At 44.2% G+C, this 144179-nt stretch overlaps 1 protein-coding gene across 1 annotated transcript; it reads right to left on the bottom strand.

The window, feature by feature from the left end:
- Positions 1–48889: 48889 nt before the first annotated feature.
- On the bottom strand, positions 48890–118784 carry LOC145351777 (organic cation/carnitine transporter 2-like). Its single transcript, XM_080201401.1, has 11 exons — positions 118191–118784; positions 109154–109257; positions 104510–104664; positions 78485–78656; positions 76448–76574; positions 73428–73528; positions 68797–69011; positions 64749–64931; positions 60149–60284; positions 54635–55235; positions 48890–50878 (listed from the first exon to the last, which is right to left on the bottom strand). Exons 1-10 carry the CDS (start codon positions 118578–118580, stop codon positions 55136–55138), a joined length of 1683 nt encoding a protein of 560 aa, XP_080057527.1. The 5' UTR covers positions 118581–118784; the 3' UTR covers positions 48890–50878; positions 54635–55135.
- Between the last annotated feature and the right edge of the window lie 25395 nt (positions 118785–144179).

The following is a 144179-nucleotide window of genomic DNA, read 5'->3' as shown; positions in this document are numbered from 1 at the left end:
AATGACTGTGAAACCATTGCCGATTGTCAGGAAAAACCTATCTAGATCAATAACAAAGAACAAAAACAGGCCCTTTGGCCCAACGAGCCCACACCACCATTTTAACATTACCAGTCCCCCCCTCCACCCATGACCCTTATCTATTGTTATATGGCAATCTACAGTGAGGGAAACTAATTTAGGGACAATTTATTACTTCCAATCAGCCTAATAGCACATCTTTGGGGTGTGGGAGGAAACCCACACAAGCATGGGGAGAATGCGCAAACTCCCACAGACACTGGCCCAAATCCATGTGTCTGCACAGCAAACAGTGATAGTCACTGAGCTGTCGTGTTGCCCAGCATCTGGTACAGTTTAAGCACACACTAACGACATGAAGCACTAGGCCAATCTCACATTCAAGAGCAGCCCAAGTACAACCCATCGCGTGTATGCTCCTTGTTGGGCAACAAGGCAGACTGACTTACAACCTGTGAATTAAAAGAGAAAAATAACATTATTATCATATCACATCCTTTTACGTTACCAGGGATGTCCCAATGCTAATGAACCTTATTTCAAACAATCTCCTATATCCTCCCATCTCCAACCCACTCGTGCCTATGTTACTCTTGAACAACTCCAGCGTGCTTACCTTCACCACCTTACTTGGCAGAGTATTCCATACCCCCACTACCCACTTCCTTTAGGGAAGGAAATCTACCTTCCTTACCTGGTTAACCCACATGTGACTCCAGAGCCATAACAATGTGGTTGGTTGATTCTCAACTGCCTGCCAAGGGCAACTATGGATAGGCAATATATGTTGGCAAGCCAGTGATGCCCATGTCCTGCGAATGAATGAAAAAAAGACCATGGAGGGATTTGAAAACAAAGCTAAAAATTTTTAAATCAAGACATTGAGCAGGAGCTGAAGTGCGTCAGCGTCAGTGAGTGCAGGGTGAAAGGGCAATGGGATATAATGATGAGTCAAGGCATTGTTGGCAGTATTTTAAATGGCATCAATTTTACAGCAGGTAGGATGTGGGAAACAAGCCAAGATTACATTCTCAGTTCCTTTGTACCAACAAACAATGGGTGTGCTCGATTGCAAAACAAATGTATTTTGTACTGGGCTGGATAACTTCTGTAAATGTTTGACTCTACAATAAAAAATGTTTCTTTAATAAAAAGTGCCGTAACAATATAGAGAAAATGACAAAAAGAGATATATAATGAACTCAAGGAAAAATATTACAAGAAAATTTGAGAAGCAAAGAGGAATTCTGAAAATATCAAATAATATAAAAATAATAATCATAACATAAATAACAAAAGGAGAATTAAGATAGCAATAAAGTCGCCAAAACAATGAGAAAGGTAAGATAATCAGAATTGATACTGAAATTCCAGTGATACCAAATAGATTGTTTCAGTCAAGGCATGAACAGATAAGCAGCAACTGTAGAAGGCAAGAGGCAGAAATTATAATATTTAAATAATACAGTCTAGCCAATCTTAAAGTAGATGGATTATGCCCACTGACGTTCATTGGGAGGAGAAAGTGGAGGCACCAGTATCTATATAACAATTAAGTTTAAAGAAAAGTAATAAGGCTAGAGAACTTGTGAACAGAATTAATCGCTGTCTTCAAAAGGAACAATAAACTAATAAACAAGTTGGCGGAAAATCAGCAAAAGGATAGATAATAGAATTCCTGTATCCAGGTTGGAAAGCAAAACCTTCAGACATGGCAAAATTAATGCTGTGAAGAATAGATAAGAGAAATGTATTGGAGGTGGCATTTGTACTTGCAGGCAACACTTGACAAGGCATTAAGCAAGAGGCTCATAACAAAGGTCAGGGATCAGGAGAGAGGGGGCTGAATGAATTGAAGGATAGCTACAAAACAGAGGCAGATGGTGGGAGTACAGGCTCATTTCTCAGACTGGTGGAAAGTTCAGTGTAATGTACCACAGGGATCTGTTCTGGGACCACTGTTATTCACCATGTAAATAGTTTAGGCACAGAAATTAGAGGCACTTAGTCAAAATTTATGGATGATACAAAACTGCAGTTATCACAAATGATGTGGAGGACTGAATCAAAATGGAGGGAGACATAAACAGGCACATACATGATAAGTGAAATATAGTGAAGTGTGAGAGGGCTCTTTTTGAAAAGAGCAATAAGGAGATCGCTTAAAAAATGGAACTAGGAACTAAATGGGGTAGAGGCGCAGGGAATGGAGAATGGGTGAGGCTTATAAGGATTATAAATACTAGCGTAGACCAGTCGAGTTGGTCTGCCATGTAGAGTACCAGATCAGAAACCCCAAGGTAAATTATGAAGTCAACAATTTTCTATTTTTTTTTATATTAGTGTGAGAATAAGATGTTTCAATCCCAGGGTGACCCTACTGACATATTGGGAAGCTTTGATCAAAGCAAACTTTATGTAACAACACAGTTTAGCTATAACAAATGAATTATCTTAACCTTTAACAATTGAACAATACTTAAACATGACAAGATACTGATCACTACAAGTTCCACTTCGAGCGATATTCCTTTTATAGACTTAAATTGCTCTTTAAAATTAGTTAGTAAAACACAGATATGCTTCTTGTCTTAGGTGAACAGTTCTGGAACTCACTGGGGAACACCTCTAGAGAGAAAGAGACAGACACCTGTTTTCTTCTGGTAGCCCAAACAGCATCTGTTTGAATTTTTAAATGAAATTGAAATAGTATTTCTTTCCTGCAAGCTTAAATCCTACCATTAAGCACATGACTCTGTCCATGTCAATCAACCTCATCAAAATTCTATACTGAACCCTTCAAAAGAGACCCAAGTAAACACAAATACATTAGCTCCACTTAAAAACAAACACTCCAGTTCTGAAATAAGTACTCATCTTGTGCTCCCAGCTACCAATTTGGAGGTTTGCTAGAATAAATCAGCACCCTGTAAAACAGATTTGAATTCTAAACATACCCCTTTGAAGAAACATGATATAAAGGCTCAGCATCATCACAGTCACTGTGTTGGAGGGCAGAACTTTTTGTTTTGCAGCCTAGATGTGGAGGTGGGCAGGAGAGTCATTGAGTTTCCTGCTGATTATCAGGATGGATTCTAACACTGAACTTTCCACTTGAAAGCTGACTCATTACCCATGAGAAAGCTACACGCTGAACCACACGATGCCCATATTTAAGCAGTGCCCAAAACACACGTTAACTCTCTGGAAATCAGCTGTGTGGTGAGGCTAAATGACATATCCTTGGAGAAAGAAGCCCTGCCTGCCTATATTCAGCTGCAACTTCCTAGTGATTCTCTTTCTGGCCATGTGCAAACACCAAGCTGTCCTCTTCCTGAGGGATGCAATCAAGAGAGGGACCAGCCTAACCATACTGGTCTGTGGGTAGAGTTTCAAGGAGGTCTGTGTCTGTGGCACATAGGAAAGAAACACATGAAAGAGAGGCAGCCAAGTTGGCAGGAGAGATCAGTGTTCCCCCAGCAAAGCATTATGGATGAACTTTCCACTATTCAAATACATCATGACCTTCACAGTGAGTTAAATGTTAGGAGTTGATCCTAACTTCTTTCACTTTCACACAACAGACAGGGACAGGCCCTGTCACACCCTCGCTAGCCACTCAGCTCACCTTGAATGATGTTGCTGAGGAGCCATTAGATGTTGAGCCATCGGTATATTCACCTTCACCCTCCACCAGGGCAGAGAAACACTCCTCTGTGATCTAGATTAGGCTGGGATTTACAATCTGGAGAATGCCTTACCGACACATCTCCTCAGCAGCTGGAGGCAGTGATACCCCAAGTCTCTGGCACTCGGAGAACTGGTGGAGAAGAGACCCCTGCATCCAGCCATGTGACACATGCTGGAGATGGAAAGATAAACAGGGGAATATCAGAGTTTTATGAGGCAGTCATCAGACTAGGCTGAAGGATGGAAAAGTCCATCAGCATTCTCTCTTATCTCATGATTCCAGCATGCAAATGTGTCAATTCTCCATGGGAAGGGAGGCAGCCACCTTGGAGACCATGGTTCAGCAGTTCCTGTTAGATTTGTACGTGGGCCTGCACTGCACCCCATATCTAGGTGGGATCCATCTGTGGTTACACCAGTGGGGAGCGAGTCACCTTGACCTCCCTTTAGGAACCCTTTTTCCTCAAGGCAGAGGTCCTCGTGAGCACAAATGGTGCAGGACCATCTACCAGTCACACTAGGTCCATTACACAGGAGACTCCCAAGCTTTCCGGCCATTCCCAATCCCCTCTGCCTGTGATCCCATCAGCTTAGTCGAGTAGCTGTCCCAGAACAGGAGACTGAAAGATCAGAGCCCTCCAGGGGCCAGCTGTTGAAGTCATCTTGAATGGCACAGGAGTCAGCAGGCTACTTTCACCACTGCTGCTGTGCTCAGGCATAGTGGCAGGATTCTGATTAGACACTGATGGCATGTATTCTTATTCTACGTCTATATAAAATGCACTTTTGTATGGAGAATTCAGTTTTATGACACAATAGGGGGGGTAATTTTCCCATCCTGCCTGCCACAGGAATGGTAGTGGGCTGGGGGGTGGTCAGGAGTGGAGGGAGGGGGGGCGGGGGGGTTGCGTGGACCATGCAAAGGCCTATTGACCTTGGATGGGGTTTACTGATTTTGGGCAAGCACGGCCAGAACATCCTGCCGAGTGTCTCAGGATGTGGATGCCACTTGCATCTGGTCTTATGTCAAAGGACCATCTTCAATGGTCCAGCTTTGTGTTCCTCAGATTCTTGTTACGTTATGTGAAGTCATGTTAGTCACTTGTCTTTGGTGATCTAAGGGAGACGTGTCAACCCAGAGCCTGAATGTGCCTATTGATATGGAAATGCTCTTTAAGGGCCCGATTTTATCATTCTGATTCTAAGTGCTGAATCTGGGCGCAATTCAGATCCGACTTGGAAACCTGTTCTCGGGCACTCCCATACGCACTTAGCCTGAAAAAAAAACGCAGGTCTGAATTGCGCTGTGGGCGAGGCTTATTGTACCTGAAACACCGCTTCTCCGATTGGAGTCTTCAACTGCGCGTGCACAGTGAGAAACAAAATAGAAACTACTCCCCTATCACATTACTTCTGGGCCGCAAAGCGGGAGTGATAGCCTTCACAGACATCGCCCCACCCCCACAACATAACTTTTCCCCTTATCAACCCACTCCCCCGCTACCCAGACTGATCACAAACCTCTGCCCCCCTTACTCCCCCCCCCCCCCCCCCCCCCCCCAAAACGATCACCCATAGAATGGCAGCAGTCCCCCTTACCAATCGCCTGCAGAGTGGCAGCCAACCCCTCTTGCACACCCCCCCCCGCCCCACACCAGAATCCATCTGGCCTCCCTCCATCCCTACCAGAGAACGATTGGACCTCCCTCCTTCCCCACACCCCCCACCAGAGAATGATCTGGCCCACCTTGCTCCCCTCCCACCACCGATCTGAGTCAGAGAGCTGTTGGAAGCTCTGAACTTACCTCTTCGGAAGTTGGAACGCCCGAAACAGACCTTTGCCGAGCATGTCTGTTTTGTGCCGAATCTGGATGGGCGAGCGTGCTGGTAAAGTTGGGCAGGCAGCCCACTAATTCAATTTAAATGCATTCAAATGGCTGTGATCCGTTGCACCTGTTTCAGGTGCAGTTCAGATCATGGCCATTTTCAAGCCTCTGGCTTTTTCGAAGTGGTGGAGGCTAACTCGCTGAATATATTTAAGTCACGGGTAGACAGCTTCCTAATAGACAGGGGAAATTAAGGGTTACGGGGAGAAAGCGGGAAAGTGGAACTGATCCACTTCAGATCAGCCATAATCTTATTGAATGGCGGGGCAGGCTCGAAAGGCTAGATGGCCTACTCCTCCTCTTTCTTATGTACCTATCCTTCATGGACAAGCCAAACACTGATTTTCATATTTTTAGAAACTTATTTTTGGGCTCAGTTCTTACTTCCAGCCTGCGTGAATGTATATGCATGTGATTTCTCATTGTTCTCTCAATTAGGATCTCATAAGCTCACTCTTTCTTTAACTCAAGAAGGCCTGGTTAAATGGGTGCCTTTTAAAACATGAATATATTGGGTTAGGGAAAAGTATCTACAAGGGGCAAGATCCTTCTTAATTTAATCTTGTTGTGACCAATCGAGGGCGGAGGTGGAGGTGAATAAAGGGAGGGAGCCAGTTCATCCCTTCTCACTCAGGGCACAACAATTTGGGGAACCCTACCAAGGGGTTGCAATGCCTCATGGTGGTGAGGTTTGGAGTTTATTTTCCCTTGGATGCTGACAACAAGTCCATTGACCTCAGATGGGATTTTCCAGTTTTTGGGCGCGCGCAGCCAGAAAATCCCACCCTGGCACTAATTTGCTTAAAATGCAAGGTCTCAGTGCTGATTTTTAAAAAAGATCAGAAGATTTTTGCCGCACCCAACCCTCACCCACCAAATCTTGTCATTCTCAGTGAGTGCCCAATTCAACTAATAATACCAACCCTATGCATCATAGAAGATAGGAGTAGAGGAGGTCATTTGGCCCTTCGAGCCTTCTTTGCCATTCATTACAATCATGGCTGATCATCCAATTCAATAGTGTGATCCTGCTTTTTTTCCCCATAACCTTTGATCCCATTCGCCCTACGTTCGATGTCTAGCTGCCTCTTGAATACATTCAGTGCTTTGGCATCAACTACTCCCTGTGGTGATGAATTCCACAGGCTCACCACTCTTTGGGTAAAGAAATGTCTCTTTCACCTCTGTCCTAAATGGTCTACCCTGAATCCTCAGCCTGTGTCACCAATCAGCATGTTTCTCTTTTTTCTATTTATAGATAATTCATTTACTGATGAACACTCAGCAAAAATTTGGACTTTCTATTTGTGCTTATGCACACAAAAACAATTCCTAGAACAATTGACAAAGAAGGAATAAAGAATATTTTCCTTGTCAAAGAAATCAGTTTATGTATATCGCTAGTAAACATTCATTAACCTGAAAATAATAAATCTTATATCATTGAAAATGATAAGGATTTCCATTTGGACTTGATCCAAAAGTGATGGACATGTTATTTACGCTGCTTTTTTTTTAAACAATCTCATTCAGATAAGATTCTGAATGTGTCAAGCCTGATGGCACGACTATATCTGTTGTAGATTATTTGATAGAGGGCTTATTGCTGTGATTAGTCAATCATAGTGAGTAGTCAGCAGTTCATTCATTTTTAACAACATAATAAGAACATAAGAAATAGGAGCAGGAGTAGGCCATCTAGCCCTTCGAGCCTGCCCCGCCATTCAATAAGATCATGGCTGATCCGTCGTGGCTCAGTTCCACATTCCCGCCCTCTCCCCATGACCCTTAATCCCCTTGCTTATCAAAAACCCATCAACCCGCGTCTTAAAAATATTTAGCGAGGCAGCCTCCACCACTTCAACGGGCAGAGAATTCCAGAGATTCACCACCCTTTGAGTGAAGAAGTTCCTCCTCAACTCCGTTCTCAACCGCCCCCCCCCCCCCCCTTTTTCTTGAGGCTGTTCCCCCTAGTCCTACTGTCCTTTCTGAGCGGGAAGAGTCTCTCCACCTCTATCCTATCCATCCCATTCATCATCTTATATGTCTCAATGAGATCTCCCCTCATTCTTCTAAACTCCAACGAGTACAAGCCTAGTTTACTCCTATTTCTTATGTTCTTATTCAGCCTCTCCTCATAGCTCAACCCCCTCAACTCCGGTATCAGCCTAGTAAACCTCCTCTGCACTCCCTCCAAGGCCAAAATATCCTAGCGTAAGTGCGGCGACCAAAACTGCACACACTACTCCAGCTGCGGCCTCACCAGTGCCCTATACAGCTGCAGCAAGACCTCCCTACTTTTATATTCAATCCCCCTCGCTATGTAGGCCAGCATCCCGTTAACCTTCCTGACCACCTGCTGCACCTGCAGGCTGGGTTTTTGCGACTCATGCACAAGGACCCCGAGGCCCCCCTGCACCTTGGGCCATTAGTGCAATGCAAATAAGGTGCACGTCAGTCTCCAGTAGCTGTCCCGGTCCACCATGAGAGGCACCAGTGAAAAATCCTACTGCAAGATCTTGCCAGCATAAAATTGTTTTTTAGGCCACCCACCAAATTCTCCCGCAATGCCTGCTATAGAAACTGCAGATGGCTTTCTTTTTTTGAGTAGGATGACACCTTCTTCTTGTAATTACAATACCGTCAGAACTTAGTTATCACATTTTTAAGTGCGTCTGTTACAAATGTATTCCGTTTATGACATAAACACAAAACAGAATGGATAAACCCAGTAGAAGGTCCCCAAAATTTTCATACATGGGGCAGCACGGTGGCACAGTGGTTAACACTGCTACCTCATAGTGCTAGGGAGCCAGGCTTCATTCCAGCCTCGGGTGACTGTGCAAACTCAACACAGACATTCTCCCCATGTCTACGTGGGTTTCCTCCAGGTGCTCCGGTTTCCTCCCACAGCCCAAAGATGTGCAGGCTAGATGGATTAGCAGAAAATTTACTGGAAATGCCTTAAACCATGAACAGTCTCAGGGAGCCTTTTGGCTCTTTGTCTAGAAGGTCACACAAGTATAGTTATGTTATTATAGATTTTGTAAAAGAGAAGCGTTTTTTTTTAAGTTCATTCATGGAACGTAGGCAAAACTGACTCGACCAACATTTATTTGCCCATTCCTAGTCCTTCTTGAGAAGGTAATGCCTGGAACTGCAGTAGTGCGGGGGCACCCACAGCTCTGTAAAGAGGGAATGCCAGGATTTTGACCCAACGACAGCAAAGGAACAACGATATATATCCAAGAAAGTATGGTGACTGCCTCGGAGGGAAACCTCCAGGTGGTGGTGTTCTGTTGCTCATGTCCTTCCAGATGGTAGCGGTCATGGGTTTGACAGGTGCTGTCTAAGGAACCTTGGTGAGTTCCTGCAGTACATCTTGTAGATGGTACACACAAGGAACTTTTTTAAAAAAAAAGCTGCCAGAAGCTACCTGATCTTTTATCTCTGCAAGGCTTAGCATTTCTAAAAGGCTCCAATTGGGTTGAAAAAGACTTGAACATACATATGAAGACATTTGAAATTCAATATACAATTCCACAGGGTAAACAGAAACTGATTGACAATGGATTCCCTGGAGGTGTGAAAAGCTCTTCCCTCTGAAAAAGGAGAGAAGTTCATTCTATTTCTCCCTCTCTCCAGCTTTGAAGAAAAATCAAACAGACTCAAAGTATGGAATATTCCTGTCCCACCCACCACGGGAATCCTAGTGCACAGGGGCCGGACCATGCAAAGGCCTGTTGACTTTGAGCGGGACTTTCTAGTTTTAGGGCGAATGCGGTCAGAAAATCCCGCCAGGTGATTTCTTTCTCTACAGATGCTGTCAGACCTGCTGAGTTTTTCCAGCATTTCCTGTTTTTATTTCAATATATTTAAGTTCAAGTGTGTCCATTAGCTGTAAGGATTTTGCAAAATGCTTTGCCAAATTCATTTAAAAAAATAGCATGCAGAGGTAAATATCAGAGTGCAGAAATGAATGAAAATAAATTTTGAATGTTTCAGTGATTCTGAACAAATGAATAACTTCTGCAATGAAAGAAAACATGAGAGGTAATAACATCCCACAAAGAGCAGATAAAATTCCATGAATTTACAGTTTGGAAAGTCATCATAAACATTTTGATGTGACATGTCCTTCTACTTTGTTATCTATGACAACTTCCTTGGCCACAATACTCAAATGAGTTATGACATTCAAAGGATAAGGTTGTGCAACTTATTGCATTTAATCATGCATTAAATGCAATAATTAGAGACCACAACGTTAGCTAACAAACCAACAACAGGTTCATTACTGATGAAAGGATTAAAAATAATACAAGTTTGAAAATCTCGTGAGCTGCTAAAGTTCTCAAAATGTGGGAATGCCGGCATTGGACTGGCGTAAACACAGTAAAAAGTCTGACAACACCAGGTTTTAGTCCAACTGATTTATTTGATAATACTCACAAGCTTTTGAGGGGACTGCCTCTTCGTCACCTGATGAAGAGGCAGTCCCCTCGAAAGCTTGTGAGTATTATCAAATAAATCGGTTGGACTAAAATCTGGTGTTGTCAGACTTTTTACAAAGTTCTCAAAGACAGAGAAACTTCTGATGAGAAACCGTTTGCCTTAGCTACAGATAATGGTCAAGGACTAAACTGCATTAATTATAAATGAGGCTCCCTCCACCATTGATTGGTTGATGCCAGTTGTAGTTGAGGGTGTATTTGGCATTGTATTTCATAATTCAGGAAATCCGTGAGTCCCGAGTGGTTGACAGGCTTCCTTGCTATAGCTTGAATAAAGATCTTGAACTTGAACTCTGACTGTCACCTGGTCAGTCACAAGGTGTGAGGTACACTATAGTTGAATAGCTGTGAAACTCCCACAACCTTACTATTGACAAATACATACAGGGCGCGACAATCATTGTGTTCATTCTCAATTCTATGGTCAACCTGGCTGCAAAAATCCACACTTTGTCCCGAGAGCCCCATACTCATTCCTCATTGGCCGATTGGGTCACATGCCTCTTTACAGAATCATAGAATCTCTATAGTGCAGATAGAAGCCATTCGGCCCATTGAGTGCGCACACAATCCCACTCAGCTCCTATTCCTGTAAGCCCACGTATTTTCCCTGACACTAGGGTCAATTTAGCCTGGCCAATCGACCTAACCCGCACATCTTTGTAGTGTAGGAGGAAACCAGAGCACCGACGCAGACGTGGGGAGAATGTGCAGACTCCACACAGTGGAGGCCGGAATTGAGCCTGGGTCCCTGGCGTTGTGAGGCAGCAGTGTTAACCGCTGTACCAGTTATGATCCTGAAAGAGGGCCAATTACTACATCCTCCCCTTTTAAGTCTCTTGCTACACAGTATGCTAAAAGGGGCGGTCCAGCCACGAGACCCCAATCCTGGGGTGGGGGGGGAAGGTGGTGGAGTGGCAAGGTCAACCCTTTTCCCCCAGCCTGAGCCCACCCAACACCCAAACCCTTGAAACCCGCCTCTGCAGTCTTGCAGTGGCAGACGGACAAATGGCTGCTGGGTTCCTGTGGTGCCCAAGGCACCAGGCCAGGGTGTCAGTTGCCAGGGGACAGTATACCCACAGCCTGAAGTAGGGGCTGGAGTGCAGGATCTAAATGGGCAGGCAGAAACTTGAGTGGAGGTCTGAGGAGGAAGGAGGAGCTAAATGTGGAGGTTTGAGTAGAATGGGGGTGGGGGGGGGCTAAGTGGATATACTGAGAGAGAAGGAGCCTGTGGGGGTCTGAGATGGAAGGGGGGGCTAAGTGGGTGATCTAAGGAGGGAGGGAGCCTGAGTGTGGGTCTGGGGTGGAAGAGGGAACTGATGTGTCCTGTTTGTAAACACAATTCCCACTCACCTGATGAAGGGGCAGTGCTCTGAAAGCTTGAGGCTTGTGTTACCAAATAAACCTGTTGGGCTTCAACATGGTGTTGTGAGACTTCTTACTATGCCCAGCCCAATCCAACGTTGGCACCTTCATATCATCACTTCCCAGCAAGTCAGAACTTCTGAAACCCTCTCTAGTCCATTGCAATAATTTGACCTCTATCAGTTTCAATGTGCAGTGCTTTGAAATAGGTCACCTTTTCAGTTCAATGGATTTCCACTCCTGGTCCAGTCAGCTGTGTTTACTTTCATTTCTCTTCGTGTGTGAATGCATCTTAAGTACCACCACTGATCCTAAATGCAAATCTTACAAAAATTCTATGCTTGATTGGCCACTGTGGTTTCTTCAAAAGGAATAAGTGGTGTTCACAAGACGAAGTTAAACCATTTAACATTTTTCCACAAATGCAGATAGTCTTGTCTAGCTTAACTAGTGGCACAATGGATGTTGCCCACTCAGTGAATTGTATAGACCAAATGATGCCCAAACTTTCCAGTCATTTTAGTTCTGTCTCTACCTTCTCTACGAGTGCATAAGGCACAGGGGTCTTGCTCTAAAAAAATGTCAGAGTCGTTCTGAATCCAGATGGATTTTTGCTTGCAATCCTTTGATCTTTCCCAGTTCCTCGTGGAACATATCCTTTTATTTTCTGATGACTTTGTGCAGGCCCCCTTCTTTTATTTTAAAAATTTCTAGCCATTTCAATCTCTTGGAGCCAGCTACACCCTATTAAACTCGGTCTTGATGTGAAGTTGTATGATTGAAATAGTGGCATGATGGGAAAATTGGTCAAGTATTTGGTACAAAATAAGGAACACTGACTCCGCATAACCTAAGACACGAATAAGACCGAGAAGGTCAAGACCTGATAAGGCTGATTCCACATGACCTAGCGATGTATGAGTAAGACAAGGTAAGGTCAGAAATGAAGAAGTCATCGGCCTTTTTCTGTTCTATCAAAAGGACACGATAAAAGTATGAATGATGAGACAAAGAGGTCTCAGAGGTCACTGGGTTATAACACAATTAATGATGTTGCTACCATTTGTATTACTAATCGAATCCCTAAAGTCATGTAAACTGATAAGAAAAAGGTGTAACTATTGAATTGATTCTTTATGTAAGGGCGGACTTGAGAGCAGAATTAGCAAGTCATAACGACGACTCTCTGAACTCAAGTTTTTGCCAATATTGCATGCAGTCTTTCAGAAATAAAGATAAGATGTTTTGTTGGAACAAATTTTGTTGAGTCTCTCTACCACAGTCAAGAAGCAGGAAAAATTTCTACTTCAACATTGGCTGGACAGCACTGTCAATAGTCGTTGTGCAGACTGCTCTCTATATTCCACTGCACTCATGGCCATCCCACTTTTTGATGGCCTCTCCAGCATACACAGCCAGTCTAGCTGCAGTCTTCTTCAACCTCAGGGAGTAAACCTCTACCTGGAAATACCAATATATTTGCTTGCTCATGACAGTAGCTGATGCCTCATGTCTACCTTCATCATCAATGGCCAACTGTTCACTAACAACACACTGTGAGGGGGCTACCTTAGCGCTTTCACATTTAGTGTCAAAACAGTAGTTCCCATAGTGGGTAATCCTCCATACTATTCACTGGCTGGATTATTTTCTCTGCTTGTATTGAGCAGGCCCTGCTTATTTTTACAATTATGCCTCAAATGTCCTCCTCTTCCACACCCAAAGCACTCTGTTTCTCTGAATCTACACACTTCTGCCCAGTGACTTGCCTCGCACTAATAGCACTAGGCATTATTCCTAGGTTGTTTAAATTTTTTATACTTGGTGAATCTTCTGGATTCTCATTTATCTCTCTACTTTAACTAGTGGCTTCCCTCCTGGCACTACTGCTGATCACAGGTTCCCTCCCGAACTGGTGGACCTCGTTGCTCTGTGCACTTTGAAGCTTCTGTGCATCATTATCACTGCTCTCCAATGCTGATGGCATTTCCAGCACCTTTTTAAAAAGTCAACTCTGATTCAGCAAGCAATTTTCTCTGTATAGCTGCACTGTTTATGCCACATACCAATCGGTCCCTTAACGTGTCATTCAACACTGACCCAAAATTGAAATGCTCCAAGGTTTGTCATCGCCTTGCCACAAGTGTTGCAATAGGCACTCCCTGTAGAGTTAAGTTTGTACCTTTGTAATATTGCTGAAGGCTTAGGGTGGTGATGCCCTTTAAGCTAGCTCAATGAGCCTTGCAAATGTTTTTGTCGGGAGCATCCAGGGATGTTAAATTTCAGATCAAGTTATATGTCTGGAACCCACATGCAGTCAGCAATGTAACTTTCTTCTTATTCTCTCCACCTCGCATTTCATTAGCACAGAGAAAAATATTTCAAATGCCCAATACCGAACCCACTCTTCTGTAACAGTATCAAAAGCTTCTAATTTTCCAAAGAGAGATTTATCATCTTTTGTGGGCTGGATTCAATTGGACTGAGTTGCTGTTTTTTATTCATTGCCAGTGTATTGCCAAGGCATATCATTGGTGACCAGCTGTTAACTAACAGGAAATAGTTTATTACTAGTTATGATTATGTATTGGGTTCTACAATCAATGTTCATTCTCATCCCTAGGATCAATCTGGCTGTAAAAACTTGTAGTTTTGGTCAGATTTACTCGTGCTTGCTCCCAATTGGGTGATCAGGTCACATGACCCTCCCTATATGCACCCTTAAATGGGACCAAGTACAACGAATAATATTATTTTTCTTCAAAGTAAATATTGTGGAGATTGAAGCCATTGTTTCTGTCCCACTTCAAAATTTGTACCCCGCTAGCAATTCCGTCTCTCTTCTTGGCAACTTCCTTAGCTTAACTCAATCTGTTCACAACCTTGGTGTTACATTTGATCCGATCATGATCTTCAGACCTAATTGTGGTAGCACTAAAACTGTCTATTCCCACCTCTGTAACATTGCCCGATTTCATCCCTGTCTCAGCTCACCTGCTGCTGAAACCCTCATTCATACCTTAGTTACTTCTAAGCTTGACTGTTCTAGTGGACTTCTGGTTGGTCTCCTACATTTTACATGTGCTTCTGATTGGTCACCACTGTAAAATAATGTATGGTGTTGTCCATTATTTTGCAATGCTTCTGCAAACTATTTCAGAACCCCTTTAATCCAAGATGTACTTCTTTGCAACTGTCTGCTCCCATCTCTAATATACTTCCTATGCTATCTAATTTACTATCAGTAGCTAATTTGAAGATTTGGCTCTCTCTTCCTCATAAACATAAATTAGGTTATTCATTCCAAGACATGCATTTGTATCAAATTCTGGATTATCCATAATATTTGCATGAGACCTTCTACTATCTCATTGTTATTAACAAGTTATTGACATCAGATTAATAAAGGAAGTAGACACTGAAGAAAATCAGTGCGTTTCAATGAATTCAATAAATTACTCACAAGTAATTCCTGTAATTTAGACAAACAGTCGCAGCCCTCCATTTAAGCTTAATTATTCAGACCCAATGATCCATAATTTGACTATTAATGGAAAAGTTAACTTTTTTACTGAAGAATTTTGTCTTGCACTCAGGACAATTTACATGAATACAAATGTAAGGGAAACAACAAATGCATACTGTATGAAGATTGTGCTGAATTTAGTGTTGCTTGGTTATGGCATTGCTCTGAGGAATGAACTGACCAATTGCTGTCACTTATTTTGTTCAGCTGAAATAGGCGCAATGTGTGTTCATGTTCTTTCTGTCTGCAGTACACACAAATGTGCCTCACTGTGACTTTGACAATTTTAAATTGGTTTGCGGTGTAATTCAATGCATACTCAGGATTGTTTAGCAAATATTGACTAATTGCAGAATCACATCTAATGTTGAAGATTGACCAATAGAGTCAAGCTGCCTGGTTAAATTGTACATGATGCTTGGCAGTTAATTGTCAGTCACCATTAACTGGTACATTTTCCATTGCAACACCTCTACTGATCAAACCCCACTTGCCAATCAGTCAGCACTCTTCTTTTACAACATAAATTTGTTGTTTCCTTTGCAGAGGTATTCTTGCAATTTGTCCTGATGAAACTTGGTACGTAGATCGGATACAACCAAAAACCTGATTGGCTTTTGGTGAACATTTCGATCCTGGAATATTTTCTTCAAGGGTCTGTTAAAATAAAGCCAATTTGCTTCATCTCCCTGTTAATGCTGTGCATTTTTTCAGGTATTTTGGAAGTTCAGCACAACCAAATGACTAATTGTAATCCATGTTTGTAGATTTAAAAATCATGCTTCCCAACAAAGAGAATAATTGTTATCCTGAAATCAACAGGTCAAAGAATCATTACAGGAAAATGTGAACTGAACATCATCAAGGACTTCATTCACAATTTACATTCAAACCAATAACGGCAGGCATATGTCCATATCTTGTTCTAGAGAGTGTGTTCAGTCCAAAAGGGCGCTATAGATATTAGTTTATAATTTGCTCCCTTTTATATGTTGATCTCAAAACTTTCACCTAATATAATGCAGAATTATAATGTTTGGTACCACATAAAATCCTACCTGCTTGTTATGGGGCACAAACAGTATATTTCCTCTCCCTTATCATTTCTATCGGAATATTTTTTATCCTGTATGACTCAATTTCTCTGATATTGAGTTAATTAAATACAATAATCTCTCTCAATTTCAGCCCAGGCTGAATTAAATGATTTAAAATCTCTGTATCAAACCTGATGATCTATTTCCCATTTTACAGCAGCAGAGGGAGCTTGAACTCAAGTTGGAAGAATGGAGTGTGGTAACAATGGACAGAATAGCTAACAGTTTCAGCTGAAAGGGAGACACTGGTTTGCTGTTTGGTTTGTGGTTTTTGGAAAAATTGCTCCCCATGGAAGAGAAGCCAACTGAAAATATGATCCACTTGTGCACATATTTCGCTTTTATTGCAGGCACTAACAGGGGATATGGTGAAAATGAGGTTGACTGCCCCACTGGTGTGGATGCCAGTGACAATTTGAAGAGAGTATTATTACATACAAGCTTTGAAATTAGAAGCACTGATAGCCATGTTCCACATACATAAGGATGGTCTCAACTGGGATCTTGGTTTCATGTCACACTCCCTGTAACCATTTGGTCTGGACTTGTGAAATTTTACTAACTGTCCTGGCTTGAGTCAATTCACACCTCTTTAACCTGTGCTCTCTCCACTCGCATTGTCTGCACCTGTAAAGACTTGATTACCTGTTAAGACTTGCATTCCAACATTATCTTGTAATTGAATCTGTGTCTATGTATGCCCTGTTTGTAAGCCCAACTCTCCACTCATCTGATGGAGGAGCAGTGGTCCGAAAGTTCACACTACTAAATAAACCTGTTGGATTTTAATCTGGTATTGTGAGACTTCATACTGTACAGTGAAAAGTACTCTTTCTTGCGTGCTATACAAAGCATGCCATTCATTGAGAAGGAAAAGAGGGGGTGCAGAATGTAGTGTTACAGACATAGCTACAGTGTAGAGAAAGATAGTTCAAAAGAGTTAGTATAAAGTTTTAGAAACATTGAATGAGAGTAAAAGATAGAATTAGAAGATATGCTGGGCACATCTCGTAAGAAGTCGCCACACTCTAGTGTCATCTTGGACGATCCCATAACACGTTACTCTTTCAAAGTACTGCAATAAATTTGTTAGACATGATTTCGTTTTCACAAAAGCCATGTTGCGTCTGCCTGATTGACTTGAAACGTTCTAGGTGCCTTGCTATAATATCTTTAATAATGGCATCTAACATTTTCCCTATGACAGATGTTAGGCTAACTGACCTATCATTTCCTGCTTTCCACCTCTCACCTATTTTCAATAAAGGAGTTACATTTTCTATCTTCCATCCTGGTGTAACCTTCCCCAAATCTAGGGAATTTTGGAAAATTAAAACTAATGCACCAACTATCTAATTAGCCACATTTTTTGAGAGCTGAGTGTTAAGTCCAGCTGGCCTGTTCCTTTCATTGTAGAAAGCAGGAGTCGAGGACCATAATTAGTTGTTTAGATTGGTACTGGTCAGAGGATGTGTTGATCACAAACTGCACAATCCTGTGGAAGATGGGAACCGATGAGGTGCAGCTGAAGTATATCTTCCATTAGCTTTGTTGGATTCAGAAGGGCAGAAATACTCCTCTAGGTCCCACAAAAATAATGTTTACAGCTTCTACTCTCTGTGCCACTCTCAACAACTTGCTGGTGACAGGAGGATGCAATAATGGGAGGCTTGAGCCCAACAAACCACATTGAGATGGATCGTGGTGCCTGGCAGTGCAGCATATGGATGTTAATGTGACTGGCATCAAAATTGCTGCTGCTGCTTCTTCATTGTGGAGATAGGTAGCCAGCTGGCCAGTGTGTTCCTACTGTCTAAAAATCCAAATTAACCTCTTTTAGCCTGAATGTTTACATTAGATTTTGTGTTACACGAGAAGACATTGTTCTAAATTAAATGTATGAAATAAACATTGTGGCAGCGTCCTATTGATCTGAAAATTTAACAGCTGAGCTAAATATTTTGATAGCATTGCTGAGTATATTTCAACAAGAGATAATGTTAGTCTGTGACAATTGACTGAAACAATTTCCTGTCCATTTCGCCGATTACTGCTGACCTGTGGCAGGAGCTGGGTTAAATTTCCTCCTTTTTACTGACCAGCACATTGTTCTCTCCAGTTGTTTCATCTTCATAAAAATGGGTCTGATTTCTGAGGGTGTTTTTACATTTGAAGCTGGGATCAAATCAGAAGCAGCACTGAGTTAAATGACAAAGAATAAACATTAACTGAAACTTTCCCATCACTAACTAGGCACAGCTACTTATTTCACACCAGATTGGTTTTGTTTCAATAATTCAAAAGGTTTAGTGAAATGATTTGATCAAGAATATACTAATTTATCAGTTCTTTAGTAGAGTCATAATTTTACAGTGCACAAAGAGATACTTCAGCCCATCGTGTCCATGCTGACCATCAAGCACCTATCTATTCTTTGTCACATGGTTTACTGATAAAACATGCTGTACTTAGTTCCTGCTAAAATGTTGTTGTTTTGCAATTATGTCTGTAGCTTCCAGTATTCTGAGCTATAGATCACTGCCCGATCTGTGCTGTGTTAGGTCTAAAATGTTAGTGGAGGTGCCATTTAGTCAAATACCTGTTAGTTATCAACCCTTCCAAAATGTTCCAGCATCTTCAGGAACTAAATAACTAAACTCCTGGCAACTTACGTATACCATACTGTATAAAGCAAAGACCTTCACTTACATCGCACCTTTTATAAACTCAGGACATCCCAAATTGCTTTTATAGCCAAGGAAGTGTTTCACTGTTTCTTTTTAATGTAGCGAAGGGTTGGCTGCCAATTTACGCACAGAAATTATTACAGCCACCAATGTGATAATGTCCTGTCTGAGAGATGAGAATTGAACTCACAAAAGAGAGTGTTACAAACAGTCATAGACGTCAGTTCATTTTTCCTTTCCTGACCACTTACTCAGGTTGAACCAGGCTGTGCCTGGGTATGGGACACTTCATTTGATTCACAGTCAAGTTTGATGTACAAAGTTTACTGGAGAAACATCTTTACTCGGAGAGTGGTAAGAATGTGGAACTCGCTACTGCATTGTTGATTGAGTAGTTGCGCGCTGTCGCGGCTATCAAAAGGATCATGTGCCAGGAGAGCGTGAGCACACACAGACTACAAGCATGATGTATCAGCTCAGTTAGTGAATAAAGTACTGTTTGTTTTAAGTCCTTGTTATCACTGTTTCAGGAACCCAACATGGAGGACATGAGACAAAGAGCATTTAAGAATTTTCCAGATAAACACAAGTGGAAAAAGGAACAGAAGGATATTGTGATAGAATTAAATGGAGAGAGGTGGAATGAGGATGATATGAAGTATAAGTGCTAGCATATATCAATGGTGTTGAATGGCCTGTCCGCGCTATTGACTCGCTGGGCCCGATTTTACCATCAAGTTGCGCCTGTTTTCGGGCACAAAAACTTGGTAAAGTTGGGCATGACATGGGTAACGTGATCCATACCTGCCTCTGCACCTGTTCTCCCTTTACCAAGTGCCTAAAATGGCCATGATTGGGACTGTGCCCGAAATGGGTGCAACGGCAATTTAAGTGCATTTGAATGTATTTAAAGTGAATTAATGAGCTGGACGCCCAGCTTGACCAGCACTTCCCTCTTTACCACCGCATTTGCCAATCGGGAAGCAGCGTGACTCAGACATGCTCAATAAAAGTTTGATTCGGGCGCTCTATCAGTGAGGGTTAGTGAGGAAGTATGTGCACAGCTATTCATAGCCCTGCTTTAGTGGCCATTTTCTGTCTCGGGTCAGTGGCGGCTCTGTGAGTGTGTGGGAGGGGGGGTGTCACTCTGCAGGGTCTCCGATGTCCGACTTGCAGCATGGGCCCGTGTCTCAGCACTGACCTTGGGTCTTGCAGTGCATGACATCTGAATGTACAAGTCATGTGTGACCACAATATGACCATCATGTACGTCTGCAACAGAGATCCAGGCAGCGTGCATGACGGCTAAATTGTCAGGAGCTTGGACATCCCGAAGGCATTCGAGGGGGAGCCCAGGCTGCAAGCTGTCGAGCCTCTCAGCCATGGGCTGCAGAATCTTGAGAAGTCTATTCAGTCTCTCACCTGTGGCCCACTGTGACTTGGCCGTCACTTGGAGCCTGCCACTCATGGTGGGGATTCCCTGCCCCAGGCTTTCCACTGCAGCTGCCACCCTTGAAGTGTTGGCCTGTGAAGCACACATGACAGGCAATAGCTAGTCCACCTGAAGGCTTTGGGACTCCTCTCGACAGCCTCGCAGTTGGTCCAGTGTGGCCGTCAGCCCGTCCTGCGTTCCCAGGCTCTGTTGCTGCATCTCCAGCAGCTGAGGGAAAAGTGACCTCAGAGGGCCAGCATGTAGCCTGGGGCTAGCTGAGTCCTCACCTCCAGCAGGCCCCTGCCTACCAGAGGCCTTGGAAGTTCCCTCCTCCACCCGATGTTCCTTATCAGATGTGTTGTGCTCACCAGAGAGCGACCCAGAAGCCTCGCCACCAACTGGACCCACCGACGTGTCAGTATCTGGGACGGTGAATTGTGAGGTGGCAGCTGACACTAAAACGGAGCCACCCTCAGAGGTCCCTTCACCCATATCCTCCGAGGACTCCTCCGAGCTGTCTGGACCAGGAGGGGTGGGAGCTGTAACTGGGGCCTGTATTTCAGAAGGCCCTGGTCATCCAGATCTGTCCCTGCAACACAAGACATGAGATTAAGTGCAGGGGAGGGAGAGGAACCCGGGATGCCAAACACATAAATCACATTTCTTCATTGAACATAGAGCATAGAACAAAGAAAATTACATCACAGGAACAGGCCCTTCAGCTCTTCAAGCCTGTAGCGACCAGGCTGCCTATCTGATTTGTAACACCCTACTCTTCTGGAGACTACTTGCCTCTGTTCCCATCCCATTCACATAGTTGTAGAGATGCCACTTAAAGGTCACTATCACATCTGCATCCACGACCTCCCCCGGCAGCAAGTTCCAGGCACACACAACCCTCTCTGTGCCAATAAATGTGCCTCGTAGATCTTTTTAAACCTTGCCTCTCGCACCTGAAACTCGTGCCCCTGAGACATATCCTCAAAGTGACTGAAGGAATCACAGGTGCTCATGTCTTGACGGCAGCCTGACTATACTGTCACTGACAGCCCACTTCTCCCCTTCTCTGGAGAGCTCCAGTGGCTGCTCCTCCAAGGGGGTGAGGACCCGGATGTTTGGTTCACTACCTCCTGTCTTCGCCCTCTTATGAGTGCTGTGCTTGTTCTCCTCCTGTGGGGACAGAAGGAGCCATGAAATAAATGGTGGTGTGACTCATGCAGGGAATCAGGTGGTGGCACTTAGAGGCAAGCACAATGGGGCTCATTGGGAAGAAAAGAAGGGGGTGCTTGGGGGGGCTCAGGAGCTGGAAGCATGCAGGGTGCTGGGAATGGGAGGATCTGGGGGAGATATTGGGGAAGGTGTTAAAGGGCGTTCAGCATTCACCCTTGCTGCCTGGATGAGGTCATTGGTGGGCAGGTGGGGGATAAGGGGGTCAGGAATGTTGTGGGGGTGGGGCAGTGTCTGTGGGGCCAGGAGGAGGCATTATCCAGCCTGGTAGGGCAGCCGCATGCTTTCTTTTTTTTTTGTGAGCATGCGCAGTTGGAGGTGCTGATTGGAGCAGCAGTGTTTCGGACGCGTTAAGCCCTGTCCACGGCTTGTCCAGCACGATTCAGAATCGCTGATTTATTTGCAGGCAGAGTGCGTATGGGGGCGCTGGATAACAGATCTAAAAGTCGGATCTGAAACACTCCCAGATTCAAAACCACCCAGCACCTAGAATCAAAATGATAAAATCAGGCCCTTTAACTCTTCACATGTTTATTTCCATTTGTGTCCATCCATGATTTAGAAAAGTAATTTTCACTCTCAAATTTTCCAAAGCCCTCCTCTCCAACCTCACATCCTCCATCAGCCTCAAATCATCTAAAGCTCTATTGTTTATATCCTGTTACATTCTAAGTCCCACTCATACAGAGTTCTCTATCATTGCTGAGCTCCTTGTCCCACTATAGGGATCTAGTTTCAAATCCTAATCTCTCTATTGCTTCATTTCCCATCCCTGCAATTGTCTCCAATCCATTATTTCTTTTTTCCCTGTTCTCAGAACCACAGAACATGGCATCTTTTCTATTTCCCCACATTCTTTGCCCCATCTTCTGTGGCAACTGCTTCAGCAGCGGCACCCTGAGTTGGAAGTAACCAGAGATACAGGTCCAAGAATGAGGTCCCAAACATGACGAGTAAGACATAGCTCATCAAGCTCAGGAGAAACTTCACTACACGTGGAGACTCATGGCAAAAAATGCTCACCAATTTGTCTTCACTGAAATCAAAACTTTGCACACACCCACGTGGGAATTTGTGCATATCATGAACAATGCCTAATATCCACAGTCCAATGGCCTGGCACAGCGTGTGCTACACTCAGCCAAGAATCTTCGATAGAAATATATCTGGGATCACCCTCTGATTATCCACATTGAGGACAAAAGGCTGAGGAAAACGACAGCACACCATCCAGCATAACCACAGACTCAGGGTCCGCGATTCTCCCATTAATTAGCACAATGGGCTGGGAGAATCTCGTACTGGCTGATTAGCAGGGTTCATGGTCCAGTAGCTCCTCCCAGCATGGGGTTTCTGGCAGTGCCTGCTCCATGCTGGAAATCGGCAGAGGGGGGTGGAGGGAGGGAGGCGCAAAGACCATTAAGATGGTCATTTTAATCTCATTCAAATTAGATTCTTATGTTCTTATGTAGATTAGCGGGCCCAGGATTGAAGACTCCAGGCCTGCTACCATCTCACCACCCCCCCCCAACCACTTGCCAGAGTGGTATGGTCCAGTGTGGAGTAGTCCCCCACTTTCGGGGAACTACTGGTCCGACCCTGCTGGAATAAAGTGGAGGGCAACCAGGGACCCCCAGAGAGTTGGGCAGCTGGGAGTGTGCCCCTGGGGCAGTGCCAAGGGGGTGGGACATATGAGGCATATCTGGGCAGGGCCTGGGGACAGGGCCTCTTGAGGGCAGGGGGTCCCACTGCTACTTTGCGTAGGGATTGATGGGGGAAGGACGGAAGCCTGTGATCAGGGTGAGCTGGGGGGATGTTGGGGGGGTGGTCAGCTGGGTGGCTGGTCAGCCTGATCGGAGGGGGGGGCTGGTTAGCACTGGTGGCTGAGACTGCGGGGATGGGGGTGGTTTCTATGAGGGGGGGAATCAGCAGGAAGGGTGGCTGGAGATCGTGGCAGGCTGGGAAGGAGTTTGGGACTGGGCCTGGGAATAGTCGGGCTATGATTGGGCTGTGGGGGGTGGGGAGGAGCAGAGACCCAGCATTGCAGGGGTCACAGTGCTGGCCAGCGATCAGGAGGCCATCAGTGTGGGACTACTGCGCATGTGCTGATCTCGGCACTGACAGATCAGTGCATGCGCAGTAGCTCACTAGTGTGCTGATTTTAGCCTCTTCAGTGGGAATAGGCTCTGCCCCCTAATCTTAATGATGTTCACGCTGGTGGCCTCTGTAGTGCACAGCGTGTGGGAGATTCTTCTCTGAACACACACACAAAAAAATCAGTATGAATTACTCCAGTGTTCATGCGAATTTGACATTTAGAATTTGTTTTGGAGAATTCCACCAGGATGTCTGATCATAAGGTTGCAGGACTATGTTACCATCTAGTCCATAGTTACCATAGTCCAGGGTGGTGAGGGATTGGAATGCCCTGCCTGCTGCAGTTGTAAATGCGCCTAGTTTGGGGGCGTTTAAGAGATCCGTGGATAGGTTTATGGATGAAAAGGGATTGGTTTAGGTTAGAGGGTCATTGTTTTTTAACTGGTCGGTGCAACATCGTGGGCCGAAGGGCCTGTTCTGCGCTGTAATGTTCTATGTTCTATAACTTTGAGTCTCATCTTTACACAACAAAACAGAGTGGGAAGAAGAAAGCACCAACTCAACAGCTTAATCTGTGCTTCACCCTATATGTCAATAATTATGTATTGTGTGTTATCCTGTCAAATTAGCGTGTAATAACGAGGTTTGTACAGTTCCAGTTCATGTAGTTTTACACCTCAAAAGCACCAATTTAAACAGGGAAGTTGTAGGCTGAATATTTCCTTGAGGGTATGATGATGCAGCATTTAAAAATATTAACAGGTTGAAACATGGGAGTTCTCCCTGGGAGGACAGGCAGCGTACAAACATGGAGTAGCTGCTCAACTGCTGAATATAATTTCTTGTTGTCAGCGTTTGGGAGCCCAACACTTCCACAACTGTGGTTCCTGCATTTCTATGAGGTCAGAGGAAGTTCCTTCCTTTGCATGATAATTTAGGCAATGAGAAGTGGGCACCACATGCTGGCCTTGCCATCAATGCCCACGAACTGTGAAAGAATAAATTAAAAGAAAATAAGGTTATAGAGGGTGTCTGTTTTCATTGGAGGTTGCAGACGGTGAGCGAAATTGCTGGGGTTTGGGAGGGGAACAATGGAGACAGGCCCTTCTATGATGATTCCTAAGAATATTGTTTCCACTTTTGGGGAGAGGCAGAGCACGACCCAGACCTGCAACCCCTGAAGCCTGATTGTGCATTTTGGCAGGCGGTTTTACTTAATTTCACAGCATAACGGCTGCCAATGATCCATCCGGTTACTGAGAGACTGGGGATGTGAGAACTACTGGAGCTGGGAATCCCTGTCCTTGGAAACAGAAAACAATAACCTACTGCAACGTGCATGCAAACTAGAGAAACTTGAAGGAGCTGACAAACAACTTCAGAAAAGCTGCTTGGCCACATACGTAAACATTATTTCAAGTAAATAACAGCCCTGAAAAGAGGTTTAGGACAAAGGCTACAGCTTCAAGTGGATTGAATGACTTTAATCTATTTTTATTAAATTGGATTGCTGGACTTTTGCTTGTGCGTCGGAATCACATTCTGTAAGTTTACTGTGAAAATTAAACCCCAAAAGCTTTACATGTGACGTCCAGAAAGAAGCAATTAAATTGAGCACTGCGGGACAGTAACTATTTCTGGTAAACCTAATATTTTATAACAATCATTCACATATGTTCGATTTCACAGTGGCAGCTTTAGAGACTTTTGAAAGGGGAAGTAAACTCTGATGGTACAAATTAATTTTCCAAATGGAGTCTAGTAACAACTCACACCAGGAAATTTTATACATTTCTCACACATTTTTAAGCACATTTTCCAATATTTGGGATTACATTGTGTAAACTGAAAATGTGTGTATATGCTTATGTAAAGGTGTATATAATATATAAATGTGTGTGTCAAATATTAAAATAAATGGAAATATGTCCATTTATGTCACAATGAAGCCTACTTTTGGATGAAGTAGCAAGGTAAGCAGTAATGGTTTGTAACATTTTAGCATTCTCAGGTTAAACATTATAGGGGATAAAGACCCAAATTCTGCTTTGTTGTTAATTATTAATTTATTGCTGTATGTTCTTAATTTTCCCTCTGATTATCATTAGTTGCAAATTACCGAGTGCAGCACCAACAATGTTGGGTGAAAATTTACACCCTTGTCCGTCGTGAACGTAAACGGTGAAGTGGGCACAAAATCTGGCAAGAACCTAGAAGTGAGATTCTCATCTGTGCGAACGTGATTTAAATATATTACAACACATTAGCATATTATGAAAGAGCCCCCTCGCAGTATATTGAGACTGAGGCATATTTTCCAACCATGCAGGCATGATGTTACATCGGCACAGTTTACAACAGGTTCACCCAAATGTAAACCAGTCTTGGGAGTCCCCCTGTGGAAACAAAGGTGAGTATAGCTCCTGGGAGAGAGGAAAATGGCCAGCCAGTACTCCCAGCACTGCCCCTGGTTCTGCCAACCTGTACCAGTGGGCAGTGCCAGAGGTAGACACCAGTGGGAGCCTCATGGGGGTGGGGGGGGGGGGGTTACTTTTGACCTGATTGGGACACTATGTTTAACAAGTGCCTTGATCTCAGTGCAGCTGGGCTTGGCCGACATGTTGAGGCCCTACTCTTCTGCATGAAAAACTTTGCTTCACTTCAAAGAGGTGCTGAGTGACTAAGACGAGCTTTTCCTCCATTTAGTCTAAGTTGGCAGATTGGTCAGGTGCACTGGTCTCTGGCATCACTGGCAGTTTCATGCATGTAGCCACTCTTTCCGATGGAGGTGGACACCAGGTGAAAGGCTCCAGACATCAAGACACTCACAGTAAAGATAAACTCCTCCAATTTCTCTCTAAGGGTGCCTGGAGAAATGCTGATAATGTCTCAACAAATGCTGCAAAAACCTTACATATGTTCTGCTGCTGCTCTAGAATAGTCTTCATTATTGATGAGACCTGAGATTTAGCATCTGTGTCCAGCTGAACATTGTTTGGAACATCTTGTGCCATCAAAAGAGGATATTCCACTCTTCAGTGACTGCTGGCATTAAGTCACTATGTGTGAGCGTAGTGTGCTGCGGGCTGTGTGATATCTAATTCTGTTACCAATGATGCTGAAAGTCTCACACCTCTCTGCAGCCAATGACTATTCTGAGGCTCTGCTTATCTCCTATGTGACATTCTCTGCAGTGGTCAGAATGGGGGTAACTGGAGGGTGAACATCAGTTCTCCTGCAAACACAGAAAGAAGTGATATGTAATTGTGAGAAATGAAATACCAATGTTTATATGGGGGACAGTTGTTGTTTATGTTTCTTAACACCCATACTGTCTTACACCTGTTGGGGAATAGTGGGGAAAGTGGTAGAATGATTTCCAAGATGATTATCAGCCTGTTGAACCACATTGAATGTTCCTTCTGTGGCCAACAAGTTCTGGTGTTGGACTTGAACCCAGAGTTGTTGGTCCAGTGGTAGGGGCTCCAACACTGTGCTGCAGGTCTCCAAGGATGACAATGAGGGATGGGCATGGGATGGCAATAAGCTTAAGATGAATATAAGTGTTAACGTGAGGAGCTACCTTGAGGGAGAGGATTGGGTGCATCTGCAAATGCTGACAAGGCTGAAGTCATTAGATCCTATTCATCTTTCTCTTCCTGATGAGGTCATTAAATCTCTGTCGCTATGTATCCATCAACGAGGGTCCAGGATCCAGACTCCTGCCACTAATCTCTGCAGTCATCTCAAGCATGCCTGCTTAATTCCCAAGGCAGTTATTTCCTCTCATCTCTCAGGAACAAAGGTTCATGATGGCCTGTTAGAGTCCACAGCATGAACTTCAGGGATGCCTCAGGGTATCCAGGGGCCGCCTTCCATCAGTTAGATTCCATTAATCGAGACGTTGGCTCTCATTTGCCGGTTGTAGAATTGTTTCATTCCATCACTCACCAGGGTCCCTATAAAAACTTAACCAGTCAGATGTTGGTTGTGATCACACCCTCCCCCTCTGATTGCCTTGAAAACACTTCAGTCAAGCAGCCACAGAGAACCTCGCTCCATGAAATTAAATGCTCTCAACCTGCTGCTCATACGTCTTTCCCACGGCGAATTGGTTCAAACATTAAAATTTATCCCATTCAGTACAAAAGCCTAGAAGTTCTATTCAATCCAAATAAAAGATTAATTCAGCTCCAGCTGTACTGTGCCCAACTCTGAGAACCATACTTTAAGAATGACATGAAGGTTTTGGAAGGTAAACAGAAGAGATTTACTGGAATGATTCCAGAAATGAGGCATTCCCAGTCACGTGGATAAGTTGCAGAAGCTGTGGTTGTTCTCCTTAGAGTAGAGAATGCCAAAAGAAGAATGGATCGAAGTTTATAAAAAACCACAATTTAGATGGAGAAAATAAAGAGAAACTGTTTCCAATGCCAGGAGGGTTGATATCTCAAGGGCACAGGTTAAACAATTAGAGGCAGTAGGAGGAAATTGGGTTTTTTTCGCAGTGGGTGGTTACAATTTGTAAAACAATGCCTGATAGAGCGGGCTAAGTGACATTTTCAAAAGTAAATTGCACAAGCAGTTGATGGAAGAAAAATTGCAAGAAGCCAAGATAACTCAGTTGCTTGAGCATCAGACTCTTGTGGGTGGTACGGTGGCACAGTGGTTAGCACAGGTGCCTCATAGTGCCAGGTTACTTGAATTCGATTTCCAGCTTGGGTCACTGTCTGCATGGAGTTTGCACATTCTCCCCATGTCTGTATGGGTTTCTGCCAGGGGCTCTGATTTCCTCCCACAGCCTAGAAGATGTGCTGATTAGGTGCATTGACCCGAGCAGGCACCAGAGTGTTGCAACTAGGGGAATTTCACAGTAACTTCATTGCAGTGATGTAAGTCTTCTTTGTGATTCATAAATAAACTATAAGTTAACTGGAGTTTAAGGATGTGGGGAGGGGGCAGAGGAATGAGATAACTGGGTTGTTCTTTCATAAAGTAGGTGCAGATTTGAAATAAGGATGACCAATTTCCTTCATTTCTCAAAAACTTCATTTCAGTGTTAATTTAAGCCTTACTTGTGACTAATAAATAAACTGTTCTTTACTTTAAAGGGCATTAGTGAGCCAGATAGATTTCTTTTTAAATTTTTGAACTTTTAAAATCATATTGGAGAAACTTAGGGGGCGATTTTCCGACCTTGCCATGCCTGGTACAGATCTCACCGGTTCCAGAAAATAACATTCATAGAAATATAGAAAATAGGTACAGAAGTAGGCCATTCAACCTTTTGAGCCTGCACCACCATTCAATATGATCATGGTGTGAAGCTAGTGTCCCTTTTAAGAGATTTTTTTAAAAAAAATCATGATCTTTGTTGCTCACAGCCTTAGGTGATGTCATTGGTGGGAGGAGAAATAAGAAAAACTGTGTGCTGGTCATGTGACAAGGGTTGGATTTAGTTTCATTTTGGCTGCAGAATTAGAAGTATAGCAAAAAAAAGTTTCTCTCTCTGTTTTTGTTTTTGAAGATCTACCAGTTAGCTGAAAGCACATCTTGTTTGCCATCCTGCAGTAAAGACTCTGTGATTTGGTGTTTTGCAGACTATAAGCTGCTCTGAATTTTCAAGATCATTTGAAATCTGCATTTAACTCAGGGAACTGGATTGCAGCATTATATGAGATTTAGCCTGTTGGATTTTGGTTTTAATTGGAACTCATTAGAAATATCACTTAAGAGTTGTACATTATAGTGGTTGTTTTGTTTCTTGTTTGTAATTGATAACCATTCTTGCCAATTTTCTTACTGTACATGTTCTTGATATTCTTTAGTAAGCTTTGTTTGATAAAAGATCCCTAGTGGGTCATTTGCATCATACCTGAATTGAAGCATTCATGCTTATGCTAACCAAATTCAAGATGCAAAACTTATGATTCAGTGGGCTGCATGAGATGCTTTGAGCTTTCTAAACTGAACCATAACAATGGTTGACAACGCACTTTAATACCCCACTCCAACTTTCTCTGCATACCCTTTGATTCTTTTAGGTGCAAGGGCTATGTCCAATTCCCTCTTGAACATGTCTAATGATATGGCTCCAACAGCTTTCTGTGGTGGAGAATTCGGACCTAACCATCGGCTTCACGCTGAGCGCCAAACAGTTTGCAATTGTCCAGATCCCTTTCCGATGGCACAGACTGGATCATGCCCAGAAAAGGCAAGAGTCCAATTAGCATATTTAAAGTAGCACAGAGAAAACAGTGGTCCCAAGACCATGAGTATAAAGTCATGTTGAAGTTCAGTTTGTGTTGAGAAACAGGAGGGTTTGCAGATATGGTCCTATTTGGATTCTTTTGATGCAATGGAGGACTGGACACAATACATTGAATGTTTTGGCCTGTTACTTTCAGGCCAACAGAGCAGAGGAAGAGAAGGGCAATCCTTCTGAGAGTGTGGGACCCAGGCCCACAATTTAAAATGCAGCTTCACATCCCCAAGCACACCCAACTCCAAGTCATTCAATGAGGTTGTTGAATTGGTAAAAACACACTGTCATCCTAAGCCCTATTGCAGCGATTTAAGTTTAACTCAACTGGGAAAGCCCCCGGGGAAACTGTTGCAACTTATATTGCGAAGTTGCGCTGTGATTTTGGAACCACTGTAAATGATATGCTGCAGGATCTTTTAGGTTAGTCTCCCATACGATTCCTGTATGCTTATGAGACCCTCCAGCTGAAATCATATCCATTCCTGCCTTTGAAGTTGATAGCAAAGAGACAAAATACCATCCTGGAGTCAGGCAAAAAAGAACTGTCTCTCTCCTAATTGTGGAATCTGTCTTCCCTATTCTTTGTTATCCTTTCCTTGCTTTACCACTGCCCCCATTCCCCCATATAAAGCTGAATCACCCAGAGTCCTAAATCTGGCTGTAGTCTCCAGAGGAAAGCCCTGAATAATGTTCAAAACTGAATACCAATTCAAGAGCAAGGCATGCTCAGGGGTCTCCTGCAGTATCTTTCTACTCCTTTTGGTCTGTGGGCTGGTTTCCCATTGATTTGTATTGATCACCTCCTGAGATTAGCTATCTATGTAGGCTGACCAATACACTACAATGATACCAGTTACTCTGAACCTCCGGGACCCAGAACTCAAAGTCCTGCAACTGATGATAAGTCCGCTCAGGTGACCGGTCATCCATTGTCTTTCATTAACGTTTGACATAGAACAAAAGAATAGAATTTACTCTAATTCAGATCTGGGTGACTTACCACTTTTAATGTATCTTAAGCTTGAGGTAATCAAAATGTCTACTGCCCATGTCCATCAGTCCTGTTCATTCATCATCCCTGCGGTCCTGATCAACAAGAACATGTACTGGTCCCCCCATGCCAACACTATAGCTAAGGAAGCCCACCGTACTTCTAATTTCTCAGGAGACTACGTAAATTTGGCATGTCTACTACAACTCTCACCAACTTTTAGAGATGCACCATTGACAGCATCTTTTCCAGATGTACCACAGTTCGATATGGCTCCACTCTGACCAAGACCACAAGAAACTTCAAAGGGTTGTGAGCGTAGCCCAGTCCATCACGCAAACCAGCCTCTCATCCAGTGACTCCGTCTATATTTTCAGCTGCCTTGGAAAAGCAGCCAGCATAATCAAGGATCCCACTCACCCGGACATACTTTCTTCTGCCTTCTTCCGATGAGAAAAATATATCAACGTCTGATATCCTGTACCAATCAACTCAAGGACCACTCCATCCCTGCTGTCATCAGACTTTTAAATGGACCTAACTCGTTTTAAGTTGATCTTTCCATACACCTTAGCTAAGATTGTAGCACTACATTCTGCATTCTCTCCTTTCCTTCTCCCCTATACACTCTATGAACGGCATGCTTTGTCTGTATAGAGCACATGAAACAATATGTCACAATATGTCAATACATGTGACAATAATTAATCAAATCAAATTAAACCAAAGCAACATTTCCATTTTAAAATTCTTAGCATTATTTTCAAATCCCTTCCTGTCTCTGTAACCACCTCCAGCCCCACGGCTTTCTAGATGTCTGTGATATCAAATTTTGACCTCTTGATCATCCCTGCTTTTAACTCATCCACCATTAATGACTATACCTTCAGGTGGCTGAACCTCAAGCTCTGGAATTCCCTTGCTGCCTCACAACTTCTCTGTTATGTAGTTAAGTGGTTGCAAGATTGCTTTAAGAGCCGGTCACATGATTTGATGGTGATGTAATTGAGGAGTCTCACAGGCTCTTGCTTTAATGTCATTTTCTATTCTGTACAGGCAACAGCTCGTGCATTAAACCTGTGTTATTTTAAATCAACATGTGCAAACCACATCTTTTTCATTTATTTTAAAACCTGCAACCTCTCATATAGTTAGGAAATTACACTTTCTTTCCTCCTTTAAGATACTCCTTAAACCCCATTAACCAAGCTTTTACATATCTCCACTAATATTGTCATTTGTGATTTGGTGCCACATTTTATAATATAACCCTCTTCTGAAGCACCTTAAACTGTTTTACAATCCAGAAGTGCTATATATAAATTGTTGTTGCTATGATACTCTTTACATTGTGGAAGCCATCCAAGTACTAATGCTTAAATCAAGATACATACATCATAATTACAAAGAAAGTTTTTGTTCTTTGTTAGTATGAATGAATGTAGAATAACTGGTAAACATGATACTGTGAAGTGGTTTAGGGTTAACCTCATTACTGTCAATGAATAAAGGATCTGTTGTGCCTCTCATAAGCGATAGCAATGTGGAAACTTGTCTTATTTCTTTACAGGAAGTCATAACGAATTAACCCGACAATGCTGTAACATTTAGGAAATGATGCTGTTGCTGATGCATCTTCAGTAGTTTAAATGTTGCCTTGATGCCACGAGCAGTCACTCTGAACTGATCTCTGGATATCAGCACTTGTGTTCACATTTGGATTAAGTCAGTAATGAGATCTGGAGCCAAGTCTTCTGGCAGAACCTAAACTGAGCATCTGAGCAGGTGACAGACATGCTAATGTCATGATCTTATCTTGCGAGACAGGATTTCTTATCTGTTTGGTATTTTCTGTCTCCCAGTGGCCTCGCAAGCGTTGCTGCAAGTGTTGAGAATTTTTGTAGGCTAATATGTCATCAGAGAACTGCTATAAAGAGTAAATCTGGATTTGTTTGCTGACTCAGGTGCAACCTCCACATCTTTTCCTTGAGTTATTGAAATGTAAAAAGTTAGTTTTCATGACTCCAACTTTCTGATTGTTGCTGTGGTAGCCTGATCTGATGTGGAGATGCCGGCGTTGGACTGGGGTAAACATAGTGAGAAGTCTCACAACATCAGGTTTAAGTCCAACCAGTTTATTTGATAGTAATCCCACAAGCTTTCGGAAACGCTGTTCCTTCATCCAGGTGTGTGGAAGGTTCTGATCAGAAAAGGGCATATGAAGTCACACGCAGTTTACAGAATACTGGTTAGAATGCAAGTATTTCAGCTAACCTGCTATTCAAGTCTTAAAGAAGCAAACAATGTGAGTGGAGGTAGTATTAGCATAGGTTAAAGAAATGTGTATTATCTCCAGACAGGGCAATAAATGAGATTTTACAAGCCCAGGCAAGTCATGGGGGTTACAGATAGTGCGACATGAACCCAGGATCCCGGTTGAGACCGTCCTCATGTGTGCGGACGTGTCTTGGGTTCATGTTGCACTATCTGTAACCCCTGCTAACCTCCTGGCACTAAGGGGCAATTTAGCATGGCCAAATTTTTGGAGAGTGGGAGGAAACCAGAGCACCTGGAGAAAACCCACCCTGACACAGGGAGAATGTGCAAACTCCACACAGACATGACCCAAGCCAAGAATTGAACCTGGGTCCCTGATGCTGTGAGATAGCAGTGCTAACCATTGTGCCTTTCTAGTTTTCCAGTTGATTATCTGATTAATGTGTGCTGTGTCTTCAACAGTTGTGGGGTGTCTACCTCTGTAACAGTTATGCGTGGTGTTTTGTAGGAATAGGACGGGGGGCTGAGCAGTTTGCAAATAACCCAAGGACAGCTTCAGGGCCTTGCAGATCTGCCCTGTGTTTCCAAGTTGAAAATTGCTTTCTGTTACTAGGATGGTTTGCTATGGGAATGGCATGATGTTGATTGCATTTTCATACAAATAGTCCATAACCAGGAGACACAGTAGCAATGGGGAACTATCTTAAGACTTGATACTATCATTGGGTCTCCAGTTACAACTAAACATGCTTTTATATTTCCTGCTCTTAGAGTTCTCATGAAAATTTATAGCTTGTCAGTTACTCAAGCTGGGAATTGAACCTGGGTCCCTGGGCTATGAGGCAGCAGTGCTGACCACTGTGCCACCATGCCACCCAATACAATCACCAGTATAAATTGATGGCAAATCTGTATCTATCTGTGCCTTGCTGATGAAGGATCATTTAGACTTGAAATGTTGGCTCTGTTCTCTCTCGACACATGTTGTCAGACCTGCTGAGATTTTCTGTTTTTGTTTCAGATTTTAGCATCCACAATAATTTGCTTCTTGCATGTGAGTGGGGGAAGTAAAATGAACCTGGAGGCCGAATCTTGTTGAGGCAGTAGAGATGTCGCCAGCCAGTTGCAGAGACAATGAAAGACCAAGACTGCCCCTTAGCAGAAGGCCTGCCAAAACACAAATCAATCAGGCAGTGGCGAGGTCATGGGTGGGGCCTTCCCCTGGAATCAAGATTCTGGGGACAGAAGCCTTGCCCACTGAGAGCCGGCAGCCAACCAGAGGCTGGCAGCTCTTGTGCTTGGCAGAGCCATGGAGAGGCAGAGGCTGCTACAAGAAAGATAGGCACCAGTGTGACCCAGGCCACAGGTTAGTCATGTGGAACCGGGGTTGGTTTTGCAGAATGGGGGAGAGGCTCTCATCAGGTGCCTCATTCTTAATGCTGAGTCTTGTATGCAGGATGGGCTGACAGCAGCACTGGACCGACCGCGAGGCTGCTGGGAGGAGTCCCAAAGCTTTCAAGTGAACCATGGTTCTCAGGTCAACACTGCAAGCATGGCGTCTGCGGTGGAAAGCCTGGGGCAGGAAATAATCACCATGAGTGGAATCCCAGACGGCCATGGGTGAGGGCCTCAATATGCTTCTTGAGATTCTTCGGCCCATGGCTGAGAAGTTTAAGAGCTGCACGGGACCCAGCAGGTCAGGGCCATGACACAGCGGTTTATGGCTGCAGCACTTGTGAAGGTGGCCCAGATTTCACAGGCTGAGGAGTGCAGCATATTGATCTGTCTGTTCACAGACGTTGCTTGGCTGAGCATAGTGCCCGTTCCGCCAGGTAGATGGACTGTTGTTATGGGAGAACGGTTTGTCATATGCTCAAAATCACATGTATACAAAGTTTCCGAATTCAGTGGATATGAATTGGTGAACCTTGTCTGCCATGAGCCTCTGAGAGATGCCATATGTGTCTTGAGTTTAATGTGACTGTTTTACTCATCATGTTTGGCAGGACTCAAGTTCAAACCACCCAGGATATGAATTAATTAAAACTAAATGCTGTTTACTATTCCATTTAAAGATGTAAGCTTGTGTGAGTGTCCACAGAAGGTCTGGGACCTCGTATAATTGCAGTGGTTCTTTTGTTTCATGTGAATTGAGTGCATCGTGCACAAGGGAGACTTCCCTTTCTATGCCTGCATACATGGAGAGTCAGTACAGTGAACCCTTGGCCCTGCATCTGGTTGCTTCTAAACCAGGGTGTCCCTGGTGAAGTCATGGGGTGTGGTACCAATGAAGCGAAGTAGGGATGGCAAATCACTGGCCGTGCAGTACGAGTTCATCATGTACAGTTTAGTTCATCTCTGATGGCGAAGAATGTGCGGACTCGTAGGGAAGCTCCAGAGTGGATTCTGGCCAGATCCTCAGGATGATGTTGTGCAATTGTTTGCATGTGATGTCCATCTGTAAGACATCTCTGAGCTCCTGTATTTGATTGAAGGAGACACTACTATTGTCCTTTTGCATCTAGGATTAGGCAAGTCTGCTATAATTTATTTCACTGTCTTTATTGGGTGGTGTGCTCTGAACAGCGTTTTGTTAAACTGCACTGGGGCAACGCTTATACTGACCATGCCACCTTTCTTTATTGCAGCCACCATTGCTAAAACCCACTCTGTGTCCTCATCTACAGGAGCTATAATACCTATTGTTGTCATCCGATGCAGCTCATTGACTACTTTCTGCTTCAAGGCTATTGATACTCTTTTCTGAACACACACTGTTGGTGGTACCGAGTAATCTTGTCTCATGTGATCTGGTTTGTAACAATCATGAAACCATAGAATCCCTACAGTGCAGAAGGAAGCTATTTGGCTCATCGTGTCTGTACCGACAATAATCTCACCCAGCCCCTATCCCCGTAACTTCATGTATTTACCCTGCTAATCCCCCTGACACAAAGGAGCCATTTTGTATGGTCAATCAACCTAACCTGCACATCTTCGCACATCATCATATGACCACTTGGTCTACAGCACAGTTTTCATTTATTTTATTTATTAGTCACATGTAGATCACATTCATACTGCAATGAACTTACCGTGAAAATCCTCTAGTTGCCGCACTCCAGCACCTGTTCAGGGACACTGAGGAAAAATTTAGCACGGCCAATTCACCTAACCGGCTCATCTTTGGACTGTGGGAGGAAACCGGAGCACCCAGAGAAAACCCACGCAGACATAAGGAGAACGTGCACACTCCACACAGACAGTGACCCAAGCTGGGAATCGAACCTGGCTCCCTGGCGCTGTGAGCCAGCACTGCTAACCACTGTGCCACCATGCCGCCCCCACGGATTGCTGCAAAATCGGAGTGAACCTGTCCTTCTCAAACCCTGTTTCACTGATTAAGGTCATCACCCTCTTTAAAAGTGGTCAGCTTTCTCTCACTCTCCATGTCTCTGCTTGAGCGTCTTCCTGAAAGCTGGTAAAGGAAGCTAAAATGTTAACCTTCTGTTTCCTGTATAGATTGCCTAAGAGGTTTTTATTTTATCCTGAGTTAATGACTTGTTGTACTGTTCAGAACAAGTGTCAGAAACTACTAACCTTCCTCAACTTATTTAATTAAAGTATGATTCAATATCAATACAAGCCTCTATATATTAGCTATAATGAGTTTATAAATAGATTTACAAAAAGGTATTGACAAATCAATGAACAGCAGCTTACAGGTATAAATATCAGAGCACTGAAGAGGATGGAAAAATACGTTTACATAGAGCCTCATCACGTCCTTAGGACATTCTCAAATGACTGTGTGGAGTTTGCACATTCTCCCTCGCGTCTGCATGGGTTTCCCCCGGGTGCACAGGTTTCCTCCCACAGTCCAAAGATGTGTGGGTTAGGTTGATTGGCTTGCTAAGTTGACCCTGAGTGTCAGGGGATTAGCAGGGCAAATATGTGGGTTTGTGGCAATAAAACTTGGGAGGGGGGAATGTGGTCAATGCAGACTTGATGGGCTGAATGGCCTCCTTTCGCACTGTAGGGATTCTAAGATTCTATGATTCTATGATTCCTGACCAATGGATGACCTAAGAATTGTGGTTGCTCCTGCTGCCAGTGAGGGTGGTGGAAGCAGATGTGATTTATGATTTCAACACAAAATTGAAGGGTCACTTGAAGGAAACTTGCAGAGATTGATTGCAATGGGACAGACTGAACAGCACGAAGGCAGCTGCCTCACAGCGCCAGTGACCCCAGCGCAATTCCAGTCTTGGGTGATGGAGTTTTAACTTCCTCCCTGTATCTGTGTGGGTTTCCTTCGGGTGCTCCAGTTTGCTCCCACAACCAAAGATGTGCAGGTTAGGCCATTCTAAATTGTCCCTTAGTGTCCAAACTGTGTATGTTAGGGAGATTAGCCTGGTAAATGTGTGGGGTCACGGGGCTAGAGGGGAGAGCCTGGGTGGAATGCTCTTTTAGAGAGTCAGTGCACATTCGATGGGCCGAATGGTCTCTTACTGCTCCTTTGGGATTATATGGTTATATGGTTCACTCTATAGTTATCACCCACCAATATTTTTTCACTCATACAATTTTCAGCCACGAAATGTTTCACACGGTATGTAATTCCCTACTGTATACATGTCATCACACCCATGATGAACTGCAGGTAAGAATTGTATAATCACATGGCATAGTAACAATGAATAGTTCTGGCTCTTTTTGCTTTGTTTTCTGAAAGCAAGACGCTCAGTCATCACATCATAGTACGCAGTATGTGGTGATACTCGACACCTCCAACGCTTTCTGAGAAGAGAGGCCAGAGGTTGTCAGAAATAGCAAAGGAGGGTGTGTGACCACTGCATAGGGACATAGGGACTGGCAGTAAGTTTGAAAGTGGGGTAAATTTAATTGAACAGGAAGGTTGGGTGGGGACCCCGCAATCCTTTTGCCTCCATACAGTGAAGTCCTGGGCAGGAAGGCTTATGGATGGCTTCCCTGTTAGACACTAATTGAGGCCTTTAATCATAGAATCCTACAGTGCAGAAGGAGACCATTCAGCCCATCGAGTCTGCACCAACCACAATCCTACCCAGACCCCACCCCACAACCCCATGCTAGCTAGTCTGCTACATTAAGGAGCAATTTAGCATGGCCAATCCACTTAACCTGCGCATCTTTGAACTGTGGGAGGAAACCGGAGCACCTAGAAGAAACCCACACAGACATGGGAAGAATATACAAACTCCACATAGACAGTGATCCAAGTGAGGAAATGAACCCAGGTCCCTGGCGCTGTGAAGCAGAAGCGCTAACCACTGTGCCACCGTGCTGCTAAATGGGTAGTTAATGCCCACTTATTGGCCTCATCCTGCCACAACTGATATCCAACAAGTGGCAAGCGAGGAAGTCTCCATGTGACCCATTACCACCAGAGCACTGACTGTACCCCTTCAAGAAATTTAATACAATGATCAGAATTGTTTCCTAACAAGGTGTTTGGGGTGAGGTATAAACCTGGGCAGGGAACTAAATCCCCCCAAATTCTGGTTAGTCAAAGATCTTACATGACCTCATGTGGCTTTTATCAGAGCATTTCTGGTGCCCTTAACCCAGATTGTCTGAGCTGTGTTTTAATTGCCAGCATCAGCAAGGCAAGGGAAGCATTCATCAATGAAACTGGCAGGCTGGAAATAAAACAAAATACTGAAACTGGATAGCTGGTGCCCTGCCTTTTTGCAAGAATTGGGCAACACATGATTTGTTCTCAGAACGTCATTCACTGGTTTTGCAAGTCAGTTTACTGATCTGAGACATTGTCCAACTTGGTCTGTGCTTCCCTGCTGTCAGCTTCCACTGCATCATGGGAGCAGCTTTTGTGACCACACAATGAAGGACAGGAGAAGCAGCCAGGCTGACATTACTCGCACCAGATGCAGCAAGCAATACAACAATGCCAACAGGACTGATAGAATCATAAGAAGCAACAGCAGTAACTACCTCTCCACAGCCAAATGTTGTTCCATAGGAAAGGGGGGATAGGTACAAGAAGCTTCTGCTTAAAGGAGTGAAATGCCCAGCTCCCGGTATAATTTGATTTGATTTATTATTGTCACATGTATTAACATACAATGAAAAGTCTTGTTTCTTGTGCGCTATACAGACAAAACATAACGTTCATAGAGAAGGAAAGGAGACAGTGCAGAATGTAGCGTTACAGTCATAGCTAGGGTGTAGAGAAAGATCAACTTAATGCAAGGTAGAAGGCAGGTAGAAGATCATTTTATTGGACATGACCAAACATCAGTGCCTCAGGGGGTCCAGACTTATATGTTAAGTTGTTCTTTACATTTGCAGCTTCCTAGAACACAGTGTCCTTTCAAGGGAGCTAGCTGGATGCATATTGCCAGACATCATCTTTCTTTCTCCCCTCCAGTTCTCCACTTTACATTCCAGCTCTCCTTCTTATTCTCTTCTCTTGCACAGGAAGACGTCTCACAACACCAGGTTAAAGTCCAATAGGTTTATCTGGTAGCACAAGCCACAAGCTTTCAGAGCACTGCCCCTTCATCAGGCGAGCGGGAGTTCTGTTCACAAACAGGGCATACAAAGACACAAACTCAATTTACAAAATAATGGTTGGAATGCCGGTCTTTACAGGTAATCAAGTCTTAAAGGTGCAGAAAATGTGAGTGGAGAGTGGGTGAAGTACAGGTTAAAGAGATGTGTATTATCTCCAGCCAGACAGTTAGTGAGATTTTGCAAGCCCAGGCAAATTATGGGGGTTACAGACAGTGTGACATTATCCCAAGATCCCAGTGGAGGCCGTCCTCATGCGTGCAGAACTTGGCTATCAGTCTCTGCTTAGCGACTCTGCGTTGTTGTGTGTCGTGAAGGCTGCCTTGGAGAACACTTACTTGAAGATCAGCGGCCCAATGCCCGTGACTACTGAAATGCTTCCCAACAGGAAGAGAACACTGTTGCCTGGTGATTGTTAAGCGGTGTTCATTCATCCATTGTCTTAGCATCTGCAAGGTCTCCCCAATGTACCATGCCTCGATATACTATAGATGCTATACACTAGATACATGGATGACATTTTCTTCCTTTGGCCTCATGGTGAACAATGACTGAAGCAATTATATGACGACATCAACAAGTTCCATCCCACCATTAGACTCACCATGGACTATTCTCTGGAATTGGTTGCATTCTTGGACACATGCATCTCCATCAAGGATGGTCACCTCAGCACCTCACTGTACTGCAAGCCCATGGATAACCTCATGATGCTCCACTTCTCCAGTTTCCACCCTAAACACCTTAAAGAAGCCATCCCTTACGGACAAGTCCTCTGTATACTCAGGATCTGCTCAGATGAGGAGGATTGCAACAGATACCACCAGACTCTGAAAGATGCCCTTATAAGAACAGGATATGGTGCTTGACTCATCGGTCAACAGCTTCGACGCGCCATAGTGAAAAACCGCACCGACCTCCTCAGAAGACAAACAGAACAAACAGCGGACAAAGTACCCTTCATCGTTCAATTCTTTCCTGGAGCGGAGAAGCTACGACATCTTCTCCAGAGCCTTCAACATGTCATACATGAAGATGAATATCTCGCCAAGGCCATCCCGACACCCCCACTTCTTGCCTTCAAACAACCGCACAGCCTCAAACAGACCATTGTCTGCAGCAAACAACCCAGCCTTCAGGAGAACAGTGACCACAACATCGCACAACCCTGCCACAGCAACCTCTGCAAGACATGCCAGATCATCGACATGGATGCCATCATCTCACATGACATACACTTGCAACTCGGCCAACATAGTCTACCTGATATGCGGTAGGAAAGGATGTCCTGAGGCATGGTACACTGGGGAGACCATACAGATGCTACGACAATGGATGAATGAATACAGCTTGACAATCACCACGCAATAGTGTTCTCTTCTTGCTGGGGAACACTTCAGTGGTCACGGGCATTTAACTTCTGATCTTCAGGTAAGCGTTCTCCAAGGTGGCCTTCACGACACACAACAACGCAGAGTCACTGAGCAGAGACTGATAGCCAAGTTCTGCACAAATGAGGATGGCCTCAACAGGGATCTTGGGTTCATGTCACACTATTTGTAACCCACACGACTTGCCTGGGCTTGCAAAATCTCACTAACTGTCTGGCTGGAGACAATACACATCTCTTTAACCTGTTGCTTAACCCTCTCTCCACTCACATTGTCTGTACCTTTAAGACTTGATTACCTGTAAAGACTCACATTCCAACCAATATTTTGTAAATTGAGTTTGTGTCTTTGTATGCCCTGTTTGTGAACAGAACTCCTACTCACCCAATGAAGTGGCAGTGCTCCGAAAGCTTGTGGCTTGTACTACCAAATAAGCCTGTTGGACTTTAACCTGGTGTTGTGAGACTTGTTACTGTGCTGACCCTAGTCCAACGCCGGCATCTCCACATCTATTCTCTTGCCACAGATGCTATCAGACTTGACAGCATTCCAGCATTTTCAGTTTTTGTTTGAGTTCTATTAACTTTGCTAATTACTTTCTCTCTATGTGTATACTCGAGATACTTTGGGGGAAATTTTCCCATCCCACCTGCCACGGGAATTGTAACAGGCGGAGGATGGACCATGCAAAGGCCCCTTGACCTCAGGCAGGATTTTCTGGTTATGTGGCGAGCGTGGCCAGAAAATACCCCCCTTTTGGTTTTGAAATAGTTTAATCTGTGAATACTCCCATGGACTCTTGATCTGGGAATTAAAAAATTGCCAAATTGAATTGTAAGCTATGATAGGAATCAAAAAAGATCTACAAAGCATGAAGATATTTGTTGAGTTTCAATTTCAATTTAAGATTATGCTCCTAGACTGGGGAAATCTTTGCGATTTACATTTTAAGTTAAGAATGCAGACATGTATATATTTTGACTTAAGTTTGCTGGTGCAACTGTGAATCAGAAAATAAGTTTCTATTGTGTTAAAAAGAGCAGCATTCAACCTTGAAAAATTACAAATTACAGCTTTTTTTTATTCCAATTCAATCCAATCAAGTCCAATTCAGAGTCTCAACAATTTGAGACATTCCTGATCCAAGCTGACAAGACAGGGTTCTCACCTCCTGTCTTGGGCTTGATCTACATGATCCAAGCTGATTAGAGTAGGCGTAGCTCCTCCTCCAAGACTTCTCTCATTTGCATCTTAGCCAAAAGGCCGAGATACCGCTTTTAAAAATTGCTTCAAATGAAGCGAAAAGGTAATCTAATGACTTCAACCAAGCACAGTGTGTCGATACTTCACTTGATCTTAGCCAAAAGCCCGAGATGGTAGTGGATTAACTTGGACTTATCAAAACACTTAATTTTGATTAAACAGCAGCTAAAATTTGTAAATAAAAAATGAGTGGTCTTACTTTAAATGAAAGACGCCCAGCCTTGTTTTAAATCAACTTCAACATTTGCAAAGCATTACCTTCTTAATTTGGTTATTGAATATCTGAGACCTGTGTATAAAATTGCACCTGGGATAGTGAGATTGGCAAGGCAAACCTGTAATACCCAGTAAAAGGCCTGTCATATTCTGAACTTTAAACAGGAACAGTGTCCATATGGAAGCTTTAGGAACTGCGTTTCTTTAAAATTTGACACAGACAAACTGATAAGATGGCTGCCAAGGAGGTCAGGTAACCTTTGCAAAATTAACCCAGACAATCTGGCATCTGGAAAGTTGCTAACTGAATCATATTGGGTGGGGTTCTCCCCTTTGAATGACAACAACTGCTTTGTGGAATCCGCACCTGCCATTGTTCAAACTTACTCCAAAATACAAAGCCAGTGGACTTCTATGGCAGGAATTCTGGGCACCCCTAGCATGGTTCTTGGCCATGATGTGGAGATGCCAGCGTTGAACTGGGTTAAGCACAGTCAGATGTCTCACAACACCAGGTTATATATGCCCTGTTTGTGAACACAACTCCCACTCACCTGATGAAGGGACAGTGCTCTGAAAGCTTGTGGCTTGTGTTACCAAATAAACCTGTTGGACTTTAACCTGGTGTTGTGAGACTTATTACTGTGTTTCTCGGTGACAGGAGGATCTTTAGATCCCATCACTTTCGATGGGATTTTACCGCCAACCCATCCGCAAAAGCTCAAGGTGAAACTCCTCCCATTAGTACTGACTGCATAGAGCTTAAAGATTTCAGAGGGTAGTCACAAATCTGTAAGACAGAGCTGGAGGCTGAGGGGATTAGGATGCTGAATAAACAACTCAATGGCATGATAAGAGAACAAGTTTGCATGACCATGTGCAGCCCAAGCTAGTTGAACAGTATAGAGTAGTACCGAAATCTTGAGCTCTCAGGACAGACAGAAGTCCTTAATGCAATTCTGATCATCCTGAACTCAGCGGGGGAAAGAGGATGTTTTGCTTTCTTGTCATTTAATGTAATAATTTTAACAGATTGATAGAACAAAATTGCTCTTGTGCATTCATATTAAAGGTTGTTACTTAAAAACACCAAGGCCTAAGACACGTGAAATGTATACTTGCATGAGTAACAACTCTTTGATGCAACTACAAACAAGGAAAAAGGCAAATGGGACTTGTAGGGATGAGGGTGAGGGGAGGAAGCATGTGTGGGGGTGGGTAGGAATCAGCCAAAATCATTGCCTAACCTAGTGATCCATAAGAGAAAGGATGTTTATGGATATGAAGATTGAAGGATACGAATGATCATGCAGTGAGGCTCCCCACAGTTGAACAGTTTCATGACACGTATTTTCCAGGTTCATACATGAAAGCACCATAGTCCTGCCTGAATCCATGGAAATATGTGAAAATGGTGTGAAAGTTCCATAAAGGACAGGAAAAAAAACCCAAAATATTGTAGGGAAAGGAATAGAAAGAAGCTTAATTCCTGCTGATTACAGTCTGAAGCTGACAGCACCACGACAGACTAAACTTAAAAATATAATTCTGGCTACAGAGAAAGTCCTGATATCTCTGAGAGGTTCATCTGCTTCAGTGTTTAATGTTCTAGATTTGGTTAAAATTGTATCATTGCACAATGTTATTAATCAATTAATCAGTGCAATCTAGAAACTGCTTGGATCAGAATTTCCTATGAATTATGACAAAATTTGTGCAGGTTTCAAACTGATGCTATTGACTGATATTTATTTTAAGAATCCTTGCCAATTTCATTAGCACGCACTTGACTGTGAAAACAGACAAAAACTCAGTTAAACAGGCATGACGTGGAGATGCTGGCATTCGACTGGGTAGGCACAGTAATAAGTCTCACAAAATCAGGTTAAAGTCTAATGGGTTTATTTGGGCTTTTGGAGTGCTGCTCCGTCTTCAAGTGAAGAAACAGTCCTCCGGAAGCTCGAGGTTCTGAATAAACCTGTTGGACTTTAACCTGGTGTTGTGAGACTTCTTAACAGATAAACAGGGGCTTCAAGAGAAATGGTTAACATATTTCTTTACCCACACCTCTCACCCACTTAATGTCTGAAATTTAAAAATTGAAACCATCAAACTACTTATGTGCATTAAGCACAATAATAATTGCAAACATGGAACTTCTACAACTTTTAATGTTCTTCATTCTAAAGGCATAAACATGCATACAAAGTTACCACAAATACTGTGTAATAACTCTCACACATACATGCAAAAATGATTGTTAAAACAAGGTCAAAATAACTTCAAACGTGTTTAAATTGCATTTGCAAAATGTGAACATCTTTATTAATTAGATGTAATTATCAGTAACAACTATAAATAGTATCCAGAATTAAAACCATTCCACATCCACCATGGGAGCAACTAGCGTTTATGCTTTTGTCCATTCCTGGTGTCATTTTGTTCCTCCAGAACTGAGAGTAAGTTCCTTTTCATTCACCTGAGAAACTGATGTAAATCTGGAGTTTTGCTTTTAGCCTGTTCACTGTTCCTCTCACCTCCAAATGTTGGTCATCATTGAGAAAGCCTTTTCTGTACATTGAGCATTGCAGCATCATGTGGAGCCCAAGCAATGACCGAGGGTCAGCGCATCCTCAGGATGGATGGATAAGTCCAACAGGATCAAATGCCAGTATAATTGTGACTTTAAAAGATGTTAACCCATGAAGATTAGAAAGTGAGGTTTTACAAACTGAGAGGGGACAGAGCAGCTGAAAGCCAGACTGTTCAGTATAAACCCTCACGCTTCCAAAAAAGAATTCTAAATGTCGGATTTGTGTAAAAACCGGAGTAAATCCCACTTTTTTTTTCAGCATGAGTTTCAAAATTTCACAGCACCAACAGCTAATCAACCATGACTGCCTCATCACCAGATACATCACACTACACCCACTGCTTCTCTTCCCTCTCACTGACAGGTCACGGTGATGCACTGAAATGCTCGTGGATTGTCATGCCCGTCAGAAAGTTTGCGGTCACTGTTAAGCAGAATCTCCCACACTCTGTGCATCACTGAATGCACTAGCCTGTATCTCAAGAAAAATCAGTGGGCTGGAGAGGCCAGCAGCATAGCACTGAGTGGGCCACCAATCTGTCCAATCTGTCAGCGCCTAGATCAGCGCACGCGCAATGGCCCTGCATTGCCGGCTTCCCAATTGCTGGCCACCTCGATCGCTGGCCAGCCCCATGACCCCTTACCACTGGCCGTGTGATTTTCTCCCTCCCGTGGCCCGATTGCTGGCTCCCTGGACATGTTTAGGCCAGCCTCGACCTCTGCCTCGACCTCTTTGGAATTGCCCAATGTGGATTACCACTTTGCCTCTTAGGCAGTGCCAGGGGTCCAGGCTGGCACTGCTAAGTTGGCAATGCCCAGTGGGCACCCCTCCATCACCCTGACCTCCTGGGGGAGCGGGGGGGCTCTATTCTGAGAGTTCAGTCTTGCACCCACTAATGATATGTTAAATATATTTAAATTATAATTGATATAAATTATGTAACTCTGTGCCCATTCCTGATGCAGGTGGTGGAAATCCTGCTGCTGGAGACTCATGGAGGCCATGGCGCTCAGTGAGGAACATGCAAAATGGTCTCTGTTTGAGGCTCCCAGCCTCCTGCACTGCAAAAACAGCACAGTGGGCTGGGAGAATCACCCCTGTGAACTGGAGGAATATTGAATAACAGCTTGACAGACAGAGGACTTCAAAATTTCATCGTGCTGTGCTGGAGGCTCAGTCAGGGAAGTTCGCAGGATGACAAATGTCTTCTATCTAAGAAGGACTAGGAGGCCCTTAATACAAACTCTCCACAGGCAGTGGGAGCAGATAGTTGCGGCAAGTAATGTAATCAATGTATTCCCAAGAATGTAGATGCAATACCGTGAGACATTCAATGACATTAATGCATGGTCATGGACTGTAAATGCATTTTCAGATGTTATTTCTGCCATTGCTCCCACTCACCAAACGAAATATAACAGCAGCTGCAAACCCACGGCATTTTTTAAATGTCCTCTGAAATAGCTCAGCAAACCACTCAAATGTGTTCAAGGTCACAGTTCACCGCTGTCTTCTCATGGGGAATTTGAGGATTGGTCAGTCAATGTTGGCCTTGCCGGCAATGTCTATGTCCCATGACATAATAAAAATACCTCATCTTCCACATGCAGCCTTGCTGCAAGCCTCCCAGTCACAGCACCAACAGCTAATCAACCATGACTGCCTCATCACCAGACACATCACACTACACCCACTGCTACTCTTCCCTCTCACTGACAGGACACGGTGACGCACTGAAATGCTCATGGATTGTCAGGCCTGCCAGACAATTTGCGGTCACCGTTAAGCAGAATGAAGGAGTCCGGCACCAACAATGCACAGGGCTTTGTGCAGAGTTTGGAGCCAATTCTTTCCCATGGGAAAGTGATGTTATTTCTACTAACAGACTTGTGGATCCAAGCCTGAAGCAGAATTTGATGGCTGATATTAAGACTCTTGTCAGACCCTACTTGGAGTACTGCGCGCAGTTCTGGTCACCTCGCTAGAAGAAGGATGTGGAAGCTGTTGACAGGGTGCAGAGGAGATTTACAAGGATGTTGCCTGGATTGGGAGGCATGCCTTATGAGGATAGGTTGAGGGAGCTAGGTCTCTTCTCCCTGGAGAGACAAAGGATGAGAGGCGACCTGATAGAGGTTTATAATATGTTGAGAGATATGAATAGGGTGGCTTCTTGGAGGCTATTTCCCAGGGCTGAAATGGTCGCTATGAGAGGACACAGGTTTAAGGTGCTGGGGATCAGGTATAGCGGAGATGTCAGGGGTAAATTTTTCACTCAGAGGGTGGTGAGTGAGTGGAATCGGCTGCTGTCGGCGGTGGTGGAGGCGAATACACTGGGGTCTTTTAAGAGACTTCTGGATGATTATATGGGATTTAATGGGATTGAGGCTTATAGATAGGCCTGGTAGGTAGGGATATGATCAGCGCAACCTGAGCCGAAGGGCCTGTTTGTGCTGTAGTGTTCTATGTTCTGTATCTCAGCTTCATTGTTGGACAAGCAGAAGCTATCTTACATTTGACAGCTGCAGTGAAAGCTAAGACATCTAACCAGCTCATCTTGTTAGCACGAAAGCTCAGAAAGCTGCCATCACAGCTGCTGAATGCCAGCCTACAAAGGTGGCCGGGGTGGATCAGCGGTCCAACAATCTATTTTCACACATTTCTATATTTTCTACTTCCAAGGGACATGAACAAGTGCAGCATTTGCTGATCATCCCTAGTTGCGCTTCCACCTTGAGATAGCAGTGGTGACCTACCTTCACAAATCACTACAGTTTGCCTGATGGAGGGTAAAGTATGGTAGTGCTGTTAAGGAGTTCCTGGATTTTCAACTTGTAATAGTAAATGCAAAGAAACATACAGGCCAGAAGTTTACCGGCACACCTGCCCTGATTCTGGGGATGGGCGAGGCTTGGAGAACACCATTCTCTGAACAGGGTCAGTTTTAAGTCAGGATGGTGTGTGGCTTTTGGGGGCAAACATGTAAATACTGGTGGTCTCATGTATCTGCTACCTTTGTCCTCGGTAAGTTGATCTCATGGATTTGGAAGAAACTGTTGAAGGAGACTTGACAAGTTGCTGCAGTACATCTTGCAAATGGTGCACATCTCTGGCACTGAATACTTCAGGTAATAGATGGCATGCTGATCATGCAGGCTGCTTTGTTCTGGATAGTGTCAACCTCCTTGAGTGCCTTAGGAACCACACTCATCCAGGAAAGTGGAGTGTATTCCCTCGCCCTTGTATATGGTTGACAGGTTTTGGAGAGTCATTAGATGAGCTGCTCACTGCAGATTTCCTGTCTCTGACCTGCTTTTGTATCCACAGTATTTATACAGCTGGCCCAGTTAAGTTAAATTGCTGGACAATGCTAGCTGCCAGGATAATGATGCTGGGATATTCAGCGATATCATTGCCATTGAATGTCAAGGGGAGATTAGATACTCCCTTGCTGATGGTGATCATTGTCTGGGACTTTTGTGACATGAATGTTGCCTACGCTTTGTCACCACAAACCTGAATGTTGCCCAGATTTTGGTGCACATGGACCTATGCTTCTTCTGAGTGACACTGAGCAAGTGTACAATCATCAGCAAACATCATTACTTCTGAACTTATGATGGAGGAAAAGTTATTGATGGTGTAACTGAAGAAGGTTGGGTCGAGGACACTTACCCTGATGAATTCCTGCAGGGATGTCTGGGGATGGATTTTTTGACTTTTGCATGCAATTGGGACAGTATGATCTACAAAGTCAATTTAGAATTTTTTTTGGTACTTTTCATTTTATTTCAACATTGTTGCAAAGTGACTCTGATGATGGTCAGTAACACTGGGTGACAAGATATGTGACTGTCGGTGAATGGAATTGTGTTCATTTAATCATATAATCACAAGTAACATTTGCATGTGATACTAAGAAAATAAACTATATTTCATTAGCCACAATTCCAGTGGTTTAAATCTTCCATTGTGGTTTGAAACTTTATTCCCGAACCTGATAAGATAAAAATATCTTCCTCCAATTTTTCTGGGTAACCTTTCAATGGGAGATTGTGCAGAACTCAATCAGTGCAGGAAACCTTGGAGACAACAACAGAGTGACTCTGATCCAAAGCCACACTCTATTTTTGTGAGACTAGCAGCTGTAAAGTAAGTAATTAAGTAAATTGTTTAAGTACCCCAAATTTTCTTTCAAAAGCTACGGACAAACATTAAGACTGTATAAGGGACTTGGATGGGTGAGGTGGAAGGGCGACTACTGTAAATGAGTAAGGAGGTAGAGTAGTTACAGGGAGAGGTGGGTAACAGGCTAAGGTGAGTGAGGTAGGGCGAGGTCAGATTGGTGGGGTTAGTGGGATACTGAGGTCGAGACAGGTTGGGGAAGGGTTAGGGTAAAGTCGAATGAAAAGATTAGGTCAGGATGGGGTGGGGGAATCAGGTGGTCATGTGGGGGAGTTGTGGGGTGGTAGGAGTCAGGGATTGGAGTAGAATTGGGGGTCAAGGGGGTCGTGTGTATGAATGGAGTGTCAGTTGTATAGTTACCCAGATATCAGATTAGGTTTTAGTCTAACATTTCCTGGGTAGCCATCCAGGTAAGTCAGAACTGTCCAACGTTTCTGGCTCTAACTCCGAGTTGGAGACTTTCTCAGAGGTTCCAGGAGCAGCAGAATTACCCATTTGAAGTTCAAACTTCAGGGCCAATTGCCATGGAGTCATTGCATTGGGACCTCTGAGAATTTCCCTTGATGGATACATCTAGTTTCCAACTATCCAGAGTCTGGAAGATCTGGTCTATATTTATTACTCTTTATCATTTCATCACAGACATGATGGGCCAAAAAGCCTCTTTCTATGCAGTAAAACTCTATGACTCTTGGTCAGATTAATTTTTTGATCACCTCCTCCTCTGCTTCTCCAGTTTTGAGATATTTCAAGTGTAACTATCTCCCAATTTCAGTCCAGAACCCCATTGCTGATTTTAAATTTCTTCTTCCTTTACCTATTCCACATTTAATTCCAGCGGTGGGAGTTTGGGATCAAGTTAGTGAATTTAATTGGATTTGATTTGATTTATTATTCTGGGATGCAGTGAAAAGAATGTAACGGGAGTAACAGTTGATGAGAATAGCTGACAGTAACAGCTCAAAGGAAGGCACTGGTTTGATGCTGCTGTTTGGTTTATGGCGTTTGACAAAATTGACCTTCCTGGGAAGGAAACCAGAAGGAGGATATGAAAATATGGAGTGAATTTTCCCTTCTGTTGCAGGCACTTAAGGCAATGGTAAACCACTGCAGTACATTGTCAAGACTAATCACGGACCAATCCAATGATCATCCATGGTCACCAACGCCCTCTTAGGACATGGTGTCTGTAGGAGGAGGAGGATTGCAGGTACTAAAATAGTGACAGACCCAAAATGGGTTACATTGTCTACTGCTCCATTAATAAGAATGAATAGGCCAGTGATATTTTGAATGGCACTAACTATTGAAAGCCCAATCGTCCACTTGTTATCGGTGGCATGCCCTTTTTAATGCGTCAATTGAGGCTTCAAGAATTACAAGCTTAGGTTAGAACAGGTCAGGCGGTTTGCTGTGCACAGATCCAGCAGTTCTGTGGGACATGGGAGCTGTTGAGGGTCCGGTCAAGATAAACCTGCCGTTATTTTTGTTGGTTGCAGAGGAGCAGGTTTTCCCCCTCAAAACTAATCTGAACTGGTCACATCCTGAGACACTACCCTCTGACTGTGTCTCAACTCCTGCCACCTTGCTGGAACACAGTAAAAAGTCTGACAACACCAGGTTTTAGTCCAACCTATTTATTTGATAATATTCTCACAAGCTTTCGAGGGGTTACCCTCTTCGTCAGGTGAATGGAGAGTTCTGGCCTCAGACAGAGCATATAAAGCACAGACAGTTTAGAGATTACTGATTAAAATGCGAATCCTTACACCTAACCTGCTGTTCAAGACCTGAAGTGGCTGACAATGTGAGTGGTAGGAGCACTGATCACAGTTTAAAGAGATGTGTATTGTCTCCAGACAGTACAGTAAGTGAGGTTTTGCAAACCCAGGCAAGTCACGGGGGTTACAGATAGTGCGACATGAACCCAAGATCCCTGTTGAGACCGTCCTCATGTGTGCGGAACTTGGCTATCAGTCTCTGTTCAGCGACTCTGCGCTGTCGTGTGTTGTGAAGGCCGCCTTGGAGAATGCTTACCCGAAGGTCAGAGGCTGAATGCCCGTGACCACTGAAGTGTTCGCCAACAGGAAGGGAACAGTCTTGCCTGGTGACTGTCGAGCGATGTTCATTCATCCGTTGTCGTAGCGTCTGCATGGTCTCCCCAATGTACCATGCTTCGGGACATCCTTTCTTGCAACGTATCAGGTAGACAATGTTGGCCGAGTTGCAAGAGTATTTACCATGTACCTGGTGGATGGTATTCTCACGTGTGATGATGGTATCCATGTCGATGATCCGGCATGTCTTGCAGAGGTTGCTGTGACAGGATTGTGTGGTATTGTGGTCACTGTTCTCCTGAAGGCTGGGTAGTTTGCTGCGAACAATGGTCTGTTTGAGGTTGTGTGGTTGTCTGAAAAAGCAGACAAGATACCAAAAGGACTACAGATCACGAACCCACTCAGGGCAACCTATAACACAGACTACGCTGAGAGACTTTGCCGTCGCACCTCTCTCACACTTCTCAACCACCTCATACACCAGCTTTACAGCAAACGCCACGCCCTGGAAACTAAAATGGAATACATTCTCTCAACTTGTACTCAGGATGCAGACCAACTGCGTAACTCTGCCAAGCAGATGAGACAAAGAAACTACACCACCTACACGCACACCAAGAATAGGAAACTTGAGAAACTCGGCATCGCCGCCAGCAACAACCAAGCCTCCCCCGGCACCACAGTAGAAAACAGCACTACCGCAGGGAGGTCTATTGTCAACTTGTCGGACTACACACTTCAACCAGATGAAATCGAAGTTCTCAGTCGAGGGCTCAATTTCTGCCCCACCACCAAAATGGACCCCATCAGTCTCGCAGCGGACACAGAGGAATTCATCAGGCGAATGAGGCTGCGGGAGTTTTTCCACAAACCCCAAGAGGCCAGCAACGAACACAACGAGACAGCCGATAAACCAGAACAGCCGACAGAGAGATCCGCAGTGCAACAGCCTAAGAGGAAGGAATCCAATTGGACTCCTCCGGAAGGCCGCTGCCCTCGACTGGACTTGTATGCCCAAACCATCAGGAGGTGCGTTAACACCAGATTCATCAGCCGCACTCACAAGACAGCCCCGAACATCACCCAAGCACAACGCAACGCCATCCACGCTCTCAAGACAAACCGCAACATTGTCATTAAACCAGCAGACAAAGGAGGGGCCATCGTCATACTGAACAGAACGGATTACTGTAAAGAAGTGTACCGACAACTAAACAATGAGGAACACTACAGACAATTACCCACAGATCCGACCAAAGAACACGCTCGTCAACTCAACAATCTGATCAAGACCTTTGATCCGGACCTTCAGAGCACCCTCCGTGCTCTCATTCCACGTACTCCCCGCATTGGAGATCTCTACTGCCTCCCAAAGATTCACAAGGCAAACACACCTGGCCGTCCCATCGTATCGGGCAATGGAACTCTGTGTGAGAACCTCTCCGGCTACGTCGAGGGCATCCTGAAACCCATTGTACAAAGAACCCCCAGCTTTTGTCGCGACACTACGGACTTCCTACTGAAACTCAGCACACATGGAGCAGTTGAACCAGGGACACTCCTCGTCACAATGGATGTCTCAGCGCTCTACACCAACATCCCCCACGACGATGGCATTGCTGCGACTGCATCAGTACTCAATGCTGACAACTGCCAGTTTCCAGATGCAATTTTACAACTCATCCGCTTTATCCTGGACCACAATGTCTTCACCTTCAACGACCAGTTTTTCATCCAGACACATGGAACAGCCATGGGGACCAAATTTGCGCCTCAATATGCCAACATCTTCATGCACAGGTTCGAACAAGACTTCTTCACTGCACAGAATCTTCAACCGATGCTGTACACTAGATACATCGATGACATTTTCTTCCTCTGGCCTCATGGTGAACAATCACTGAAACAACTATATGATGATATCAACAAATTCCACCCCACCATCAGACTCACCATGGACTATTCCCCAGAATCAGTTGCATTCTTGGACACACGCATCTCCATTAAGGACGGTCACCTCAGCACCTCACTGTACCGCAAGCCCACAATCTCACAATGCTCCACTTCTCCAGTTTCCACCCTAAACATGTTAAAGAAGCCATTCCCTATGGACAAGCCCTCCGTATACACAGGATTTGCTCAGATGAGGAGGATCGTGACAGACACCTCCAGACCCTGAAAGATGCCCTCGTAAGAACAGGATACGGTGCTCGACTCATAGATCGGCAGTTTCGATGCGCCACAGCGAAAAACCACACCGATCTCCTCAGAAGACAAACACGGGACACAGTGGACAGAGTTCCCTTCGTCGTCCAGTACTTCCCCGGAGCGGAGAAGCTACGACATCTTCTCCGGAGTCTTCAACATATCATTGATGAAGACGAACATCTCGCCAGGGCCATCCCCACACCCCCACTTCTTGCTTTCAGACAACCACACAACCTCAAACAGACCATTGTTCGCAGCAAACTACCCAGCCTTCAGGAGAACAGTGACCACAATACCACACAACCCTGTCACAGCAACCTCTGCAAGACATGCTGGATCATCGACATGGATACCATCATCACACGTGAGAATACCATCCACCAGGTACATGGTAAATACTCTTGCAACTCGGCCAACATTGTCTACCTGATACGTTGCAAGAAAGGATGTCCCGAAGCATGGTACATTGGGGAGACCATGCAGACGCTACGACAACGGATGAATGAACATCGCTCGACAGTCACCAGGCAAGACTGTTCCCTTCCTGTTGGCGAACACTTCAGTGGTCACGGGCATTCAGCCTCTGACCTTCGGGTAAGCATTCTCCAAGGCGGCCTTCACAACACACGACAGCGCAGAGTCGCTGAGCAGAGACTGATAGCCAAGTTCCGCACACATGAGGACGGTCTCAACAGGGATCTTGGGTTCATGTCGCACTATCTGTAACCCCCGTGACTTGCCTGGGTTTGCAAAACCTCACTTACTGTACTGTCTGGAGACAATACACATCTCTTTAAACTGTGATCAGTGCTCCTACCACTCACATTGTCAGCCACTTCAGGTCTTGAACAGCAGGTTAGGTGTAAGGATTCGCATTTTAATCAGTAATCTCTAAACTGTCTGTGCTTTATATGCTCTGTCTGAGGCCAGAACTCTCCATTCACCTGACGAAGAGGGTAACCCCTCGAAAGCTTGTGAGAATATTATCAAATAAATAGGTTGGACTAAAACCTGGTGTTGTCAGACTTTTTACTGTGTTTACGCCAGTCCAACGCCGGCATACCCACATCATCACCTTGCTGGAAGCCAGGGCAGCTGATTTAGAGGAGGCCTCATTCCTGGAAGCAACATTGGGATGGTTTGTGGTGCCCAGAGAGTGCAGTGACTGGATTTTAATGGAGTTAGCACCTCAGGATTACAACCACTGCTTCACTGCAGTTGTGAGTGACATACCAGTTGGCCAGTGCGCTGGTCTATTATTCAAATATCAAAATTGACTCCATAGCATTTTTAGCCTATCTGTGACACCAAGTTTTGCATTACACACAAATATCTCAGATGGAATCCAAATGGAAGTGAGAAAATGTAAGAAACATGAACTGGTGCAGTGTCCTATTGATCTGAACATTTAACAATGGTCCCTGAGTATTTTGATTGTATTGCTATATATATATATATATATATATGTGTATCTATATATATATATATCAATTTCATAATGATGTTAATCTGTGACATCAACTGGAAAGAATCGATTCCTTGTCCATTTCTCCATTGATCTGGGGTCAGGGCTGGGTTAAATTTCCTCCATCTTACTGATTACCATACTGGCTTCTCCAGCTGTTCCATTTTTGTAAAAACGATAGTGATTTTTGTCAGTGCTTCTACATTTGAACCTGTAATCAGATAAAAAAAACCTATCATAAATAATGAACTGATTTTTTTTGTCACCTTCCTTTCTTTAGGCACAATCACTTATTTATAACAGATTGATTTTGTTTGAGTAATTCAAAAAGGCTTAGAACATAGAACATAGAACATTACAGCGCAGTGCAGGCCTCGATGTTGCGCCGACCAGTGGAACCAATCTAATGACCCTCTAACCTAAACTATTCCAGTGCTATCCATATGCCTATCCACAGACCATTTGAACGCCCTTAAAGTTGGCGCAGGTAGGGCATTCCACGACCTTACTATCCTCTGAGTAAAGAACCTACCTCTGACATCCGTCCTATAATTACCACCCCTTAATTTAAAGCTATGTCCCCTTGTGTTAGCCATCTCCATCCGAGGTAAAAGGCTCCCACTGTCCACCTAGGTTTAGGGTCAGCTGATATGACAATGAAGATTGCCAATGTACCAATGCATTACTAAGCCACAGATTTCAAAGAATAAAGCATGCGGGGATGTCAGGTATGATGGGAATATAAGCTTTGTACCTGAGATCGGCACCTTTCAATCAAGCTTTGGAAGGAGGAATGGAGTCATAGACTATTTTCTAAAGGGGGGAATGCTTAGGAAATCAGAAGCACAAAAGGACTTGGGAGTCTTTGTTCAAGATTCTCTTAAAGTTAACATGCAGGTTTAGTTGGCAGTCAGGAAGGCAAATGCAATGTTAGCATTCATGTCAAGTGGCCTGGAATACAAGAGAAGGGATGTACTTCTGAGGCTGTATAAGGCTCTGGTCAGACCCCATTTGGAGTATTGTGAGCAGTTTTGGGCACCATATCTAAGGAAGCATGTGCTGACCGTGGAAAGGAGAGGAGGTTCACAAGAATGATCCCTGGAATAAAGAGCTTGTCGTATGAAGAACGGTCGAGGACTCTGAATCTGTACTCGTTGGAATTTAAAAGGATAGGGGGAGATCTTATTGAAACTTACAAGATATTGCGAGCCCTGGATAGAGTGGATGTAGAGAGGATGTTTCCACTCATCGGAAAATCTAGAATCAGAGGACACACCCTCAGGCTAGAGGAATGATCTTTTAAAACAGAGATGAGGAGGCATGTCTTCTGCCAGAGAGTGGTGAATCTGTGGAACTCTTTGCCACAGAAGGCTGTGGAGGCCAGGTCATTGACTGTCTTTAAGTCAGAGATAGATAGGTTCTTGATTAATAAGGAGATCAGGGGATGAGAAAAATATCAGCCATGATTGAATGGCAGAGCAGATTTGATGGGCCGAGTGGCCTAATTCTGCTGCTATGTCTTATGGTCTAAACGCAGACTGATCACCTCAGTGGATAGGGTGCACAAGTAAAAGCTGGCAATATTCAGCAATAAATGTGCTGAAATACGTTAGAATTAACTTATTAAGACATGCCAAGCTGATATGTCTTAGGCTTATTTTCTTTTTAAGGATTATTAACACGTTTTGAAAGAAATATTGCAGGAATTCCGGATAGTGTTCATTGTTTTCAACTCAATTTCCTGCAACCTATAATATTGAAATTTATAGATCAGGACATCAAAAGTTCGCTGCCACATGTACGTGGTGTTAGATCATCAGAACGTCTGTTGGAAATACTGCTATTAACCTCAGTGGTCTGTATGGGATTGCCAAACCTCCAAGATTGTTCTGCAGCCTTCAAACACTCTGGTCACTGCACTGAACAACATGGAATAAAAATAACTGGGACTTCTTCCTTTTCTTTGAACACCTTTCTTTACTAATTATCAAACTCACGCAGTGCCTTTCAAAGCCTTAAGGCAATGAAGTACAGTCACTGAATTTTTCTCATTGTGGCCTCACAGTTTGTTCACAGCATGGTGACAAGGACCAGAGAATTGTGGGACTGGGGAGGGAGGGGTGGTTCCCGTTCCACCCACCATGGGAATCATAGCAAGATGGGGTGGGGAATGGGCCATTCAAGCGTCCGTTGACCTCAGGCAGGATTTTCCGGTTTTGGGATGAGTGCGCAGTGGCGGATTAACCATAAGGTTGAGTAGGCTTACGCCTAGGAGCCTGGATGGGAGGGGGTCCCGAGAGCAAAAACAAATTGGTTTAACCCTTTTAAGACTGAATAACTTTCCGTTGATTTACACGCTGTTTTGGTTTACTTTTGTAAACCAAAAAACACGGAAGCTTTTTAAAGTACACATGTAAAGAAAATGAAAAATAAATGAATAAAAGGGCTGTAATTGATTCATATAACTTTATGCTGTTATACCTGTAGTACGTTATACATAGTACAACAATATAAGTTATCTAACGTCACTTTATTCTATTCAACGAAGGGTGGGGCAGGAGGCAGGGGGCAAGGTCAGGAGGCCTTACTAAAGCTCAGCCTAGGGCACTGGGTGGTAGTTAATCCACTACTGTGAGTGCGGCTGGAATATCCCATCTTCGGTTAAGTCTCCAGGACGGGGGTTTGAGCCCACAGCCTTCTGACAATCACTGAACCATAACTGATACAACGGGCATGGAATTCCACAGAGTGGCAATTAGGGTATGACTGCCACTCTGCTGCTACTTAGTTTACTGTGAAATTTTTTTCAAACCTGTCTGGCTCGAACTGCTGATTCAGGCCAAACAAAAACTGAGAAGCGCAGTGCTGCAAGATCAGATGGAAGGAAGCTGTATCCCTTTCTTACATTTGCCGCAGATAAGCTGAGTTTAAAGGTTTATTTATTAGTGTCACAAGTAGGCTTACATTAACACTGCAATGAAACTACTGTGAAAATCCCCTAGTCACCACACTCCTGTGCCTGTTTGGGTACACTGAGGGAGAATTTAATACAAACAATGCACCTAACCAGCACGTCTTTCGAACCATGAGAGGAAACCAGAGCACCCAGAGAAAACCCACATAGACATGGGGAGAATGTGCAGCCTCCATACACACAGTAACGCAAGCCAGGAATTGAACTGGGTCTCTGGCACTGTGAGGCAGCAGTGCTAACCACTGTGCCACTGTGCTGCCCGATTCAGGTACTTTCAAGCCAAAAGTTTTTTATTTTAATTTGATTTTTGATTTGATTTTGATTTTCAGGTACTTTCAAGCCAAGCAGAAGGTAAGCTTGTCAGTAAGTGATTGGAATTTGGGTCAGAAAAGGCTAGGGGCGCGGGTGGTGGGTTTCATTTGTCAGGGGCCAATTGGGAAGGTGTGGAAGAGTGGAGTCAGTCAGCCAGCTGATGGGTGGAGGTTTCATACTTGGCGGGTTAAGTGTTTTGTGCAGGCGGGGGAAGTGGGTTGGTGTTGAGGTGTGGGGGATTCAGCCATTAAGGATGTGCAGGCTTTGGTCAATATTGGGTGGAGGGGGGTCAAACAGCATGTAGGGTGCTTGGTCAGTTGGAGGAATTGGGGGACTGAGGATTTGGTTAGTCAGGGAGGAGGGTAAATCATTGGTGGGGGAATTGGCCACTCAGGGGCGGGGATGGGAGTTGCAGGGTTGGCTAGTTTGCGAGATGGATGTTGGCAGTTTGGGGTGCTACCAGTTGAGGGTGGGAGATTGATGGCCTGTGCTAGGGTGTGGGAGGGACTGGTGGGGGCAAGGGGTGGTCTGCAGGTGTTTGGCCAGTTTGGGGACTGGTCTTGTGGGACTGGGCCTGAGGGAGTAGTCACAAGGCAGCTGCGGGTGGTGGGGAGTCCGTCCATACGTCTCTCTACCTTTCTTTTCCACTTCTGGAATGTGCATATGTAGAAATCAAATGAGCTGCAACAGCCAAGTGTTGCATCAGGAGTCATTGCCTAAGATTAGGAATGGTGTTTAATACAATAATACACTAACAGGAGTTACATGGAACTGAATCTCATAGAAGCTCGGATCTTAAATAAGACTCATCTTCGTACCTTCAGATCCTCACTTCACCCTGGGTCTGACCCCCTTTCCTGGTGTCTCAGCTTCTCAACACTGTAATATCTACCACTGCAGAGCTCTGTGAAAATCTCTCTCCGAATGCCTCCAGCTCTCTGTCCCTCTCCCTCTATTAAAATAGACATTTTTAGCCTGGCTCTTGATCACCTCTTCCAGCTCTCTCACAAAGGACAGATATTTGCTCCTTTTCTCCTCAGTGAAGCACCTTGGAACAGAGTCCACGTTAAAAGCATTCGATAATTATGAACTTCTGTCCAGAGCAGAAAACTGAGAAATAGACTGAATCAAAGGGCAAGATTCTTTCCAGGATTATCAGGGCCTCAGCACTGCATTCAAATCTGGGCCTGGAACCTGGATGTGGCAGTGAAGGGATGTCACTCAAGATCTTCCTGGAGGCATCCAATACAGAAGCTACCTTTGCAGGCCCAATTAAACATGGTGGGATGTCCAGTGAGGTGGAGGACCACTCAGAACTCTGCAGCAATGAATGTCCAGCAACCCTGCTGGAAGAGGTGGGCACTTCTGTGGGTGGGGGAATTGTGAGGGCAGCTCAAAATTGAGGCACCCTTATCAGGGAACACAGAAAAGCTACACTGAAGTTTTTCAGCATTTTCTGTTTTTGCTTCAGATCTCCAGCATCCGCAATGTATTACTTTAATTCAACTGGAAACATGAATTTGTGCAGCCCTTGTCGTTGGGGCTAACAACTTCTAGCTCTCCAATGACCTGGTAGACACTGTATGGGGGGTGGGCGGGTGGCTGGAGGTGGGGTAGGTGCTTTAGCAGTGTGAGGCAATCCTGCAGGTTCACACTGATTTGGACCTAAACCACTTCTATTGGCTGTCCAATATTGGAAAAGCTTCCTGTTAATGGAAATGCATCAGGAATTATCCCAATGTTGACCCCACCCCAACTTTAACAGCACCCTTTCCTCTTCCATCCCCGCCTCCATTCCCATCTTTATAATTGGAAACATCCATTTGATGAAGACGTACCTTTTCATTTTCTGCATCTGGTCAATGGTTTCAGGGAGAGGAATATTGAGTGTTTCAGGCAGGAATAGAACCAGGAATGCTGAAAACACTGTCAAACTCCCCATCAGAATATAAGGCAGAAACTCATAATAAAAACCTGTGACAGTACAGAATGAGTTGTCTGTTAGGAGAAGATCAGCATAATTACATAAAGTCATAAACACTGCATGTGTGACAATACTGTGCCTTAAAGAAATGTATTTATATCATGTTTCTTGTGAGGGGAATGTTTTAAACTTTGGCTCTGATTAGGGTGCCAATTTGTCTGCTCCAGGCAATTCACATGCTAAGAATGTACAAGCATAATTGATCCAGAATATTAAGGTGTTTGCTTTAATCTGAGCCAGTACAGTTTTGTTTTTGGGTTGTCCCCAGGGGTTTCAGAGTAAGATTTAATTAAGTTGATTGATAAAAGAGTCATGTGTGGACAGCACAATGGCACAGTGGTTTGTCACCCAAAAAAGGTGTGAATTTCTCCCATTTTCATGCCAGTTTGGCACTTAGAACCTTTTTTGGTAAGATCACTCTATTGTTTTAGGTCCCTACTACACACTCCATTAGCACAGACACTATTCCTCTCCCTGACAGTTTTTTAATGTTGGACTAGACCATTCATAACCTTTGTGCCCAATATGGCCATGATGAACTTCTAGTCAATTATCTTCTTCATCACCGATGCTACCTCTTTTCACCTCTGTGGCATCTTCTGGATCTGCCCCATCTCAGGTCACCTATTAATTGAGACCTTCATCTCCATTTATCATGTTTTAACTTGATTATTTCAATGCTATTTTTGGCCAGCCTCCTAATCTCCATCCTCCAAAAACTTCAAGTCAATCAAAACCCTGTATCCTAGCTTTCACAAGATGAAGTGAGATGACTTCTTGCAAGCTGTATCCAGTATACCTTTTAATTCTATCTTTTACTCTCGCTCTATGCTTCTAAAACTTTATTCCAACTCTTTAAATTCTCTAACAATGCTTTCATTAAATTGATCTTTCTCTATACTCCAGCTATGACTGTGCCACTACATTGTGCACTCTCTCCTTTCCTTCTCTATGAATGGTATACTTTGTATAGCACGCAAGAAACAATACTTTTCACTTTATACTATACGTGTGACAATAATAAATCATATCAAATGACATAGTATCATTTGTCTACCATCTCTGTGGTCTACATTATCTCTTGGTCTGTCAACGTCCCAATTTTGAAATGATCTTACTTGTTTTCAAATCCCTCTGTGGCCTCACCTACCCTCTATCTTGCACTCTCTACAACATTGCAATATATCAACACTCTTCCAATCCTGGTCACTTGCTCTTCCCTGATTTTGATCACTTCACCATTTGCTGACCATGTCTGCAGTGGCTAGGCACAAAGGTCCTTATGCCTCTCTCTTAAGAAACTCTTAAGGTACACTATGAAGTTAGTCGAGACTCCAACTATTTTTGATTTTGGCATTAGTGTGAGTATAAGGTGGTTCACTCCAGGTGTGATTCTATTTCTCTCCTCCTCAAAGGGGCTTCTTAAAACCTACCTCGAACACTTAAGCTTTAGGTCATCTGTCCCAAGAGCACCTTATGTGACTCGGTGTCAAGTTGCATTATATAATGGTCCTGTGAAACACTTTGAGATCATTTGTCCCCTTAAAGGTGCTGTGTAGATAAATGTTGCTGTTGATGGTGATATTAAAACCACCACTCCTGGCTTGAGCAAATAGCCAATCACTTGATGGAGAGTAACCTTTTTAAGGGTAGAGATTGGTTCTCATTATGTAGATTTCCCAGATGGAAAATAGGAATAAATACCAGGGAGAGGAGTAAGTGTTACAACTGGGAACCTCCTCCAATATCTCATAAAAACAGGGCAAAAATAAACCCACTTTGATGTACTGTAGTTTCTACAGAGCACATAGGTTGGGAATCCGGTGAGAAGGGAATGCGACTCAATGAGGGAGCAAGTGGTATTCTCATAGAATAGAATCATAGCATTCCTACAGTGCAGAAGGAGACCATTTGGCCCATTTAATCTTCATCAACAACAATCCAACCTTCATCAACAACAATCCAACAACAGTCCTGTCACTGTAACCTCATGTATTTACCCTGCTAATCCCTCTGAAACTAAGGGACAATTTAGCATGGCCAATCCATTACCCTGAGATGTTTGGAGTGCGTCAGGAAACCAGAGCACCTAGAGGAAACCCACATGCACGGGAAGAACATGAAAACACCACACAGACAGTCTCTCAAGGCCGGATTTGAATCCGGGTCCCTGGCGCTGTGAGGTAGCAGTGCTAACCACTATGCCACCAAGCCATCCAGATAAATAAAATACAATTAATATATTAGGGTCGGTGCTGTGATGCATTTGTAGCATATGGGGATTGTTAGCCAGCAGTATGATCCAGAGACATCACCTCTGCTGTAAATGTTTGCATTTCATCAGGCTTCAGTGCAGGCTGGATGAGCTTAAGTCGAGCTTTGTTCCAGGAGGCAGTCGCGTCCCTTGGCTTAAATATTTCACAGTTGGCCTGTGATCAGGGTATCCATATGAATGAGGCACATGTTGGGATCCAGAGGGTGAAGCTGCAGCCCTTGTACTTGTGAAACAAGTATAAGATTCTTGCAGAATGTGTGGACGAGGACAGCATCTCCAGGTTCTGAGCAAGCTGACCACACCATTTGATTACTCAGATCCATTCAAGTGGGGGAATGAACAGGAACGTATTAGCAGTAAGAGACGTACAGTTATGGGAATAGCTCCAGTTCCTCTGTGGCCGGGAATATGAGCCTTGCTAGCTATTGACTACCCTGTGCCAGTGTTAAAGACATTCCCTCTTGGTTGGAAAGGAACTCAAAGGGGAAGGATTGAGTTGTTGCAGATTAGGAATGGGAAGGTCCAGGTTGGCACCAATAACATAAGTAGGGCTAAGAAATAAGTCGTGCTAAAAAAAAACTGACCATCTGGGGCTAAATTGTGCAAACTCACGTATGGTTAATAACATTCATGACAGGTAATGAGCAAGAAAGAACCTAACCATAAGTATTCAATGGCATTACTTCACTGAACTCCCCGCCCCCACCCCCCCAGTCTTATTATTGTGGGGTTACAATGGACCAGAAATTGAACTGGACTAACTATATAAACACGGTGGCTAAAAGGTCAGGTTGGCATTGGGGGGGTGGGAGAAGGAAGCAGGGTGCTGGTGGAAGACAATGTGGCAGGTGCTAAAAAAAAAGTTGGTTTCCCACTGGTGTAAAATGATGGCAGGAAAGTGGGTTCCAGCACATCATAATGGGTTGCCATTCCTACCAGACGCTACCATTGAATTATTTTGCATCCCGTTAACGGATTGCAGATGTAGGTCTATCAGGAACTGGACGCCTTGTCTAGTCAACCGAGCAGCCAGTGGGTGCTCATGCTGGTCCAGAACACACCTGAACAACACTCAGCATTCAGAATGTTGGACTTGGTGCCAGAAGGCATGGAGTAGCTTGGGAGACTCTGAAGTGAAGGTGGATGTCTCCAGCGATCGAACCCTGTAATACCATGTTTGGCATGGGATGGGTGGAGCATCTATGACATAAATCTTCTACCTTCAGGGCCTTCCAGGAGCTGAATCTTCTTCAATGGGGGAAAGCTTCAAATATGGCACCCAGATTGCAGTGCCTGCCCAGCTGTGCAAAACTACGGCAAACCCCCATCTATGTAATAAATTAGACCAATGTTGTGTGGTATGGTATGAATTCTCACCTACCTTTGCAGCAGGGAGCACTCCCTATTCCCACTCAGCCATGGGACTTACCCCTGGCATGGAAAATGTCATCATTTCAACAATTCCAAACAGTTTTCACAATCATTCCCTGGGATGAAGATTTCACTCAAAGACCACCACCCTTAGCCTCAGACAGTGAGATTCAGAAAAATGTATGTTGGGTGAGAGACATGCAGCTCCAAGGAGGAACAGGCTTTTTAAAAATGTATTTATTAGTCACCAGTAGGCTTACTTTCACACTGTAATGAAGTTATTGTGAAAATCCCCAAATCGCCACAATCCGGCACCTGTTCGGGCACACTGAGGGAGAAGTTATTATGGCCAATCACCTAACCTGCACATTTTTGGATTGTGGGAGGAATCTGGAGCATCCAGAGGAAACCCGCACAGACACGGGGAGTACATGCAAACTCCACATAGAGAGTGACCCAAGCCGGGAAGCGCTGTGAGGCAGTAGTGCTAATCACTGTGCTACTGTGCTGTCCATCAGGTATCTTCTGCATATTTACAGACTCTATTTATTGGGGCAAATTTTCCTGTTCCGCGTGCCATGGGAATCGTAGCAGGCTAGGGGTGGACCACAGAAAGGTCCATTGAACTAGGGAAGGATTTCAGGGGTAAATGGGCTGGAAAATCCCACCCATTAGCTCATTCATCTCTTCATTTACACCAAGTGCACATGAGTGGTGTGGATTTGGGGAAGAGCCGATGCGAACCAGGGCAGTACAAGAAATTTCCTGACATTCTACCTCTACATGGAAGTTATATGTCTTATCTTACCAAGATGAAAAATATAAGGTGAAATGATACTGCCCAGCCTGGAGGCCATCGAGCTCACTCCGACACCCATGTTTCTTACCACAGTTGGGTACAGCTCAGCAGTGTAGACATAAACTATGGCGAAGGCAGTTGTGGTTCCTAATTTTCCAATCATCACCAGAATGGTGGAAAGTACTAAAAGATCTAGAAAACACACAAGGAACAGTGAACATATTGGAAAGTACAGATTTTTAACGCACGTGTATCTCTATAATCCTATCACACATTCAACGCTTGGGCTGACTTTCCAAATGTGCGCTTCAGACATAAACCTTTGACTGTTAGGAGAACATATTGGGAATATATAATGGTGCTCCCCATCTATTAAAATTCATGGATGAAAATGTGCGAACCCACAGTTTCCTAATAAACGAGATTCTACATAGAAGTATAAAACGTCAGCGAAACTAACATCGAGTGGAAATTTTAATTTGATGCATTAAGGACAGGCAACAAATTGAAGTTATTAGGGGCGGGTGTGATGGGAAAGAGAGTATTGATATGGGTGAGCTTACAAGCAATAAAGGTTTGGATGGTTTAAATTTAAAGAGGATTGGAGGCTGGCCAGGATAACAGTGGCGTCATTAGGGCTGGATGAGGACTCTAATGACAAAGCATTTGTTGTCACTTTTCCTACACTTTCTGTGGGAAGGAGAGAAGAGGATAGTAAGAGTATGTGTGCCTGTATATCCAATGCCCATTCAGCACAGCCTGGTCTCCAGTTGTCTTCGTGTTTTGGACCCCCTCCCGGACCGAGGCCTTGGTTCATCAAGTCTGTGTGGTAGCTGGTGTGCCTGTTAGAAGAACGCATGCATGGGCATCTTATATCCTTTAAAATGAAATCTTGGACCTGGAACATCAGAACCCTCATGGATATCCCAACAGCGACAGAGTAGAACAGTGTACAGACATCATTGCCCAGGAGCTCAGGCGCTTTAACCTTGATGTCGGCATCCTATGTGAGACATGCAATCAGGGGAAGACCAGCTTGAGGAACGAGGTGGTAGTTACACCTCTTCCTGGAAAGATAAATCAGTAGAAAGGTAAATTGGAGCAGTTCTCACCAAGGACACAGATGAAGTCAGTGCTTGCTGGAGGAAACACTTCTAAGACCTTATTAGTGACTCTACATTCACCGTGAATGTCCTTTACTCCTTCCCACTGCATACTACCCCACCATCATCTCAGCACAACCCCAACCCAGCATGAGGTAGAAAATGCCATCGATAACTAAAGAACAACAAGGCACCAGGAGCAGACAGGATCTCCATTGAAGCACTGAAACATAGCAGCGAAGCATTCCTGCATGAATGCATAAGCTTATTATTTCCCTTATCTGGAAGGAGGGCATACCAGGAGAGCTCAGAGATGCTGTAACCTTAACCACTTTCCAGAAGGATGATAAATCAGACTGCAGTAACTACAGAGGAAGATCATCACGAGAATCCTCCTTAATTGTCTTCTCCTTGTGGCCGGAGAACTCCTTTCTCAGTCTCACTGAGGATTCCTCCCAATAAAGGGCACAATGGACATGATCTTCACTGCATGTCAACTACAAAAGCCATTCGTGGAATGGCACCAACCCTTCTACATGGCTGCCTTTGACCTCACAAAGACCTTCAGCACTGTCTGAGGGATTATGGGGTGTCCTCCTCCAATTAGGCTGCTTCCAAAAGTGTGTCACTCATCCTCCATCTGCTCCAGGGTGACATGCAAGCCATGATCTTGAACAACGGATCCACTGCAGATGTGAATTTACATTTGGACTGGGGTCAAGCAAGGTTGTTTCACTGCACTGATCCTTTTCTTGGTCTTTGTTGCTGCCACACTCCATCTCACCCTCAGTAAGCTCCCTGTTAGAGTGGAGCTGAATTCCAGAACAAATGGCATTCTGTTCAATTTCTGCCACCTGTAGGCCAGATCCAAGATCGTCCCATCCTCTGCCATTGAATACAGGTGATCGTCACGTCTGCGCACACTTGCAGTCAGAGTTTACAGTGCATCTATCAATGGGGCCTGGAAATAAAGTAGGATTATGAAGATTTTTGTGACTTCTGTAAAATTATAACAGTTCAGGGTCTCATCAGTAGAATTCCACCTGATGCATTATGGTAGTGTCTGGCGCTTTGTAACTCAATGGAAAACACAGGACATTGTACATGGGGTTTAATTCTCTTTTACTTTCTTGTGTGAGTGAACTGTAAGAATGAAGAGATTTCTTTGTTCAGGATGTGGGTGTCGCTAGCTGGGCTGGCATTTGTTGCCTATCCCTAATTGCCCTTGAATGAGTGGTTTGCTAGACCATTTCGGAAGGCATGAGTCAACTACATTGTTGTGCTTCTGGAGTCACACTTGGGCCAGACCAGGTAAGGATGACAGATTTCCTTCCCTAACGGACATTAGTGAATCAGATGGGTTTTTACGACAATCGATTTATGGTCATCATTAGACATTAATTCCACATTTTTCAAATTTCACCAGCTACCACGACAGGATTTGAACCCAGGTCCCCAGAGCATTATCATGGGTCCCTGGATTATTGAACCAGTGACAGTACCACTATGCCACTGTCCCACCTCAGCTGGTGATGGCGAGGTAGGGTTATAGGTGGACCAGTAAATATATATTGAACAGATTTACTGCACAGCTTAAGTATGTTATGTTCCAAAACTATGTCAGCTCCAGTTGTAGTATTTAATTGCAACAGAATTAGAGAAATTTCAGCTCATGCTTCTTGGAAGAGTGTAAGGTTTTGGGATTGAATATTACAAGGAGTCACTGTCAGATTTCCATTCCATTCCTGCTTACGTACTTTGCACCAAAGCACCACATTACTTGCCCAGACTTCTGACGCAGGCCTTCTGAAAAATGTAGAGGGTAGGTTTCACTTTCGTAATGCTGGATCACTGGGGGAAAGCCAAACTGCACCCCCTTCTGCTGCCAGCTGCCACACTCTGTGAAGTCTAGGGACAGAATTCTTTAGTCTTGCATACCCCACTACCGTTGCCAGTGAGAACAGTGCTCAGCCAAATCTCTGCTCATAGCAGCCGGACTGGAAAATCCCAGCCATGGGCAAGGTCAGAGAATCTGGCCCTAGACATCCCAAAGGTACGATGGAGAAGGTAAGTGTGTTAACTAAGTGGGTGAGGGATCGGATGGAATGATGGGGGAATAACTGAGAGATGGAGGCCGGGGTCCTCTGTGGGGTACTTGTACGGTGGGGAGTGGATTACTTGGGTCAGTTAGGGCTTCGAGGGGGAGGTCTAGGAGTCCAGTGGGGAATTGGAGGGTCAGTAGTGTAGTTACTCAGGATTTAGAACTGATTTTAAACTTCTAAATTTTCCTGGATTGTGATTCAAAGCCTCCAACTTCAACACAGGGTTTTGGGTGGTCCCAGATGCAGGTTAATTATTCTTTGGAAGGCCAGATCTCCTGAGCAGTTTCCAATTTTTCAGTGTGTTGGGATTTCTGAGAAATCACCCAGTGTTTTGGACTGGTGAAGGACTGGAGGAGTATCTCCAGCATGCAACCATCTGGACTTCTAGGCCTATGTGTGGTGACTTCTGAGAAAACCCCCAGTATGGGGAGGGTAGACTGGTGGATGTAATGGATTGATGGGGTACTAGGGGGGAGTATCTCTAGGGTACACCCTCCGGACATCTAGGCCTGTGTGTAATTTTGTGTATTAGGAGATGACGAGGTGATTTGGCAATACAGCTCCTTAGTCAATGCTGATGTTAAGTAAAGTTTGGGCATTACAAAAGTGGCTTAGGATCAGTGAACCATCAATTTTCCCTCTCTTGCTGCTGTCCCCTCACCATCTTATCCTTATAGCTCGGCGAATATCACTGAAGTTGTGATGAGTTTTCACAGTCTGTGGATTAGTGTGACAGAATGCTCAGGTCTCTTAAAGACTACGCGACACATTCACTTCAACTGATCATAAAATGCTGCTTCAAAACATTTAGCAGTAGATATTTCAATTTTTAACTGTACATTAAAACGTTACTTGAAGGTATGGGCTGAATGAAGAAAAGGACAATTCCACCAAGAAGAAGTGAGCCCGAAAGGCTGAACCTGCGAGAAAACCTCTGGAGGAAAAGCCAAGCTGCTACGTAGGCCGGAACTTCGATAGCGCCAGCGAAGAAACAGTTCAAATAGTCATTACCATGGAGGTTGGGTGTGTTCAAAGACAGGCTAAAGTATTCAGCTGTTAGAATCATCCTGCACCAAAAAGGGAAAAATAATCTTGTAAAACTGTTTTTAAAACATTCCTCCCCCCACCCCATTTTGCTTCGATTTTCTTTCCTGCTGATTTGTGCTCCCCGTTCTACCCATCATTTCCATCCAGAGAGCAAGCACCTGATCTGGCTCCATGCTCTGTATTGATTTTAATTATATGTCGGTAAACTGGAACATTCCTTGTAGGTAACTAATCTTCAAAAGCTATCCCCATTTCCATTGAGTAATAACAGCATCCTTATTGGAAAATGTTTGGCAAATCAAACACTGGGTGCAATACCATTGCAAACTGCATCCTCCCAGTGGCTCAAGGAATAACACTGCATATCAGCTCCCAATTATCCATCCAATGAATTCCCTTCTTTCCGCCCCACAGCTGAAGGCTCTTTTTTACTTTTAGTTAGGTTTCTTGAACTATTTCCAGATTTTTGTTTACGTAATTGTTTGCAAATCCCCAGCTAAAATAGTGGGATTGGAATACTTGTCTTTGGATCAAAATTCCAAGTCTCTGAATCAGTAATTAACAAAGCCACAATGCTGCATGGTCTAAATATCTATGGTATAATGTCGCTGTTGTTGCAAATTCAGAAAGGAAGACAGCCTAAAAGTGGTTTAAATAGCCAACACTGACCAACTTCCAGTACAGGAGAGACACTCAGATCTGCAGGAAAAGAACAAGCCAGTTATTCAGTAAAACCTCGAATGCAGAGCTTAATTTTTCCCTTTGTCGGCTCATTTTAATGCTTCACATTTGCTGTGACCACAGAGTTAAAATTGGGAAGGGGGGTTGGGGGGAGACTCTGGTTAGTGATATTTCTTTGCCCAGATGACAGGTGGAATTCAACACAGAGAAGTGTGAATTAATATTTTATGATAGGAAAAGTCATTGTAATATGTCTGTAATGGATAGCGTCATGCCACCATTAGCATTCAAGTGTGTTCTGTAATCCAGCCTCAGTTTCACTTGGGCCTGGAGCACAGTGTAGCAGGCACAACCCTGCTGCTGGCATTTTTAAGCTTTCCGTCCATATACATATGTTCTGAGTTTAAATGCATGAACCACATGTGACCTAATCCCCTACAAATGATTAGTATGGGCATGTCATTAAAGCACATTACATTTTGCACAGCAGTGGTTGAACAACATGGCAGAAACTTTGAGGACATGTGCGGCTTTAGATCGTGCTACATGACTGACCCTTGACACTTTGGTTGGATCGCAGTGAGGCTGCAGTGTCAGAAAGTGTTGAAATGGCAGCATGGTGACTACGCAGAAATGCTTTGAAGACCAGAATAATGGTTAAATGGAAAGCTGGAAAGCCCCCCATGGTGAGAATGCAGCATTTCACTTGCCTGCTTTGTGAGTGGGACAGCGCATCATTTTTATGACAGCTGCTCAAGAGCGGACTAGCACTGGGGTTAGCTCAATTGGGAGACTGAAGAGGGTGTGGGTTGGATCGATGGTGAGCGAGGGAGAATCATACATAAATGAAAATAAATGGCAAAAATCAGGCCAGAGAAGGTCGCAATTGTGACGGGTGGCTTCAGGAGTTGAGGAACAACCAACTGAACAAAACAAAATGGAACATCAAAGGGACATTGTCATAATGTCCACAACATTCCCCAGTTTGAACTGGGATACAGTGACCTTTTATCCAAATTCAGAATGTTTAACCAACATACAGGTTTCTTGGTTCGGAGTGTGTCTGAATCAGACAAATAAGTCACAAAAAAATTCACAATTAGGGACAAAGGTCTGTATAAGTTGAACATGTGAAGATTAACTAATTGACAAAAGATATGGACTACATTGGAAAACTGGTTCTGAATTGAGTTAAACTGCTGTACTCAATGGCAGCTGATGGAATCCATAGATCATTTCATGGGCATATGGAAAGAAAAGGGTCTGTACTGTGGTTTTTCAAATTCAGAGATGGCAGACAGAATTATTGAGTTGATAACTGCATCCACTCACATGGAAGCAATCCAGAAAGATCTGAGGAACAAGCCCAAAACCTATGGCATCAAAGAGCTGCTCAAGAATGGACATATATAAGAAGCAATCCTCACAGGTTGACAAAGCTTGACGGGTTTGAATTATGTCACGAATTGTTGATGCAGTTACTAGAACAAGTAAACCTAGCTACACATGTGGAAGGTGTGGCCTTTTGCACGCATCAAGGAAATGTCCCATTTTCCAATAATTCTGCAAGGCATGTGGCAGTAAAGGCCAAAGGCAATGGCAGTGCACTTGAGCAAAGGCTGATGAAGCCACAAAGAGCCGTGAACTGATCCAAGTAGGCTATACACAACAGATACCTTCAAACAATGAAATGACCACCTGGTATCTCATAAATAACATATACATCAGCTGACTGACAAATCAGGAAATGACAGTGACGTGCATGATGAGGCAGAGAGGTGAAAACTGGTTTCAGACTATCAAACTCACATCCAATAGATTTATGTAATGATAATTAAACAGGAACACATATTGTAAGTATACTTATTTGGAAGGGCTGAAGTATCGTTTTTTAAAAAAGAGAAAGTTGTATTATGTCTTTAAGGGTTAGAAACATCACTAAAAGGTACATGTGTCAACATCACTAAAAGGTACATGTGTCATATGAAGCCTCCTCAGTTTCACTCTAGCTTGTGAGCAGAGTACAGCACACGTGGAAATGTTTTATGTGCCTAACATGCTGATTTGTGGTGAATGTCCCTTCAAGGGCAACACAGCTGGGTTAGGGGACCAATTGGGACTGAGGGTGGGTAATCATGCAGAGGATGGAGTCCTCTCTTAAGCAGAAGACACATAGGGACTAGGGCAACTGGGTGGGCAGCTTGAGAGCAGCTCTGAGGCTGCTGGCCTCTGTACAGTTTTTAAAAAAAGTAATAAATACATTTTGTGTTTCTAATGAAGTCTGTGAATGCACATTGTTACATCTGGTGATGAGGATATGATTATGATGGCACTGCCTCTGGCCCAACATCGGTGGATATTCTATTTTAATTGAAGTCTGATAAAATAAATACTTACTTGAATGCCTGTGTTTGGGTGAGTGGATTCAGTGAGATGTTGATTCATTGCCAGATCCTGAGCGACAGACACGGAATGAGCCTGGCTTGGCTGGCAGTCAAGGGTTTAGAAATGTGCAGAAGAAAAGAGAAAATAACCCTCAGGAGCAAGAGCTACAATTTTGATTTTGAGGAAAATTGGAACTTAAGGTGAAAGAATTGCTGCAAAACTGTTTTTTTTTAAAGGAGAACAAAGTGAAAAGGAAAAAATGCCCCAAGAAGCTGGGCCGAGTTCTTCAAAAGTGCTGGAAACAGAAGAGGCTGAGATTGACAGGCTCTAGATGGGAGCAGAGCCTGAAGGAGTTCCATGCTAGTGGCCACTGTACTAAGGAACTTCAAGCAGGAGAAGTTGTGGAATTGTAAAGGAGGATGGGTGGGGATAGGGGTGTGGGGTGTTGGGTGAGATAGGGGTGTGGGGTGTTGGGTGAGTGGGGGGGGGGGGAGGGGTTGCGGTGGGGGCGGGAAGGGGGTGTGAAGGTGGAGTCCCTAAACTGTTTTAAATAAAGTTTGAAAGTTTTAAGATCAATGACCCCCTTGGGCCTGAAAAACACTGGGTCTCAGTGAAATTGAAAGTAAAAGACCGGCACATCAAAGGAAGAGGAGACTCTCTAAATGGCCTGAGCAAAGAAAGGGCTGCAAAGATCTTTGGAGGAGCTGTCCATCAGTGGAGAAGTCTAGTTTTAAAAGTTACTTCAAAAGTTCAATTGAGAAAGCCAATAGCTACTGATATTAGTAAAAAAAACGATGACCTTAAAGCAAATCAATTTTTAGACCATGGAATACAGAAGCCAGGTAGTTATGCTGATCACACATTAAACCCTCATTCGGTCCCTGAAGAGATTATTGTACCCACGCCTGGCAATCATACTTTAGGAAAGATGTGAAAGCATTTGACAGAATATGGAAGAGATTTACTCCAGTGTTTCTGGAGATGAGAGGTTAATTAAATGGATCAATTGGAGAAGTTGTAGCCTTTCTCCTTCGAGCAAGTGGTTAATGATTCCATACATTGAACAAGGAGGAGGAAATTGTTTTCACTGGATAAAAATTTAGTTAACCAGGAATCAGAGATTTGAAGTGACTGGCAAAATAACCAAAGACAAAAGAAGGAAAAACTACTTTCTGTAAGGAGTGGCTTGGATTGGAATGCCTGATCGTGGATAGTTTGAACAGTAGCCTTCAGAATGGAATTGAATAATAACTTGAAGGAGAAAATAAATAGTCAGGACTTGGAGAATGAGCATAACTGGATTGTTCTTTAGTACAGCCAGTGCAGACTCGATGGGCTGAATGGACTCCATCTCTGTATCAAATACTCACCACACTAGAAAGTTTATGATAGTGATGGCTCGGATATTGTGTGTTTTAAACAAGTGAATAATTGAATGAGTTTGTTCACTTTTAGCTTTCATAACTTCGAGCTGGAAGGAAAACAGAGAGGATTCAGTATTATGATGGATTATTATGTAATACCTGTATTACTAACAATTTCTAATTGTTCATAACCAGTACCAATAACCCAGAATAATAATTTGTAAACAGTGCAACTTCAAATTTGCAGCTTTGTTCTTTCTATACCCCCACGTTGACTCTGTACGCCCTGTAGATAATTAAAGTGAGGCTCAATATAAACATAATAAATCCCTTATTTCATTAATGCAAAGCCACGTCATATTACATGATGAGGTGTTTAATTCTCACAGAGGAGTACTGCTAACATCATATACTCTCAGTCTGTGCTTGGATGAGTAGAATTATTTTGTGGGTTGTACGAAGCTGTATACTTTAACTGTTCCAGCAGTATCCTTCAGATCTGAGTATTGGCATATAAGTACGCAGGATTTAATGTTCAGTGTATTTTTAAAAAATTATTCGGTCAATAGATGCGGGGCTCACTGGCTAGAGCAGCATATATTGTCCATCCTTAATTGGCCTTGGGAAGGTAGTGATGAGCCATCTTCTGATACTCTGTCAAACAAACAAGTGTTTCATGCCATCATTGTAAGGGAAGGGCAATAGCACATTGGTAAAGTCTGGCTCAACTGAGACCACCTTTGGTAATCAGTCATGTTTAAAGGGCGTCCCAATCAGAACAAACAATGATTTCTTCCCCAGCCCACCACAGAGGTCTCAGGGTCTACCATCACTCCTTGAAATAGATTCAGTCATGGTTTTCAAAAGGTAATTGAAAAGAGAAAAAAAAAATCCAGAGCAGTGGGGAAAGGATAGGGAGTGAGGCTTGCTGAGCTGATCCTACAGAGAACCAGCATGGATGTAAAGGGCTGAGTGGCCTCCTTCTGCACTTTAACCATTCAATGATTCTGGGGTCAATATGAACTCAAAGAGAAAAAGAAAACAAAAGAGCAAATGAGAGAAATGCTCAGTGTGTGTTCCGCCTCATTATAACATTGCTTCATGGATGAAAGAGTAGAATTATACAAGTGAGGTGAGACTGACTGCCCTTGATATCAAAGCGACATTTGACTAAATAAAGCATCAAGAAACTCTAACAAAGTTGGAGTGCAGGGGAATCAGGGAGAAAACTCAACATTGCTTTAAGTCATACCTAGCACAAAGGCAGATGTTTGTGCATGTTCTAGGCAAATCATCTTAGCCCCGGGACACCACTGAAGGAGTTCCTCAGAATAGTGTCCTAAATCCAACTATCATCAACTGCTTCTTCCATAACCTTCCCTTCAATAGGGTGTCACAGTGGCACAATGGTAATGCTTTACTCAATGGCATTGCCATTGCTGAATTCCCCAGGGGCCCAGGTTCGATTCCTGGCTTGGGTCACTGTCTCTATGTAGTTTTCACGCTCTCCCCATGTCTGTGTGGGTTTCCTCTGGGCACAGAGTCCAAAGATGTGCGGGTTAGGTGGATTAGCCATGCTAAAATTGCCCCTTAGTGTCAGGGGGACTGGCTAAGTTAAATGCATGGGGTTATGAGGATTGGGCCTAGGTGGGATTGTGGTCGGTGTAGATTTGATGGGCTGAGTGGCCTCCTTTGCACTGTAGGATTTTATGATTCAGGATGGGGATGTTGGTCAATGTACAGCTTGCCATATATTTTACAAATCCTCAAATACTAAAGCAGTTAGTGCCTGCATTTAACAAGACCTGGGCAACATTCAGGCTTGGAATAATAAGTGGCATGTTAACATTTACACTGCACATGTTCAGCAAAGACTATCAGCAGCATGGTGGAGCCTGAACATTGCCCCTCGATATTCAATGGCATTACCATTGCTGAATTCCCCACCATTGACATTCTGTGGGATGACCAGAAAATTAATTAAACAAATGACAGAAATATGGTGGCTATAAATGCAAGCCAGAGTCTGGGAATTCTGCAGGAAGTAGGTCACCTGTTGACTCCCCAAAGCCTCTCCACCATCTACAAGGCAGAAGTCAAGAGTGTGATGGAATATTCTTCACTTGTCTGGATGAGTGCAGCTCCAACAACACTCGAGAAGTTTGACACCATTGAGAACAAAAGCAGTCCACTTTGATCAACACTGTATGCACCAAGTTAAAGATCCACCCCCTCCATCACAGCTATTTACAGGCAGCAGTGTGTATCATCTGCAAAATGCAGTGCACCAAATCAACATGTTTCTTCTGAGAGCACCTTCCAAACTTGAAGGAGGGCAGCTGACATAAAGGAAAACCATTCTGACTTGGAAGTTTATCAGGTTTCCTTCATTGTCGCTGGGTCAAAATATTGAACTCCCTTCTTAACAGCATTATGGGTGTACCTACGCTTCATGGACTACAGCAGGTCATGAAGACGGCTCCAAAATGAGCTTGTCCATAAATTCTTACATTTTAGGAGAAAGACTCGCCAATGATTCGACAATTTTATCCAGTGTTTGGGTAATGTATAATGTTTAATCCCAGGGGCTTTGCTAAACAGTGTCAGTTGGGAAAATAAAATTGGCCACCATGAGGAAAAGGATGATAGAGGCATAGAGAACCATAGTTCAACAACATGAAGAACCTTAGAGATCAACTTGGTTTCTTGCTGGTGTATTTGGTTGCCTGAGAGTTATCTTAAGAACCACAGAGTTCACACATTTAATTATTTTGTGGTGAATATTGCTGCAGTGTCTATTCAGTTTTACCTGAAGACAGAATTAGGATTGACTGTGAGATCCTTGATGGTCAAATAATCTAATGTTTGGTTTCAAACCTAAAAAAAATCATGAACCGTAACATAGCCAAAAAGTCAATGTCTTCACAACAGAAGGGGTATGAGAAATATCGATAATTAATAGGTAGGTCTGCATTAATTGGCTGAAGGAACAAAAAAGAAATAAATACAATACCATGTCTCAGTACCTCAAGATCACTGAAGAGAACCTCTGGTGGAGTGATATGGTTTTTCTTTGCAATGTGTCGGAGAATTGTTTCAGCCTCCTGTACTCTTCCCTTTATCAGCAGCCAGCGTGGGGATTCAGGAATAAACCTGGAATTATAATTATTTTATGTTAAATAATGAGAATGAAAGTCATACAACGGATTCTATCAGTTACTGTTAATATTAAAACACTCCTTAATGTATGGATATTAACATACATTTGTATTCTAATCAAGGAGTTGATTCAGAAGTGGCAATGGCAGAGGATGATCCAATCATCCAGAGGATGATTCTGGAAATTGACAGGATGACAGAAATGCCTGGATTGAGAGCACGTTAGCAAATTTCTGGTCAGCTTGGACAGGGTCTGTCCCTGATATTGAGTATAGTGCAGAGAGACCTAAAGAGAAAAGAAAAGCTGGGGTAGGCTTTTGTCTTCATCGCCATTTTTATTCAGCATTGTGTGGAAATGAAAATCCACATCTCTTACTGAATTTTAATTCATGTGGGTTGGGGTGCAGGTGATGGGTGTGTGGACGGAGATGGAGGGGGGAGAGCAGGGTGAAGCAAAAAAGACCAAAGGTCCACTTGAGGAGAGAGGTTTTTAACAAGCTTTAGATGGGAGGAACGCCTACAGCGTAGCCAAAGGGTTTGGAGCAAGAGTTCCAAAATCTTGGGCAGTAACTCAAAGTTTGGGAGAAATGCATTATTTTTTGACAAAGGGAAGTGAAGAGCAAGAATGGGAGTTGATATGGCCTTAAAGTTGATGTGATGAGGGACAAGAGGATCCAGTGGTGCTTGGCAAGGGGTGAATGACGAAGAGACAGTCCCCTCAAAAGCTTGTGAGTTTACTATCAAATAAATCGGTTGGACTAAAACCTGGTGTTATCAGACTTTTTACTGCTCTGATTTCGCCTACAGTCCAAAGGTGTGCAGGTTAGATTGATTGGCCATGCTAAATTGCTCCTTAATGTCAAGGGGAATTCCCAGTGTAAATATGTGGAGTTACAGGGATAGCGCCTGTGTGGGATTGTTGTTGGTGCAGACTCGGTGGGACAAATGGCCTCCTTCTGCAGGGATACCATGATTCTATGATCACATTGAAACATATAAAATTCAAGTGACTTGAGAGGATGCTTTCCTTCGTTGTGGAGTCTAGAACTAGGAATCATAGTCTAAAAATATGGATTAAATCAATAATTGTGAATGAAGAAATTTCTTTGTAATCATAGGGTTTTGAATCTTTCAATTTCTCTCCCCAGAGGCTTGTGGAAATTCATTCGTGGAAAATAGTCAAGACTGATTGATAGATTTTTGGAGGCTAAAAATATCAAGGGACACAAGAATAGTGCAGAAATATGGAATTAGTTATAAAAGATCAACCTTGAGTTTGATTGGCAGAATAGGCTCAATTTCTCAGGCATCATTCTTGGCTCAGTAAAACATATTTGCTGCATCTCCTTTGTTTTAATTTCCAGTTTTCTTGAGGATATATTTTTTATTATAGGTCACTTATACTTAATGTTTTGTAAGATTTAAAGACAGATTTTCCGCTTGTTGAAGTTCTGAGGTGTGATTATCAGAAAAAGTCAGCTTTGGTAGACCTTTGCCAGTCTTCTGTCTGCCTCAATATCATGCTGTTGGAAAGTGTTTCTGCCTGGATGCAGTAATCTGATAGAGTAGATTACCTGCCCATTGTGAAACTCATCTGATTTTAAACCCATTGATTTCAATCTGGTAAAATTGGGCAGGTATTAAAATCAGCCAGTGGTTGATTCCACTCGGTTACTTCCTCAAGAGTGAAGATGAAAATTACCAACACTGAACATCCGGTTTCCCATTGCAGTCAAGTAGACATCACTACCCCTCTCTAAAACATTGTCAGTGCTGATCCCCATCCTTACCCTCACCCAGGAAGGGCACTCATTTTCTTTATCCTGATTGGAATCAGTGGCAGAAGTTAATGGCAATAACCTTACCTATCGATGACATTGGTTAAACTTCCAATTCCTACCTACCACCATAAGGGCAAATACAGGAGGCCAGAGAGAGACAGGATGGAAAGCAACATCCACCAGCTTCTTACGAAGTATGCGACCAAAGGCAGGAGCATATAACCGATTGCGTAAGGGATAAAAGCTCCCAGTGTAGAGAATGTCACACGGATGGATTGCCCAAGGAGTTCTGATCCTGTAAAAAGAAAAGAGAGAAGGAACTGAGAGGGGTGAGACTGAGGATCTGAAAGGAATTAGTGTCGGTAAAAAAGCAGTGCTGGAAAAATTAATGGGATTAAAAGCTGATTAAGTCCTGTGGAATTGATGGTCTAAATCCCAGAGCGTTGAAAGAAGTGGTTGTAGAAATAATGGATTTGTTAGTGATCATCTCACAAAAGACAGTGCTAAAAATTGGAATGTAGCAAATGTCATCCCACATTTTGAAAAAAAGAGAATACAAGGAACCTCAGACCTGGGAGCCTGACATTTGTAGTAGGGAAAATGCTAGATATATTCTAATGTATGTGACAATTGGGCACTTGAAACATAATTGTGAGATTGGGCAGAGTCAACGTGAATTTATAAAAAGGAAATCATGGGGGCGATTCTTCCAAAAGTGCTGAATTAGTGGGAAAACTGTGCTAAATCCCAACTGTTCTGACAGTTCAGCTTCTCACCTGAATTTCTGCATTCTATGCATTGAAGAGATAAACACAATAAGAAGTCTCACAACATCAGGTTAAAGTCCAACAGATTTATTTGGTAGCAAAAGCCACTTGTTTTCGGAGTGCTGCACCTTCATCAGGTGAGTGGGATTTCAGTTCGCAGAGTATATAAATCACAAACTCAATTTACGAAATAATGGAATACAAGTCCCCACAGGCAATCAAATCTCAAAGGTACAGACAATGTGAGTGGAGAGTGTTAAGCACAGGTTAAAGAGATGTGTATTGTCTCTAGCCAGGATAGTTAGTGAGATTTTGCAAACCCAGGCAAGTCATGGGGGTTACAAATAGTGTGACATGAACCCAAGATCCCGGTTGAGGCCGTCCTCATGTGTGCGAAACTTGGCTATCAGTCTCTGCTCAGCAATTCTGCGTTGTGTGTCGTAAAGGTTGCCTCAGAGAATGCTTACCTGAAGATCAGAGGCCGAATGCCCATGACCGCTGAAATGTTCCCCAATAGGAAGGGAACACTCTTGCCTGGTGATTGTCAAGTTGCATTCATTCATCTGTTGTTATAGCGTCGACAATTCCGCCCCCTCCCCTCCCTGCTGGCCACACCCCCTCCCCACCGCAGACGCAGGTTCCCCCGGCAGACCATTCCTCCCCGGCCCGCCCCAATCATTGTTCCCCCTCCATTCCAGACCACTCTCAATGCAGAGTGGCAGTGGGACACCCCACCCCCACCAATCATACATAGGCCGCTACTACAGTAGGCCCCACCTCCTTGGCGGTCCTTGATGCCCGCTGGGTAGTGCCAGGGTCCCCCCTGGGCATGGGCACTTTGCTCCTTGGGCAGTGCCGGGGGCAAAGGCTGGCACTGCCAGGGTGCCCATTCCCAGGATACACCCACTCACCCGCACCCCCACCACCCAACCCCCTGGGGGGCCCCAATTGCCCTCCTTCATTCCAGCAGGGTCTCCTGCTAATTCCTCGAGCATGGGGAGCTACTCTAAACCCCGCCAGAATGAAGTACTCCTGGAAGGGTGAGAGATTGAATTGGACCTGAAAGGTCCCAATAATGAAAACATATACATATTTAAAATACATACAGAAAAGATTTTAATCACTTACCTGCCTTTCTGCCAGATTTCAGCGTGGTCTGGACTCTGACTGCTCTCCAACTCTGAGAGATGCACATGTGCTCTTGGCGCATGCGCAAATCCCTGTCCAAGGCCACAGACGCACTTCCCCTGGCCGGGTCCCCCAGAAAAGATGGGAGTCGCAATGGGAGAATCACGGCCCATGTTTGATACATCTGTTGGAAAGTTTTTGAGGGTATATATATTTTCTGAGTGCCTACCAGAATAGATAAAGTAGAACCACTGGATGTGATACATTTGGATTTTCAGAAGGCTTTTGATAAGGGTCCACACAAGAGGTTAGGAAGCAAAATGAGTGCACATGGGATTGGGGGAAATATATTGACGCAGATTGAGAATTGGTTGACGGACAGAAAACAGAATCGGAATAAACAAATCATTCTCAATAAAAGCAAATTACTGAGGATGCTGGAATTTGAAACCAAAGGCTCATCTGGGCTTGAAACATCAGCTTTTTTCTCTCCGAACAGATGCTGCCAGACTTGCTGAGATTTTCCAGCACTTTCTCGTTTGCAGTCATTCTCAAGACTGCGAATCCTGGTAAACGGCAAGAATAAATGTTTGGGTCCCAGCTATTCACAATCTGTATCTATGATTTGGACGTGGGAACCAAATGATATGTTGGTGATGACACAAAACTTGTTGAACTGTGAGTTGTGAGGAGAATACAAAATGACCTCATGGGGATTTAAACAGCCAAAGTGAATGGACAAGACCATCACAGAATGTAAAAGGAAAAAATGCAACTATGTGCTTTGGTTGGAAAAAGCAGAAATGCAGAGGATTTCATAAATGGGAAGAGACTAAGAAATGTTAATGTCCAAAGGGAACGAACTGCTCTTGTCCATAAATCATTGAAAGTTAATATACAAGTAATTAGGAATTCAAATGGTATGATAACCTTCATTACAAGAGGTTTTGCGTACAGTTGTCTTTCAGAACCTTGGTGAGACCAAACCTATTCTTAGACTGAGTCCCTTGGTTCTAGACGAACCAATGGAAATATCCTTTCTGCATCTATCCTGTTAATCCTTGTAAGAATTTTGTACTACAATGAGATCATCTCCCATTCTTCTAAGTACAGGAGAATACAAGCCCATTCTCCCTAATCTTTCCTCATGGAACAGTTCCATCATCCCGGGGATTTGCCTGAATATTGTGTGCAGTTTTAATCGCTTTATCTCAGGGAGGATATAGTGGCCAAAGGGGGAGTGCAGTGAGTATTCATCAGGCTAATCCCTGGGATGATGGAACTGTTCCATGAGAAAAGAAAAAGGAGAATGGGCCCGTATTCTCTTGTATTTAGAAGAATGGGAGGTGATCTCATTGTAGTAAAAAATTCTTACAAGGGTGAACAAGATAAATGCAGAAAGGATGTTTCCATGGGTTGGTCTAGAACCAAGGGACTCAGTCTAAGAATAGGAGGAAGTCTATTTTGGACAAAGGTGCCAAGGACATTTTTCAGCTAGATAGTGGGGAATCTTTGGAATTCTCTATCCCAAAGGCTGTACTGACTCCATCACTCAGTATGTTTTAAGCAGAGGTTGATAGATTTTTAGATACCAATGACATCATGGAATTTGAGGATCGATTCTCGGCTTATGTCACTGATTGCACAATCTCCCCGTGTCTGCAGGGGTTTCTTCTGGATGCTCCTACAGTGCAGAAGGAGGCCATTCGGCCCATCGTGTCTGCACCACCAATTCCACCCAAACCCTATTCTCAGAACCGCACATATTTACTCTGCTAATTCCGCTAATCTACGCATCCCGGGACACTAAGGGGGAATTTTGCATGGCCAATGCACTTAACCCACACATTTTTGGACTGTGGGAGGAAACTGAGCACCCAGAGGAAACCCATGCAGATATAGGGAGAATGTGCAAACTCCACATAGACAGGTGGGAATTGTATCCAGGTCCTTGGAGCTGTGAGGCAGCAGTGCTAACCGCTGTGCTGCCCTCTCACCATTCCTTTCACAATCCAAAAGATATGCTGGTTAGGTGCGTTCTCCTTCAGTGCACCCAAACAGGCACCAGAGTGTGTTGACTAGGGGATTTTCACAGTAACTTCATTGCAGTGTTTATGTAAGCCTACTTGTGACACTAAAAAATAATAAAAATAATGTTGTTCTAAATTGGAGAAAAATAACTTACCACTACGGGTGGCATGGTAGCACAGTGGTTAGTACTGCTGCTTCACAGGTCCAGGGACCTGGGTTTGATTCCTAGCTTGGGTCACTGTCTGTGTGGAGTTTGCACATTGTCCTCGTGTCTGCGTGGGTTTCCTCCGAGTGTTCCGGTTTCTTCCCACAGTCCAAAGATGAGCGGGTTAGGCTGATTGTCATGCTAAAATTGCCGCTTAGAGTTCTGAGATGTGTAGGTTAGAGGGATTAGTGGATAAATATGTCGGGATATGGAGTTAGGGCCTGGGTGGGATTGTGGTCTGCGCAGACTCGATGGGCCAAATGGCTGCTTTCTGCACTGTAGAGTTTCTATGATTTCTCTGCTTCACTACTTACCAATCAACTCTCTCCCTTGTAGCCTCTACTCCTGCAGCAGGGCAAGACCACTTACTGAAGATGTAAATTTCCCAACATACTCACCCTGGCTGTTGTGTCTCTTGTGCCCACTTACTGACCTTGGAGTTACCATTGACCAGAACCTGAACTGGACCAGTCACCTAAATACTGTGACTCCTAGAGTAGGTCAAAGGCTGGGAATTATGTGCAGCAGAACTTATCCACAATCAACAAGGAACAAGTCAAGAATGTGATGGGATACTCTCCACTTGTCTGGATGAGCGCAGCTGCAACAACACTCAAGAAGCTGGACACCATCCACCACAAAACTACCTACTTAATTGATAACCAACCCAGCAAACATTCACTCCCTCCACCACCGACAAACAGTGACAGCAATGTGTACCATCTATTATATGTACTACTAGAACTCACCAAGGCTCACTGGACAGCACTTTCCAAACCCATGACTGTTACCACCTAGACATTCAAAGGCAGCAGGACTTGAGAATATTTTGCTGATTCTTCACCGTCACTAAGTCAAAATCCTGGAACTCCCCTCCTTAGAGCACTGTGGGTATCTATGCCACATGGACTGTAGTGGATCATGAAGGCAACTCACCACCACTTTCTCAAAGGCAATTAGAAATGAGCAATAAATGCTGGCCTAGCCAATGACGCTCACATCTCATGAAGAATTCTAAAAGACAGTCTTGCTGCAGACATGTCATCTTAGCCCTTATGTAATGCACATGATAGAGGGAAAAATGTGATGGGCATTTGAAAAGCAAATAAAAACAGAAATGTCTAACAGACATTGAGACTGGAGATAATTATTATCTCTGGGTACAAGAAAGTTAAACAGTTAGTGATGTCAATAAACCAATCTGTCCATGCAAGCTTATCCTTCTGGCATTCCGATTAATGTCTGTAACCATTTCTTATTTGAACTAGTGCAGGAGATCCCTTCACAATGATATTTACCCTGATTCCAATTCACATATAATCGCATTTCAAAATCATTAACCTTTGGCTGTTTGCTTTGACCTTTCTACAGCTACAGATTTTCTCAGCAGCATCCTCAAGGCCACTATTTTTTTCCCGAGACCCCCAATAAAGCCATTACTTTCTCTGACATGATTCTCTTCCCCCTTTCCTTAGATCTAATGGCACAGGGAATGTTATTGATATGGTGGATAACTGGCTAAGTCTTTCCCTGTCAGATCTGGCTGGATCACATAAAGCCCCATTAGGTCCTGTTCTTGTCTGTTAAATGTGCTCGCAATTCCAGCTGCTTTTGTTCCAATCCCAATAGTTGTTGACTGGAGGGGAAGATGCCGAAATGGAATCCTGGCTCAGAAGACTGGGGGGGGTGGTTACCAACACATCACACAGATCGATTCGTGTGGGGAGCCAGAAAGCTAGCGTGAAAGGTGAAAAACCTGGTTTGCACCAAATTTCTCACTTTTCACAACACTATCAGCCCTATTCTGCTATCACAATCAATCTCACACCCTTCCCGGGACACAGCCACACTTTGCCTAATTTTTTTTGCCTTAGTGCAGTCTGGTTTTATCTGGGAGCTCGCTGAAAAATAAGGGACAATTCTTTCCTATTTTCATGCTCGTTTGGCAGTTAGAATTGTTCTGGTAAGATCATCCACTGGACGCTGAACAAGAGAGGAAATAGGAGAGAATGGCACCAGTTTTTTGACCATCTGTGAGTTGCAATCTTACGACACTCAGTTTAAAAAAAAGAGCCCTGATATGATTCTCACCAGTAAAAGAGGCAGCACGGTAGTGTAGTGGTTAGCATTGCTGCTTCACAGCTCCAGGAACTCGGATTCAATTCCTGGCTTGGGTCACTGTCTATGTGGAGTTTGCACATCCTCCCGGTGTCTGCGTGGGTTTCCACCAGGTGCTCCGGTTTCCTCTCACAATGTGAAAGACATGCTGGTTAGGTACATTGACCTGAACAGGTGCCGGAGTGTGGCAACTGGGACATTTTCACAGTAACTTCCTTGCAGTGTTAATGTAAGCCTTACTTGTGACTCATAAATAAGCTTTAAACTTTAAAGCTCGGCAGCGAAGCTGGCTGCAGAGTGCTTGGGGCACCATTAGGCAGATGCCCTGATCTCTCATGGCTTGGAGACCTCTGGCCACCCCACCCCCACTCTGCTGATTAATCCCTGTGCTGGTCACTTCCTACCCCTCTGCCCCCAATGCCAACCACACCCAGCCTGCAGAGTTCCTTCTGCCGCTGATCACCACCCGTGCAGTTGTAGAGATTCTCCCCCACCGCCGATCACCCCTTGTATAGAGTTTCCCTTCAGCTCAGCAACTCCTTTGCATTCCCGTCTTGTAGAGTTCCCTTCCCTCCACCCCCTGCAAAGTTTCCTTTTTGTTTTCCCCCTCTCATTGCCACACCCCCGGAGAGTTTCCACACCCACTCAGACCCCACTTCTTTGGCACTGTCCCAGCAGTTATGGAGTCTAGTGGTCAGTGTCAGGGTGCCCAGTGGGTAGTGTCAAACTGGCACTGCCCCATGTGCACTGTCCAGCCATGTCCACGACCACCTAGGGGGGCTTCAATGGCATCCCATTCCTCCCCCCCCCCCCGGCCCCCCGGTAAAGCCATCATATCTCATCTATACATATGGAGACCAGCTGTGATTCCCACCGCTGTGAATCTTGACCAGCATGGAGGTAAGTACAAGTGAGTCCAAATGATAGCATCCAGGACTTGGGCACAAATCCGATTTCACTGGCAAAACAGGACTGGTAAGATTGTGTGAAGCGAAAAAATAGGTGCAAACCTGATTTTTCACCTCTCACGCGATCGTACCACCTCGCCTCGCCAGTCAAGCGGCTAGGCACCCATCTCATTCACTAATGTCCTTTAGGGAAGGAAATCTGCCATTCTTACCCGGTCTGGCCTACATGTGACTCCAGAGCCACAGCAATGTGGTTGACTCTCAACTGCCCTCTGTGGGCAACTAGGGATGGACATTAAATGCTGGCCAGCCGGCGATACCCATGTCTCACAAATGAATAAAAAAAAGATTGGGGTCATAAGGTCCTTATGATTCTAGATTTTCCACATTACACTTTTGAACAAGTCTTAAAGTTTAAAGTTTACTAATTAGTGTCACAAGTAGGCTTATATTAACACTGCAATGGAGTTACTGAGAAAATCCCCTCAATGCCACATTTTGGTGCCTGTTCGAGTACACTGAGGGAGAATTTAGCATGGCCAATGCACATAACCAGCCATCTTTCGACAATGAGATGAAACCAGAGCACCTGGAGGAAACACATGCAAACATAGGGAAACATGTGAACCTATGACTCAAGCCAGGAATCAAATCCGGGTCCCTGGTGCTGTGAGACAGCAGTGCTAACCACTGTGCCAAAACAAAGTTTCTGCTCCACTTATAACAGAAAGTCCAGTCCAGGATTTTACATCAACCCCCTTTAGGATTTCATTAATCTTGACTGCTCTTCAAACTGATCACAATTGCTTGAATTCTCAAATTTCAGACTTTTATTATAACAACATCAATCATTTTCACACCTCTACAGGTCTGCTGTCACACTTTAAATCCAGTTAATGCAACTGCCTCTTAAATTCAGGGCACTTTGTTTACTCCTCCTCTTCTGCCCAATACCTGAGTGGCTGTTCACTTAAGTTTTGTCATTTGAACAAGCTTTCTGCTCCAATCCTCTGGTTTCTGGAGTGCACCTTGTTTCTTAGGATGTTTGCATCTTTGCAACTCCCTTGTTCTGTCCAGCTTCTCAGGTAGAGTTTGCAGCTGTTCACTCCTCAGTGATCTGCCTCCAACTGGTCTGGCTTCCAGATAAATTAAGTTGGCCTCCTGTTGCTAAACAGTGCTCCTAAACTATGTTTATTCTCCATACAGTAGTCATTTCTAAGCACAATAGAAATACAGATGGAACTTAACCAACCCCCACACATAGAAACACCTTAACAACATGAATCTAACCTAGGTGACTTCCAGGCATAAAAACCTTAACCTAAAACTGTACCTCATTTCTAATGTTTACCCATACAAATATAGGTCCCTGAAAACTACTTCCTGGAATGCAAAGATAAGCTCAGACAGCTTGTCTCCACTGCAAACCAGTACATAAATACTTTTCTCTGCCTCTTCCACCCCCCTTACCTCCAACAATAGAACAAAAGAATAATTGAGAAGAGCTCCTGCCACTAAGTTTGAGACCATCTGATCAGCTATTTCTGCTGTTGGCGCTCTGTCCACCTATCTGCTGTTGGCTCTCCATCCATCTATCTGCTGGACCCATCTTTGTTTGAAGATTCCCACTGCCCTAACTCTGAACTCCCATCTTTCTCTAGTTTCTCTTGTATCTCACCTCATATCCTCTCCTGATCATGTCTATGAGATCCACCTCCTTGGACTCTTTCCCTATTATAGTGTGCACTACACTACTTTCTTTCTGGTGTCCATGTTAGCTGATAATATTAAGGTTCTCCCTCTTCCGATACTTTCCCCTCTCCTTTAAATCCGTTGTTTTCAACCCTCTCATCAAAATGATGGTTTCACCTGAGCCTTCTTCAATGTCTCTTCCTGAACCCATTAAACTTTAAAGTCTACTAGCTGCAATAGGTCTCTTCCTTCTATTCTCCTCTTTCTTCATAACTTAACTTAGGCCTCTCTCTATCCCCGCTTCTGTATCCAGTCCCCATCACTGTGTACTGTCGGGGATTCCTCTTCCTTTGGGACCTCCCCCTGTTGCCTGCCAGGAACAACTGAATGCAATGGCGTGCTGTTTCCAGTCACATGATCCTGGTTTTCACACCATTTTTCCCTTATTTGCGCTGGACCTGTGCTCAGCCGATAGAGCTGAAATAGATGAATTGCACATTTGAGGCTGTTCTCAGCAGAAACCTGGAGATTTGTTGTGATTTGGGCTTTCCAATCTCTGCTCTTGGCAACAACAGAGTGAGTGCTCTTGGAGCTGTGATGGTAGGATTGGAGATGGGCAGAGGCAGGGAGGGGTTAGCCACATGGGGATGGCTCCCTGATGTATTGCCACTCCCAGAGATCTTACTCACTGGCCCACGCTGGTAAACAGCCAGTTGCGTTGGTGAAAGTCCCAATTTTGGGCTATTTTACAGCATTTTGTCACCAGTGGAGATGAATCTCAGCTCCTGCTACAGCCAGAAGCTTAACGGAAGCAATGACCCTCAAAGCTGGAGGCCCCAGCACTTAGCTGCAAGCATGAAAGCTCTTAATCTCAGTCAATCTGAATCCAGTGCAGGAGTTTCACCTTTGACCCAATGGACCTGACATTTTTTTTGTGCAGCCTGGTGTGAGGGTCCCCATGTTGAGGAGTCCTCACATTTTCCAACTGGCTTTGGCAGTGCCCACTTCTCCCAGTGGGACTGCTGGGGTTTTCAAGTTGTCAGTGCTCTGATTGGGTCGGCAGCATCAAGAGCCCATCATTCATCCTTAATTGGATGACCGGGGCTCAGAGATGACCAATTTGGTTTCTGCTTCCTGGAAAATTGTTGAGTCCACCTTGTTGCCAGAGGTTCAGGCTCAAGATCTCCATTTGGTTGTGAGGCCCACAGGAAAATGCAGCCTGACCACTCCAAAGCACGTCTGGCTGGACTCCCATACTCTATCTGACAAAAAATGGATGTCATCTGGAACTCGGCTGCCTATGTCCTGAGTTGCATCAAGTTGCACTCACCCATCACTCCTGTATCAGTAATGATTAATTATATTGTTAAACATACAAAGTTATGGGCACTGTTTAATGAAGAACTAAGAACACTAACAAAGAGATTCATCTTCCACAACTGGTGGCCACTGCCGTGGAACCCTTCATTAACCTCCAAAACAACATTTTAATTTTATTAGATAAGTTTCCTTTGGAGTTTTTTTCTGTAGAAGTGCCCCTTTTTTGTTATTATTTCCATTCTTAAAGTGACAAAGCCAATTCTCAGAATGGACCAGGCAAACCCAAATCCATTCACTGCTTGCTCCAAAAACCAAATTCACAATCCAATTGAATCCAATCAAGGTCCCAACAAGGGAGACAAACAAGATCCAAGCTGACAGGATGAGGTATTGGATCCCACCTTGAGCTTGATCTTAGCCAAAAGGCCTAGAAGGCCCTTAAGTGCTGTCAATTTTTTAGTGAGATAATTTGATTAATTAGTCTATTTTGTTTTTATCGATACTCAAAAAAGTATAAAGAGAGTCATCTTCCATATGTGGTGAGAATGATGGGGGCTTGAATGCTTCTCCAACCCCAAAATCAGCTTTTTAATTTAATTAAATAAGGTTTCTTTAAAGTTTCTGTCTTTTGTTAGTATCTCTTTAAGGGGCTGGCAATTGTTTTTTTTCTGTTGATTAGTCCATTTTATTTTACTGATAGACCCAAAACAGTTAATGAGTAAAAGATGGTCATTTTGCCTTCTACACATTGAGGCTGCTGCCCTTTACTTCCCTGTCAGCCATCCAGACACATTGTGATGTTCTGTCCTCCTATCCAGGGGTGACAAGAACCCACAGTGGAGGCTTTCTGTATGGGAGTCCTCCCTTTTACAAACAGAGGTTTAGTGTAGAGGGTGTAACAGTTAATTAAAATGGCTCATAGGAGGCCTTGTGGCACAGTGGTCGTATCCCTACCTCTAGGCCAGAAGCTCTGGGTTCAAGGCTAATGTCAGGACTTGTTGGGCATGGAAGAAATGTCATAATGTGGTCCAACAAGCTGATAATCAGTTTGGGAGCTGCTATTCCCTGAAGGGAACTTTGTTTCACTTTAATTTGATTAAAGTTTCCTTTAAAGTTTTGTCCTTTTGCGACTGTGCTCCTTTTAAGGGGCTGTTAACTTGTTCAATTCATTTAAGAACAAAGAACAAAGAAAATTGCAGCACAGGAGTAAGCCTGCATTGACCATGCTGTCTCACTGAACAAAAACTCTACTCTTCAGGGGTCCATATCCCTCTATGCCCATCCTATTCATGTATTTGTCAAGACACCCCTTAAAAGTCACTATTGCATCTGTTTCCAGTACCTTCCCTGGCAGCGAGTTCCAGGCATCCACCACCCCCTGTGTAAAAAAGGTTGCCTCATACATCTCCTTTAAACCTTGCCCCTTGCACCTTAAACCTGTGCCCCCTAGTAATTGACTCTTCCACCCTGGGAAAAGAGCTGCTGACTATCCAATCTGTCCGTGCCTCTCATAATCTTGTAGACTTATATCAGGTTGCCCCTCATTCCAGTGAGAACAAACCAAGTTTTTCCAACCTCTCCCCATTGCTATTCAATTCAATAGTTAATTGGGAAGAGAGCCGGCTGAGAAACTGGGTGAGCATAGTTTGGAGGCAGAGATCTCTGTGAGGCTGCATTGTGTGAATGAAGAGAGTGAGGTGTCGCTGCAGCATTGGCTTGGAAATGCTGTCTTGTGATTGATGAAATTCAGCCAACTGGATTGAGCTAACTTGAAATACAAAGACATACTTAAGAGAGCAGTTTATTATAATCCAAATTTCTCTGTTCCAGAAACACATTTCTATCCTTTGGAAGCTACTTGGCTGTTAGCTGCTGAGCCTGGGACCTCGGGGTCTGACGTCTACAAGGACAAGAAATTTGATGCTACTGTCTGTTCATATTTGGAGGAGAGATGGAACTGCTGCTTCAGGAGTCAACAATATTTGTGTGGTTAGCAGGTGGGGAAGAAACAAAACAGCAACCTTGAAAGATGGGTGGTTGCGGACTTTATTATTATTACTGCAGTTTGTAGGGTAAGGAAAGATGACTGCTTGAAAGATCTGAGGGTGTGTTTCTTTTAACCAACTTAATTAAATCAACAAACCGAGGAACAAATTGAAAGGCAGACTCTTGGGCTGGAGTTTTATCACCGTTCACACTGGGGCAAGATTTTCCCAGTGAACGGAGATTTGGCCAAATTCTCAGACCTCGCAGCAGTGGTGGTGTGGCATGTGCAGCTGATAAGATCGCAGCCTTGAGGTCTTTTGCAGCAAAGGAAATTTAAAACATCAAAATCAAATGTGAATGAAGGGGTCAGTAAAACTGGTCAATCCCCATGGTGCCCAACCCCCCTCCCCAGCCCCCACCCCAGGCACGGAACATCTCAATGAGGCTGATGGGCAACACACACTCCCTTCTCAGGTACCATTGTCAGTGCACATGGCAGAAGAGGAGTACAGTGTCAGGATGGGTGACCGTCTTGACTGTCTGCTGCCTGGACTTATTAATGGCCACAATAAAAACAGAAAGTGCTGGAAAATTTCAGCAGGTCTTGCAGTGGGGAGAGAACAGAATAAAAGTTTCAAGTCTGGATGACCCTTTGTCATTAATGGCCAGCTTGGCTACGCTGAGGAGCAGGGCCACAAGGAGGTCTGGTGTGAGTGCGTGCATGTGTGCTGAACATCTTGGACCTTGCCTGATTTAGCTCCAGCTGATCCAGGTGACGACGCGGTCTCCCTCTAAAGGAAGAACACAGCATTGACTGAAATGAGACGGCACCTGTGAAAGTGCTCAACATTCAACCCAGTGGCCTCCATCCTTCTTCTTCACTTGTGTCTCTCCATTTCATGAGATCACTTTTGTACCTAACCTTGATCCTCCTATTTACAGTGACTGGTATCTTCGGACTGTACGGAAGGACGGAAGCTGTTCCCGTTTTCTTTGTAAGGAGTGGTCCTTATTCTTTACAGTCTACCACTCTTCTGCATGGTCTGTAGTTGTTGTTTAACCAGGTGCTTGAGGATGGCTGAGTCTCTTTAAAAAAAATCTTAATGGCAACACAATCTTAATCAGTGATCTTGTCTGCCAAAAATTACAGTGAAGTGGCTGCTTCTGTTCCTGCTCGTACTGTTCGTGACACTAACTAATCACCCTGGACAAACCAGATCCCAGAGTGAAACCTGGCTTGAAAGATTCTAACTTTTTTTGTAAACTGTGGAGGTAAGTGACTGAACAAATTCACAGGGGTCTGCTAATGAATGTATATTAAAATAAGAAAAGTGAACTATGTTACACCAGTGTGAGGATGTACTTTCACAAACTTCAATAATGAACAGTCAATGGATGGGAGGCTGGTTTAACTGATAGACTGGAACTTGTTTATGACCCTTTGATTTTACTGCAGTCTTGGACAGAGCAGGAGCCATATCAAACTTGGTACAGCCGGAAAAACTGCTTGCTATTTTGTTTGAGTTATTATTGTCACGTGTATTAGCATACAGTGAAAGTAATGTTTCTTGCACGTTAGAAAGGCATACCGTTTATCGAGAAGGAAATGAGAGAGTGCAGAATGTAGTGTTATGGTCACCAAAAGGTATTTAATAATAATTGTACAGCAGTTTCATGGCTGTAGCCCATTCTTCATTTCTAAGAGGGCTTCATCCCCTGGAGTGATTACCCATTTTGAGTCCTAATGTCATCCAAGGTGGGCCTTACTCTATGTGTTGCCCGTAAAGGGACCATAACCAAAACAAGACAAAATGTTTGGAAACATCTTAATACAGACACAAGAAAATGCTTCAAATATTTCCTATTCCTTCCATCCAGCCATATTTTCACAGGCATATACATGTTCAGTAAGATAAAACAATTTGGAATATCTCTCTTTTACTCTGGTGTTCAGGGTAAGTTAGAGGTACATGAAATTTAACAGGTGAACTGTGGTCAGACATATCACATTTCAAGGTAAATTGCAGATGTGATAAATCAGACTCCATGAATTTCTCAACACCAGTCAGATGTTTTTTGCAGTATGAACCAACCAGTCTCACTGAAACTTTATTTTTCTCATGAGGGTTTATAATCTCCACATTTGAAGACCTCTCCTTTAAATTCACCTGAAGGACTTCAACAAGGATTAATCTCCAGGGTTTCTATCTTGCCTTCTGGGATTCCTTTTCCTGGATCACTGCGTACACTCAAGCCTCATCTTCCAAGAACAATCACAGACCCGTGGCCATGCCAAGCAGAATACCACTGCTCCAAAGGAGTACTTTTGTCCTTATAGTCCACATCATGAAGTTACCAACCTTCTTCTGGGCTTCTCTTGAGCTCACTTCGTATCAAGTCTGCATCCTGCAGTTCTGGCTTTAATATGAAGCCTATTTCTCTGCTCCTCATTGACAACTTAAACCAAAATATTCCTGATTTCTATCCTTATCCCTCGCCTAGGATTTCCTTTTTGGCACATTTTCCCTCATTTGGGACCTTCTCCTTGCCACCCTGTCCATGTCCTGTGACATATTCAGCACAAGGGCCTCTTTTTTAGGCCACATGACCTGCAGTTTCAAATGCTCACCTTCTGTGCAGGAGTGCTGAACCCAGGCCTGAAGAATATAACAGACACAATCTGTACATGTGCGGCTATTTCACTGTCGGTGCATGAACAGCAGAACTGACTGCTATGATTTCCAACTGCAGATTTAAAATTAAGGAAGTTTTTGTGCTTTTTAACACTGTACACCCATCATCACTGTTTTCACCAGACAATAAAGACATTGGGTTCAGAGCTACACCCACCACACCACAGGAAAGAGACAGAGAATCTGGTTAATTGGTGCAATGACAATAATGTCTCCCTCAATGTCAGTAAAATGAAGAAGATAGTCATTGACTTCAGGAAGCATAGTGGAGGACATGCTCCTGTCGACGTCAATGGGGATGAAGTAGAAATGATCTATTTCCAAAAAAATTTGGATTTTTAGATGTCCAAATCACCAACAACCTGTCCTGGTCCCCCCCTTGCGGATGCTATAGTTAAGAAAGCCCATCAACTACTCTACCTTCTCAGGTGACAAAGGAAATTTGGCATGTCACAGCTTCTTCCCTGCTGCCATCAGACTTTTGAATGGACCTACCTTGCATTAAGTTGATCTTTCTGTACACCCCAGCGATGACCGTAACACTACATTCTGCACTCTCTCATCTCCTTCTCAATAAACGGTATGCCTTGTCTAGCGTGCAAGAATCATTACTTTCACTGTATGCTAATACATGTGACAATAATAAATCAAATAAAATAGTAAGCATTCTTTCTGGTAGTATCAAGTTTGGTATGGCTCCTGCTCTGTCCTAGACTGCAACAAACTCAAAGGGTCATAAACAAATTCCAGTCTATCAGTCAAACCAGCCTCCATCCACTGACTCTGTCAACACATCCCGCTGCCTGGAAAAAGAAGCCAGCATAATTAAGGACCCCATGCACCCCGGACATACTTTATTCCACCTTCTTCCATCGGGAAAAGATACAAAAATTTGAGGTACTTACTAACTGACATAAAAACAGCTTCTTCCCTGCTGCCATCAGACTTTTGAATGGACCTGTTTCATATTAAGTTGATCTTTCTCTACACCTTAGTTGTGATCATAACATTACATTCTGCACCCTCTCCTTTCCTTCCTTATGAACAGTATATTTTGTCTATTTAGTGCACAAGAAACAATACTTTTCACTACATACTAATACGTGTGACAATAATGAATCAAATCAAATCATTGTGACTAAGGCCTGTGTTAAAGCCATAGTGGGCCTGTTACCCCTCAGCCATTGTTATAACTACACACAAAGGCTATTTTTTTCCTGAGGTCAGAGCAGGCATTGCACTTGGGCCTTGGGAAGGGGTATACAGTGCTTGCAGTATTCGTGCCGGTGGACTTATTGGAGGCTACAGTGCAGATGGTCTTTCCGTCAAATGTCCCTTTCTTTGTCCTGAGTGAGATCCTACGCTCTCACTTTCATTAACCAGGGGAGATAATGTTTTGGGAAGTGCAGAACTGCTCAACGTCAGGGAGACAGGCCTTCACCACATGTAGTCCTTGAGGTGCCAGATATTTGTCAAGCTGACCTGGGAGGAGTGCACTGTCGGAGAGTTTAATGTTGACTATAAGAGGGCAGCCTAATGCATCTTCTGGGCCTCTGCTGTGCCGTTCCTGTAAAGAGGTGGGACTTGCCAGAAAAAAATACCTTGGCTGCAAAGCTGCTAAAACCATTCGAGCAGCTGTGGTTGGCACTGCCACATCTTCCCCTCAATGCCCCCCAACTAGTTAATCACAAACACAGCAAGGGGATTCAATATCAGCAGTTAATTCCACCTCAACAGCTAGCAGGGTTGTGGGGAGTGGTCATGGGTAGTGGTGGGGGGGGGGGGTGCGGGGCGCGCAGTACATCCAGAAGGAACATGCAGTGAAAGCCTCAAAGCATTGAGGAGGCTCCCCGCTCCCCCAAGAGCGGTTTTGAACATGACCTCAAGCATGTCCATGGCCCGAGTCCTGCACTTGTTTCTGTGCATGATCAAGAGTCTCTGCATTCTTGCATCAATTTGGTATGAAGGATGTTACACACAACTGTTCCATAGAGCAAATGGTTGAAGCTTCCCAAGCCACTTGCATCTTCGACAGTCTTGAGGAGTCTAAAGTTTATAGTTTATTTATTAGTCATAAGTGAGGTTTACAATTCCCCTCATCGCCATACTTTGGCACCTTTTCAGGTCAATGCACCTAACCAGCACAACTTTCAGAGATCTTTCTGTGGTCCATGATTGCATTCTGTGAGGTTACAGGCCCAATCCACTCTGCGGAGGCTGTTCCTCAAGTGTTGTTTGTATTTCAGCCCCACCTTCTTGACCTTTTGTCAGCCAGTGCAGAGTGGGGTTGGGACATGGTACAGGCAAGGTGGAAGGCCTCCTTGTAGAGCTGCTCCTGGCCAAAGTGGCAATTATCAGGTCCAGGCAGCAGACGGTTGAGGGTATCGCTCATCCTGACACTCTGTCTCTCCTCCATGGCTACGCTCAAGCCCAGGTACCCTTGGGGACAGAGTATGCACCAGCATGCTTGAGGTCTCCTGTGGCCACAGGGATCGGGAAGAAACGTCAGCCCCCGAATGACATACGAACGTGTGAATTAGGAGCAGGAGTGGTCACTGGGCCCCGCCACCATTTAACCTATCCAGTAAATGCAAGAGATTAATTCTTAACTCCTACCTGGGACCCTTGATTCCTGCATCTGAAATTTGTATAAGAGGCACAATCTGCAGCAGTTGTAAAATATTTTGTACTGGAAGAGGAAAGTAGATACTGAAGATCTTCAATACCATTTGAAATATAATAAATCCACAGGCTTCATGGGACCTGTGAACTTCATTTCATCAAAAAAATAAGGTAGTGTAATAAGTCTTCAGAGGCAGAAGTCCCTTCACCAAAATCCCTTCATTTATAAGTTTGATAACAGCAGACAGAGTGCTTTCAGTTAGCAGTATACTCTAGGAGTCCCAGAGGAACTGACACTCTTGGTTAACTACAAAGCAAGAGGCTCCCTGATTGGCCCATAAATTTAACATAACATAAGAAATAGGAGCAGGAGTAGCCCTTCGAGCCTGCCCCGCCATTCAATAACATCATGGCTGATCTGTCGTGGCTCAGTTCCACTTTCCCGCCCTCTCCCCATAACCCTTAATCCCCTCGCTTATCAAAAACCCATCAACCCGCGTCTTAAAAATATTTAGCGAGGCAGCCTCCACCACTTCAACGGGCAGAGAATTCCAGAGATTCACCACCCTTTGAGTGAAGAAGTTCCTCCTCAACTCCGTTCTAAACCGCCCCCCCTTTATCTTGAGGCTGTGCCCCCTAGTCCTACTGTCCTTTCTGAGCGGGAAGAGTCTCTCCACCTCTATCCTATCCATCCCATTCATCATCTTATATGTCTCAATGAGATCTCCCCTCATTCTTCTAAACTCTAATGAGTACAAGCCTAGTTTATTCAGCCTCTCCTCATAGCTCAACCCCCTCAACTCCAGCATCAGCCTAGTAAACCTCTTCTGCACTCCCTCCAAGGCCAAAATATCCTTGCGTAAGTGTGGCGACCAAAACTGCACACAGTACTCCAGCTGCGGCCTCACCAGTGCCCTATACAGCTGCAGCAAGACCTCCCTACTTTTATATTCAATCCCCCTCGCTATGAAGGCCAGCATCCCATTAGCTTTCCTGACCACCTGCTGCACCTGCAGGCTGGGTTTTTGTGACTCGTGCACAAGGACCCCGAGGTCCCTCTGCACTGTCGCCTGCTGCAGTTTTTCGCCACGTAAGTAATAGTCCTTCCTAACATTATTCCTACCAAAGTGGACCACCTCGCACTTGCCAACATTAAATTCCATTTGCCAGTTCCTGGCCCATTCGCCCAGCCTATCTAGATCCTTCTGCAGACTCTCCACACCCTCCGCACAATTTGCCGTTCCACCAATCTTGGTGTCATCAGCAAATTTCGACACCATACACTCGGTTCCCTCCTCCAGATCATCTGTATAAATGGTAAATAGCTGAGGCCCCAGCACCGACCCCTGGGGCACTCCACTAGTCACCAACCGCCAATCCGAATAGCACCCATTAACCCCCACTCTCTGCCTCCTATTTGACAGCCAATCCTCTATCCACGCTAACACCCTACCCCCAACTCCATGCCCATTACCTTCTGCAATAACCTCTTGTGAGGCACCTTGTCAAACGCCTTCTGAAAATCAAGAAAGACCACATCCACCGGCTCTCCTCTATCCACCGCCCTAGACACATCCTCATAGAACTCCAATAAATTGGTCAGACATGACTTCCCCTTAACGAAACCGTGCTGCGTCTGCTCTATCAAGCAATTCCCCTCAAGATGCCTCGCTATTTCCTCCTTGATGACGGATTCTAACATTTTACCTACAACAGACGTTAAACTAACCGGCCTATAATTCCCTGCCTTTTGCCTGCCACCCTTCTTAAACAACAGCGTAACATTAGCCGTTTTCCAATCTTCCGGCACTTCCCCAGAATCCAGCGACGTTTGGAAAATAACCACCAAGGCATCCACTATCACCTCTGCCATTTCTTTCAGAACCCTTGGATGCATTCCATCCAGTCCTGGGGACCTGTTCACAATCAGTCCCTCCAGTCTGTCGAGCACCTCCTCTCTAGTAACAATAATGTCATTGAGACCCTCCAGTCCTACCATCTTTCCATCGCTAACACCCGGCAAATTATTCACATCCTCCTCTGTGAAGACCGAAACAAAAAAGTTATTCAAGGCCTCAGCCATTTCCCCATCCCCTACCACTAAGTCCCCCCTCTCATCCTCCTTAATCAGGGAATTCATATTCCAAAAGGCCCACCTCAATTGCCTGATTAAAGTCGTTACAAGTAAGTTCTTGTAGACTGTCTACCGAAACCGGACTATAAAAACAAATCAGGATCAGTATGACGATAGGCCATGTTAAAACAATTTATTCTTCAAAGCCTTTGGAATAGCACAAGGTTTCTGCAGTCAGTTACTCGTCAGCTGCTTTTTAAACAGCAGCTTGGACAGAAGTCGGAAAATACTTGAGAAGCTGAGGGTAATAGGTTGGAATTGAACAAGACTGAAAGTGTGTGACAAAGCAAGCCAACCCAGTTGGAATAAAGGGAAGTTTAAAGTAAAACAGTTAAGGGAGAGGGCATGAGAGGAAATAGTGAACCAGAGAAAGATGGGGAAATCGCTGGAGGAAGTTGGGTTCATTGGGCTGGTGAAGGCAATGAATCTGTCAGTAAAGACAGCTAACTGATGGATCTTATACAACAGATGTGGCCAGCCTTGTATCAGATTTTAAGGTCAGTATTTTTAGGATCACAGAATTTCTTTTCTTGCATTCCAAGTAGTCAGCAGAGACACATCCCTGCTGATAATGCCATTCTCTTTGGTTGAACAAATTAAATAAACTGCAGGACAAAGCAAGAAGGGCAGCCCCCTAAAGGGGGAGCACCCAAACCAAAACAAAGCACAAATGAAACTTAAAACAACAAATCAGAAGATGATTAAAGAGGTGGATAATGCACTCCAGTCCCTGAGATGCCCAACGAGCATGGAAGGCCTTGGTGAAGACCATGGACACCACGTTCTCCCTCTCCAAAGATACCCAGACCAGAATGTAGCGTGGTAGAGGGGCAGTCACGTCAGCCCACCCCCTTAGTCAACTACTGCCTGGACCTGTTGGTGGCAAGTTTGGCCAGGCCCAGGAGCAGGTTCACAAGGAGGTCCTCCACCTTTCCCACTCCCACTGCACCCATCATCCCACACTTCTGCACACCTGTACATCAGGAGCGTGGGGCTGAAGGGCAAACACTTGCCAATACTGCCTACATTGCAGTCATTTAACATACTAACAAGTCTCAATTGGCTGGCAATGTGATTTCTGCCCCTCCCTCAGGAAGATGTCCAGCCTCAATCTGATTGGTCCAATCTGACTGGCTGATAGTTCACTAGTCCCTCTGGCACCAGAAGATGCAGTGGACAGGACTAGGATTGCAAGCATTCCCCATCAGATTCTTCCTAGGAGTCCAGGTAAGTAATGGATACTGAAGAGATGCCTAGGGGTGTTTAAGTCTATCAGAGGAATATTATTTGAATTGGAACTAATAAAGATAGGTTAGCTGTTAAGAATTGTATGTTGTCATGATTAAGTATTTCAATTGGTAATAGTTAAGATAATTCATTTGTTATAATTAAACTGCATTGTTAAAATAAAGTTTATTTTGGTAAAAGCTTCCTAATGTGTCAGTAGAATCACATTTAGAGTGAAATGCCAGACTCCCACACTAATGTCAAAGTAGAAACTGTTGGCGTATAGTCGGCTTCTGATCTGTACCAGAACAAGCACAGGAGTGAAAATGAGTAATGGAGGGGGAGGGGCGGAGAACAGTTAGGGAGGTGGTTGAAATGCAGGAATATTGGCACAAATAGCAACTAAGACACCGACCACTTTGCAAAACCTGTTAGCTGCAACAATTGAGTTTCAGGGCTTATTGGATTAGATGTAAGATTTTGACAATTCTACTAATGTTTAGAATGGGGAACATACTTGGAAATTATTCTTTAACTATTTTAAAGCTATATTCAATGAATTTGTGATTTTAATTTTGCTGCAAAAGTTGAATTCAAAGCGTTTTCTGCTTTGAAGGAACATTAACAGTGTGAACTTAGGTGAAACCATTGGTGGAGGAGGGCAGGGGATGAAACCATTGGTGTCTCGAAGTGGGAACTTCTGGTCCATTGAATCCCTACAGTGCTGAAAGAGGCCATTTGGCCCATCAAGTCTGCACCAATTCTCCAAAACAGCATCCCACTCAAGCCCTTCGCTTTGCCCTAAGACCATAACCCTTCACATTTGCCATGGCTAATTCACTGAACCGACATATCCATGGACACTAATAGGCAATTTAGCATGGCTAATCCACTTACACATCTTTGGAGTGTGGAAGGAAACTGGGGCGCTTAGAGGAAACCCATGTAGACATGGGGAGAATGCGCAAACTCCACACAGATAAGGTCAGAATCAAACCTGGGCTGATGGCCCTGTGAGGCAGTAGTGCCAGCGGGCTATGCTGCCACTAACAATGGGATTTCCCACTGCCTGCATTCCATGCCAACAAGAAACCAAGGTGGGGTACACCATTGGTAGGAACAGAAGATCCCACCAGCATGGACAGCTAGAGAATTCTAGCCTATACTTAAACAAAACTCATATATTGCTTTAATTGGTCTGCACCTGAAGCAAATGTTTATTTTCTCATATGGGGCTTTGGTCATAATATGTTCAGAAGAGAATGTGATTTTATATAGTTGAAGGAAGGAAACAATTGGCAAACCAACATTTTGGATAATAGAATCTTCAGGTGAGACAGAGAAGGAGGTAAAAGAGGAGGAGATATTGCATTATTAGTTAAGGAGTCAGTTACTGCAGTAAGGAGAAATGATATATTTGAAGGGGCATCAAATGAAGCTTTTTGGGTCGAGTTTAGGAATGAAAAAGGGGCTGCCACATGTTAGGTGTTTATTATAGACCCCCAGGTAGTCAGAAGGATATCGAAGGGCTAATATGTGCTCAGTTTGTGGAAGTATGTAAAAACAATAACAATAGGGTTATTGTATTAGGTGATTTTAACTTTCCCAACATTAAGTGAGATAGATATACATAGGCCAGAATTTTACCACCTTGCCTGCCCTGAGGCTTGCAAAACAGAATTCTTTATTAGCCTTGGGTGAGATTTTACGAGCCTCTCCTGAGCAAGATCATAAAATTCCGTCATGTTAAGGCTTGGATGGCATAGATTGCTTGAAATGTGTACAGGAAAATGTTAATCCATATGTAGAGGGCCAAACAAGGGAAAGAGCTGTGCTGGACCTGATTCTGGGGAATGGAGCCAGACAGATGGTTAAGATGGTGATGGGGGAGCATTTTAGTGATAGCGATCACAACATGGTACAATTTAAATTTGTTATGGACAGGGAAATAGACAAGTTGCACAAAAAGTTTTGGATTGGAGGTGAGCAGATTTTAATAAAATATGGCAGGATCTTACCAAGGTAGACTGGGAATAGCTACTAATGGGAAAATCTACATAACATTAGTGAAGGGCATTCAAAAAGGAAATGGGGAGGAAACACGCCCAGCTTGTTCCCTCTAGTGATAAGAAGAAGTAACAAGCCCAGAGAACCATGAATAACTAGGGACATTCATGATAGAAAGGTTTTTGAAAAGTACAAGGGGCACAAATCAGCAGAGACATTAGCGATGTATAGGGAGTGCAGGGTGGAGCTTAAGAAAGCAATTAGGAAAGCAAAGAGAGGATATGAGAAAGCTCTGGCTGGTAAAGTTAGGGAAAAAAGCAAGATATTCTACAAGTATATCAATGGAAAGTGGATAACGAGGGAAAGCGTAGGGCCCATTAGGGAATAGCCCTGAATGTTATGCTGTGCCTAGTGCTCATCCAGATACTTTTTAAAGGATTGAGGCAACCTGCCTCATCCATTCTCCCAGGCAATGCATTACAGACTGTCACTACCCTCTGGATAAAATAGTTTTTCCTCACATCCCCTCTAAACCTCCTGTCCCTCACCTTGATCCTATGTCCCCTTGTGACTGGCCCTTCAACTAAGGGAAACAGCTGCTCCTTATCCACTCTTTCCACGTACCTCATAATCTTGTACAATTCGATCAGGTCACCCCGCAGTCTTCTCTGTTCCAACAAAAGCAACCTAACTTTACCCAACCTCTTTCCATAACTTAACTTAGTGACAGTCATTCCTTGGCTCCTGGAATATCACTCTTCTCAACACAGATCATTGTCACTTTGAAGACAAAGGAGTGAAAAATTGACGGCAGCTTTCTGGCCATTCATGTCGGTGGGATCCTCCGGTCCTGCTAATAGTACATCCCCACGGATTTACGACAGCGAGAGCTGCATTCACTAGGAAGTCCCATTGCCAATGGCAGGACCAGAAGATCCAACCACCGGGCCACCTCTGTCCTGCAAAATGCATGGCAGGTTGCTGGCAACACCAAGAATTCCTCAGATCTTGAGAGATGAGAAGCTTCTATATTGTCTTCACTACTTTGAATTATGTATATGCAAAATCTTGCTTAATAAATTCTACTTGATTCATACATAAGGGTTTCTCATACCATGTAGGTCAGCACAGCTGAGGAGTCCAGTATTAGTAAGAAAGAATTCGGACCTTGAGTTTTTTTTTAATTAGAAGCATTTTTAAAGCTCAAAACATTGGATCTTATATAAATGCATCTATGCGCGGTGGTGGGAGTTGCGGGGTGGGGGGGGAATGCACATATTTAAAGGGCCTATCTCAGCATTATCAAATGTGAGTCTCTTCCACAGACTCTAGAGCACTGCCCACAGTTCTCAAATGGGACGCCAGCGCCTGACAGCTGGATTTTCCCTCACAGCCCACGGGAGCCTGGAGGTTGACTAGAAAATCCATGTCATTCTTGCACCACACGGCTCAATGGGTTTTAACTTGTTCAATTAAAAATGGCTTAGAGGGAGTAATGAAGTCAACAAACAAGCCCATGAGCTAATGGCCCTATTTTCTGGCCAGTTTTCAGCCCTGAGAGGAACTAACGATCCTTACTGTGGGGTATACTATCCACCATCTGGTCAGAATGAAAAGAGGAGGCAATTCTTCAATGAAGACACAAGAACAGTGTAGAATTGCAGACTCTATCAGCACATTTTAAGACTAATTAACTTGCTACATACTTTTGGTGATTCTTTAAAAGAAATGGCTAATGGACCTTGCATCACATTTTTTTTAAAGTTTATTTATTAATCACAAGTAAGGCTTACAATAGGACTGCAATGAAGTTACGGTGAAATTCCCTGAGTCACCACACTCTGCCGCTTGTTCAGGTCAGTGCACCTAACCAGCGCTTCTTTCAGAATGTGGGAGGAAGCCAGAGCACCTGGAGGAAACCCACACAGACACGGGGAGAATGTGCAGGCTCTGCACAGACAGTAACCCAAGCCGGCAGTCGAACCCGACGCTGCGAACCAACAGCGCTAACCACTATGCCACTGTGCCATCCCATATTGCTACTAATTAGCTCTCTTCAAGTACATATCCATTGCCTTTTGAAAATTCAAATGCAGTCAGGCTCCACCACCATTTCAGTTACATGAAAACAAGGATGCAGTTTAAATGGAAATTTTAATCAACTGGCTATTAACTGGGAAAATCCAAGTGACTTAAAATCAGACTTGGCAAATGAAGAGGAAGACTGCTTATTCAACCAGTGCGTGAGCAACGTTACAAACAGCAAGGTCCTGTTATTCATTAGGAACTCAGAAAATGTACAAGATAAGGTTGCAGTTGTTAAAGAATGAGAAACGTTAGCATAATCTTGGAGTAGGAAATACTGATGTTCAGGAACCGTATACTTGCAAAGTGCACAAAATGACAGAACAAATAAAATAACAAGAGGTATTTCAACAACACTTGATTAGACATTACGCAGGACTTTAAAAATATAATCCTGAACGCAGTAGGGATTCCCACATCAATAAGCTCAGGCTAAGTATACACGGCATGAAATGGATTTACTGTTGAATTTAACGTTAAATAAGGAGAAGAAAAAATAGTTTGTATAAACCCCACCAAGAGAGAAGTGTGGAATGAATACTCAAAAATGCAAAGATATTTAAGTAGAGTGAGATCAGAGACCTGGAGAAAAGATTTGGATCTGACCCTGAAGATAACAAGAAAATGTTGTTTCAGTGTCACAATAGCTTAAGTTTGGGCATTTCAAAGGTGAAACAACAAAATAAGTAAGCGGGTTTGAAATAGAGGATAATCAGAAAATATTAAATATTTTCAATGACTGTTTCCTCCAACTCTTCAAGTGACTCAAACAAAATGCTTTGAAGTTCCAGTTCAATGGCAGAATCTGGTCTAATCAATTAACTTAATGTGGGACCTTACACAGCAATGCTGCCAGAGGGCCAAGCATTTTCAGATGTCAGATTTATATTATTAGGAACTTCTTGTAGTTTTTATTTTGTCAACCTGAATTTTGCTAATTGTCACTCATAGTTTTACTTCTGTTGTTTTTCTATAATTCAATAATCCTCTGCTTCCTATTCCCAGCAGGAACATTTTTGCCGCCTGTCGTGTTTCAGAATGCTTTTAACCATTTTTTCACAGGAAGGAATTGGAAGAAAATTCAGCTTCACAATTTCACAGGTTTTCTACCAGCCTTCGGGGTAATATGCAAAAACCTGAACTTGGTGTCATGTTGAGAAAGACAGAATTATCAGTGATATTGAAGAAAGGGCGAGCAAAAAGAAAGAATGATGTAGTTACTTACCAAGAACAAAGGCAGCCACCACGTTTGAAATCTGTCCAAGACCCACAAGGAAATTGAAGACGCAGAATATCTCCCAGTTTGGTGAAAATGCCTGCAGTACGCTAAATCCAGCCTGTATAGCCATAGTTCCAAACATAACTATCTTCCTCCCAAACCTGTAAGGCAGAAACAAATCAAGTTTAAAATATAAATCACAGTATACTTGCTAACATGCATCTCATGCTAGTAATTATTCACGTATGCTTGTAACTAAATCATGCACACATTCGGAGGGACAAATATGCAAACTGGTATACAACATCTGTATTTTCTCAGTTATATACACATGAGCACACACTGACATTTAGATTTACATACAGACACATTGAGGATTCTGCTGCCACACAATTAACACAACTTTGAATGCACCACAAGGGGAGGAAATTAAATGGGGATCTTGCCTCAGGGATGACGGGATGGCTGTTTGTGGTGTAATCTCTGCTTACTTCAAAAAACATGTTATTAGTATAAAGAGAGAAAGTCTGGAGATGGAGCCAAGTGATAGGCTCAAGGAGGCCCACTTTAGGATCAGTGTTGATATATTTAGTGACAATACCAATTGTTGAGAATGATAGAATTATCAGTGGAGTTGGCAGGCAGGTGGTGGTAGCATGGAGGAAAGGATTTCCAATTTTGTTTCAATGCGCCACGCATCCTTACAAAGGTGACCACAGCAACAGTGACCACAACACCACACAACACTGCCACAGCAACCTCTGCAAGACATGTCGGATCATCGACACGGATGCCATCATTTCACGTGAGAACAGCATCCACCAGGTACATGATACATACTCTTACAACTCGGCCAACGTTGTCTACCTGATATGCTGCAGGAAAGGAAATCAGAGGCTAGAAATTCTAAGGCAAGTAATTCACCTCCTGACTCCTCAGAACCTTGCAACATCTGCAAAGAGTGTGATGGAATAATCTCCAATTGCTTGGATAGATGCAGCTCCAGCAACACTCAGGAGGCTCAATAGCATTCAGAACAAAGCAGCCGGCTTGATTAGCCCTCGAAACACCACCTTAAACATTCATTCCCTCCATCACCCTGGTACACAGTAGCAGCAGCCTATACAAGATGCACTTCCAGCAACTCACCAAGGTTCCTTCACATGCACCTTCCAAACCTGCTGTCTCTAGCACCTGGAATGTTAAGGGCAACATATGTTTGGGAGCACATGGTAACAATTCATTTCCTCTAAAACCAGCATACTGCGACAGATGACTGTAGCAATTTGCTGAGGCTCTATCAAGAGTACTTCCAAATCAATGACTTCTACATAGGAAAAACCAGACAGCTGTTGCATGGGAATGCCACCATTGATAGCGTGACCCTTTTAAGGGCTGAGTGTTCATGAGTCACATGACCTTCCCAGTGAGACAGTGAGACGAGATGTGTAACTACACTTCGCTTGTTTGTATATAGTGTTAGGGATCAGATCAAAACTCTGAAGTATGTTATGGAGTTAATCTATACCCCAACTATTTTTTGATTTTGTCATTAGTGCGAGCATAAGGTATTTCACTTCAAGTGTGAGTCTATTGACCCACTAGGAAGCTTTTATTAAAACAAACTTCATTTAACAACAAAGTTAAAATATAACGAAATGAATTAACAGAGCTTTCACCAATTGAAATGTTTAAAACGTGACAAAGCATAATTCCTAACTGCTAACTATCTCTACAGTTCCAACTTGAGCAATATCTCCACAGACACAAATCCCTCTTCAGAATCAGTTAGCACAACGCATCTTGGCTCATGTTGGCTCATGTGGTTGCTAGATTTCCAGCCTTTTAACCCCTCTCGACAGAGATACAGAGAGACACCTGTCTTCAGACTCCCATATAGCAACCTCCAGAGAATGATCTATCGTCAAGCAGCAGAACTTCAGAGAAAGATACAGAGAGAGAGAGAGAGACAAAGAGCTACTTCACTCTTTCAATTCCAAGCAGCATCTGGCTTGTTCCTTTGTGTAAATATAGTCTCACCCTGTCACATGATTTTCCTTGTCAATCAACCTAATAAAGCTCTACTCTGAAAAACGCCAGGGGAAAACATTAAAATAACAACACTTCATTAGCCGAGATTAACAAGAACATTGTAGCACTTAGGATCAATTATGTTTTTGCAGCATCAGTGTGTGGGCTGCCAGTTATAGACAAAGTAGTACCAGTAAATAGAACTGACTCCAGTGTTGTTAGGGAGGAAATTCCAGGTGTCTGATCCACTGAGTGACTTGGAGGAACTTCCAGGTTCTGTTGTTCCTATGCTCTGGAAACCATTACCAAATTTAGCACAATGATTAGGTTTGCTTCTTTCATTTTGGACTAATTAGAAAGGTTTGCCGATATAACCCAACTGACTCCTAAAACAAATCCTGCATAAGAAACATGATGCAAATACATTTCTTAAAGCCACCATATTGTCGCAATAGTTCAATAAATCACCATTGTGATCTAAGGGTTCCTCATCGTTTTGCATCACACTACAACAAATGATTAAGTTTCTGTCCAAGATCTACACCATCCTAACTTGGTAACATATAGATATCGTAATTTCTCCACTATCACTGAGCCTAAAATTTGGAATTCCTTCTCAGTAGGACTGTGAGGCCATGATTTTCACTCCCAGATCAGGTTACAGACAGAGAATTCCAGGGGGCAGGCTGAGTTAGAAGCTGGGCCCACCATCCCCAGAATCATAAGAACTAGGAGCAGGAGGAGACAAGTTAGCCCCTCGCGCCTACTCCACCATTTAATACGATCATGGCTGACCTCATCTCAGCCTCGAATCCACTTAATTGTCCATCGCCATTGCCCTTCAAACCCTGACTAATTAAAAGTCGGCCCATCTCTTTCTTAAATTTACTCAATATCCCTGCACTCACCATGCTCTGGGATGGTGAATTTCACAGATTCATTACCCTTTGAGAGAAACTATGATAAAAGTTATTGGCAAAGTAGGCACAGAACACATGTTTCCTCTTGTGGGGTAATCTAGAACAAGATGTCATAGTTTTAGGATAAAAGATAGCAGATTTCAAACAGATATGAGGGGCTGAGGGGTGGCAAATGGAGTTTAATGCAGAAAAGTGTAGGTGATTCACTTTGGTAAGAGTAACGGGAGTACAGAATATAGGGCTAATGGAAGGATTCTTGGTAGTGTCGACGAGCAGAGAGATCTCGGGGTACATGTGCATAGATCCCTGAAAGTTGGCACCAAGGTTGATAAGGTTGTTAAGAAGGCATACGATGTGTTAGCTTTTATTGGTAGAAGGATTGAATTTCGGAGCCGTGAAGTCATGTTGCAACTGTACAAAACTCTGCTGCCGCCGCACTTGGAGTATTGTGTACAGTTCTGGTCGCTGCATTATAAGAAAGATGTGGAGGCATTGGAAAGGGTGCAGAGGAGATTTACGGGATGTTGCCTGGTATGGTGGGATGGTCTTATGAGGAAAGGCTGAGGGACTTGAGGTTATTTTCATTAGAGAGGAGAAGGTTAAGAGGTGACCTAATTAAGGCATACAAGATGATCAGAGGGTTAGATAGGGTGGATAGTGAGAGCCTTTTTCCTCAGATGGTGATGGCTAACATGAGGGGACATAGCTTTAAATTAAGGAGTGGTAACTATAGGACGGATGTCAGAGGTAAGTTCTTTACTCAGAGGGTAGTAAGGGCGTGGAATGCCCTGCCTGCAGCACTTGTGGACTTGCCAACTTTAAGGGCGTTCAAATGGTCAGTGGATAGGCATATGGATAACATTGGAATAGTTTAGGTTAAAGGGTCATTAGATTGGTTCCACTGGTTGGCGCAACATCGAGGGCCGAAGGGCCTGTACTGTGCTGTAATGTTCTATGTTCTATGTTCTAAAACTACTTTGGACTCAGAGGTAAAGTGCTACTAACCAGGTCACTCTGATTCCTTTGGACCTGTAGGGAATGTATTAACATTGGAATAAATGTTATCTTGCTGTTTCTCTTCAGCGGCAGGGTCGCACAGTGGTTAGCACTGCAGCCTCACAGCACCAGGGACATGGGTTCAGTTCCAGCTTTGGGTGACTGTGTGGAGTTTGCACGTTCTCTCTGCATGGGTTTCCTCCGAGTGCTCCGGTTTCCTCCCAAAGGGTTAGGTTGATGGGTCATGGTAAATTGCCTCTTAGTGTCAGGGGGTTTAGCAAAGTAAATACTTGGGGTTTCAGGAAAGGGCCTGAGTGGGATTGTGGTCATGCAGACTGAATGGCCTCCTTCTCCACTGTATTCTTTGATTCAGCCCTGAAAATAGCTTTCTCCACTACAATCGGTATTGTGGATAATTCACATAGTCCCAGGTGAAAATCTCTTTGGGGTGTGAATGATGTTACCGTATCTGGAATTTTCATTATTTATGAGGACTTGGCAACAAGCGCTCACATGCCTCATGAAATCCAGGAAATAAAATAGCAGTTGCGGAGGGAATGCAACACAAACAGTGTGGTAAATACTCAGCACTCATTTTATCAATGCTCTCTTCACTGCATTCCCTGCTTTTGTCAAGTCTGAAAGGCTAATAATTGCGTTGAAAATTTTTTTCTTGCAGAGTTCAATAATGGAAATAACTTACTGATCTGATAGCTGTCCAGAAATAAAGGAACCGGATAACACTCCCAAGAAGAATACTGACATGGCAAACGGCCCTTTCCACTCATTGTCACACACCAAATCCCACTGAAATGCAAAAAGAAATGGAAAATTCCCTATTTAGTTTAGGGATATTTACAGACAAGCCTTTTCACTGCTTTGGATTTAAACATACATGAAACAGGATATGGCAAAAGCTCATTCAGGTCACTGAAGCAATATCAGCCTGTGCCAATGGCACCATTTGCACCTTTGATCAGTGGCTGCAAGAATAACGACAACATCCTGTATTTATGTTGTGCTTTTGACAGAATAACGTATCCTAAGGAAACCTGCCAACCTTACCTACTCTGGAAACCTGCCACCCTTACCTGATCCGGCTACATGTGCATAGCAATACGATTGACTCTAAAATGCCCTCTGAAATAGCTTAGCAAACGATTCAGTTTTATTCAATGAAACCTGACAGGTCACCCAGCAATGACAATGGAAAGCAAGGTGGCACAATGGTTAGCACTGCTGCCTCACAGCACTAAAGACCCAGTTCAATTTCAGTCTTGGATAACTATCTGTGTGGAGTGCGTTTTCTCTGGGTGGTCTGGTCTCCTCCCACAGTCCAAAGGTGTGCAGGTTAGGTGGATTAGACATGATAAATTTTCCCTTAGTGTCCAAAGGTGAGGCGATTAGATGGATTAGCCATCGTAAGTGTGCGGGGCTTTGGTGATAGGATTGTGGAGAGAGCCAGGGTAAGATACTCTGTCAGAGAGTCAGTGCAGACATGATGGGCCAAATGGCCTCCTTCTGCTCTGTAGGAATTCCATGATTCTGAGCCGCGACAGATCAGCCATGATCTTATTGAATGGCGGGGCAGGCTCGAGGGGCTGGATGGCCTACTCCTGCTCCTATTTCTTATGTTCTTATGATTCTGTAATCAAAGATGCTTCACAGGGTGTCATTAAACCAAATAAAATTCTTTCATTGAATGTGGGTATTGCTGGCAAAGCAGAATTTATTGCCTATCTTTACTTGCCCTCAAGAACTGACAGTTGTGTCACCTCCTTGAATTATTATAGTGCATCTGCTGCAGGTGTACGGTGCTTTCAGGAAGGGGTTTCAGGATTTACATCCAGTGACAGTGAAGGAACAGTGAAAAATCTCCAAGTATGGTGTGAAGCTTGGAGGGAAGCTTTCAGCCAGTGATGTTCTTGTGGAGGCGCTGCCCTTGTGCTCCAAGACGGTAGAGGTTGTGTGTTTGGAAGGTGCTGTCAAAGGAACCGCAACAAGTTACTCCAGTGAATCTTGAATGTTATACATTGCTGGCAATGTGCATCAGTATGGAGGAAGTGATTGTTTATGTGGGTGCATGGTGTACCAAACTATCAGTTACTTTGTCCTGGATGGTGTTTAGCTTCTTGAGTGTTATTGAACTGCACTCATCCAGGCAAGTGGAGAGTATTCAATCACACTCCTTACTTGAGGCTGTACAATAAGAAGTCCCACAACACCAGGTTAAAATCCAACAGGTTTATTTGGCCGCACGAGCTTTTGGAACACTGTCCCTTCATCAGGTGAGTGGAGGATTGCATTCTTGGATACAGGCATCTCCATCATAGATGGTCACCTCAGCACTTCACTGTACCGCAAACCCATGTACAACCACATGATGCTCCACTTCTCCAACTTCCATCCTAAACACATTAAAGAAGCCATCCCCTACAGACAAGGCCTCCATATACAAAGGATCTTCTCAGAAGAGGAGGATCACATCAGACATTGACAGACACCGAAAGATGCCCTCGTAAGAGTACGATATGGCGCTCAACTCATAGATCAACAGTTCCGACGTGCCACAGCGAAAAACCGCTCTGACATCCTCAGAAGGCAAACACAGAACATGATGGCCAGGATACCCTTCGTCGTTCAGTACTTCCCCGAAGTGAAGAAACTATGACATCTTCTCCAGAGCCTTCAACATGTCATCAATGAAGACCAATATCTTGCCAAGGCCATCCCCATGCTCCCACTACTTGCCTTCAAACAACCGCTCAACCTCAAACAGATCATTGTACGCAGCCAACTACCCAGCCTTCAAGAGAACAGTGACCATGACACCGCACAAACCTGCCACAGCAACCTCTGCAAGATATGCTGGATCATCAACATGGATGCCATCATCTCACGTGAGAACACCATCCACCAGGTACACGGTATGTACTCTTACGACTCAGCCAACGTTGTCCATCTGATATGCTGTAGGAGAGGATGTCCCGAGGTATTGGGGAGACCATGCTGACACTATGATAATGGATGAATGGACACTGCTTGACAATCAGCAGGCAGGAGTGTTCCCTTCCAGTCGGGGAACATTTCAGCAGTCAAGGGCATTCACTCTGATCTTTGGGTAGGCATTCTCCAAGGTGGCCTTCAAGACACATGACAACACAGAATCACTCAGTAAAAACTGATAGCCAAGTTCTGCACACATGAGGATGGCCTCAACCAGGATTTTGGGTTCATGTCATGTTTTCTATAACCTCTTCAACTTGCCTGGGTTTGCAAAATCTCACTAACTGTGCTGGCTTGAGACAATTCACATCTCTTTAACCTGTACTTAACTCACTCTCCACTTGCATTGTCTGTACAATTGGGGATTAAGGGTTATGGGGAGAGGGCGGGAAAGTGGAACTGAGCAGCGACAGATCAGCCATGATCTTATTGAATGGCGGGGCAGGCTCAAAGGGCTGGATGGCCTACTCCTGCTCCTATTTCTTATGTTCTTATGTACCTGTAAAGACTTGATTACCTGTTAAGACCACATTCCAACCATTATCTTGTAATTGAGTCTGTGTCATTATATGCCCTGTTTGTGAACCAAATCTTCCACTCACCTGATGAAGGGACGACACTCCGAAACCTCGTGCTACCAAATAAACCTGTTGGGCTTTAACCTGGTGTTGTGAGACTTCTTACTGTGCCTACCCTAGTCCAATACCGGCATCTCCATATTGAGGCTTTTAGGTTGAGGAGTCACTTGCTGCAGAATTTCCAGCCTCTGACCTGTCCCTATTTATATGGTTGCTCCAGTTCAGTTTCTGGTCAATGGAAATCCCCTGAATGGCAGGGATTTTAATTCTGGTAATGCCATTCAGTGTCAAGTGGGGATGTTTAGATTCCATTTTGATGAAGATAGTCATTGTCGCCCCGTATGGTGTGACTCACTTGCCATTTATCAGCTCAAGCCGATAAGTTGTCCGGGTCTTGCTGCAGAAGGAAATGACTGCTTCAGTATTTGAAGAGATGCGAATGATGCTAAAGATTGTGCATGAATCAACAACGGACAAGGCTAATGCTCTGGGGACATGGATTTCAATCTCAGCATGGGATTTAAATTCAATTAATAAGAAACTATTCTCTGTAATAATTAATTGTCATGAAAACTAATGGTTCACTAATGCCCTTTAAGGGAAAGAAAATGGTTATCCTTACCTGTCTGACCTACATGTAACCCCAGATCGACAGCAAGAAGGTTGACTTGACCTGCGTGAGGTGAAAATGTAAATTTTCTCTGTGGGTTTTCTCTGGATGCTCCAGTTTCCTCCCATACTCCAAAAATGGTGCAAGTTAGGTTGATTGACCATTAGTGCCAGGAGGATTAGCAGGGTAAATACATGAGGTTATGGGGATGGGACATGGGTGGGATTGTTGTCAGCGCAGACTCGATGGGCTAAATGCCCTCCTTCTGCACTATAGGGATTCTATGATTCTTTGAGGAATATATGCCGATAAGGAATATTGATTAAGTTTGAATTAATAGAGATAGCTAGCAGTTAAAAATTATATCTTGTCATATTTCAATTGGTAAAAGTTATAATTAAACTGTTTGGTTAAATAAAGTTTGTTCGAAAAAATTCTTCCCAGTGGGTCAATTGAATCACATCGGAAATGGAAAACTTTAAATTTACACTAATGCCAAAATCAAAAACAGTCATGGTCTAGGTTAACTCCATAATATACCATGGAGTTTCTGATCCGGTCCCTAACACTGGTAACAGACTTACACATCAGGCAGCCACATGACATAAAATAAGCAAATGGGCTTTCCCAGCAACCCAGTAGTTTCATGATCGCTACTGAAGTGAGTTTTTAAATTCCAGTTTTTATTAATTAATTGAATTTAAATTCCACAAGCCATTGTGGTCAGATTTAAGCTCGTTTCTCCAGAACATGAGTCTGGGCCTCTGGATTACTCGTCCAGTAAGTAAAGAGTGTGCCCCATGAAAACAAAATATTGACTGGCCCTTCAAAAAAAACAAATCAAAATTGAAGACAAAGTTGCCAGTCTGAAGTTATTGAATTCAGTGTTGAATCTAGAAGGGTATAAAGTGGCCAGTTGGAATTCCTGGATCTGTTCCTCCAGTCTGTATATTAATGCTATTGTTGTTAGTCAGAGCCACCCATTATTCTGCCATCACCACTAGCTCTGGACCAATACTGTGCTACTTTACTACAACCATCACTACTCCCTTTGCCATTTGTTCCATGAGATCTTTGTTATTTAACCTCTCCTGCTCTCTAACCTATTCTCTAATCTATTTTAAATCTTTCCATTTGTTCTACTTAACCTGGTCCCTTTCAAATATATAGAATCCACCACACATTTACTACCGGGGTATTTTGCTTTTACATTTTTACTTCTCTTCTATTCTAAAGGAGACTCAAAACTGTTCGTCTCTCCATCGATGTTGCCACACCCACTGTGGTTTATTCCCAGCGGATTCTGATTTTTTACCTCAGATTTCCAGCATCCACAGTACATCAATTGTAGTAAATCTACAAAAGCATGCTAGAGGCAGCAGAGGAAGCTGCGGCAAGAGTATTGGACCATCCTCTCGGATTTGATGCCAATAAAAAAGGTTTAATGAGTGAAGAGTGCAGGGAAAGTGCCCACATTCAAATACATCCAGATTTATGTGCATCACACCAGCCACCTCACTTCTCAAGCCTTCTTCACCACATCACTGCTCACACATCAATGTCATTTGGAGGTGCACCCATCCCTCTCTGCTCATCCACAGCTTTATGTCCCCATCTGTCCATCAACGCTAACACCCCCCCTCATCTTTATGTAATCATATCTCTTCCTCAAAGTTACCCTCTGCAAATGCTCTCCATCCAATTGATCACCACATGTCATTACTCCTCTTTTCCTCCTTGCAGGAGAAGAAAGAACAGAGCAAGAGGGAGAGGCAGAGAACCAGCCTTCTCGCCATCTTGCAACTAACATGTGGATACTCTGAGCGCCAATGGTATCAAGACGTGCCCGGGCAACAGAGAAGGGGAAATGGGAGACGCCCAGCTATCTAGTGAATTGCATGATCTGTAAAAATCATTTAAGCTGTCATGATCTCAGCATGTGGAGATGCCGGCGTTGGACTGGGATAAACACAGTAAGAAGTTTGACAACACTGGGTTTAAGTCTAACTGATTTACTTGATAGTAAACTCACAAGCTTTCAGGATTTGCCCCTTCGTCCAGTGAATGGAGAGTTCTGGCCTCAGACAGAGCATATAACAGCACAGACAGTTTACAGATTACTGATTAGAATGTGAGTCTTAAAGAGGCCAACAATGTGATTGGAAGGAGCGTTAAGCCCAGGTTAAAGAGATGTGTATTGTCTCCAGACAGTACAGTAAGTGAGGTTTAGCAAACCCAGGCAAATCATGGGGGTTACGACTTGCCTGGGTTTGCTAAACCTCACTTACTGTACTGCCTGGAGACAATACACATCTCTTTAACCTGGGCTTAATGCTCCTTCCATTCACATTGTTGGCCTCTTTAAGACTTGAATAGCAGGTTAAGTGTAAAAGATTTGCATTCTAGTCAGTAATCTGTAAACTGTCTGTGCTGTTATATGCTCTGTCTGAGGCCAGAACTCTCCATTCACCTGACGAAGGGGCAAACCCCGAAAGCTTGCGAGTTTACTATCAAATAAATTGGTTGGACTTAAACCTGGTGTTGTCAGACTTCTTACTATGATCTCTGCAGCCAGTCATATGTGCTCACTACAATCACATAAAACATCCTTCACTTATTAGTCCTGACTCAGGTCTTTAATCCCCTGCAGGCTCTTCCAGTAACCCACTGGAAATGGTCCAGGAGAATATCAAGTCACTCCTCTTATGGAGCAATGTCACATCATTCAGGCAGACCATGCAGCAGCTCAGGTACTCAGCTTTATGTGGGACTGCATAAATAGCTTTTGTTTTGACACCAGCTTCACATTGAGAGATTGGAAGCCCTTGCAGGTAATTAGTTCTCCTGGGTGATCTTGGGATTCCTTAATTGTCATGTGTGCTATCATTGACACCCGTGGGTTAGCCAGGTTGCAAATCAGAGCACCCACTCCCTCTGACTGGCATTATTGATGGCAGTGTTGACATAATTGCCTGCTCTGGAGAACAACCTATCATTGGCTGTGTTATATAGCTGTGGGCAGCTGACTGTGAGATCCTGCACAAGTCTCCAGGAAAACTCTGAAAAAAGAGAACATCAGAACTAGGAGCAGGAGGAGGCCATCTGGCCCCTCGAGCCTGCTCCACCATTCAATAAGATCATGGCTGATCTTTTGGTGGACTCAGCTCCACTTACCCACCTGTTCACCATAACCCTGAATTCCTTTACTGTTCAAAGAGAGAGGCAAAGAAACTTATGGGTAACTGTGATAGCCTCCGATAGAGTATGGGCACCCTAGGTCCACTTGCCAGCATGATATCAGAATCACAGATTTGTTAGATCACAGAAGGAGGCAATTCAGCCCATAGTGTTTGCAGTGGATCTCCAAATGCCAGTCACCTTCATCAAGATCGATGGAGAAACCCCCCAAATATGGAACTCTCTCATTTAAGGCTGACTGCTGACACAGAGACCCAACATTTGTATCCAATATGCACGCATTGCCTTGGGACGCCTAAGGATGAGTGTCTTCCATAATTGTGACATCCGTGCTGTTATTAAGATCCCTGTGTACAAGGCAGTCATCCTCCCAACTCTCTATAGGGCTCAGAGTGCTGGACAAGGTACAGATGCCATCTCAAAGCACTGGAGAGGTACCATCAACGCTCTCAGAGACAAAAACTCCACAGCAGCTGGGAGAACAGGTATAGTAATATCAATATCAAGAGCACCAGCCTTGAGGGTATGATAATTAAAGGCAAAGCTGCTGGGCCAGCCACATGCTAAGGATATCAGAGTCCCAATGCAATTTTTCTTCACCCGGCTCAAGGAGAGAGGAGGACAGAGAAAGCACATCAAAGGCACCCAGAAGCCCTGCCTCAAGAAATGCAACATAGAAATCAATGCCTGAGAGACTCTTGCTCAGAAGAAAGCTACTTGGAGGAACCTCCTGTTTGAAGGAATACATTTCTTTGAGAAGGCCCAATGATAAGCGGAGCTCCGGAACAGGAGTCTCAGAAAGAATACAAGATTCTGTCCTTCCGAAATTCTGAATGCCCCTGAATGTTCAGTTCCCATCCCTGGTCACCCTGCTGCCAAGACTCCATAACTCCCATTATATCATACCCTTTTACATCTATTTGTGTGATTAATTCATCCCCTTCAGCATGAATGTTCCAAAAGCCTTAAAGTTTGTCATTTTAACATTATTTGTACTGTTCCCAATATTTTTCACAATGGCCCTGTTTAATTCTGCCCCTTGAATCTTCTATCACTTTTCTTATTCCCCTTATTGTCTTTTGTTTCTGACTCCCATCCCCCTGCTATTTTAGTTTAAACCCTCACCAATCACTCTAGCAATACTCATCCTGCTCACATGTAACCCATCCAGGTTGTATCTCCTCCAGAACCTATCCTAACGTCACAAGAATCTGAAACCCTCCCCCTCACATCATCTCTTCAGCCACATATTCATCCAAATTTATACTGGCATTTTGACTCTAACTAGCACATGGCACTGGTAGTAATCTTCAGATCATTATCTTTGGGGTCCTATTTTTCAACTTTCTTCCTAACTTCCCATATCTACTTTTTTTAACTATGTCGTTGTATCAATGAGTAAGACCATAAGAAATAGGAACAGGAGTAGGCTGTTCAGCCCATCAAGTCTGCCGCAACTACTGGCTGTTCACCCTCCCCCTCCAGAATGTCCTGTAGCCATCCGTGACCTAGCAGCACGGAGGCAACATACCAACCTTATTTGAGACCTCAGGAATGCCTATCTAGTCCCCCTATAACTATTGCATTCTCAAACTTTTTACTCTTCGCCTGCACAACAGAGCCAACTATGATGCAGCCAATTTAGATGTTACTGCTTTCCCCTGAAAGGCCATTCTCTCAATCGTGCCCAAACTGGTCTATCTGTTTTGCAGGGGAATAGTCATAGGATTTCTGCACTGCCTGCCTACTTCTCTTGCTTTGGTAGTTACTCATTCCCTTCTAATTGTGGAGTTGAGCCTGCGGTGTGACGTAGTATCCATGGATCGGACTGGAGGGGTCCTGGTGAATCCTGTGCTGGTGGGGTTGGGAGGGGGGTGGTTGCTTCATTTTTGGACTGCATGGAGTTCCCCTGGGGATGGGGAAGGGTGGGAGAGTGGCCGGGGGGGTGGGGGGAGCGGAGGTGTATGCCTCTAGGAGGCTTAGTCAGATTTATAATAATTACTCTGAGGTTAGAAGCTTTTGTTCTTCTGACTCTATCAGAATAATTATCAGGGTAAAACTGGCAGACCCATCTAAAGTTCACCATTTAAATTGCTTTATTGGATACATCCCAGCCTAGAAGAACTGTCCCGGGGAAGTTAGCCATTCTGGATAATTGCCAGTAAAACTTTAAGTGGAAGCTTCTAACAGGCATTCCTCAGAGCATCTTTGGGGTGCAACACCCACCCACCACCCCCCCAATCCCATCCCCCTCCACTCAAATGCAACCCAATGGAGCCTGGAAGTTCTGTGCCAATTTTCAGAGTCCCTACTGCCAGCGCAATAACTGTGTTCCTTCAGCCACTTACCTCGCTGACAATGGTGGAGATGTACTGATCCTTACTGTACTCCCAACCATCCAAACAGGGCTCCTGTTCTAGCTCAGACATATTGAGAGAATCTGGGTCGGGAAAAGTCTGCGAAAGATTCACGATCACATCCAGCCGGTACCGTCTGCATTTGCTGTACTGGAGTTTGCCTTTTTCCACTTGCAGGGGGATAGTCCTATTGATCCACGCTTCACTCAGATTGAGATTCCCGGGAATTACACAGCGATGCTCTGGAATATCCGCGACAAAAACGATGGACATTCCGCAGAAACCATTGGGAAAGACACTGAGGCCCAGAAGTAAGAAGATAACTTTCTGGTAGGGTCCCCATTCTCCGAGGAAAGCGGCGATTTCATCGTAATCCCGCATGTTGGTGACAGTGGAGGGAGAGACTGACAGCGATTAACTTCCGTAAAACTGCAAGCAGTTTACCTTTGGAGAGCGGAACGGAACAAATAGCCTTGTGTCATTTCAAACTCTTAAATTTCGACTGTTTCCAGTGCCAAATCCTAATCCGATCTTTCCCTCCGACCCTGAGAGCTCCTCCCAGTCTCACTGAATTCTTCCCTCAGTGAAAACTGGTGTATCACCATTGAAGTTTGCATTCTTCTGAAACACATTCTTCTTCGCGGCTTCAGAGAAATAAATCATTCCACAGATTCCTCAGTCTGTTTACTATACTGCCCCCTGACAAGGGATTAAAGGTATATTTTTTAAATTGTAGATGGGCTGCGTGGAGACATATGGGGAGGAGGTCAGAATGGAGGAGACCCTGTTTTTGAAAGTTTATCTATTAGCGTCACACGTAGGCTCACATTGACACTGCAATGAAGTTACAATGAAAATCCCCTAGTTGCCGCACTCCGGCGCCTGTCCGGAGACACCGAGGGAGAATTTAGCCTGGCCAATGCACCTAACCAACATGTCTTTTGGACTTGTGAGAGGAAACTGCAGCATCCGGAGAAACCCATGCAGACATGGGGAGAATGTGCAGACTCCCCATGACAGACAGTGAGCCAAGCCGGGAATTGAACTCGGGTCCCTGGCCTTGTGAGGCAGCAGTGCTAACTGCTGTGCCACCGTGCCACCTTCCATTGTGTCACCCTGCTGCCCTACACTCACTCAGTGAGATCAGAGATATGATAATTGCCAGAGTCTTGTTCTCACAAAGTCGCTGCCATTGAAGGAACTGGCTGGATTAGCTGGTACAAGCTCAACTGTCCTCACTCCAAGCGGCTGATGGGCACAGTGCAAAAGGATATTCTGGAGAAGAATAGATCCAGGTTTTTGATGTGATGCCATGGAAATTTCCCACCCTCAGCCACATGAACCAGCGAAGCTTCCTCCCCAGGTGGGGAATTTGTGTAGGAGGACTGCAGCCACTGGTATTCATTGGTGAAAGCTGCCATCTCATGTTGTCATCCCATACTTGGTGCCAAGCACTCTCCTTGTCATTCAGTGAGGGGTGGTTCCCCTGACACGTGGCAAGGCTAATATCTCCATTGTTGATCCAGGGCTTGGCGAGCATCTGAACAGAAACCAGAGGTGGAGGGAGAGGAGAGGAGAGGGCAGGCAGCAGAGAGACCTGGTTGTGGATAGCAGTTTGGGGGAAGCCCGATTGAGAAGTGGGAGAGACCCGTATGTGGAGCGGGGGAGAGGAGACGCCATTTGGGTGGAGGAGAGGGGGGATTTAGAATGGTGGGTGGAGACAGTGGGTGGGAGGGAGTTGAAATGGCGCTATGGGGGCGGACTTCAGCTCAGAAGGGGGAGGTCAGTGATTGGACTGGGCAAGGGGCGAGGGAATAGTGGGTTCAGACTGGGCTGTGGAGGACGGTGGGGGGTGGAGTGCGAATGGTGGCGTGGTCACGAGGGGAGGGCAGGTTCGGGGAGTCGGACTGGAAGAAAGGTGGGAGGTCAGAGATGTTGGACCCAGGCGAAGGGGGTACCTGGTGTTGGGTTGGTGTGGGGTGTGTGTTTGGTTGGATAGAGTGGAGTTCCCCTTGGGGATTGGCGATAGTATGGGGGATGTGGTCCCTTGGGAGGGCTGTGGGCCTGCGGCATGTCCCATGCAATGCCAGTCTGGCTTTTTAAATAGTTTCTCTGGAGTTAATCATGTCTTTTTAACTTCTAATTCTTTCAGAGTAACTGTTCTTTAACAGTAAAACTGGCAGAACCACCCAAAGTTAGAGATTTAAATCGCTTTGTCAGATAGTTCCCAACCCAGTGCAATTGTCCCATGGAAGTTTTATGGGAATTTCCAAAAGGGATTCCCCAATGTATGCTTGGGGTACCTTCTAAACTTATCTCGTGGGCCTCCACGTATATGTCCATCAGGCAGAACATGGATGCACTGTCTGTGAGGGGTCACAATTTCATAAATAGTGATCAGGATCAGGCTAGCCTAGACATGAGAGTCCTGGGAAAACTGACTTCCTACAAGTGCAAGGAGCCATTGACTGGGTGGCACAGTGGTACAGTGATTAGCAATGCTGCCTTACACACCAGGGACCCAAGTTCAATTCCTGGCTTGAGTCACTATCTGTGTGGAGTTTGCACATTCTCCCTGTGTCTGCATGAGTTTCCTCTGGGTGCTCCAGTTTCCTCCCACAGTCCAAAGATATGCAGGTTAGATTGATTGGATTTGCAAAATTAACCCTTAGTGCTCTGTGAAGTGATAGGTGAGAGGGATCAGCAAGGTAACTAAACGGGGATAGGCACTGGGTGGGATTGTTGTCGGTGCAGACATGATGGGCCAAATGGCCTCCTCCTGCACTGTAGGGCTTCTATGATTCTATGACTGCTTGCACAATCGCCATGGCATCACGAAGTCCTCTTTATTAACCGCAAGGGCTTCCACTCCCTCGATGTTCAGGTTCTCTGCGACTACGCGAAACAGATCTTCCAGGTGTACGCAAGATTCCTGGAAAGTGTTGACAACAGTTATATTTTTGGTCTTTCACAGATATCTGAGGTATTTGAGGGAGTGCTGTGACTACGGGGGTGGCTCTACTTGGGACAAGTAGTACCGCAAATATGTGGCTGATGATAGAACATAGAACATAGAACACTACAGCACAAACGGGCCCTTCGGCCCACAAGTTGCACCGATCATATCTATACCTACCAAGCCATAGAACTATCTGTAACTTCCAATGCCATTAGATCCCATATACTCATCCAGAAGTCTTTTAAAAGACCCCAGTGAGTTCGCCTCTACCACCACCGATGGCAGCCGATTCCACTCACTCACCACCCTCTGAGTGAAAAACTTTCCTCTAACATCTCCTCTGTATTTGCTTCCCAGCGCCTTAAACCTGTGTCCTCTCATAGCGACCATTTCAGCCCTGGGAAATAGCCTCCGAGAATCCACCCTATCTATTCCTCTCAACATTTTGTAAACCTCTATCAAGTCGCCTCTTAACCTTCGTCTCTCCAGGGAGAAGAGACCTAGCTCCGTCAACCTATCTTCATAAGGCATGCCTCCCAATCCAGGCAACATCCTTGTAAATGTCCTCTGCACCCTCTCAATAGCTTCCACATCCTTCCTGTAGTGAGGCGATCAGAACTGCGCACAGTACTCCAAGTGGGGTCTGACAAGGGTCCTATAAAGTTGCAGCATTACCTCCCGACTCCTAAACTCAATCCCTCGATTAATGAAGGCCAGTACACCACACACCTTCTTGACCACGTCCTCCACCTGCGAGGCCGACTTAAGAGTCCTATGGACCCGAACCCCAAGATCCTTCTGCTCTTCAACCCAGCTAAGACTCCTACCCTTGATATTGTACTCCTGCATCCTGTTGGTCCTGCCAAAATGGACCACTACACATTTATCCGCGTTGAAGTCCATCTGCCACTTCTCCGCTCAGTCTTGCATCCTATCTATGTCACGCTACAACTTCTGACATCCCTCCAGACGATCCACACCACCAACCTTCGTATCGTCGGCAAACTTACTAACCCATCCCTCCACTTCCTCACCTAGGTCATTTATGAAAATGACAAACAGCAAGGGTCCTAGAACAGATCCCTGGGGCACTCCACTGGTGACTGACCTCCATGCAGAAAAAGACGCATCCACAACCACTCTCTGCCTTCTGCAGGCAAGCCAGTTCTGGGTCCACAAGGCCAAAGCCCCTTGGATCCCATGCCCTCTCACCTTCTCAAGAAGTCTTGCATGGGGTACCTTATCAAACACCTTGCTGAAGTCCATGATGCTAATGTGGAGGTCACAGAAAGCAGCAGAGACCCTGTTACACACTGCAACTCACGCTTTGATCAAGCAGCTGATCGGAATGTTGAAGAAACAGTTCTGGTGCCTGGACCAGTCAAGCGGAACGCTCCAGTACAGCCCCCAGAAGATCACCTGCACCCATGATGTGTGTGGCACCCCTTCCACAATCTGGCCAAGGGGCTGAGGAGGAGATTGATAAGCGACACATCTCCTCTGACATGGAGGAGTAAAGGTGGGTGATGAGCAGGAAGCCCTGGAGGAGGCAGAGGAAGGTCATCATACAGTTGCGAGGGACTGAAGGTGGAGGAGTGCTTGGGATGCTCCGATAACCTCATGCTTCACTGATCCCCAGGGTGAGGTTGACCACTAGAGTCCCAACATGGGAGATGGCCTTTGCTAATTGCTTGCTGGCAATTAGTAAAGCTGGTAAGGCTCTGCTAATACCAGCTGCCATGTATAAGTCCATCAGGCAGGCCATGGATGCACCGTCTGTGAGGGGTCACAATCTCATCAGTCGTGATTGGGATCAGGCTAGCCTGAACATGAGAGTCCTGGGAAAACTGATTTCCTACAAGTGCTGATAGGAACTTGTAGGAAGTTCCTACCAGCCCTTCCTGTGTTGGTATGACTCGTGTCACAGGAGGGCAGCTCCACGTTTCAGGAGAATGATGATGACTTGTAGTGAGGAGAGAGCATTGTTCCTCAAAGAGCTACTGCCAGTGTCTGGTTTCTGTCTGGCTGAAGGCAGCTTGCGAACTCCAGGGTCCAAAGTGACAGTAGGGCAATATCACATATACAAACCTATCCCTCCTGATACAGGCTCTGCCATAGTTAGGAATGCCCCTCAGGATCAGTGTCACTGGTATCAGAGACAGAGTTTTCACAAGGGTCTAGGGACTGGGGTCCATCTGTTATGATCAGACTTACATGGGGCTCACAATGTATAAGAACCCAACAGCACCCATGCCCAGTCTGTGCAACTATATTTTATTCACCTTTCTAACTCTGCTGTTATGTCTTGGTGTATCCCCAGAAGGTGGAGGCAGCCTGCTGTTTGTCATGCCCTGTTACCTGTGGTGACTTTGGCGGGCATACTCTGCAAGGCTAGAATTTGGAAGGCTACAGCCTGCTGTCAGGGTGCAACAATGTGATTGTGTCACCCTCCTCAATTTGTCTCAGTCAAAGGAAGAGGGAAGTCAGATAGGTTCCAGAGGCTCCTGGTTGAAAAGCCCTAGGCTGTGCATCAGCTTCTCCTCCTCCTCCTAAGGGTGTTCAAAAGCCCCGGCTTTCTCCTTGGGGTAGAGGGAAAGCTGGAAGAAGATCAAAAAGCCACTCCCGCCTTTGGTGCATGGATGCCCACACATGTCTGCACCATGGAATTCAGGCCCTGAACCATGGAGTAAAAATCCCATACCAAAGAGTGAACGTCCTGCACCAAGGTTGCCAATATGGCCGCTAGCCACACACAGTTTTGGAGTGTTGGCACAACCTCCTTCAACAGAACGCTTTCAGACTTCTCCAGTCAGCCTTGCTGTCTGAGATGTGGACATCCCTTCCTGATGTTCTCAATTTTGCCTTTGGATCTCCAGCAACTGAGGAACAACCTAGTCCAGAAGTATGTCATCTGACTGAGGCTTATTAGAATCCTGGCCTTCTGCAGTCCTTCATGTGCAGGATCACTGGTATGTCCCTGCCTTTGCCTGCTGTGGATCTGAAGAAGTGAGGTGCTCACCAGTTTGTGATCCCAAAGTCTATACACCGCTAAGTCCCACCAAGGTGTAACATTCAATAGTATTACCAATGGCAAATTCCCCACTATCAACATCCTGGGGTTTACCATTCAACAGAAACTGAATTGGACTAGCCATATACATACTGAGGTTACAAGGGAAGGTCAAAGGCTCGGAATCTTGCAGCGAGTAAGTCACCTCCTGACTCCCCAAAGCCTGTGTACCATCTACAAAGAACAAATCAGGAGTGTGGTGGAATACTTTCCACTTACCTGGATGAGTACAGCTCCAAAAACACTCAGGAAGTATACATCATACAGCAAAAATCAACCAGCTTGATTGCTAACCCTTCCACAAACATTCAAACCTTCTAACACCGATGAACAGTGCCAACTGTGTGTACCATCTACAAGATGCACTGCAGGAACTCACCAAGGTTCCTTAGGCAGCACCTTCCAACCCCACGACCATGACCATCTAGAAGGACAGGAGCTGCAGATATCTGGGAACACCACCACTTTGAGGTTCCCCTCTGAGTAGCTCACCATTCTCGTTTAGAAATATATCACTGTTCTTTCACTGTCGCAGAGTAAAAATGAAGATAATTTGTCAGCTCTTTGACATTTGGATCGATATGAATGAACAAAATGCTTTTCTTCTAACTGAGCAATGGAATAAGGAATGGAAGTCTGAATAAGGAGATCTCAATATTTGAATATTTTTGCTTATATGTCTTTCCAGGGAGAGAAATAAAAATATCTTTATCAAGTTGGTCTTATGGTATACTTATCAATTCCATCAGAATTCTATACTTACGCTGATAAGTATATGTTAAAGGTGCTATTTCTCATATGCTGTATGGTTCCAGAGTTTGTTTTTCACCCAGCAGTCAATAACACCTCAGTTCATGGTTTAGCCACTTCCAAGGGACAAAAAGACAGCCGTTTAGTTTCTCATAAATTACTCACATAGTTTTCCAGGTTTTAGAACTTTTTAGCCAGCTTGCAGAGTACCTGGAAAAACTCTTCCCTCCTTTCCTGCCAAACAGAAAATCTCATCGGATCCTGAGAGTTCTTTGATATTTCTACTCACTTTAACTTTCTGTGTTCATACTTCTGAATGTGCTCCCTTTCTCTATCTGCTGCATCTCTGTAGCTGGTCACATTTATCCTCCAGCTCCTCTACGTGTTCCTCTCCTTTGCATCAGTACTTTTCCTTTGCATCTGTCAGCAATGCACATTTTTCCTCAACTTCCTTCCTGTTGATACTGCTTCCATGTCAAAGATCAATAAGAGGTCTCACAACACCAGGTTAAAGTTCAACAGGTTTATTTAGAATCACGAGCTTTCGGAGTGCTGTTCCTTCATCAGGCGAGTCCACGTTCTGTCAAAGATAACCAGGTTACATATTTCTTACAATTAAGAAAACTGCAATTGATGCAAACTGTTTTATGAAGATAGCCTAGACTCTAAGTTTTTACATTTGAATTTGGCAAGGGTGAGCATAAGTATTTCACTCTAGGTATATTCAAGTGACCCATCAGGAAGCTTTTATCAAACAAAGTTTATTTAAGAACACAGATAAAATATAATAAGATTTAGCATAACTTTTACCAATTACAAGAATTAAACATGATATAGGATAACCCTTTCCAGCTTACAGGCAGCAGCTCTTCGGCCGAGGCAACGCATGGAGCTGCTTACAGTCCATGTCATCCCGAGACTATATTTTCATCTGATCCTGTCGGAAGCGTCTCAGAATATGCTGATTAAACTGGACCAACTTATCTGTAATGCTGTCAAGCAGTTCCTGCACCTTCCACCCCATACAACAGATGGCATCCTCTATTCACGGGTTTGGAATGGAGGTCTGGGAATTCCCAAGCTTGAGATCCAAATACCATCTGCGGTGATCCAAAAATGGGAGTCGCTGTCTGCCTCCAATGACCAAGTCATTCGTGCCTCTTTCCAGTTCTGTAAGCAGAACATTGGCGAGAACATTGAAGAACTGAGATCTCTCAAGGTGTTGAGGGAGATTGAGGACTTCATGCCAACGAATGAAGAGAGCAGCAATGATGAAACGGGGTCATTGAACATGATCAGAGCCGCATTACCAATGCTTGGTGCAGAGGAGGCAGGTCCCAAGAAACCAGTGAACAAGTATGCAGGGTGGAGGGAATGGGAGTTCTGCAAGTGGAGGCAGCTAACCTCTCAAGGTGTCGGAATGCATTACTATAATAATGACAAAATCTCAAACAGTTGGATTAAGGCTGCATACCAGCTGAAATCCCATCGCCTCATCAATAACTTATTACTCAGGTGCAATCTGTATCCCACAAGGGTAAGCCTGTCAAGAGGGAATCCCTTCACCACAAAAACCTGTCGAAGGTGTGAAGCGGGTTTCGAAACTCTCGGTCACATTTCTGGCTTTTGCCCGTTTGTTAAGAACTGCCGGATTAAGCGCCATAATAAGACCCTGGAACAGCTGCGCAACTATGTCGGAAAATACAGCTGGACATCCTACCTTGAACCACGAATTATCGCCAAAGACGGTACCCTCTGGAAGCCAGACAGCGTCTCCAAGAGGGAGAAAGATCAATGGGTTGCAGTGGTGGATGTGACGGTACGGTTCGAAGACAATTGCGGCAGTCTGGAGAAGGCGTGGCAGGAAAAGTGCCAAAAGTACCAACACCTCGGACCAGAGGTTGAAAAGTTGACTGGATGCCTGGATCCCCATTTCTTTGGATTTGTTGTTGGCGTCCGGGGGAAGTGGCTGGAGAAGAACAACAGCCTCATGACCTTCCTGGGAATAAAGAGATTCCAATCATTCGCCCAACTTGCAAGCAACGTTGTTTATGTTTTAGGACAACAGACAGTTTTCTCGCTTCATTAAAAACAGGGCTTTTGGGTGAAGGTTTAATGATAAACCTATGAAGATAAGATTGGAATTTAAACCAATCTCCTGCATGCTGAATAACTGTGTAATAGTCTGTATCTAGTGCTTGTTCAGGTCAATGCACACAAGCAGCATGTCTTTCAGACTGTGGGAGGAAACTGGAGCACCTGGACAAAACCCACACAGACACAGGGAGAATGTGCAAACACCACAAACGGTGACCCAAGCTGAAAATCGAACTCAGGTCCCTGGCACTGTGAGGCAGCAATGCTAACCACTGTGCTATCATGCTGTCTCATACTCCCTCCATGCGTGAATCATGAATAAATGATATAACCTGTCCCTGGGTCTCTTGTGGTTAGCTGAAAGAAGTCCACCACCACTCCCCCTTCACTCACTTATCCATCATCTATTATGAAACAAGCTGCACATTCCTTCTGTCCACCCTCACACACCCAGCACTTCTGGAAACTGCATGCTCGCATCTCACAGTTTCCATATTCCCAGCCATTGCAGACACATAACCTGAAGACTATTAAATACTCAGAGTGCAATCTTACAGGCTGTTCACGCCACACTCCCGCTGCAGTGAGGTAGGAGAATTTGGTGCCCTGCCAAATCTCCGTTCCCCGCAACGATTTAGGAAAATCTCGCCAGCATGAATTGCCGTAACATTCTTTTATTGACATTTTATTGACTGCCACAGATGGATTTAGTTCTCTTGCATCTGAAGGAGAAAGTAGCTCCCTAATATTCAGCGGCAGTTGCAAACATGTGGGGCACAGCTGGATGTATTGTTTCCTATGGAAGAGATAGTGCTTGGGAAAATTGGAACAGTCACCACTGGGGCTTAGTTGAATGGATTGCTCATCTTTTCCACAACTTCTTCTCTAGTGTTTATTACTTTGTGGCTTTGTTAGCCACCATCAATAAGATCGCATTTCTAACAATTGCTGTTGTGATGCTAGCTAGAGACCTTGCTGGATATTTGGAATGTCTTCAGATGTTGTGTTAAATGCAATGTGAAATCACCCATTTTACAAACATGTACTCCAAAGGCACATATTTTCAAAATGAGATTTGCTTCCCTCTTCTAACCTCTTGCCCCCATAACATTTTGGGTACTGCAGTACGGGCATTCCCTTTGTAACTGTGTGACTGGTTAGCTGGCTGTTAATGGTGAGCTCACACCTCTTATACTACTACCCAGAATTAAAAAAAGTCTCCTGCATGCTGAATAACTGTGTAGCAGGCTCAACCTGTAACTTAGAGAGATAAGTGCTATATGGTCAATACTCGCAAATCATCTTTTGAAGAATTTATTGCAACATTGAAAGACATAAAAACATTGGTAGCTTGCTCTCACCTTAAGTTAAATACAGAGGAGATGTCAAGGGCAAGTTTTTCACTCAGAGGGTGGTGGGTGAGTGGAATCGGCTGCTGTCGGTGGTGGTGGAGGCAAACTCTTTGGGAACTTTTAAGACACTTCTGGATGAGTACATGGGATTTAGTAGGTTTGAGGATTATAGGTAGGCCTAGTAGGTAGGGATATGATCAGTGTAACTTGTGGGCCGAAGGGCCTGTTTGTGCTGTAGTTTTCTATGTTCTATGTTAAATTCATATCTACAAATTAACTTAGAAATGACAATAAAAGCAAAAACATACCATTCATAGAAAAGGAAATGAGAGAGTGCAGAATGTAGTGTTACAGTCATAGCTAGGATGTAGAGAAAGATCAACATAATGCAAGGTAAGCCTATTCAAAAGTCTGACAGCAGCAGAGAAGAAGTTGTTCTTGAGTTGGTTGGGACATGACCTCAGGCTTTTGTATCTTTTTCCTGATGGAAGAAGGTGGAAGAGAGAACGTCCAGGGTGCATGGGGCCCTTAATTATGCTGGCTGCTTTGCTGAGGCGGTGGGAAATGTAGACAAAGTCAATGAATGGGAGGTTGGTTTGCATGATGGATTGGGCTACATTCATGACCTTGTGTAGTTCTTTGCAATGACCTTCTGAGTCTTTCCAGCATTTGCTATTATTACAAATATCCTGCTCATGCTTGTAAGTTTTAACAGTATTACACTCACACGTTCAGTTCCCATAACTTTGGGGCTGCACCCACACCATTAATCCTTTAATTGCTGCTTCTGAAACAATGTTACTGTTTCTCTAGCAAGTTGTCCTATTCTATTCCACCCAATTCCTTATTAAATTTCTTTCCTGAGAATTCAATGCCAACACTGCTACTGCTGTCAGCTCCTCTATTGTCTCTTGTGTGACTCAAACCAGCCTCCCATCAAAAAACCACAAAATCATACCTGTGATTATGATTACCTCAACAAACTCCTCTCCAAATTTGTGTCCTCTCATGTATTGTAAAAATTTCATGAATAGTTCGCTAGCATATGGAAGTGATTTTGATGGCAGAAGATGCAGGTTTTATCAGGGTCTGTTCCGCCCTTATTAAGAAGTTATCTTGTTTATGAATAGACCAGGACTGCATGAAGGCAGTTTCAATGAGAAAGATCCTCGTTATAATTCCAATAGATTTCACTCAAATCAAAATGTGCACATTTAGACACAGTAGCTCCAAATCTATAGGTACTATTTATAGTTCCACAGTTTATAGATGCAATTCATTCTGTGATTTTGTGGCTTTGTTAAATGTCTATCGATTAGTGTATTGAAAAAGTCACTCAGTGCCAACACTATAGTTAAGAAAGCCCACTAACGCCTCTACTTTCTCAGAAGACTCAGGAAATTTAACATGTCAGCTACGACTCTCACCAACTTTTACAGACGCACGGTAGAAAGCATTTTTTCTGGTTGTATCACAGCTTGGAATGGCTCCTGCTCTGCCGAACACCGCAAGGAAATACAAAAAGTCGGGAATGTAATTCAATCCATCACGCAAACCAGCCTCCCATCCATTGATTCTGTCTACACTTCCTGCTGCCTCAGCAAAGCAGCCAGCATAATTAAGGACCCCACATACCCTAGACATTCTCTCTTCCACCTTCTTCCATCAGGAAAAAGACATAGAAGTCTGAGGTCATGTACCAACTGACTCAACAACAGCTTCTCCCCTGCTGCTGTCAGACCTTTGAATGGACTTACCCTGCATTAAGTTGATCTTTCTCTACACCGTAACTATGAGTACAACACTACATGCTGCACTCTGTCATTTCCTTCTCTATGAATAGTACGTTTTGTCTATATAATGCACAAGAAACAATACTTTTCAACGTATGTTAATACATGTGACAATAATACATCAAATCAAATCAAATCAGATCAAAAAAATCAGTGTGTGTATGTCAGGCGTTTGATGTCCCATGGGTTGCTGGAAGACAGAATTTGGCCAATTGCTGAAAATTTCCCTCCAGAACCAGTCTTTTTTGGAGTACCCATTTTCTTCTTGTTTTTGAATGTTGACTTATGTTCAACTGGCCTATTTGCTGAAGGACTAGCTACAGGATTAATTAATCGATTACATGTATAGGTAGAGTGTCTCAAAACTGGCAATCTTTGGACAGAGGACGTGCAGAATTTTTGGACCTTGCCTGTTTGTAGAGAAGTGTGGATATTTTACAATACCTGTAGAGTAATTAGATAAAGATTGACAGTGATCAAGTCAAAGTGTGAGATAGTCAAAACCCAAAAATTATTTGCACTTAGAGTCACAGGAGCACTGGGGAAACACACAAGACAAAAATGCAACACCCCAAACCTTGCAGAGTTTTTTTGTGTGAGGTCAAAAGGACAAGCAGGCAAAGTGGATATGTACTTGCCATGCCACTCTTCAATGCAGTAGCTCCTTGAATTGCCAGTCTTTTATCACTCATTTAACTGCACTTAAAATGCTTGCATGGCCAGCTAAAAGAAAAAGTACATATTTTGGACATCACCAGTGTTGAGTAGCTGGACCTGAGTCACTGTACCTGCATAAAAAGCCTTACTCTAATAGTATGTTCCTGTTTTATGCTCCTTCTCCAATTGCCTTTCACTCTCATCCTGCAATCCATTATAGTATACAGACCGCAGACTGGGACAAACATGTATTACTGATATTTTGGACATCTGTCTATTCCCTGGATGTAGAGATGGATGGCAAATGTTTCTTATGGCACTGTTTCTTATTGGATGGATCTACTGGCATAAATATTCAGAGCCAACAATCTCTTTGAGGGTCACAGGCAGTGACATCCTTGCCCTATTCTGAGGCTGCAGGTCTGACTCCAAAAGGTGGTGCAACTCTACGAATAATATCTTTCTGTATCAGAGCTGCCAACCCTGCTCCTGGATGAAGTGCAGGTAAGATAAGTGAAACCCCAATTTGGATCAGTTGTCCTCCTTGGAGCTCTCGTCTTTCTCCTTCTCGCAGCAGCACATCTTCTTTGCTCTTTCTGCTCCAACTCTCCCCACTACTGCTGCTCACTTGAAGTTGCAATGACAGTTCTCCTGACTGGGAGAATCTGGCCCATTGCCTTTCAGCTAAAACTTTAAACTGAAATCCTCTGGTAGATTTAAGTGGCACTACTTTGAAGAAGAACAAGGGATCTCTTTTAGTATTTTAAGTTCCTTTTATATTATTTCTCTGCTCATGCAAATTAAGTTAAGTTTCTCACTATTAGCCCTTTGTTACCCTCTATATCTGAGAGTAATTCATGTCATCCAGTGTGATACCCAGTAAAGGGTTAATCTGAAAACAGTATGTCAGAAAACTGCAACTGCGGAGAGATGGACATGACCAGAGACTATCGATCACGTTCCTGAATGATAGACGCTAAGCTTACTGGAAAGCGTTTAACTACAGGATGTGATATTTACTATGATATTGTACTTTAACAGCATTACAGCAGAATGGGGGTCCATTGTGTCCCGTTGTGAAGAACAAGGCAAGAGATAAGTTAATCAACCCAAGCCAGATGGGATCAAGAGATGGGTTAATCAACAGTACAATGCCACTGATAAGCCGAATTCCAGTGTCTATGGGTCATGCACAAGAGAAAGAAGGATAAAAGGAATGATGAAGACTGAATGAAATAGGAGGACCCAGGACAAACAATCCAGGAGCAGACCCAAATTTGGACTTTATCAACAAGTACTCTGCCAGCAGGCCTGATCAACCTGAGGTCAGACAGATAATATCACACACAAATCAATGTATTTGGTCGGCATAACTGGGATATTTAGTCATTAAGGGGACCTTAGTAATATAAAGCACTGTGATTGTTAAACTTAAACTTATGCATCTTGGTTGCTACTCAATACCACTGGCAAGCTTGTAGGATGGGCTGCTAGACACGGCACAACAAGGCATAACATCTTTAACCAACATCTCTTCCATATCCTCACACCCCATAATAATTTTATCTGTTCCTTCCTCTAAGGGATCAATATTATTTGAATTATTCCCTCAGTTTTTTTATGCGCTTGTAAAAGATCTTGCAATCTTGCCGGTGATTGAGTTATTGGGGGATGGGCTAAGGGGCTGGCCCAAAAGTCAGAGTCATAGAGGTTTGCAGCATGGAAACAGGCCCTTCGGCCCAAATTGTCCATGTCACCCAGTTTTTACTATTAAGCTAGTCCCAATTGTCCATATTTGGCCCATATTCCTCTGTACCAATCTTAACCACAATGCACAGTTACAGGGGACTTACGCAGGTGGGAGCTCTGCAAGGGGGTGGTTGTGCGGTGTGGAGGGCAAACAGGGGTGAGGTCATGCAGGGGAGGGCCGCGGAGGGAATTGTGGCAGTGGATGTATGTCAGAGGGATCTCATTGTGGGCACCTTTGGACTGTGGGAGGAAACCAGAGCACTGAGAAGCAATCCACACAGACCTGGGAGACACAGTAGTTAGAACATAAGAACATAATAAGAACATAAGAAATAGGAGCAGGAGTAGGCCATCTAGCCCTTCGAGCCTGCCCCGCCATTCAATAAGATCATGGCTGATCTGTCGTGGCTCAGTTCCACTTTCCCGCCCTCTCCCCATAACCCTTAATCCCCTCTCTTATCAAGAACCCATCAACCCGCTTCTTAAAAATATTTAGCGAGGCAGCCTCCACCACTTCAACGGGCAGAGAATTCCAGAGATTCACCACCCTTTGAGTGAAGAAGTTCCTCCTCAACTCCGTTCTAAACCGCCTCCCCTTTATCTTGAGGCTGTGCCCCCTAGTCCTACTGTCTCTTTTGAGCGGGAAGAGTCTCTCCACCTCTATCCTATCCATCCCATTCATCATCTTATACGTCTCAATGAGATCTCCCCTCATTCTTCTAAACTCTAACGAGTACAAGCCTAGTTTATTCAGCCTCTCCTCATAGCTCAACCCCCTCAACTCCGGTATCAGCCTAGTAAACCTCCTCTGCACTCCCTCCAAGGCCAAAATATCCTTGCGCAGGTGCGGCGCCCAAAACTGCACACAGTACTCCAGCTGCGGCCTCACCAATGCCCTATACAGCTGCAGCAAGACCTCCCTACTTTTATATTCAATCCCCCTCGCTATGAAGGCCAGCATCCCATTCGCCTTCCTGACCACCTGCTGCACCTGCAAGCTGGGTTTTTGCGACTCATGCACAAGGACCCCGAGGTCCCTCTGCACCGTCGCCTGCTGCAGTTTTTCGCCACATAAGTAATAGTCCTTTCTACCATTCTTCCTACCAAAGCGGACCACCTCACACTTGCCAACATTAAATTCCATTTGCCATTTCCTGGCCCATTCGCCCAGCCTATCTAGATCCTTCTGCAGACTCTCCACACCCTCCGCACAATTTGCCTTTCCCCCAATCTTGGTGTCATCAGCAAATTTCAACACCCTACACTCGGTTCCCTCCTCCAGATCATCTATATAAATGGTAAATAGCTGAGGCTCCAGCACCGACCCCTGGGGCACCCCACTAGTCACCAACCGCCAATCCGAATAGCACCCATTGACCCCCACTCTCTGCCTCCTGTTTGACAACCAATCCTCTATCCACGCTAAAACCCTACCCCCAACTCCATGTCCCCTGACCTTCTGCAATAACCTCTTGTGAGGTACCTTGTCAAACGCCTTCTGAAAATCCAGAAAGACCACATCCACCGGCTCTGCTCTATCCACTGCCCTAGACACATCCTCATAGAACTCCAGTAAATTTGTCAGACACGACTTCCCTTTAATGAAACCGTGTTGCGTCTGCCCTATCAAGCAATTCCCTTCAAGATGCCTCGCAATTTCCTCCTTAATGACGGATTCTAACATTTTACCTACCACAGACGTTAAACTAACCGGCCTATAATTCCCCGCCTTTTGCCTGGCACCCTTCTTAAACAACGGCGTAACATTAGCCGTTTTCCAATCTTCCGGCACTTCCCCGGAATCCAGCGGCGTCTGGAAAATAACCACCAAGGCATCCACTATCACCTCCGCCATTTCTTTCAGAACCCTCGGATGCATTCCATCCGGTCCTGGGGACTTGTCCACAATCAGCCCCTCCAGTCTGTCGAGCATTGCTGCCTCACAGCCCCAGGGATCAGGGTTTGATTCCCCACTTGGGTCAATGTCTTTGTGGAGTCTGTACATTCTCCCCTTGTCTGTGTGGATTTCCTTTGGGTGCTCTGGTTTCCTCCCACAGTCCAAAAGCCGTGCTGGTTATGTGCATTAGCCATGCTAAATTCTCCCTCAGTGTACCCGAACAGGCACTGGAATGTGGCGACTACAGGATTTTTGCAGTAACTTCATTGCGGTATTAATTAAACCTACTTGTGACAATAATAAATAAACTTAAATAGACAGTCACCCAAGGCTGGAATCAAACCCAGGTCCCCACCACTGTGAAGCAGCAAAGATGTGTCATATGCATCTTTGTAACTGTTTATCTCACAGAGTTGTAGATTCTCCATCATTGAATATATTTAAGGTTGCAGTGGAGTGAATCAAAGAATCAGAGGATATGGGAAATGGGCAGGTAAGTGGAGCTAAAACCCCAGTTCAGTTCTGATTGTATTGAATGGTGGAGCAGGCTCAATGGGCTTTCTTGTGTTCTTGTCAATCTTGCTGTTTTGTTCGCTCTAGTGCAGGACTGACTTGTGTCAGTGTTAGCTCTTGTGTCGAGAGAAGAAAGCAGCGATGTTGGGGGAGTGGGGGGAATGGTAGGGGGGAGCAATGAAACGGTCTTCAAAACTTCCTTCCAAGCTTCACAATCAGCTTCCTAATTGAGGCAACCTCAGGATATAGGAGCAGCCGAGAAACCTGACATTGACAGCCCAGGAATGAGTTTCTAAAAAACCTAACCACTTGATTCATAATATTCAATTTAAACGTTATTCAATCTCTGTATGTCCCCCTGTGTGTTCGCTCTCATGCATCGGAAATGTAGTTGGAAAAGGATATTGACAAATTCTATTCTCTTCGTAACAGCACAGCAGATATAGCTACGTGACATAGCTTGCAGCAGTTTAAGAAGTAGTCTCAAATCCACCATTTTTAAGATCAATGCAAGATCGAGGATAAATGCTTTCTAGCTCTTGGGGCAAACGGGATTAAGGGATTTAGGGGAAAGGCGGGATCAGGATATTGAATTTGCTGATCAGCCATGATCAAAATGAATGGCACAGAGCACCTTCCAAGAGCCAACTGGCCCACCCCTGCCTCTATTTCTATCTTTCTATCCAGTGTTCCCAACACCCTTTGCAACGAGTTTAAAAGTTGTTAACACTGACTCACTGATATAAATACCAAGCTTCAGGGAGAATACACTTGCATTTACAAAGTCAATTATTACATTCTAAAGGTATACCAACAAATGAATAATTTCAGAAGTGCAGTTAGCTGACTTGGTGGAAGCACAAAGTTTAATTGAAATGGCTCAGCAAGCTACTCACTTGTTTTCAACTGCTGCAAAACAAACAAAAAGGAATGAAATCAGACTGACCACCCAGTATCAACCTAGGCACCAGAAGTGACAACAGCAAACCCAGCCCTGTCAATCCTGCAAAGTAAAACGCATCTCGAAACTTCGTGTCCTGGGGCTCGGCCCCTCTCTCTGTGACTGAATTCTAAACTTCCTAACCCACAGACTGCAATCAGTAAAGATAGACAGCAATACCTCCTGTACAATCACCCCTCTGATGCCCCACAAGCCTGCGTCCTCAGCCCCCTACTATACTCCATATACACCTATGACTGCATGGCCAAATTCTCCTCCAACTCAACTTTCAAGTCTGCTGATGATACCACTGTAGTGGGTTGAATCTCAAAAAATGATGAGACAGAGTGTAGATAAGAGATAGAGAATGTGCTGAACTGGTGCGATGACAATAATCTCTTCCTTAATGTCAGCAAAATGAAGGAACTGGTTATTGACTTCAGAAAGTGTAGTGGAGGGCATGCCCCTGTCTACATCAACGGGGATGAAGTGGAAATGGTCGAGAGCTTCAAGTTTTCAGGTGTCTAAATCACCAACAGCCTGCCCTGGTCTCTCCATGCTGTGCTATAGTTAAGAAAGCCCACCAATACCTCTACTTCCTCAGAAGGCTATGGAAATTTGGCATGTCTGTTATGAATTCACTTTCTTACAGATGCACTATAGAAAGCATTCTTTCTGGTTGTATCACAGCTTTGTATGACTCCTGCTCTGTCCGAGACTACAAGAAACTATAAATGGTCATGAATGAAGCCCAGTTTATTACCCAAACCAGTCTCCCATTCACTGTCTCTGTCTATAATTTCTGTTGACTCAGAAAATCAGCCTGCATAATCAAAGACCCAACATACCCCGCACATAAACTTTTTCATCTTCTTCCATCGGGAAAAAGATACAAAAATCTGAGGACACGTACCAACCGACTCAAGAACAGTTTCTTTCCTGCTGCCATCAAACTTTTGAATGAACTTACCTCATATTAAGTTGATCCCTACACCCTAGCTATGACTGTAACATTATATTCTGCACCACCTCCCTTCCTTCTCTATATATATAGTATACTTTGTCTGTACAGCACATAAGAAATAATACTTTTCTGTATACTAATACAAGTGACAATAATAAATCAAATCAAATCAAAAAGTCCTTCCTTTCAACATTGGGAGTTTGTGCCAAAATTGGGGGAACTGTCCCACAGACTAGTCAAGCAACAGCCTGACAACACTAGCAGCTACCTGGTGATGTGAATACAGTCTAGTGACAATACCGTCATGTCATTGCCTCCCTGTCACTGTAGGAACTCCTCATGGAAATGTCCAAGGCCCAACCTTTTTCAACTGCATTATTAATGAGCTTACTTCCATCATAATGTTAAAGATGGGCATGATCACTGATGATTGCACAATGTTCAGCACCATTTGTGACTCTGCAGATGCTGAAGGAGTCCGACTCCAAATGCAGCAAAACCTAGGCCAAATATCTAAGCTCAGATTGAGCAGTGGCTAGTCACATTCGTGCCACACAAGTGCTAGGCATTAACAATCTCTAAAGATTATCAACAGTGCTATCAAACCACTGAGCAATAAATGCTGACTAAGGGATATTTGTGGAGGCACCAGTGAGTTAATTATCCATCACCATTTATGGCAGGTCTACAGACATTGGATCTAATCTGATGGTTGTGGAATTGCTTAGCTCTGTCTATTACATGTGGCTTATGTTATCTGGCATGCAGGTAGCCCAGTATTGTAACTTCATTAGATTGACACTGCATTTTTACGTATGCCTGGTGTTGCTGCTGGCACACCTACCTGCACTCTCCTTTAACTAGGTTTGACTCTGGTTTGAGGTAATGGTAAAGTGAGGAAAATGCCGGGTCATGGGGTCAATAGATTGTGGTTAAGTGCAATTATGCTGCTGCTGCTGATAGCCCACTGTGCCTCATAAATACCCCGTCTTGAGTTGCTAATTTTGTTTGAAGTCTATCCCATTTAGCACGATTGTCACACCACTCACACAATGAAGGGTATCCTCAATGTGAAGTCAGGACTTTGACTCCACAAAAATTGTACAGTGATCACTCTTATGGATACTGTCATGCGACAGGCTGACTGGTGAGGATGACATCAAGCATGTTTTCTCCTTATCACCTGCCACAGACCCAGTCTCTTAGCTATGTCTTTTCAGACTCAGTCACCACAGTCAGTAGTAATGCTGTCAAGCCACTGTTAGTGATGATCATTAAGGTCTCCCACCCAGAGTATATTCTGCACCCTTGCCACCATCAGTGCTTCCTCCAAATGGTATTCAACATAAAGGAGTACTGATTCATCAGCTGAGGGGGTACAGTATGTGATAATATGCATGAGGTTTTATGGTGTCCTTTAAGGGGACAGTCACTGAGGGTCATGTGATTGGGACAGACCCAATGGAGTTTTGAGCCAATCAGATGCAAGGGTATGTATCTTGGGTCAGGGAGGATCCTCAGTTGGAGCCAGGGAGGAGTGTTGTCTTGTGGCATAGTTCATTCTATCTGGCCCTTTTTTTGTAAATTTTTTTGTCACTCACCCTGAGGGAAATAGTATTGCCCACCTTGCCTCCACTGCGTCCGGTAGACAGCCCAGCTCACCCTCACTGAATCGTGGAGCACTTCTTCTGGGTGCCACCTTTCTAGCGTGACTGCCTGTGTGTCGATCGGTAGTGCTTACATGCAGCTCCCCCTTTGTAACACCGTTCAGCTGCAGCCGACTTGGGTGGGTCACATGCCCATTGAGAAATGCCCTGCGACTCTTTCATTGCGCCAAGTGTTGAAAAATCACCGTCTGTGTCTCGTCGAAAAAAAAATCAGTGCAAAAAAACTCTGATTTTCTCACCCATTCGGAACTTAAAATTTCTCTCATAAGATCGTCCATCTCAGAACCTGTTTGGAAAGTTCATGTCTGGGAGTGCCTCAGCAAAGCACGGTAAAATTGCAGTAAAGCTGCAGGGAACTGGCTTGCCTAGGGATTTCACAACATCTTTTATGATCTGAACACCAAATATGTGTTTGCCTGACTTGCTACTCAAAAAGCAAATATGCCAGTTCCTCGAGGAAGTGATGGTGCAGTGAAAATGTCAGGAGTCAGATTAAGTCCTTCTAGATGCAAATGTTTCAAGAGAGGCTGATGTATCTGAACATTTCTATGCACACATTCAGACCAGAATTTTACAATCATTCACTCCCCGCCATCACTGCAAGTGAGGATGGAGAATTTGACGCACAACCAAACCTCCGGTCAGTGCAGCACGGCCAGAGAATCCCGCTGGAGTGGACGACCAGTGTATTCCCCCCTCTGAATCTTTGTTGGTTTTGAAAGGACAGTGAGGGATGGGCAATAAACATGATGGCCCGGCCAGCGAGTCCCAGATTCCAGTAAGGTAGAAGATAAAACTTGTTGCACATTAAAAAGAGAGGTAAGTTCTTGGTTGAAAAGGGGATCAGTGGTTATGGGGAAAAAGCAGGAGAATGGTGATGAGAAAAAAATTCAGCCATAATCGAACGGTGGAGCAGACTTGATGGACTGAGTGGCCTAATTCTGTTCCTATGTTTTATGGTCTTAAGCCATGTTCATACCCATGTTCATTGTTTGATAAAACCTGCATAAACTACTCAAATGGAAAGACAATGAAATCTGGCCCTGATAGCACATTTCACTGAGATTTGAGGACCACCAATGTTTAGCTGCTCTTCATTAAGAGGCGCTCACTGTTTGTTCTTCGCTTCAGGAGATTATAAAGGACAAACCTGCACAGACACAGACCTTTACGATCAACCACAAACTTTCTGTAATGAAGAATAAAACATGCTAGATGTCTAATACAAGGGGCATGATCTTACTACGCCGATGGATCATGCCATTTACAGCCCCCTGCGCTTGGGGCATGGCAGTGAAGCTTGTAGCCCGGGCTTCCTGTTGAGCCTCACCCGATTGAACTGGATGTTAATCCCAGCTGAGGCATCCCTGACTTGGCATTGTGCGGTGAGGGCTGTGAGATGCCACAGATGTCCCCGCTTGTGGCCTGGGAGCACCGGCTGGCATAGAAATTAAGGGTCACCGTGACAGTCACTGCCATCAGGAGCGGGTGTTCTCCTGCCCCTTGAAGTGCCAGCTCTGTGAGGATCTAACACAAGTGGCGCACTGTCACCTTACTTAGATGGAGCCTGTTGTGGCACACGGCTTCCATCAGCTCGTTGAAGGATCTGCATGTTCTATAAACCCTGGGTCCCTGCCTCCTCCATCCACTAGTCATCCCCATGTGAGGATACATTGCCATGCCCTGGTCCCGAGCTCCCTCTTCTGCTGCAGCCTCTGGCTAACCTTGCAATGGCCAGACATCTCCCTCCTCCTCCTCCTCCTCCTCCTCCTCAGTGGCTGCTGCAAAAATCATCATCTTAATTGCTGACAATCTGCAGTCCATACCAGCGCTTGGAGGGAAGTGAGGGGTAGGGGTGGTGTTGAGACCGAAAAAGAGTACACATATCCATCCTGGGCCCCCCTCACTCCCTCCTAGCAACGAGTGTCCCCATAACTCTGCATGCTGGCAACCTGACACCATCACTGGTGCCATGCGTCACCTCAATGGGTAGCCTTCTGTTGACACGTCCTCGCCACACTGGGTATGGAGAGCGTACAGGTGGCTGTACGTGGCTGCCACTGGGAAGCCTTGAAGCATAGACATGGGTGCACCCACCTGGATGTTTGGTGCGCTGACTTCCAGGAATGGCTTGCAGTTCAGTCAGGTGGTGGAGAATCACCATCGTGACTATCACAGGATAGGTTCCCATTGAAGGCAACATTACAAAGTGCATGGAGTGAGAGGTGCCGTGTTTACACCTGGCGAGCTCCATTGATCAGTGCAACAATTGCTAGGCCTGTTTTTTGTTACTGTTAGTGAGGCCTGGGATGGAGTGTCTGCTGTCAGCTACAGAGCCTGTACAGCAGACAGGTAGCAGGAAAACCAGAGCGACATTCGTGGGGTTGGTAGTCAACCTCATGTGAAGAACCTCGGGGATCGGTCCGCAGCCAGGGGGAATGCACACAACATGAGCCCCAAGCCAGTGGCGACCCCTGACCTGAGGACTCTCAGACGAGTGTGAGCCCCCCCAAATTCCAGCCACATGCAAGTTCCCCAGCCTGCAACATGGCAGTGGCTGTGAACAACCTCCCCATCCTGCATTCTGGGAGGTTAGTGTTCAGTTGTGAGCACTACTCACTTCCCTTCTACACCTGACCCCGACTTTTACAGACCATATGGTGTGACTTCATGCCGGAGAGGGGGAAAAGGTATGGGAGGCCAGAAGTGGCCAGGCCCAACTGGCTCATGATATTGAAATCCATTCAAATTGATGTGTCACCCATTTTGGGATCAAAGCTGTTTGCGCCAGGAAAAAGTAGCTGGGGGTATCAAACCACTTGATACCAGGCAGAAAGATCGTGCCTCTGGAGTGTTGTGTGCAGTTTTGGAGTCCTATTCTGAGGAAGGATGTCCTTGCTATGGAGGGAGTGCGGTGAAAGTTTATCAGTCTGATTCCTGGGATGGAGGAACTGTCATATGAGGAGAGACTATGACTGTTAGGCTTATATTAATTGCAATTTAGAAGTGTGAAAGGTGATCTCATAGAAACTTATAAAATTCTATCAGGGTTAGACCGGGTAGACTTGGAAGGAATGTTCCCAATGGTGAGGGAGTCCAGGACTAGGGGCCATAGTTTGAAGATAAGGGGTAAACCTTTCAGAGAAATACTTTCTTCACCCAGAGAGTGGTGAATCTGTGGAGTTCACCACCACAAAAAGTAACTGAGGCCAAAACATTTTCATTTCAAGAAGAAATTGGATACAGCTCTTGGGACTAAAGAGAATATGGGGGGGAAGGTGGAATCAAGATATTGAATTTGATGATCAGCCATGATCAAAATGAATGGCAGAGCAGGCTCGAAGGGCCGAATGGCCTACTCCCGCATCTAGTTTCTTTGAATGTTTCTATATATATTTCATCAGACAGACTGTTACTGTTTCCTGAGGATAAACCTGTTCCACAGACTCTCAGCATTGCTGAGGTATTAGCACATTTAGAACTTGCCAGAACATGAAAAATAATGTTTGTGTTTCTTGGACGAAACATGATCAGGCAGGTGCAACTCGTATGAATAATGACAATTAGGTATCTATTCCAAACTGCTGTCACTTTTATTTACCAGTTAGCTTTGTTTACCAGTTAGAAGTATCCAAAACACACGTAAGGCTTTGAATACAGAGTATTGTTTGGTAATCTGTGCAAGGCCATTTAAAGATTCATAGAATCGCTACTGTGCAAAAGGAGGCCATTCAGTGCATTGAACCTGTACTGACAACAATCTCACTCAAGCCCTCTTGCCATAACCCCATGTATTTATCCTGCTAGTCCCCCTGATACTAGGGTTAATTTAACATGGCCAAGCCACCTAATCAGCACATCTTTGGATTGTGGGAAGAAACCGGAGCGAGCACCTGAAGGAAACCCAAGCAGGCATGGGGAGAATGTGTAAAGTCTGCACAGACACTCACCCAAGGCTAGAATTGAATCTGGTCCTTGGTGCTGTAAGGCAGCAGTGCGAACCACGGTGCCACCGTGCCACCCTCTTCCCTTTCAATTTTTTCGACAAGCATGTCTATTTTTAGCAATGAGTTTTTACTGCAGATCTTGGTGAGGCAACACCCAGAGTATTGTGTGCAGGTTTGGTCCCCCTATCTAAGAAAGGATATATTTGTTAGTGCACCAAAGGTTCACCGGACTGATTCCTGGAGGGTGGGGAGGGTGGGGTGGGGCAGCAGGATTGTCATATGAGGAGAGATTGCCTCAACTGGGTCTGTATTCATTGGATTTTACAAGAGTGAGTGGAGATCTTATTGAAATGCATGAAATCCTGACAGGGCTCGACAGACTGGGTGCAGGAATGCTTTTTTCTCAGGCTGATGAGTGTAGAACAAGGGGTTACACTCTCAGAATACAGGGTAGCCAATTTTGGACTGAGATGAGAGGAAACGTCTTCACTCAGGCTGGTGAACCTGTGGAATTCTCTAGCGCAGAAGGCTGTGAAGTCCAAGTGATTGAATATATTTAAGCAGGAATTAAATTTCTGGACTGAAGGGGAGAGTGTGGGAGTACGATGGTGAAATAGAGGATCAGCTATGATCGTACTGAATTGCAGAGCAGGTTTGAAGGGCAGTATGGCCCACTCCAGTTCCTAGTTTCTATGTTTACCAAATGTAGGCACGATGTGGATATGCCGGCGTTGGACTGGGATAAACACAGTAAAAAGTCTGACAACACCAGGTTTAAGTCCAACCAATTTATTTGAGAGTAAACTCACTAGCTTTCGAGGGGTTTCCCTCTTCTTCACCTGAAGAAGAAGTCTGTGTTTACCAAATGTAGGCCCAGCCCTTTCTCCAAGACAACCTAAATTGCAAAATAAAACATATCTGGCTTGTTAGAAATGATGGGGCTGTCTCCACGCAGTCGATCTCCAACACAGCAGGTGGTCAGGAAGGCGAATGGGATGCTGGCCTTCATCGCGAGGGGGATTGAATATAAAAGTAGGGAGGTCTTGCTGAGGCTGTATAGGGCGTTGGTGAGGCCACAGCTGGAGTACTGTGTGCAGTTTTGGGCGCCGTACTTACGCAAGGATATTTCGGCCTTGGAGGGAGTGCAGAGGAGGTTTACTAGGCTGATACCGGAGTTGAGGGGGTTGAGCTATGAGGAGAGGCTGAACAAACTAGGCTTGTACTCGTTAGAGTTTAGAAGAATGAGGGGAGATCTCATTGAGACGTATAAGATGATGAATGGGATGGATAGGATAGAGGTGGAGAGACTCTTCCCGCTCAGAAATGATAGTAGGACTAGGGGGCACAGCCTCAAGATAAAGGGGGGACACTTTAGAACGGAGTGGAGGAGGAACTTCTTCACTCAAAGGGTGGTGAATCTCTGGAATTCTCTGCCCGTTGAAGTGGTGGAGGCTACCTCGCTAAAATATCTTTAAGACGCGGGTTGATGGTTTTTTGATAAGAAAGGGAATTAAGGGTTATGGGGAGAGGGCGGGAATGTGGAACTGAGCCATGACAGATCAGCCATGATCTTATTGAATGGCGGGGCAGGCTCGAAGGGCCTATTTCTTATGTTCTTATGTTCT

The sequence above is a fragment of the Carcharhinus amblyrhynchos genome, chromosome 13 (assembly GCF_965287045.1).
Source record: "Carcharhinus amblyrhynchos chromosome 13, sCarAmb.v2.hapA, whole genome shotgun sequence".
NCBI lineage: Eukaryota > Metazoa > Chordata > Chondrichthyes > Carcharhiniformes > Carcharhinidae > Carcharhinus > Carcharhinus amblyrhynchos.
This window is presented reverse-complemented; position numbering and strand designations above follow the sequence as displayed.

Excerpts from the sequence above, each read along its gene's own strand:
- LOC145351777 (XM_080201401.1), bottom strand. The coding sequence starts at position 118,580 with ATGCGGGATTACGATGAAATCGCCGCTTTCCTCGGAGAATGGGGACCC. Across the intron at positions 78,657-104,509 it reads GGTGGCTGCCTTTGTTCTTG|GATCAGAACTCCTTGGGCAA; the intron begins GTAAGTAACTAC and ends TTCTTTTTACAG. Across the intron at positions 60,285-64,748 it reads ACCTTATATTTTTCATCTTG|GTTTTTATTATGAGTTTCTG; the intron begins GTAAGATAAGAC and ends GTACTGTCACAG.